We start from the raw sequence: 137,290 nt of genomic DNA on the forward strand, positions 1-137,290 counted from the left end.
CAACAAAGGATTAGATCCAGGATTTATAAACAAATTGCAGATCCATATGAAAAGGACAACACAAGAGAATATGAGTAAAGCTGTGAATAGGCAAGTCACAAAAAAGAAACCTAAATGGTCAATAAGCATAAGAAAAGATGCTCAATTTAACCAGTAATGTAGAAATGCAAATCACAGCATGAGATACCATTTTACACACACAAAATCACCAAAATTAAAATTAACACTGTTGACAAAAATGTGGGACAATAGGAATGCATATATTTTGTGTTGAAGTGTAAACAGATACAACAAATTTGAAGAAAATTTTGGCACCAGTTAATGCTGAAAATGAATATTCCCTATGATCCAGCAACCTTGCTTCTAGATCTATTCCTTAGAAAAACATTTCTACACATGCACAAAAAGGCAAGGATAAAAATGGTCATTGCAGTATCAGCTAATTGTCAAGAAAAAGTGGAAATAAGCTAACTGTTGTTAAGTAAAATGGATAAAGTATGGTTTGTTCTTATAATGGGATACTATGTGTCAGTTAAATGAATTATAGACATATGTAGCAATGTAATGAGTAAGAAACTTGCAAAACTGGATGTTGTATGATATTATTTGTGAGTTTTAAAATACACAAAACAGTGGTATATGTTTAGGAAAGCAAACATATCTTTTAAAAGTATACAGTATGGGCCGGGCGCGGTGGCTCAAGCCTGTAATCCCAGCACTTTGGGAGGCCGAGACGGGCGGATCACGAGGTCAGGAAATCGAGACCATCCTGCCTAACCCGGTGAAACCCCGTCTTTACTAAAAAATACAAAAAAAAAAAAAAACTAGCCGGGCGTATAAATTGGTGCAAGTCGTTCCAACTACTTGGGACGTGGGAGACAGAGTCTCACTCTGTCACCCAGGCTGGAGGGCAGTGGTGTGATCTCAGCTCACTGCAACCTCTGCCTCCCAGATTAAAGCAATTCTCCTGTCTCAGCCTCCCGAATAGCTAGAATCACAGGCAGCCGCCACCACGCCAGGCTAATTTTTGTATTTTTAGTAGAGACAGGGTTTCACCATGTTGGTCAGGCTGGTCTCAAACTGCTGACCTTGTGATCTGCCCGCTTCGGCCTCCCAAGGTGCTGGGAACAGGCGTGGGCAACCGTGCCTGGCTGGTATAAATCTTAACAGCTACATGCCTCAATTTCCTCATCTACAAAATGTGTATATTCAAAGTGCTATCTAATAGCATTGTCGTCAGAGTCAATAAGTTGTGTAAAGTGTGTTAGAACACTACCTGGCTTAGAGCAACTGCTCTAGGCTATTGTTTTTGTTGTTGATGATGCTGTTATTACGGTTGTTGTTAGGCATCACCTCCAGCTGCATATAAACTCTTCTTTAATCTCAACTTCTAAAAATCTCATAAGAACCTTGCTTGGCAATGAAAGTGCCCCAAAACTGAGAAGACCCAGACTCTTCCTTCAACGATCTAGATCAATTTGCAACTCAAATTCCTGTAAGGGCCAGACAGGTAATGTGCCAAGTGCCATGGGAAGGATATAACAGGCTGGAGGGCACCCTCCCCTCCTGGAGGGTCAGAACCTCCTGGTCCAGTGTTGCCACATAGGAATTCAGAGCTGGCACTGCTGTGAGAAATTGGAAATCTCAAATTTTCTGTGAAATCACTCTTTTCATTTTTCCTTTTTTTTTGGGGGGCAGGATCTCACGTTGTCATCCCGGCTGGAGTACAGTGCCATAGTGCCATGATCCCGGCTCACTGCAGCTTTGACCTCCCAGGTCCAAGCGATCCTCCCATCTGAGCCTCCCAAACAACTGGGACTACAGGTGTGTGCTGCCACACCTGGCTGACTTTGTATCATATACATATATACAAACATAGACACACACACTTATGTATACATATATACATATGGGTTCAAGCATTCTCCTGCTAATTTTTTGTATTTTTAGTAGAGATGGAGTTTCACCATGTTGGCCAGGCTGGTCTCAAACTCCTGACCTCAAGTGATCCACCTGCCTTGGCCTCCCGCAGTGCTGGGATTACAGGCATGAGCCATCGCACCCAGCTATTTTTTGTTTTTTACTTTTTGTAGAGAGATGATCTCACTATGTTGTCCAGGCTGGTCTCAAATTTCTGAGCTCGAGCAATCCTCCCACCTCGGCCTCCCGAAGTGCTGGGATCTCAGCCATGAGACACAGCATCTGGACAAAATATAAATGATCATTAATACACATCAATATTTTAAGTCAAACACATTTAGATAAAGCTGACTTTTTGCTTGCCTTTTTTTTGAAATTTTGGGCTGGGTACAGTGGTTCACACCTGAAATCCCAGTGTCATGGGAGGTCAAGGTGGGCAGATCTCTTGAGCCCAGTGGTTTGAGACCCCCCTTGGCAACATGGTGAAATGCCATCTCTACAAAAAATAGAAAACTTAGCCAGGCGAGGTGGCGCACACCTGTGGCCTCAACTACTCTGGAGGCTGAGATAGGATTGCCTGAGCCTGGGAGGTCGAGGCTGTAGTAAGCCATGATTGAGCCACCACACTCAAGCCTGGTGACAGAGTTAGACCCTGTCTCAAAAAATATATATATTAATTTTTATTATGTATTGCTATGGCATAAATGTTTATGGCCCCCTAAAATCCATAAATTGAAACCTAATCCCCAATGTGGTGATATTAAGAGATGGGGCCTTTAGAAGGTGATTAGGTCATGAGGGGCCTGTCCTCATGAGTGGGATTAATGCCATTATAAAAGAAGCCCAGGCTGGGCGTGGTGGCTCATGCCTATAATCCTAACACTTTGAGAGGCTCAGGCAGGCTAATCATTTGAAGTCAGGAGTTCAAGACCAGCCTGGGCAACATGGAGAAACCCTCTCTCTACTAAAAACACAAAAATTAGCCAGGCATGGTGGCAGGCATCTGTAATCCCAGCTATTCAGGAGGCTGAGGCAGGAGAATCACTTGAACCCCAGAGGCGGAGCTTGCAGTGAGCCGAGATCGAGCCACTGCACTCTACCCTAGGTGACACAGCGAGACCATGTCTTAGAAAAAAGAGGCCCAAAGGAGCTTGTTTGGCCCTTCCACCCATGAAGATGCAGCAAGAAGGTGCCATCTATGAAGCAAAGTGTGCCCTCACTGGTTACCAAATCTGCTGGCACCTTGATCTTGGACCTTCCAGTCTCCAGAACTGTAAGCAGTTTTCGTTGTTTATAAATTGCTCAGTCTAAGGTATTTCGTTATAGCAGCCTGAATGGACTAAGACAGATAGTTTTATAAAAATTACACTACAGTTGGCATTTTGTATCTGCAGTTCCACACCTGTGGATTCAACCAACCAAAGCATAAAAATATTTTTTAAATATATATGGCCAGATGTGGTGGTTCACGCCTGTAATCTCAGCGTTTTGGGAGGCCACGGCAGGCGGATCACTTGAGGTCAGGAGTTTGAGACCAGTCTGGCCAACATGGTAAAACCCCATCTCTACTAAAAATACAAAAATATTAGCCACGCGTGGTGATGGGTGCCTGTAATCCCAGCTACTCAGGAGGCTGAGGCAGGAGAATCTCTTGAACCCGGAAGGCAGAGTTTGCAGTGAGCTGAGATCATGCCATTGCACTCCACCCTGGGTGACAGAGCAAGACTCTGTCAAAAAAAAAAAGAAGGAAGGAAGGAAGGAAAGTAGGAAGGAAGGAAGGAAGAAAGGAAGGAAAGAAATGTATATATAATAAAATAATACAAATAAAAAATACAGTATAACTATTTATACAGCATTTACATTGCGATAGGTACCATAGATAACCTAGAGATTATTTAAAGTATATGGAAGTATGTGCATAGGTTTTATGCAAATACTATGCCATTTTATACAAGGGATTTGAGCATCAGTGAGGGTTTTGGAATCAATCCCTGGTGAATACTGAAGATGACTGTATTCATAATCTCGTATTCAATGTCCATCTATTACAACATAGAGAATCAATATCATACTTCACATGAGTTATATCTAGACCTACATGTATTCAATTTTTATTTGCAATAGGCTTTTGGGGAACAGGTGGTGTTCGGTTACATGAATAAGTTATTTAGTGGTGATTTCTGAGATTTTGGTGTCCCAATCACTGGAGGAGTGTACACTGTAAATGTGTAGTTTTTTTTTTTAATCCCTCACCACCCCTCCCACTGCATGCATACAAATTTAAGAGTAATAAGGATTGTTTAATACAGCAACATGTTCCTCAGCTATCCTTTGCAACTGTTGTAAATGCAGCACAACATACATCCATACCTCTAAAACAAAGAGCAACAAGAAAAACTGTACTCAACACTACTGGGAAATGATACTTTATCACACTATTTGAGAGGCAATATTTAACAAGCTGGTTAAGGTGTGTTTTCTTTCACTTATGTGTTTCCATTGCTTAAATCCTCCCTATACTCCAAAGCAGTATGTGCTTCAGAATCCAGGCAGAGGCACAACCTCAGACTTTCACAGAATTGGGCTATAGTCATCTTTTGTTTCCAGGATACAGGGCAAGAGATTGCAGAAGTCACCGTTCCCCAGGGCTTGAACGGTGTTAATTACAAGAGGAGATGTGTAAGATTTCAGGTTGTGCCGTGCCAGCACTGAGAGCAGATCAGTGACAGAGGTGCCCAGGTGTCATGCGTAATAAACGTGTGTGATAGGTTGTTTGTGATAGGTGAATCCCCCTAAAGCATGTGGGCCAGGGCAGGGCCCCTGTGGTTCAGATCCGAGGATGATACTGCTTCTAGGGGAAGATCATGACTTCTGTTTCAAATATGCTAAATTAAGCTGGGCACCGTGGCTCACACCTGTAATCCCAGCACTTCGGGAAGCTGAGGCGGGTGGATCACCTGAGGTCAGGAGTTTGAGACCAACCTGGCCAACATGGTGAAACCCTGTCTCTACTAGAAATACAAAAAATTAGCCGGGTGTGGTGGCACGCATCTGTAATCCCAGCTACTCCGGAGGCTGAGGCAGGAGAATCACTTGAACCCAGGAGGCGGAGGTTGCAGTGAGCCAAGGTCTTGCCACTGCACTCCAGCCTGGCCAACAAGAGCGAAACTCTGTCTCCAAAAAAAAAAAAAAAAAAGCTAGTAGTACCTACCTTTGGGACATCCAAGTAGGGATGCCAGGCAGGAAGGTGGTCAAATCTGGAGATTTGAGGAAAGAGATAAATTTGAGAGTAACCAGCTAATAGGAACTGAAGCCATAGGACAGGTGTGATCCCCTGGAAGGAAAGGGTAGTATGAGAAGAGGAAGGTCCAGGACCAACCTCTCTTGATTACCTCCATTGTGACCAGGTGATTTCAGTCAAAGGCAGAGTGGGCCAGCTGAGCGGGGGGAAGAGCAGCCAGGGGAGGGATAGGAGGAAGCCAGAAGATGCCAAGTCCTGGAGGCCAAAAAACGACAGTGTCCCAAGAAAGAACGGGCCAGCAACGTCAGCTACTAGCGGCAGTTCAAGTAAGAAGAAAACGAAACAATGGACTTAATGACATAAAGTTCATTGCAAAAAAACATTTGAGTAGCAGCAAGGTAGAGATAAACACCAGCCTGAAAGGGTCGAGCAGTAAGTGGAAGTGACAGAATTTTGCCCAGTTTTTTATTATGAAAAATTTCAAACATACAGAAAACTTGAAAATATAATACAATATTGTTTGTATGTCCATCATTTTACTTAGATTTAACAATTGTTATTTATAGATATATACAAATATTTATATATTATATATATACAAACATATATATATATGGTTCTTTTTTTTTTTTTTCCAAGAGAGGGTCTCACTTCATCACACAGGATGGAGTGCAGTGACCTGATCATAGCTCATCTCAGCTTCAAACTCTTGGGCTCAAGCCATCCTCCCACCTCAGCCTCTCAGGTAGCTGGGGCCACAGGTGCATGGCACCATGCCGGGCTAATTTTTAAATTTTTTGTAGAGACAGGGTCTCGCCTTGTTGCCTAGCTGGTCTCAAACTGGACTGAGGGGGTCCTGTTGCTTTGGCCTCCCAAAGTTCTGGGATTACAGACATGAGCCACAGTGCCAGGCTTATATATGTTTTTGTGGGTTTGTTTTTTGTTTGGTGTTTTGAGATGGAGTTTCACTCTTGTTGCCCAGGCTGGAGTGCAATGGCACGATCTCGGCTCACCGCAACCTCCGCCTCCTGGGTTCAAGCGATTCTCCTGCCTCAGCTTCCCGAGTAGCTATGATTACAGGCATGTGCCACCATGCCCAGCTAATTTTGTATTTTTAGTTTAGATGGGGTTTCCCGGTGTTGGTCAGGCTGGTCTTGAACTCCCAACCTCAGGTGATCCACCTGCCTCAGCCTCCCAAAGTGCTGGGATTGATTACAGGCGTGACCCACTGTGCCCGGCTCCCCCTCTGCCGCTTTTTTTTTTTTTTTTTTAACATAGAAATTGTTAAGCGACTACTAAAACATTCTTGGACCATGTGAAAATATAGGAAAGCATGTGCTTCACACCCAAGTACCTCAGCATGCATCTCCCAAAAATAAGGAGATTCCATAACCACAATACATAATCACAGCTAAGAAAATAATGATCACAGCCAGGCATGGTGGCTCACACCTGTAATCCTAGCACTTTGGGAGGCCGAGGCAGGAGGATCACAAGGTCAAGAGATAGAGACCATCCTGGCCAACATGGTGAAACCCCATCTCTAATAAAAATACAAAAATTAGCCGGGCGTGGTGATGCATACCTATAATCCCAGCTACTTGGGAGGCTGAGGCAGGAGAATTGCTTGAACCCAGGAGGCAGAGGTTGCAGTGAGCTGAGATCGCGCCACTGCACTCCAGCCTGGTAACAGAGCAAGACTCAGTCTCAAAAAAAAAAAAAAAAATTAGAAAATAATGATCACTCCTTCACTTCGTCTGATAGCAGAATATGCTCAAATATTCCCCAGTTAACCTCAAAATGTCTTCTATATGTCTTCTTCAAAATGTCTTTCTTTTTCATTTCTTTCCTTCCTTTCTTGTCTTTTTCCTTCCTTCTTTCCTTCCTTCCTTCCTTCCTTCCTTCCTTCCTTCCTTCCTTCCTCCCTCTCTCTCTCAATCTTTCTTTCTTTCTTTCCTTCTTTCTTTTTTGACTGGGTCTCACTGTCACCCAGGCCAGAGTGCAGCAGTGCAATCAAAGTTCACTACAACCTCTGCCTCCCAGGCTCAAGTGATCCTCCCACCTCAGCCTCCTAAGTAGCTGGAACTTCTATTTAGATGTGACCCACCACACCTGACTAATTTTTGTATATTTACTTTGTAGAGACAGGGTTTTTCTCTGTTGCCCAGGTGGGTCTTGAAATCCTGAGCTTAAGTAATCCACCCTCCTTGAACTCCTGAGCTCAAGCAAAGTGCTGGAATTACAGGCGTGAGCCACTGCATCCAGCCTATACATATATTTCAAATCAGGATCAAATCAAGGTACACACGCTGCATGCATTATGTTCCTCTTGGAGGGGTGTGGATCTGGTGACAGATGGTTGAGGGAGCTCCCCTCTGATGACTTTGGTTTTCTCTGTGACATAAGAGGGAGGTCATCAAGTGAGCATGAGGTGAGAGACAGAAGAGCCTCAGAGGTCCAAGGACCAGGGAAGTTTAACGTAGCCATTGACCAGGGTGATGTGGTTGGGCCACTAAACAATTCTGGGAGCCTCCTTAGAGTTCATGATAATGAGTGAGGAGTGGGAACCATTTCCTGATTGTGTGATTTCCACCACCAACAACAACAGTTCTTGGCTATCAGAGTAAAATCCTGAAGAAAACAGATCACTGGGCTCATCCAGGGTTGGGGTTTTGCCACTTGGATACAAAGGATGAAAATACAGAGGGGAAGGGGAGTTGGCGATATTGTCCAGAGAGGTGTTGAAATGAAGGGTCGTGGAGTTGAACTGAATAGGGAGGGGCTCATAAGCTGGAAGAAGAAAGGCATCATTGATCCGAAGGTCTTAGGAGACTGAAAATTGGTTGTGAGGAGGGCAGACAGACTGATGGACAGAAGGTTAGGAGGTGGGGGTTAAGAGCAGGCTGCTTGACTGATTCTCAAGGAGGGGCTCCTTCAGGTGATAAGGTCCAGGGTGTGACAATGAGAATGTGTGGCCGAGTTGGAGAGGAGAAGGTTCTTGGGATCAAGTGACCAGGTTATTGAGAGGTCAGGTAGGGAATGGATCCTCCAGGTGGACAACGAAGTCACCCTGAGGAAGGACTCAATGCAAAGACTTAGACGTCAGCTAGGCCAGCGTTCCCCTGAGTGAGGTGGAGGGGTCTGGCAGACAGTAGCAGTGAGAAAGGAAGAGGAAAGTTTAGCCTAATTGCTGAGCCTGGAAGGCAGAGGGTTATTTTAAGCTAGAGTTGGGGGCTAGGGGAGGAGTAGTCTGGAGGCAGCAATCTGAAGCCAGGAGAGCACCCTCAGCTGTAAGAAAATCAACAACTCTCATTTCAGAAGCCTGCAGAGGAGGTAGTGCCCTCAAGGGAGAGTTAAATTTCACTTAACGCCAGGAAGTGGAAGGAATGCTCCAAGGAGAAGCTAAGGGTAAGAGGAGGGGGCTGCAGTTTATTAGAGGGCACAGGCAGGTTAGGGAGGGGGCAAGTGGAGGGCTGAGTCAGATCCAGAAAGTACAGAGTGTCATGGAGACACAGTGCAATAGAGTAGGTGGGCTTGGGAGTTTATGTTTTCACTATGAAATGATAAAAACAAGGACAGGAGGCAGGCTGGATTTCACCCATTTAGTTTCTAGGAAGCTGTAAAAAGTGGTGTTTAAGAATGTGGCCTGGCCGGGTGTAGTGACTCATGCCTGTATCCCAGCACTTTGGAAGGCCAAGGCAGGCGGATTGCTTGAGACCAGCCTGGCCCATATGGTTAAGCCCCGTCTCTACTAAAAATAGAAAAACAGCCAGGAGTTGTGGCAGGTGCCTGTAATCCCAGCTACTCAAGAGGCTGAGGCAGGAGAATTGCTTGAACCCAGGAGGCGGAGGTTGCAGTGAGCTGAGATCGCTCATTAAAAAAAAAAAAAAAAAAGAATGTAGCTTCAAGCGGGGTCCAATAGCTCATGCCTGATCCCAGCACTTTGGGAGGCCAGGAGTACAAGACCAGCCTGGCCAACATGGCGAAACCCCATCTCTACTAAAAAAAAATACAAGTATTAGCCAGGTGTGGTGGTGCACACCTGTAATCCCAGCTACTTGGGAAGCTTAGGGGGGAGGATGCCTTGAGTCCAGAAGGTGGAGGTTGCAGTGAGCCAAGATGGCACCACCACATTCCAGCCTGAGCAACAGATTCAGACCCTGTCTCAAAAAAAAAAAAAGAAAAGAAAAGAATAAAGAAAGAAAAGAAAGGAAGGAAGGAGAGAAAGAGAGAGAAAGAAAGAAAAGATAAAGAAATAAAGAACAATAGAAAGGCAGGCAACAAAGTGGCTACTAAAGCAGAACTGGCTGCATTCCAACTCCAGCTTTGTCATGCACTAGCTGTCCTGTCTATAACCTTGGCAAGGTCTCTGGGCATCAGTTTCCTCTTGTGTAAAACGTGGATAACACTAGTACCCACCTCACAGGGTTGCTGTGACAATTCAAAGATGCAATGTGTTCAATGTTGATATGGTTTGGATCTGTGTCCCCACCAAATCTCATGTTGAATTGTAGTCCCAGTGTTGGAGGTGGGGCCTGGTGAGAGGTGGCTGGATTATGGGAGTGGATTCTCACGAATAGTTTAGCACCATCCCCCTGGTACTGTTCCCATGAGAGTGAGTTCTGGTGAGCTCTGGTTGTTTAAAAGTGTGCCACACCTCCTCCCTCTCTCTCTTGCTCCTGCCATGTGAGAAGCTTCGCTCCCCCTTTGCCTTCTGCCATAATTGTAAGTTTCTGGAGACCTCCCCAGAAGCCGAGCAGATGCCAGCATCATGCTTCCTGTACAGCCCGCAGAACCATGAGCCAATTAAACCTCTTTTTTTTTGAGATAGGGTCTTGCTCTGTCGCCCAGGCAGTGGTGCAGTCACAGCTCACTGCAGCCTCAACCTTCTGGTCTGAAGCAATTCTCCCACCTCAGCTCCCCAAGTAGCTAGAACCACAAGCACATGCCACCATACCCAGCTAAGTTTTGTATTTTTTATAGAGACAGGTTTTTGCCATGTTGCCCAGGCTGGTCTCAAACTCTTGAGCTCAAGTGATTGATCCTCCTGCCTCGGCCTCCCGAAGTGCTGCTAGGATCACAAGCATGAGCCACTGTGCCCAACAAACATCTTCTTTTTTTTTTTTTTTCTCTGAGACGGAGTCTTGCTCTGTCACCCAGGCTGGAGTGCAATGGCATGATCTTGGCTCACTGCAACCTCTGCCTCCCTGGTTCAAGTGATTCTCTTGCTTCAGCCTCCCAAGTAACTGGGATTACAGGCCTGCGCCACCATGCCCGTCTAATTTTTGTATTCTTAGTAGAGACAGGGTTTCACCATATTTGGCCAGGCTGGTCTCAAACTCCTGACCTCAAGTGATCCACTCACCTCAGCCTCCCAAAGTGTTGGGATTACAGGCGTGAGCCACCGTGCCCGGCAACCTCTTTTCTTTATAAATTTCCCAGTCTCAGGTATTTCTTTATAGCAGTGTGAGAACGGACTAATGCAAATGTTTACAACAGTGCTTGGGCTGTTGCCTCAGACATACTTGGTGGAGCCTTGCAGGCCCAGCAGAGCAGCCTCTTTGATTACCTGAACCCTGCCCCTGACTAGGTAGCAAACATGAAGTGGATGACAATGATGACTTGATGAGCAGTTGTGAATGCAAAAATTATATGGAGACACCAAGGACTGCAACAGATAAGAAGATCTCAGTGGCAAATGGGTTATTTAGGGCTGCAGCCAACTGACTCCCACAGTGAGTGGGATCTGGACAAGAAGGGGTGATTTCCCAAGGCCACTAAAGGTTTCATTGCTACATACCCAGCCAAGTGTGGCTTTTCTTTTTTTTTTTTTTTTTTTGAGACGGAGTCTCGCTCTGTCGCCCAGGCTGGAGTGCAGTGGCCGGATCTCAGCTCACTGCAAGCTCCGCCTCCCGGGTTTACGCCATTCTCCTGCCTCAGCCTCCCAAGTAGCTGGGACTACAGGCGCCCGCCACCTCGCCCGGCTAGTTTTTTGTATTTTTAGTAGAGATGGGGTTTCACCGTATTAGCCAGGATGGTCTCGATCTCCTGACCTCGTGATCCGCCCGTCTCGGCCTCCCAAAGTGCTGGGATTACAGGCTTGAGCCACCGCGCCCGGCCCCCAAGTGTGGCTTTTCTAATGGTGGGCGTGTAGCTCTCCTGCAAATGTACAAGATGTCAATGCTAGGAATGCAGAACTTCTGCAAAGAAAACCCCCCAAACCCACTGATCCTAAGAAAAGGGGAGATAAAAGAAAAATGGAATAAGGATAATTTCATGTTGAAGAAGACAGAAATACAAATGTATATATATCTGGTTTGCCTCCAGGAGAAATCCTCAGAAGACTTTAAGGTCAAGCTTTACAAAGATGATCAAAGAAATCTTAAAGGAGATGGGCTTTGCTGTTACTTGAAGAGGTAATCCGTGGGTCTTCCATTAAAGTTTTTGGATGAAAATGAAATTAGAGGCTGTAGGCCGGGTGCAGTAGCTCACACCTGTAATCCCAGCACTTTGGGAAGCTGAGGCGGGTGGATCACCTGAGGCCAGGAGTTCGAGACCAGCCTGGCCAACATGGCAAAACACTGTCCCTACTAAAAACACAAAAATTAGCCGGGTGTGGTTGTGCACACCCGTAATTCCAGCTACTCAGGAGGCTGAGGCAGGAGAATCATTTGAACCCTGGAGGCAGAGGTTGCAGTGAGCCAAGATCATGTCATTGCACTCCAGCCTGGGCAATAAGAGTGAAATTCCATCTCCAAGAAAAAAAAAAAGAGGTTACAAGAAGCTGTCTCTGCAACAAAAACAGTTGGTCTGGGGATCTGTGAGGGAGTTGGGCCATTCAGAAGGTGCCATGAGCAAGTTGTCATAATCAAACATATGTTTCATCCTATGGATATTTTTGGTTGTTTTTTTGTTTTCTGAGATAAGGTCTCATTATTGCTCAGGCTGGAGTGCAGTGGCGTGATCACAGCTCACTGTACAGCCTCAATCTCCTAGGCTCAAGGAATCCTCCTACCTCAGTTTCCCAAGTAGCTGGGACCACAGGTGTGCACCACCATTCCTGGCTAATTTTTTAAAAAAATTTTTGTAGGCCGGGTGTGGTGACTCACACCTGTAATCCCAGTACTTTGGGAGGCTGAGGTGGGTGGATCACAAGGTCAGGAGTCCGAGACCAGCCTAGTCAACATGGTGAAACCCTGTCTCTACTAAAAATACAAAAATTAACTGGGCATGGTGGAGGATGCCTGCAATCCCAGCTACTGGGGAGGCTGAGGCAGAGAATCGCTTGAACCCTGGAAGCAGAAGTTGCAGTGAGCTGGGATCGCACCACTGCACTCCAGCCTGGGCGACAGAGTGAGACTCTGTTCCAAAAAAAAAAAAAAAAAATTGTTTTTTTGTAGAGATGGTGTCTCACCATGTTGCCCAGGCCAGTCTTGAACTCCTGGGCTCAAGAGATCTGCCCCTTGGCCTCCCAAGGTGTTGTAATCAAAGGCATGGGTCACTGCACCCCGCCCATCCTGTGGATTTTAAGGATGATGGGTTGGTGCTAAATGAGCTCAGAGAACTTTGAGTGCTCAACATTGAGACCAATGAGGAAGCTTTTGTTTGGTAGACTCGTGGATGGTGTGGACTCTGTGTTCTGGAGGAATGCAGAGGAAACTGATTATTATATTCAAATCCTCCATGGAAGGTAGTTTGTTGGCCCAGACATGGAATAAGATTACAGACTATCAGGTTCAGGGGACCTCAGGAAAAAGGAGGAAAATCTGAGAGGATGGGAGGCTTTCCTCAATGCCTGTGAGGCCAACAGACACTTTCAATCTCCAGTATGTCTGTGCTTCAGAAGGAGCAAGATGTTGGCTGTCCTTTCACTCTCCACCAGCTGAAATGTGGTCTCTTCCCATCACCTGCCATTCTGACCACTCTTCCCAAGTCACAGACACTTCTCAGATGCCAAACCCAAAAGGCATGGCTGAATTTATTTGCATCAACTCAGGCAATGAATTTGGGAGGAGAGTTCACTTGTCAGAACGTAACAACGTCACATTTTGCCGTTGGGAATGTGGAGTCTAGGGACCCTTGGAATCACTTCCCTACCTGATTGCTAGCACACCCTCTTTCACTCATTGAATCACACTTTAGATTAGGTGCTGCTGGGAAGGGACTTTGCAGATGTAATTAAAGTCACAAATTGGTTTATCTTGAGGTAATCCAAAGGGAGACTGTGCAGGGGAGGTCTGACTCAATCACATCCAAGGCCTTCAGTGGTGGCTGAGAGGAGAAAACACATTTCTGCACTTAGGAACCTCCTTTCTCACCTCAATTCTAGCAGCTCAGATGAGGTGTCAGCTCCCTGCAGTCCCTGGGGTACAGAAAAAAGAACTGCAGAAAAATGGAGGCAGTGACACTTCCACGTAAAACTACTAGAAGTCTTCAGAAAGTAAGGCAAGAAAAGGAATCTTGAGGACCAGAGAAGCTGCCAGGCCAGTTCATTAAGCCTTGGCGTGACGAGGAAATCCAGAGTTTTCTTGAAGGATGGAAAATCTGGAGATGAGGGATGGGCATCATGTACTGTCAAATGCAGTTGCCAAAGGGTTCAAGCGCAGGGGCGTTAAGAAGAGCTGAGACCTGCCTATAGACGCCAAGTTTGCAGGGCTCATCCTGGACTATTAATGAGACCATCCAGAGGCCAAGGAGCTTACAGGGAGAGGGCTGGACTCACCTTCGGGGATACTGGCCCAGCAGCGCTGCAGATCCCACCCTGAGTAGAGTGACATGAGAACTGGGCTGGGGGAGTTGAGGAGAAGAAAAGGAAGTTTCAAAGGGTGTGTGTGTGTGTGTGTGTGTGTGCGCGCGTGTGTGTGTAAACTGGATTGTTAAACTCCCCTGTGTGCAGTGGTATACCAAGCAGGGTGGAGTGGTGGGAGGAGGCTACACCACAAGGGGTATTTTGTCACTAACATTGTTTTATAATTGTTGGTGCACAGCATCAATAAAAAGTTGGCTTTAGGCTGGGCGCAGTGGCTCACACCTGTAATCCCAGCATTTTGGGAGGCCGAGGCGGGAGGATCACCTGAGGTCAGGAGTTCAAGACCACCCTGGCCAACAAGGTGAAACCCCGTCCCTACTAAAAATACAAAGATTAGCCTGGAATGGTGGTGTGTGCCTGTAATCCCAGCTACCTGGGAGGCTGAGGCAGGAGAATCACTGGAACCCGGGAGGCAGAGGCTGCAGTGAGCTGAGATGGTGAGATGGTACCACTGCACTCCAGCCTGGGCAACAGAGTCAGACTCCATCTCAAAAAAAAAGCTGGTTTTAGAATTATTTTTAAATTCTCCACAGACAATACACCTTCTTATTGCCTGCACCCGGAACAATCATCTCCCTCCGTGTCCATGGTAAGCTGCAGCCTGTGTGTCCTATGTAAGTAAACAGTTCAGCTCCTCTACCAGATTGTAAATGGGGTTGGGGGGTCGGGGTGGAGGGCATGGTGAGTAAGGATTATTTTTCGCATAATAACAGTTTTATGCAGCATGGTTTTGTAAAAGAGAAATGTTTTCTAAATATTTGGCAAATGAATAATGGAATTTGAGTAATAATGAAGAAAATATGGGCAGAAATTTTACAAGCAAACATTTAGTTTAAACAAAAAAGCAAGCCAGGCGAGGTGGCTCATGCCTGTAATCCCAGCACTTTGGGAGGCTGAGGTGGGTAGATCACCTGACATCAGGAGTTCAAGACCAGCCTGGCCAACATGGTGAAACCCCATCTCCACTAAATACACACAAAAAAAGCTGGGCACTGGTGGGTGCCTGCTACTTGGGAGGCTGAGGCAGGAGAATTGCTTGAACCTGGAAGGCAGAGGTTGCAGTGAGCCAAGATCGTGCCACTGCACTCCAGCCTGGGTGACACAGCAGGACTCCGTCTCAAAAAAGAAGAAGAAGAAGGAAGAAGAAGAAAGCATTCCTAATTACCCTGGTTGTAAAATAATACAAAACAGGAAATGACAGCATCATTAGAGATTTAAGGTTTCTTAACTTTTTATGTCTAAGACAGGCTTTGGAAGTCTGGAGAAGTCTGTGGAGTCTCAGAATAACCTTCAACTACATAAAGTAAAATAAATGGGATTACAAAGGAAAACAATCATATTGAAGTACAGTTATCAAAATGAAGCAAAATGTGTAAGAAGATCTAGTGGTGAGTCTAACCACTACCACTAACTACAAAGTAACCATGAGCATACATGACATTTTGAAATTTCTGCAACTATCGGAAGATGATATAAACCTGTAAATTCTATTAACAACAGTCACATGTACTACAAATACCTGTGTAGGTTTATTGCCTACATTTATCATTGGAGAAGATGCTAAATATCAGTTAGAGATTAGTGAAAATGCAATGTAATTTTATCCTATCTTTGTTTCCCCTTGGGATCCTGGATGAAGAGCCCTGCATTACGCTGGGCACAGTGGCTCATGCCTGCAATCCCAGCTACTAAGGAGGCTGAGGTAGGAGGATTGCTTGAGCCTAGAAAGTTGAGGCTACAGTGAGCCATGATCGTGCCACTCACTGTACTCCAGCCTGGGCAACAAAGTGAAACCCTGAAAAAAATAAAGAAAAAGAAGAAGAAGAAGAAGAAAGAAAGAGAGAGAGAGAGAAAGAAGGAAAGAAAAGAAAGAAAAGAAGGGAGGGAGGGAAGGAAGGGAGGGAGGGAGGGAGGAAGGAAGGAAGGAGGGAAAGAAAGAAAGAAAAAACTGAAAGTCCAGGTGCAGTAGCTCATGCTCGTAATCCCAGCACTTTGGGAGGCCAAGGCAGGTGGATCACCTGAGGTCAGGAGTTCGAGACAAGCCTGACCAACAAGGAGAAACCCTGTCTCTACTAAAAATACAAAATTAGCTGGGCATGGTGGCGTATGCCTGTAATCCCAGCTACTCGGGAGGCTGAGGCAGGAGAATCGCTTGGACTGGGGAGGTGGCGGTTGTGGTGGGCCGAGATTGTGCCATTGCACTCTAGCCTGGGCAACAGGAGTGAAACTCTGTCTAAAAAAAAAAAAGAAAAAAAAAAAAGAAAAAGAAAAGAAAAGAAAAGCTCTGCATGAGAGCCAGTGATGTCTCAGAGTGGAAAGGAAGCCAGGTCAACATGTTGCCCCTGCCCACAAGCCCTTAGGTTGACAGGAGGTGCTTCTCCCAGTTTTACATTCAGAGCCAACCTCCCCAGCAGCCTCTTTTCCACCTTAAGGTTGGTCTCAGGGATCAGGGAGTGGAAACTCTCCACGTGCCTGCATGCTTCCATCTGAACCACTATTGTAGGCTCTTCTACTATTCAAAGCCCCTAAGGATGTAACATTTGGAGAAAAGATGCTAAAAAGCCCCAGTACTCAGAGACAATGTTCTCCAATTGTTTGAATGGGAGCATCAAATGAGTCCCCAGCCCTGAAGGTTGGGTTGGTGTGGGGACGAAAACTAATTGTCCTTTCAGTTCAGTTATATCATCATTCCCAAGGCAGACGTTTGTTCGGAAGATTCTTTTCTAGCTCATACAGAAAATGACACTTTATCCTATGAGATCCCCAAAGGCAGAGGACATGGGATGTGGTATCAGGAACCTGGGAGACATGCTTTTGCAATGGGGTACACAGCACTTAAGTGAGGGAAGCCACCAGGAAGTGGTACTGGCCTTGGAATTCCCTTCATGTCACACAGGGACAGAGAGGAACTAACATTTCTAAGGACTTATTCTATACCAGGGGCTGTACATTCTGTATCTTATATCTGTTACCAACTGTTTCTTCATAAGGCAGGTGATTTCTTTTCTTTTTTCTTTTTATTTTTTGAGACAGTGTCTTGCTCTGTCACCCGGACTGGAGTCTAGTGGTGTCATCTCGGCTCACTGCAACCTCTGCCTTCCCAAGCGATCCTCCTGCCTCAGCCTCCGGAGTAGCTGGGATTACTGGCATGCACCACCCCGCCCAGCTAATTTTTGTATTTTCGGTAGAGACAGACTTTCACCATGTTGCTCAGGCTGGTCTCCAACTCCTGTGCTCAACTGATCTGCCCACCTAAGCCTCCCAAAGTGCTAGGATTATAGGCGTGGATCACCGTGCCCTGCCTGCTTTTCATATATATATATATATATATATATATATATATAGAGAGAGAGAGAGAGAGAGAGAGAGAGAGAGAGAGAGAGAGTCTTCCTCTTGTGCCCAGACTGGAGTGAAATGGTGTGATCTTGGCTCACTGCCAACTTCTGCCCCCGAGTTCAAGCGATTCTTCTACCTCAGCTTCCCAAGTAGTTGGGATATCAGGCATGCACCACCATGCCTGGCTAATTTTTGTATTTTGAGTAGAGACAGGGTTTCGTCATGTTGGCCAGGCTGGTCTCGAACTCCTGACCTTAGGTGACCCACCCGCCTCAGCCTCCCAAAGTGCTAGGATTACAGGCATGAGCCACCATACCTGGCCTTTTCATATGTTTTATATATATTATATATATATATATATATTTTTTTTTCTTTTCTTTTCTTTTTGAGATGGAGTTTCACTCTTGTTGCCCAGGCTGGAGTACAATGGTGCAATCTCAGCTCACCACAACCTCCCCTGGGTTAGGGCGATTCTCCTGCCTCAGACTCTCAAGTAACTGGGGTTACAGGCATGCGCCACCATGCCTGACTGATTTTTTATATTTTTAGTAGAGATGGGGTTTCTCCATGTTGGTCAGGCTGGTCTTGAACTCCAAAACCTCAGGTGATCCACCCGCCTCAGCCTCCCAAAGTGCTGGGATTATAGGCATGAGCCACCGCACAGGGCCTCTTTTCATATATTTTTAACTAAATTAATAAAACAGGCTGGGGCAGTGGCTCATGCCTGTAATTCCAACACTTTGGGAGGCCAAGGTAGGACATCACTTGAGCTCAGGAGTTCAAGACCAGCCTGGGCAACATAGTGAAACCTCATTTACCAAAAACTACAGAAATTAGCCAGGTGTGGTGGCACGTGACTGTAGTCCCAGCTATCCCAGAGGCTGAGGTGGGTGGATTGCTTAAGTCCATGAGGTCAAGGCTGCAGTAAACGGTGATCATGCCACTGCATTCCAGCCTGGGGGGGCTGAGCAAGACTTTGTCTCAAAAAACTAAAAACTAGCCGGACGTAATGGCTCATGCCTGTAATCCTAGCACTTTGGGAGGCCGAGGAGGGTGGATCACATGAGATCAGGAGTTCGAGACCAGCCCGGCCAACATGGCAAACCCTGTGTCTACTAAAAATACAAAAAATAGCTGGATGTGGTGGTGTGTGCCAGTAATCCCAGCTACACAGGAGGCTAAGCCAGGGGAATCGCTTGAACCTGGGAGGCGGAGGTTGCAGTGAGCCGAGATGGTGCCTCTGCCCTCCAGCCTGGGCAACAGAGCGAGACCTTGTCTCAAAAACACGAACAAAACCCCCAAAAAACTAAAAAGTAAACAAATAAATAAAACAAAATGTGGAAGCAATAGCAAAGGCTTGACCTTGCTCCAAAATCACACGATTTTTTTTAAGCTGCATTCTTATAAACTTCTTCCAAATGAGATAAACTTCTTCCAAAAAGATAAACTTCTGCTGAGAGGGGCATGGTCATGACTTACAGTTTGGGCAGGACAAAGTTTTTTCCATCACACACACACACACTCACCCTCACACATACAGTGTTATTTCTACTAAATTGTACTTGATTCTTCTCCAGCGGCTCTGTCTGGAGTTTATTTAATGTTACTAGTTTGCCAATGAATAGAATAAGACAATAAGCAATTTTGCTTTTATTTCTTTATTTTAAAAAACTCCTTGGTTAGTCTTATGAGAAAACAAAGTGAAGAATAAAAGTAACTACTGCATGTACCACAGTAGCAAGAGGAAAAAGAGTGTCAATTAATCTAATTGATATTCAGAGGATTGCGTGGCTCTTAGTGATGGAGTTGGGATTTTGGCACGTGTACATTTGTTGGATTTTGCTACCTGGCATCTGTATCCCATTCGTCTGGTAGCAGGATCCCATTTTTGCGTTGGGGCCATTATCCTCCAACATTGGGTAGTCTATGGTACTATTCTTCAAGGGACCCTCCCCTTCCTTAGAGGAGTGTGAGCACCTGACCCACCCTAAGCCTATTGGAGTTCTCTCTCTTGACCCAAAGTAGAAGCATTGACTATTGGTGTCTGCTGCCTGGACGCTGGAACTATCCTGACTTCTGTCCTTTCCAAAGACCACCTGTTCAGCTTTTCCTTCAGTTCTGTAAATATCCTTTCAATAATTTACTATTACTTATTAATCTGTTGCTTCTCTACAACCGGCTGCCTCCTCAGCTCCATGACTCCCAGCCTGGAGTCATAGAACAAAAGCTGAATGTGGGCACAGAAGTTTCAGCCACTGAGTGCCTATATGGTTTTGAGCTCATTATTTGAAATTCAAGCTCATTACCTGAAACAGGAAGAACACCTCCTCATAAGGCTGATATGTGAATTCAATTAGATGAAATATGTCCTCTGAGATCAAGGACTTTGATTTAGTCTCTGCTGAATCCACAGTGCCTATCACAGAACACAGAGCAGAGCTTCAATAACTATGTTGGTTTAATGGCAACTGCTTCTGAAAACACTTAGTTAACTCTAGTATGTAACATGAATTGGTGTGTCCATTATGTCCAGGATGAAGACAGCCAATTTCGATTCTCCTCTCCTTAAAGTTTTGCTTGCTTTCTCTTTCTTTTCTTGAATCTTCACACTAAAGTGCTTTTAATTTTTTTTTTTTTTTGGGGCAGGTTGCACTGCTCGCCCAGGCGCTGGAGTGCAGTGAGGCAGATCTCCAGCTCACTCGGCTCACCTCCCGGGTTCCACGCTCACATTCTCTGCCTCAGCCTCCCAAGTAGCTGGGACTACAAGGCGCCCGCCACCTGCCTGGCTAGTTTTTTTTTTTTGTACTTTTAGTGGGATGGGACACCATAGCCATAGGATGGTGTGGTCTCCTGTGACACCGTGATCAGCCCATTCTGACCTCAAAATGCTTTGGGATTACATTTGAAACCACGTGGTACTTTTAAAAAGGGTCTCACTCTGTCACCCAGGATGGAGTGCAGTAGACTGCAATCACCAGCTCACGTGCTCTGCTCCCTCCAGCAATCCTCCTGCCTCCGGCTCAAGGTAGGTTGGGACCACAGGCATGGGCCACCATGTAGCTTTTTTTGTAGAGATGGGGTCTCCCTATGTTGCCAGGCTGAATCTCTCCTGCACTCAAGATCCTCTGGCCTCTGCCTTCCAAAGGGATTACAGGCATAAGCCACCACCCTGGGCCTCTGACTACTTTATTTTAAAGCTCAGTTAATTTATATCTTTTTATTATTATTTATTTATTTTATTTTACTTTTATTTTCATTTATTTTTTTGAGACAGAGTCTCACTGTCACCCGGGCTGGAGTGCAGTGGCCATCTCGGCTCATTACAACCTCCACCTCCCGGGTTCAAGCGATTCTCCTGACTCAGCCACCCTAGTAGCTGGGATTATAGGCAGGCACCACCACGCCCAGCTAATTTTTGTATTTTTAGTAGAGATGGGTTTTTGCAATGCTGGCCAGGCTGGTCTCGAACTCCTGGCCTCAAGGGATCATCCTGCCTCGGCCTCCCAAAGTTCTGGGATCCCAGGTGTCAGCCACCTCGCCCGGCTGCCTGTTATCTTAGAATCAGAAAAGCCACCTTCTTAAGTGGAGGGTAGGTGGGCCCATATTTACAGGAATGGAAGAAAGGAGAATGTTCCTTCTCTCTTTTGTCCACGTTCAGCAGCTCTGAAATTAATGCCAAAACGAACAAACTCCCGCCCCACCGTCCCCTGCCGCCCTCGCCTTATGCCGAGACTTTACTGTTGAACACGAAGTAAACGTTTCCCAGAAAGCCCAGTTTAAGGAAACAATTCCGGGCGAGGTGAGGGCACAAAGGTAGAGAAATAAAGGGAAATGATATTTCTTTAAAGGATAGAGATCCCTGAATAGCACTGGGGGCCGTTACAGCCCATGAGGACATCTCCAAGTCCTTCTATATGACACTAGGGACCCCTGTGCCATATACAGACACTGTTCTCAGAGATTAGCAGGGGGAAAGAGGATAATGACACAGTTCTGTCCTTCGGAATGATTCCAGATGCTTCTGAGTCTGTGAGGCCCCTGTGTCCGTCATCAGCAAAACAAGTGTGGGAGAAGTTTGAGGAGTGATGACTCTAGCAGTTACGAGTTTAAGCCTGGGAATCTTAAACCACAGAGCAGAGGATTTTGGGCTGAAGAAAAAGACCCTCCGCAGCTTCAGCGCGAAGAGGGCGGCGGGGGCCGGCGGTGGTGGGGGTGGAACCTCGCCGCCTAGGGAAGCGGGAGTAAGCCGCAGAGGCTGCGCGGGGGATTGAGCGGAGCGTGAACAGCTCCTTCCCTTGATCATGCTGCCCTCCGGAGGTCAGTGTAGGGATCGCTGCTCCCTTTCACGCTAGTCTGTCTCTTCGTCTGTTCTGGATCACCCTGTCCAGAGAGACCGTTGGGTCAGAAGGTTCCAGTGGACCCCCGGGGCGAGCTTAATGTCCCTGAAAACTGCGTGCTCCAGTATCACTTGAATGCCCACCGGGTTCCGGAATCTCGAGCCTCCAGAGCTGTCCCTTCGCCCCACGGCTCACATTCCGCGTTTGCCCCTCAGCGACTTCAACAACACGCGCTTTTCGGTCAGCTCTGAGGATTTGGGTTCTGCGACGGACAGGGGAAGGAAAGAATGAAGGCTGTGAAGAACCGTGGTGGCTGCCTGCACAGCCCTCCCCGCATGCGAGCATTAGTTGACTAAAGCCGTCTGTCTCGACAGTCTCCCCTGCGGGGTATCTGGGGACCCTTTCTTTGGGAACCCACACTCTTTGTCAGAGTAGCTAAATGCCTCTCCTGTCCCAAATCTCATACCCTTGGCCTTTCTCCCGTCCTCGCGCTTAGGCTGGAGTCAGGTCAAATGCCAGAACATCTGGATGCCCCAAGAGTGACACCTGGGAGTGGGTGGGCAAGAAAGCAGCAGCGGAAAGGGAAAGTGGAGGAGCAGAGGATTCCCGGGGCTGGCGTCTGGGGTGAGCTCGCGGCCCCTCAGAGCCTGGCACACCGCCGCCTGGCATCCAGCAGGTGTGAGGGAACGCATAGCGCAGTGAGTCAGGCGGTGTAAACCCTGAATAACGCGGAGCGGGTGAGCGCGGCAAGTGCGAGGTCACTTAAGGACGCAGTTCTGGCCCCGCCCTCAAGACACGCCTGGCCAATCAGGAGTCGCTGATTCTCCAATCCTCTCCCCCTGTGCTCGCCCTCCTGTGCACTTCGGTCTCAGGCGCAAACACTTTCAAAGTCGCTAGGCCAAAGCGCTGAGATACGGTTTCCCAAGCCAATCAGAGAGCAGCTCTCAGATATGGGGCGGAACCCCGAAAAGGCGAGAGCTGAGATCCCGCTCCTTTCTGCCTTACCACGCCACCTCCCGCGTCCGCCAATTAGGAGAACCCGGAGCCGGACCCGCTCTCAGCCTCAGCACGCAGCAGCCTCCGCAGCGCGGCGGGTGTGCTCGGCAGTCACAGACTCACTCAAGACACCTCCCGTCGCCGGCGGTCTAGACCCGCATCCGGAGGGCCTAAGGCGGGGAGTAGAATCCGCTTTCTTTCCACCACTCTCCAGGGACCTAGGAAGGGAATGTTTAGGCCGTGGGGGTGGAGGAGACAGGAAACATCCCCAAATTACCGTTTTTCCTTAACTGCACCTCTCTTCTTAGGCCTTAAAGGGATCCCTGTGTCTCTCCAGTCTAGAGCCTAAGGTCAAACGAAGCGTATAGGCATGGGCAGCAGGAAGTCTCCAAGTCAAACAAATAGATGACATGGATGAATTTCGCCTGGTCTATCCCTGCCCCAACGGTGTGGGTGTGGGTTGGCTGCTGCAGCCCACGAGGCAAGGGACTGTGACAGCCACAACCAGAGGAGCTACGGAGCTGCTACAGAGGAGGGATTCCAGAGTCAGCTTGGGCTTGTCCCAAGGGAGCCCTCGAGATAGTGTCTGGGGCTGTGCGGCCTGGTTCTCAGCCCTTGCAGCATCTGCTTTAGCCAGGGGTCACCTTCCTCCTCTGGCCTGGAAGTAGCTAGAGGTTAGAGGTTACACCTGCCATAAGGGATATAAGCCCAGAAAGCAGTCAGAAAGGAAAGGTCACTCTAGAGATGGGGCCACCTTAAGGCCTTCAGGAGGAAGGAGAAATGAGAGAAGTGTCATGTCATATTAAATATTTATTTTCTGCATACTGACTTGGGATTAATTCTTGAGCCAGGAGGGGAGGGGTTAGTGTTCAAATTGCTGAGATCTTAGGTCAAAAAACTACGGAAAAGAAATCACTTTGAAAAACACAATGACAGAGGCAGTCACCCCTTGCCAGCAATTCCAAGAGCTGAGGCTTCATGCCTCAAGACATGGTGACTAGTTGAGTGAACCAGAGATTAACGCAGTGAAGGTTTTTACAGGGGAAGAAACAAGCCTTGGGTGTACGGGAGCAGGAAAGGAGGGTGACAGACTGGAGAAATGATAAAGGCCATTTTGGAAGCCCACAGGGAAGTGGTCTTGGGAAACCTGAAGACACTGGGAAATTCAGACGGCCAAGGAGATCCAGCTTATCTTGTTGGGCAAGGTGCTGGGAGGGAAGGCAGGTAAGCCATGTCAAGGGCCTGGGAGGCAAGGGGAAAACTGGAAGGGGGACCCCCAGGTGAAGAAGGGTATGGAATGGGTGCAGAAGTCCATGGAGATGACTGGCAGATCTCAGGGTGGTTTCCGGCACATCAGAAGTTGGGCTTATGCTTCTTGAGCTCCACCATAAGGTGGTGAATGTTGATGAGCTCAGCCCGGGCAGGCAGGGCTCGGAGCTGCGGCTGGGACAGCACCCGGTGGAAGCGATGATAGACCTGGATCAGCTGGGTCAGCGCTCCCTGGTCAAAGAAAGTCATTGAGGGATCAAACTGTAAAGTGGTGCTAATAGTGATGATTAAGAATCAGGTTAGGCAGCCAGGCGCAGTGGCTCACACTTGTAATCCCAGCACTGTGGGAGGCCATGGCGGGCAGATCACGAGGTCAGGAATTCGAGACCAGCCTGGCCAACACAGTGAAACCCCATCTCTACTAAAAAATACAAAAATTAGTTGGGTGTGGTGGCAGGTGCCTGTAATCCCAGCTAATTGGGAGGCTGAGGCAGGAAAATCACTTGAACCCGGGAGGTGGGGGTGGAGGTGGAGGGGGAGGGGGGGGGGGGGGGGGGGCCCAGATCGTGCCACTGCACTCCAGCCTGGACAACATAGCTAGACTCTCTCAAAAAAAAAAAAAAAAAAAAGAATCAGATTAGGGCTCATCCAGCACTTTGGGCACAGCTAGTAACTGAAGACCAAGGGTAACTTAGATGATGCTGAGCCCAGCAAAATGATGGGAGAAAATAATAAATGATGGGGTATCTGAGTGGGGGCTGGGACTTGCAGGTCACCTGAATGATACTGGTGCCATTTCTGAAGTTGGTGAAACTCCGCATTACATCCTGACTCAGAGATTCCACTGAGGATTTCCAGGAACTACCAAAGCCACGGATCAGCTGAGTTACCCGGGCTAATAGCAGGAGGAAAGAGAGTGTCAGAGACGGATCTGGCTAATCTTCAATTCCACTAAGTTCTCCCCAAGGTATAGCCATCCTTACCATCAAACCCTCTTTTCTGGTATTCTCTCAATCCAGTCTTTCATACTCTATTCCCCCACCATGTAATCTGCATCCTTTCATTTTTCTTTTCCACTTCCCTTACCACTGATCCCATCATTACCGCATTTTCCTCATACCTTCTTCCCCTCGAAGTCGCTCAGCCTGTCCACGCTCAATCAAAGCCTCAGCCTCCTTCACAAATGCCACTAAACCCCCAAAAGGGGGAGACAGCAACTCTTCAATGAATTCCTGAAAAGACAAACACATATACACAGGTGTCCTGGTGTCAGCAGATTTGCCCAATTCTGGCATCATGACTAATGTAGATCCGTGTGAATGGCATCTTTCAGCTGCTGCAGAAGTTAAGGAAAATTCTCTATGGAGAAAAATATCCTCAATCCTAATTTTGGCCCATACAATTCCCCTGGTTGAGATCAAACAATGAACTCAAAGATAACTAGACACAAAAGAAGGGCAGCTACCAAGAGAGTCAGCAAACACAATAAGCAATAGCTGCTGACCTTAGAACTATCAGATACAGATAGCAGTTGCACTGTTTGCAATGTCAGAAGTTAAGGATAGGCCAGGCACGGTGGCTCACACCTGTAATCCCAGCACTTTGGGAGGCTGAGGCGGGCAGGCAGATCACCTAAGGTCAGGAGTTCAAGACTAGCCTGGCCAACATGATGAAACCCCGTCTCTACTAAAAATACAAAAATTAGCTGGGCATGGTGGTGGATGCCTATAATCCCAGCTATTCGGGAGACTGAGGCAGGAGAACCACTTGAACTCGGGAGGCGGAGGTTGCAGTAAGCTGAGATCGCGCCACTGCACTCCAGCCTGGATGAAAGAGCAAGACTCTGTCTCAAAAGAAAAGAAAAGAAAAGAAAAAGTTAAGGATGTAACAATGACCAATTAGTAAGAACTATTAGGAATGAACAGACTTGAAAAAAGGAAATTTTTTAGATATGAAAAGCGAATTTTAGAAAGTCAACAGATTAACAAGAATTATACAATGAACTAGAATTTATAACTGAAGAAAGGACTCAGAATGTAGCACAGACAGAAGATGGAAAATTCTGAGATAGTAGGAGATACAGAAATCTAATTAATGTATCTAGGCACTGAAATTGATGGCTACTAACATCACAAAGAGAGCCTAAGAAGACATTATGCGCTTCCTGATGGAAATGCATACCACTACCTCTCAAATATCCCTGTAGAAAAAAAAAAAAAAACTAATTTAAATCTGATCAAACCTTTCCATCTAATTATACATTTATGAGAAACACACCAGACAGAGGAACAGTTTGGCCACACCATGGAATGCAGTCAGCAAAATCTAAACTGTACATCATTCTAGATGACAAATGACTCAATAACTCAGTTTCTTCCACAAATAAATTGCAGAGGAGAGGGGGTTAAGATGGAAGGGAAATCTATAGATTAAAAAAAGACACATATATGGACTTTACATGGATCCTGATTTGAACCATAAAAATCATTTATGAAGGCCGGGCACAGTGGCTCATGCCTGTAATCCCAGCATTTTGGGAGGCCGAGGCGAGTAGATCACCTGAGGTCAGGAGTTTGAGACCAACCTGGTCAACATGGTGAAATCCTGTCTCTACTAAAAATACAAAAAAGGGCGTGGTGATGGGTGCCTATAATCCCAGCTACTTGGGAGACTGAGGCAGAAGAACTGCTTGAACCCGGGAGGCAGATGTTGCAGTGTGCTGAGATTGGGCCATTGAACTCCAACCTGGGGGCAACAAGAGTGCAACTCTGTCACCAAAAGAATCATTTATGAAACCGCTTTGGGGAAATCTGAATGGTAGTTATTTTAAATAAGATAATTTTTTTTAAGTGTGATAATGTAGTTTTTAAAACCATTCTGTTACCAATTGGTAATTGGCATGGTATCCAGTGCTTGTAGAGGCTAAGGTGGGAGGATCACTTGAGCCCAGGTTCGAGGCTGCAGGAGCCATATCATGCCACTGCACGCCTCCAGCCTGGGCACTGTAATAAAAAAAGAAACATTCGATACACAGATGAAGTGATAATGTATAAGATTTAATCTAAAGTAACTGGGGGACACAGAAGGAGGATAAGTAATAGGTGCTGGTATAGATGAAACAAAACTGTCCATGAATTGTTATACACAGAATATCACTGATGGCTGATGGTGCCGGGGGGTTCACTATGCTTTTCAGCATGTTATTGAAATTTCCCATAGCGGTCGTCATTAATCAAGCCTGTAATCCCAGCACTTTGGGAGGCGAGGCCGGAGGCGGATCACAAGGTCAGGAGAAGTCGAGACCATCCTGGCTAACACGGTGAAACCCGTCTCTACTAAAAAAATACAAAACTGGCGAGTGGCTGCAGACAGCTACTCAGGGAGGCTGAGGCAGGAGAATGGCATAAGCCGGAGGCAAGAGCTTGCAGATGGCTTCAGAGATGACCTGGGAAGCAAGCCGAGACTCCATCTCAAAAAAAAAAAAAAAAAATTTTCCCATAATAAAACGTTAATTTCTGTTTAATGTAAAAGGGAGATTCAAACAAAAAAACCCATAAAAACAAACAACTGAGACAATAAGATCTGAGTAGAAGAAATTATTATTCCATTTTAAAGAGCAAATTAATGTCTAAGAGCCAGTGTGGTGGTGCATGACTGTGGTGGGAGGTGTTGGCACATGCTAGTCCCAGCTACTTAGGGAGGCTGAGGCAGAATCACTTGAACCGGGAGGCGGAGGTTGCAGTGAGCAGGATCATGCCAGCTGCACTCTCCAGCCTGGAAGCGACAGAGCAACAACTTGTCTCAAAAAAAAAAAAAAAAAAAAAAAATATAACTATATATATATATATATAAAAATAAAATTGTATCTTTTCTATTCTTCCCTCAAAATATTCACTTATATACACTGAGGGTGTCAGATAACTAATATGAGACTAGGGAGATATGCTGCAAGGAAGGATCTTTCTATAATCAAGGCATCATTGTGATGTGATTTTGGATAGAGATTAAATAACCAAATTCAACCTATTACAGTTGTCTAAATGCAATCTCACATACAACAACAGTGCAGCAGTGTAGTGTGGGGCACAGGGACTGGACTGCCAAAGAAAGATTGAAGACTTCAACACCAGTGAAGTAGCCCTGCTATGCAGTAGCCATAAATTACATGTGTTGTAAGCATGATATATCCACCTGATTTTGAAGACTTCATATGGGATTAAATTTTAAGTATATCTTTTTTTTTTTTTTTTTTGAAACAGGGTCTTGCTCTGTCACCCAGGCTGGAGTGCAGTGGCACAATCACAGCTCACTACAACCTCGACTTTCCTGGTTCAGTCATTATCCCACCTCAGCCTCCTAATGCTAGGACTATGGTATCAATATACCCTCCCTGGCCCTGTATTTTTGTAGAATGGGTTTCACCATGTTTGCGGCTGGTCTCTGGGCTCAGCGATCCTCCTTTGGCCTGTGGGATCTTACAGGTGTGTGAGCCACCGTGCTGGCCTCAGTACTATTTTTTATTGATTATATGTTGAAATAATAGTATTTTGGATGTAGTGTTTTAAAAAATTATTTCATCTGTTTCTCCTTTCTAATGTAGCTTCTAGAAAAGTTAAAATTATTTAAGTGGCTCACATTTGTTTCTCCTTACTTTTTAGTGTAGCTTCTAGAAAATTTAAAATTATTTACATAGCTTCTAGAAAATTTAAAATTATTTACGTGGCTCACATTTGTTTCTCTTTACTTTTTAATGTAGCTTCTAGAAAATTTAAAATTATTTAAGTGACTCACATTTGTGGCATGCATTATATTCCTATGGGAGTACTGGTCTCGACTTGGATGAACTTTAAGCTTTCTATTACACAAAAGACAACAGATTGATAGCAGAGGAGTGACCAGAGGGAAACAGTGCACTGGGCTTTAACAATCTTTCCTACATAGTATCAAGCAGCAGCCGACCAAAAAAGGACTAAAAGCATTGATGGCAGCTGCCCAGTTTCTCTCTATACCTGGCAAATCTAGTGACAAATCCCAGCTGCTCTCAGCAGAAACAACTGGTTTAAGTGCATCTTTGTGGGTTCCTTAATCTCCTGCAATTATCCTGCCTCAGCCTCCCAAGCAGCTAGAACTACAGGTGCATGCCACTACGCCTGGCTATTTTTCTTTTTTTTTTTTTTTTTTTTAAAGAAATGGGATCTCAGCTGGGCATGGTGGCTCACACCTGTAATCCCAGCACTTTGGGAGGCAGAGGTGGGTGGATCACGAGGTCAGGAGATCGAGACCATACTGGCTAACATGGTGAAACCCTGTTTCTACTAAAAATACAAAAAATTAGCCAGGCATGGTGATGGGCACCTGTAGTCCCAGCTACTCGGGAGGCTGAGGCAGGAGAATGGCATGAACCAGGGAGGCGGAGCTTGCAGTGAGCTGAGATCGCACCACTGCACCACTCCAGCCTGGGAAACAGAGTGAGACTCTGTCTCAAAAAGAAAAGAAAAAGAAAATAGAGACCTGCTATGTTGCCCAGGCCAGTCCTGAAACTCCTGGGCTCAAGAATTCTCCCATCTCCAGCCTCCCAAAAGTGCTGGGACGGCTACAGGCATGAGCCATGGTGTAACAACAATTCTTCAAAATCAGGAATAGGAAAAGGGTTCTCATAAGCCTTTCTATTCAGCTTCTAAACTTATCATCACAGGGTGGCCAATAAGATAAGAAATCAAAAACATATAAAGACATTAAAGACAAAAAGATTAAAAATATTTATTCCTAGTGGGACTAAACATACATATTATGCTTAATAAAAATGGCAAAATGACTTACAGTGTCTTTGTGAAAATTTTAAAAGGTTATCAAAAGACATTAAAGACTATCTTAAAAGTGGAGAAAGAGGAGGCCGGAACTAGAACTGGCTCCAGGTCCTGTAATCACAATAGTGAGACACTATAAAGAAAAATTTAAATTTTAAATTTTTGTATTCTACAGAAGAAATTTAAAAAATTTTTTGAGCAGGAGTCTGGCTCTGTAGCCAGGCTGAGTGCAGTGGCGGATCTCAGCTCACTTTGGCTCTGCCTCCGGGTTCTACTCCATTCTCCTGCCTCAGCCTCCCGGTAGCTGGGACTACAGGTGCCATGCACCTCATGGCTAGTTTTTATGTATTTTTAGTAGGGAAGGGGTTTCACAGTGATGATAGCCAGGATGGTCTCGATCTCCTGACCTTGACCGTGCGTCTCAGGCCTCCCAAAGTGCTGGGATTACAGGCTTGAGGCACGGCGCCCGGCCAAAAAAAAATTTTTTAATTTAAAAATTTGCACTTTTTTTTAAAAAAATGGTGCTGTGGCATATAGTCCTAACTACTCTGAGCAAAAGGCTGAGACAGAAGGAGCTCAGGCGGGAGTTCAAGGCTGCAGTGAGCTATGATTGTGCCACTGCACTCGGCTTCTCTCAAAAAAAAAATCATAAAAATCAGTCTTGCAATTAATCTATAAACAATGTAATTCTAATCAAAATCATTAGGAGAAAAAATGTGAGCTTGTGAGACCAACCCTGGCCAACATGGTTGAAACCCCATCTCTACTAAAAAATACAAAAACTAGCTGGGCACATGGTGGCACATGTCTGTAATCCTAATACTCAGGAGGCTGAGGCAGGAGAAATCCCACTTGAACCCAGGAGACAGGGTTTCCAGTGAGGCTGGTGTGCACTCAGCCTGGGTGACAGTGAGACTCTGTCTCAAAAAAAAAAAAAGAAAAGAAAAGAAAAAGAAAAGATTTTCATATAAATGGGTTCTGGAGCCCAACCACCCGCATAAAAAATGAAATAGATCCTACCTCAAAATATACACAAAATTAATTCCAAGTAAATTTCAGACTTAAAGGTAACAACAAAATTCTATATATATATTTGCTTATTCTCTAATTTTATTATTATATTTTTTTGAGACAAGGTCTCACTCTGTTGCCCAGGCTGGAGTGCAGCAAGCATGAAACAGGGCTCATGACCTCAGGCTTAATTCCTCCCTCAGCTACCTGAAGTAGCACAGACTACAGGTGTGTGCCACTATGTAGCTACTTTTAATTTTAGAGATGGGGATCTCACTGTCCTGGGCTGGTCTCAAACTCCTGGCTTCAAGCAATCTTCCTGCCTTGGCCTCCCAAAGTGTTGGGATTACAGTCTTCAGCCACTCCACCCAACCAAAATTCTACAATATTAAGAAGAAAATGTAGTATATAATTTTCTGGCCTTGGAGTAATAAGGAATTTCTTTTTTTTTTTGAGATGGAGTCTCACTCTGTCACCAGTCTGGAGAGCAGTGGCACAATCTTGGCTCACTGCAACCTCCACCCTCCCACAGTTCAAGTGAAGATTCCTCACCTCTGGCCTCATGACAGCTGGGACGGACTACAGAGGTGCCACGCCCACACACCCAACTAATTTTTTTGTGTTTTTACTCGAGACGGGGTTTCACCATGTTGGCCAGGATGGTCTCGATCCCTTGACCTCGTAATCCACCCCCGCTCGGCCTCCCAAAGTGCTGGGATTACAGGCATGAGCCACAGGTGAGATGGATAGTGGCTGTAAGCCCAGCACTTTGGGAGGCTGATGCGGGAAGATCACTTGAGGCCAGGAGTTTGAGACCAGTCTGGGCAACATAGTGAGACTCTGTCTCTACAAAACAACAACAACAACAAAAATTAGCTGGGCATATGGCACACACCTATAGACCCAGTTACTTGGGAGTCTGAGGCAGGAGGGTTGCCTGAGCCCAGCTGGTTGAGGCTACAGTGAGACATGATCACACTACTGCATTCCAGCTTGGGTGACAGAGCAAGACTGTTACTAAAAACAAAGACATAAAAATGAAAGACAGATAAATTCAATCACATTAAAATTATAAATTTCTTTCATCAAAAAGCAACATTAAAAAAACAAAGGTTGGACGTGGTGGCTCATGCCTGTAATCCCAGCACTTTGGGAGGCTGAAGTGGATGGATCACCTGAGGTCGGGAATTCAAGACCGGCCTGGCCAACATGGCAAAACCCCATCTCTACTAAATATACAAAAATTAGCCAGGCATGGTAGCACACGCCTGTAATCCCAGCTACTCAGGAGGCTGAGACAGGATAATTGCTTGAAGCTGGGAGGCGGAGGTTGCAGTGAGCCGAGATCATGCCATTGCACTCCAGCCCGGGCAACAAGAGTGAAACTCCGTCTAAAAAAAAAAAAAAAAAAGAGGTGCAAGGATCTCTTGAGCCCAGGTGCCTGGGCAACATAGAAAGACCCTCATCTCACCAAAAAAAAAAAAAAAAAAAAAGATACATACTAAAAGATAATCTGTAACCTATATATAATCAACAAGATTAGTATGTAGATGATACAAAGAAGTCTTATAAATAAAAAAATACCAGCAGACTTATTTTTTTCTTTATTTTTTGAGAGAGTCATGCTCTGTAACTGAGGCTGGAGTTCAGTGGCATAATCTTGACTCACTGCAACCTTCACCTCCCAGGTTCAGCGCCCTTGAGGAGCTGGGACTACAGGCATGTGCCACCATGCCTGGTTAATTTTTGTACTTCTAGTAGAGACAGGGTTCTGCCATGTTGGCCAGGCTGGTCTTGAATTACTGGCCTCAACTGATCCATCCGCCTCAGCCTCCCAAAGTGCTGGGATTACAGGTGTGAGCCACAATGCCCAGCCACAACCCGATTTTTAAAAGGTCAAATGCTATGACAGCCATTCTACAGAAAAAAAAAAATGGTATAGTTGTGGTGATGCTCCTCACACAGAGCACCAGCTGCGGGGAGTCTGTCCCTTGCAGACCCCTGACCCGGCGACGGATGAATGAAGTATACTGACACAGATATTCTGCTTTGCCAGTCCAGCTGAGTGTGTCCAGGCTGCTTACAAACTCCCTGTAGAGTACTGTAAACAGTTGCGATGGCGGCCCTGACCAGCTAGTGAGACTCTCATTTATTCAGTAAAGATTAATTGACAAAGACTTGAGTCAACACCACTACGGGGTAACTGACACTGTGGACTTCCTGAGTAGAAAGCAGTTAAGCACCTGCGGTACATGAAAGGTTAGTCTTAAGACCACATGAGTAAACAAGCTAGCTAGCTAACTTCCCCACATTCCTTTGTTATTACTCTAATTTATTTAACTAAAGGTAAAGATCAGGTCGCCTTCAACCATCTCTATTACTGAAGTTATGCAAACTCTCAGGCCTTCGAAGAGGGTTTGTGGCTATCATAACTAATATTTTTCCCACCAGCCTGACTGAACCCCTACATATAGTTACTAAACATTTGAAATGATACTCAATGTTATTAGTAATCAGGAAATTACAAATAAAGACCCACTGAAATACAGGTTGAGTATCCCTAATCCAATAATCTAAAATCCAAAATGCTCCAAAATTCGGAAGTTTTTGAGTATCAATATGATGCTCAAAGGTAATGCTCTTTGGAGCATCTCAGATTTCAGATTTTCAGACTACAGATGCTAACCAGTAAAAATAATGACAGTAATCCAAAATCAAAAAAAACTCAAAATCTGAAACATTTCTGATCCCAAGCATCTTTAGCAGCATCTCTGGTCTCTTAAAAAAAAAAAAAGAAAAAAATGGCAAAGATCTGATAATACCACATGTTGGAGAAAATGTGGCTCAGAAGGAATTCTTACGTATTGCTGGTAAGAAGGAACTACTTAGGAAAACAATTTATCCTTGTCTTATAAAGACTAATACTGCCTATCTTATAAACAGCAAAAATACTGTCCTAGGTTTATACCCAAGAGAAACTTCTGATGAAGATAATCAGTATCTATGTGTGCTAAAAGACATGATTATTCATAAAACAATGCTCACAGAAGCAAGAAACTGGAAACAATCCATTTATAGAATATGTTTAATCACACAAGTCATATATGGCAGTGAAAAAGAATGAGCTATAGCCATATGCAATAATATGACAATATTAGAAAAATTATGCATGAAAAAAATCCTGTGATTCTGGGGATTTTTGTTTTGCTGTTTGAGACAGGGTCTTGCTCTGTTGCCAAGGGTAGACTACAATGGCATGATCACAGCTTGCTGTAACCTCGAACTCCTGGATTTCAAGTGGTCCTCTCGCCTTTGTCTCCCATATAGCTAGAATTACAGGTGCACACCACCATGCCTGGCTTTTTTTTTTTTTTTTTGCCTTGCTGTTTTCTTGCCTTGTCTCATCAGTGTTTATATCATTAAAAAATAAAACAACCCAGTGCAGTGGCTGTTTTGTTTTTTAATGATATAAACACCCACGAACACACCACACAATCCAAGAAGTAGCAGCTTGGCAAAAGCCACTATCAAACTATGAAATCCTCCTGAAACTATCCCTGTGCCTCTCATGCACAGGTACTCGTTGATCTAAACGTTGCATTTATTGTACTCCTGCTTTTTTCCCCCTTTTGTGTGTGTGTTCTTGCTTTTAAAAGTAGAGCTATATATATGCCAAAACAAAAATTCATTCTGTTTTTCAGTGTCATTAAAAACAGAATCTGGGTCGGGTGCAGGGGCTCACGCCTGTAATCCCAGCACTTTGGGAGGCTAAGGCGGGTGAATCACCTGAGGTGAGGAGTTCACGACCAGCCTGGCCAACATGGTGAAACCCTATCTCTACTAAAAATACAAAAATTAGCTGGGCATGGTGGCACGCACCTGTAGTCCCAGCTACTAAGAGGCTGAGGCAGGAGAATCATTTAACCTGGGAGGCAGAGGTTGCAGTGAGCCGAGATCGTATCGCTGCACTCCAGTGTGGGAGACAGAGTGAGACTCCGTCTCTAAAAAAACAAACAAACAGAAAAACCAAAAGAATCATTAGATTTTTCACTTGAGGGCAGTAATTCAAGAACAGTCCAGGCAACATGGCAAGACACTGTCTTTACAAAATTAAAAAATTAGCCCGCACACACCTACAGTGAATTCATTTTTGATAAAAGTGCCAAGAACATACACTGGGGAAAAGATAGTCTCTTGGTCAGGCACGGTGGCTCATGCCTGTAATCTCAGCACTTGGGAGGCCGAGGCGGGAGGATCACTTGAAGTCAGGAGTTCAAGACAAGCCTGGCCAACATGGTGAAACCCCACCTCTACTAAAAATACAAAAACTAGCCCGGCGTGGTGGCAGGCATCTGTAATCCCAACTATTCAGGAGGCCGAGGCAGGAGAATCACTTGAACCAAGGAGGCGGACGTTGCAGTAAGCCAATACTGCACCACTGCACTCCAGCCTAGGTGACAGAGCAAGACTCTGTCTGAGGAAAAAAAAAGAAAAGAGATAGTCTCTTCAATAAATGGTGCTGGGAAAACTGGCTAGCCATTACACAGAAGAATGAAACTATACCCCTATCTCTCGCCACATATGAAAACCAATTCAAATGGATTAAAAACTTAAATCTAAGACCAAACTATGAAACTACTACAAGAAAACACTGGGGAAAATCTCCAAGACATTGGTCTGGGCAAAAATTTCTTGAGCCATACCCCACAAGCACAGGCAACCAAAGCAAAAATGGCCAAATGGGATCACATCAAATTAAAAAGCTTCTGCACAGCTGGGCACGGTGGCTCACACTGTAATCCCAGCACTTCGGGAGATGGAGGTGGGCGGATCACCTGAGGTCAGGAGTTTGAGACCAGCCTGACCAACATGGTGAAACCCCATCCCTACTAAAAATACAAAATTAGCCAGGCATGGTGGCACATACCTGTAATCCCAGCTACTTGGGACGCTGAGGCAGGAAAATTGCTTGAACCTAGGAGGCGGAGGTTGCGGTGAGCCAAGATCGCACCATCGCACTCCAGCCTGGGCAACAAGAGCTAAACTCCGTGTCAAAAAAAAAAAAAAAAAAAAAGCTTCTGCACACACAGTGAAAGAAATAACAAAGTGAAGAGACAACGAATATTTGCAAACTACCCATCTGCCAAGGGATTCATAACCAGCATATATAAGGGGCTCAAACAACACTACATGACAAAGTCTAATAATCCTATTAAAAAATGGGCAAAAGATTTGAATAGACATTTTTCAAAAGAATACAAATGGCAAACAGGCATATATGAAAAGGGGCTCACCATCACTATCATCAGAGAAATGCAAATTAAAACTATAGTGAGATCTCATCTCACTCTAGTCAGAATGGCTTTTATCCGAAAGACAGGCAATAACAATGCTGGCAAGGATGTGGAGAAAAGGGAACCCTTATACACTGTTGGTGGGAATGTAAATTAGTACAAACACTTTGGAGAACAGTTTGAAGGTTGCTCAGAAAACTAAAAGTAGAGCTACCATATGATCCAGCAATCCCACTGCTGGATATATACCCAAAAGAAAGGACATCAATACATTGAAGAGGTATCTGCACTCCCATGTTTGTTGCAGTATTGTTCACAATAGCTAAGATTTGGAAGCAACCTAAGTGTCCATCAGCAGATGAATGGGTAAAGAAAACGTGGGACATGTACACAATGGAGCACTATTCAGCCATAAAAAATAATGAGACTCAGTCATTTGCAACAACATGCATAGAATTGGAGATCATTATATTAAGTGAAGTAAGCCAGGCACAGAAAGACAAATGTCATGTGTTCTCACTTATTTGTGGGATCTAAAAATCAAAACAATTGAACTCATGTACTCATGTACGAAGAGAGTAGGATGGCTACCAGAGGCTGGGAAGGCTAGTGGAAGGCTGGGGATGATTAATGGGTACAAACAAAAATAGGAAGACTGAATAAGACCTACTATTTGACAGCACAACAGGGTGACTATAGTCAATTATAACTTAATTGTACATTTTAAAATAACTTAGAGTGTAACTGGATTGTTTATAACACAAAGGATAAGTGCTTGAGGGGATGGATAAAGAAAAAAATAAAATTCATTCTAAAAATAGAAAATTAGCTAGGCATGGTGGCTCATGCCTGTGGTCCCAGCTACCCAGGGGCTAAGGTGGGAGGATCGCTTAAGCCCAGGCTGTCGAGGCTGCAGTAAGCCATGTTCATGCCACTGCACTCCAGCCTGGGTGACACAGTGAGACTCTGCCTCAAAAAAGGAAAAAAAAAAAAAAAAAAAGCAAAACCAAAGACAAGATAAAATAAAGTAGACCAATAATGACAGTATGTTGTGGATCAAGAGTTACAGTAATTCCATGTACCTGAGGTCCATTATGCCACTCCCTACACACACACACATACACACAAACACACAGGAGCTGAAAACAGCACACAAAGCTGTCCCTTCCCTTTTCCCCACACCCCTACCTGTGTCCGAGCATTGAGCAGCTGCTGGAAGCTCTCAACCTCTTTGCTGTCATCTGCAGCCCGCTCCTAAGGGAAGACAAAGGGAAATGTCAAGTTTGGGGAAAGCAGTCCTTCACTTCAGGATGTCCCCTTCATTCCACACTTATTGTACTAAGCTGGACACTGTGCCAGACTCCAAGAGTAAAACGCTGAACAAGACAGGCATCATCTCTGCCCTCACAGAGCTAACAAAGCAGTGGGGGAAACCAAATTTTCTGGGTAGGAAGACAAGGAGAAGGAGCACCTATTACCATCAGCACGCCCAGCATCATGTCATAGTTGTTGATCAGAAACACAAGCTGCTCCTTCCTTGAGGAGAACTCGGCTGCCACTCGAAGGACAAAATTCTCCACCTCCACCTGAAAAGGCAGAGGAAGAGGTGACACCAGAAAGCAAGGCCATCAGGCCCCCCTTTGGCTCCTCCTCAGCCTCCACCCACTGGCAGCAGCCCTGCTGCTGGTAAGTCTCTCCTGTCTGACCCTTACCTGCAGCTGTCCCAGCAATTGCATGGTCCGTTCATTGGGAATTGTCTGGTTGATGCTGACAAGAGCGGAGGAGAACTCTGCATAGCGGCGTGTGATCTAGGACAGAGTGGGAAGGAAAATCACACCCACCTCCTGGCCCAACCACCACCACCTCCCAACTCCCTTGGTCAACCCGCCACCATGTGATGTGACTCTACCTCCAGTCCCTCCTACCCACAGTGCACCACTCACCATGAGTTTTATCACCCTCCCAGAATGCCTGCTCATAGCGTGGCCCATGACACAACTGTGACTGTGGCCAACCCCCACAATGATGCTTAGAGCCCTGCCTTTCAAGAACCCTTTGTTACCCTTGCCCTCCCTCACATAGTGGGGCCGTGTATCCAACCCCCCTAGGCGCTGGGGGTCAGTGCTTCGGACGCTCTGGACATTCATCTCCAGGATCAGCTCAAACCGTGGCCATAGCAAGGCAAGCACCTGTTCCCAGTACCTGTGGGCTTAATCAGAATCTGAGGTCAGCCGGCAAGGAATGTTGGAGAGGGATGGGAGGGAGTGGGGCACCATTCAGTTTAATGGTCAACAGTTAGTTGTGGGGATGGGGGGCCAGTGGTTGGAGAAAGGTGAGTCAAAAAGCAGCAGTACTGCCTCTGGAGCAAATCAATGGGAATAAAGGTTAATGATACCAGGTCAGTAGAAGTCTAAGGTCAGGGCAGAATCATGCAAGACCAAGAGAGTTTGTGGCCTGTTGGGCATCAAGGACCAGAATTCAGTGACCTGTCCAGAGCAGGAACATCCCTCTTTGCTGCAATGTTACGGAACCGGAGAACAATGTGGATACAAAGAAAAACAGCAATGGCATCGTAGCAGTCAGCGAGATAGGACTCCAGGTGTTTCTACGTGATTGGGGAACAAGCAGAGGATTAAAAGAGAATGTCAGTTTGTTTTCCTCAGTGACTATGAACAAACGCATGTGTTTCTTTGGGGATGATGCACTGGATAGGACAGAAGGGAGAGATGTAAAATGCAACTGCCCCCTGCTTTCCTGTCCACTGCCACCCGGGTGGTCCTACTGCCTTACCCACCAGGATCTATGTTTTTGGCTTTTTTTGTTGTTGTTTTTTTGAGATGGAGTTTCGCTCTTGTCGCCCTTGTCGCCCAAGCTGGAATGCAGTGGCGCAATCGCAGCTCACTGCAACCTCCGCCTGCCTCCCAGGTTCAAGCGATTCTCCTGCCTTAGCCTCCTGAGTAGCTGGAATTACAGGCGCCTGCCACCACGCCTGACTAATTTTTGTATTTTTAGTAAAGATGGGGTTTCACCATGTTGGCCAAGCTGGTCTCGAACTCCTGACCTCAGGTGATCCGCCCACCTCAGCCTCCTAAAGTGCTGGGATTACAGGTGTGAGCCACTGCGCCCGGCGTTTTTGACTTTAGAGACAGGTTCTTGCTTTGTCACCTAGGCTAGATTGCAATGGTACAATCACAGTTCACTGCAGCCTCAAACATCTGGGCTCAAGTGATGTTCCCACTTCAGCCTGCCAAGTAGCTGGGACCATGGGTGTGTACCACCATGCCTGGCTTATTTTTAAATTTTTTGTCAAGACAAGGTCTTGCCATGTTGCCCAGGCTGGTCTTGAACTCCTGGCCTCAAGCAATCTTCCTGCCTTGGTCTCCCAAAGTACCGGGATTACAGGTGTAAACCACTGCACCTGGCTGCAGCAGGATCTACGATCACAAGCCTATCACAGCAGAGTTCCAGGCTGAGCTTGGGTCAGGGGTTTGGAGGACCCTCAGTTTTCACGTGCTATTGCCTGATTGTGGGGCAGCAGCAGGGGGAGTCTCAGGGACCCTACACTCTGAGGATTTCATGGGAAGTAACACTGTGACAAGTCTAAGTAACAAGGCTTAGACATTTTTTTTTTTGAGATGGAGTCTTGCTCTGTCACCCAGGCTGGAGTGCAGTGGCGCAGTCTTGGCTCACTGCAACCTCCTCCTCCTAGGTTCAAGCAATTCTCCTGCCTCGGCCTCCTGATTAGCTAGGATTACAGGCTGCACACGCCCGACTAATTTTTGTATTTTTAGTGGAGATGGGGTTTCACCATGTTGGTCAGGCTGGTCTCGAACTCACAGATCCTCCCACCTCAGCCTCCCAAAGTGCTGGGATTACAGGTGTGAGCCACTGTGCCCAGCTTTTCTTTTTTTTGTTTTAAGAGACAGGTCTCACTCTGGAGTGCATGGCTCACTGCAGCCTTGACCTCCTGGGCTCAAGCAATCCTTCCACCTCAGCATCTCAAGTAGCTAGGACCACATGCATACATCAACACACAGCTGGCTAATTTTTTATTTTTTATAGACAGGCCAGGCTGGTCTCAAACTCCTGAGCTCAGGCAATCCTACTGCCTCAGACTCCCAAAATGCTGGGATTATGGGCGTGCACTACCGTGCCCAGCCAAGGCTTAGACATTTTAGAATGAGGTGATCCTGATTTCAGTTCTACCAGAGTCATGACCCCACTATGCTGCTGATGAAGACTGGGGACAAAGGTGTTGAATAGTACAGGAAATAGGAATCTTACCAGGGTCATGCTGAGTGTACGGCCCATGACAGCATGGAACAGGTCATGTGCAGCCGGGCCAGACACAACAAAAAATTCACAGATGAAAAGGTATTCGCGGCAGGAATTGTCTAGGAGGGCGTAGTGCTGGCTGCGGAAGAGGGCCTCAAATGGATACTGGGAGAGGAGAAGTAAAGAAGAAACACAGAAGGGATGGACCCCAACACTGACTTCCCATGGATATGGCTGCAAAATCAGTAAACCTGGGTAATAAGAGCTGGGCAGACCCTTGGCATCCATCTAGGTCCAGGCTGTCAAAGAGCAAGCTGAATGGGCACTGAAAAGGTGGGGGAACATAGGGGTACAAAAAGGGCCTACACCCACCTGCTGTTGCTACTCCTGCATCCACCTCAACACCTGCCTCTGACCGTCATTCCCCTCATCCAGTCTCTCCCCTCTGCATGCCCTTTAGTCAATGGTTCCCAGCTCTTTTCACATCACAGCAGGCTGGAGTGATTGGAGAAGGCCACTCCCAAGTCTAAGGGGATCGAGACAGGGCCTGCAGGTTGGGAAGCTCTGCCCTGAGGTCTGGCCTTCCCTCCCTCCATGCTCAGAGTCTCTTTCATGACTGAAGCTTGTTCCTCCTCATACCCTCTGCTCTCCACGCTGGGCTGTGTGAGGCACCAGGATGGGGGCCTCAAGTTCAGTGGGGGAGATGACAGAGCCGCGGGTTCCTAGGGTGAAAATGGTGTTCCTGCTGCGGAGTGATGGCTTTGAGAAGAATCGTAAGATGGGTCAGAGTCAGGGAAAACAATGAGACCATAACTGGGCCCAAAGACTCACTATCTGCAGGGACCCTAGACAGCGAGACATGGCCTAGTCAGCCCTCTTTCCCAGTACTAGGGCCCCACGTGATGACATCTGTGAACGGACTTCAGGGTGTCTCCCCACCTCCTGCAATCATATGCAAAACTATGTGTCAAAATGACGTGTGCATCTTTCTTAGAAGGGAGGCTATAGCTTTCATCACATTCTAAAAGGTTTCAGTCCTATAGGAAAAGGTAAGGAACAGTGCCTTGGTGGCTGCAGCCGAAAGTCCTCCCACTCTCAAGACCTGGCATGAGGGTTCCCCAGGACTAGGATATCTTTCTTCGCTGTATCTTCCACACCCATTAGATCATCTTTCTCAGCAACTTCCTCATACTAAGAAAACAGAAAAGAGAACTGATAACCGTCTCTTCCGACAACACAATAAAATATTCCTTGCCCAGGGATGTCCCCTCCTCCCAGTCCACGTGCCCAGGAATGCCTCTCCCTCCTGACCTTACCTGCACCTTCATGAGCCGCCCCAGGTAAGAGCGGTAGTAAGACAGGTAGATCTTGCTCAGCGTCTCCACGTATTCATCCCTGATTTCCTTTGCTGTTGCTCGTTCATTGCCCAGCAGAAACTGATAGAAGAACCTAGGAGGTCAGGAACAGGTCAGTCTACCTGTCTCCCAGGAAACCAGATGCCCACATTAGGCTGCTCAAAAGCTCAAAGGCCATCCCATGCACTTCCTTGGGGTTGTGACCTGTACTTCAGCAGGGCCGTCTGGGGGATCTGATAGTTGGTCATTGGTTTCCTGAAGGAATAAATCTTCTGGAGGATAAACTCTCGGATCTTCATCACTGCCTAGATGTGGGGAACCAAGCACAGAGCATGAAGCTGCAACCTTTTTGCTGTATGAGAGGAATTGGGGGAAGCAACAAATGGTAAACATAGGTTGAAAAGTGGTGCATATCTCTTTGGTATTTCTCAAGATTTTCAAGGAAACCCAGAGAGGCAAGAATGGGGCTGCCCAGAAAAGGCAGGGTGAAGTTCTTGGAGACAGGCTACAGTGAGCTCTGCCAAGGAAATCCATAGTGAAGATCTTGGGAGGGCTGCTTCTAGTAGCCTCCAGAGTATCCATCCCTATTTCCCACCTTGACCCGGAGCCGATCGAGCACGCCTCTGACATCCGCACAGGCTGCTGTGCCTCTAGCTTCCTGCTCTCTGACTGCAGCTGCCTTGGCATCCAGCTCCTGTAGCTGCTCCAAGAACCTGGGCTCTGTCACTGGAGCCTCCAGAATCGCCCTGGGTAGCAGGAAGGGGTGGGATAAGTTACAAGGGAAACCCAGACATCCCTAAACCAGACCCAGACCACACTCCTTACCTCCAGCTCCTATCATCTCTACCACCTTGCATTGTACCATATAGTCAGGACACATGTACAAAGTTTTCTATTCCTGGACCTTCCCACTATACACCTGATCTTACATCATTCTTAACCTTAATCTTTGATGCCTAATGCATGCCTAAAGAAATGGTGGTTAACCTGGCTACTAATTTCTAAAAAGCACTTAATCTGGAGCCAGTAGACCCATATGGTAAATAAGGTAGGTCACCCCAGCCCATTCACCCGCCATGGACATCATGACCCTTCAAACCGGTAACTCACGTGACCAGAGCAGAAGGCACGACCAGACCATCAACAAGCTCCCCAAGTTTCCCCCGAACTGCCTGGCGATTTCGAAGTCGAATGTTCATGGCTCCTGACTGTTCCTGCAGTGTCCGGATCTCAGAGCTGATGGAGCTGAGGTCACTCTGAAAAGCTCCCAACATCTGCTCCATTCGCTGTAGGGAAGGTAGAAGATGTTGCTGGAGTGCTATAGGGTTTGTAGGGGATAAGTGGGCCACCAAAGCCTCTCTGTGAAGTCCTCAGTATTCATCAGTCCATGAGGGTGGCAGAGGATGAGATACCCCAGATTACCAGGAAATAACATTAAATATGGCAGCAATAACAAAAAAGGCTCCTGAAGTCATCTTGAAAATGACCCTAACTTGTCCCCATCTTAAGGCTGATGACCTAAAAATGGTACCAGAGTCCATGATCTGGTTCAGAGCAGCTATTAGGGGTCACAGTTCAGGATTACTAACCTCCAGGACAGCATCACAGGCTGTGATCTGGTTGTGCAGAGATGCTATATTCTCACTCTCTTGAATATCTGACCCATAAAAAGTCAAGGGGCCTCATGGTGAAAATGGGAGAGCCTCAGATTTGTAGTACCTCTCCAATTGCTCTCTGAAGTGACAGAAACCTCACAGATGTTGACCCCAGCTGAGACATCTGTACCACACACCACAAAATCCCCATATCAATAGCACCGCCCCTTCCCTCTGCTGGAGGATACAATCCCGAATGGATTTCTGTTCAATCTGCTGTAGCTCCAGTTCAACTTGTTTTGAATAGTGACGAAGATCTACACCCTGGGAGGACATAAAGATGACAGGTCAGAAAAAAGTCTCAGTAAAGGGACACTGTAACAGAATCAGTGAAGGACTAAAGGATCAGATACCAGGCTGATATAACAAAAGCAAAAAACTGTTGTTTTTCCTTTTGGGGGAGAGTAGATAGAAGGGCAGATTAGTATAGGGGAAATCCTCACCGTTTTAAGAGCTTCCTTTACTAACTCATCCTCCAGATTTGCCTGAATGTGAACTGGAAATAGAAGTTTATCGTAAGGGTTCAGCTCCACAGCTCCCTCTCCCCACATTGAGTATCTGCACACCAATCCCTACCTTATTCCTTCCAGCTCCCATGCCTCTCAGATTACAGGTACTGCACCCACTCCACGCCATCACTTACCATCCACTTCATCCAGGATGAACTCATCAGAAGTGATAGCCAACTCCCCAAGTTGCAGTGATTCCTGGAGCCCAGCACCACCCGCCTGAAAAGGAATAAGTTAATGGGATACAGTGAAAGACAGAAAGAAAAAATGTAATTGGATATCCCCAGTCCTTCAAGTGAGAAGGAGGTGCTTTTGCTGGAAGCCACAGGTACCGCTTTGAAAAATTCTAAGTCTCACATTGTACCCACTCTCCTATTTTGTGTTGATGGGTAAGGAATACGACAAGGAGTGAGACGATCCAATGAGACAGTGGAGGTAGCCCAGTATGGTGGCTAGTAGTTGTAGTCCCAACTACTTAGAAGCTGAGACTGGAAGACTGTCTGAGGAGATCAGGAGTTCAAGGTCAACCTGGGTAACACAGGGAGAACCGTCTCAAGAAAAAAAAAAAAAAAAAAGTAAAAGACAAGACAGTGGAGATGACCTAATGAGGAAAGCTAGGAATTGCAGAGGATGGAGCTGAACTTGCACTTAAATTTAGGACCCTCAGGCTCCTGCCATCTTGGATGTTCTATCACACCTCTGGGGAACCCCAGGCTTTCTAGAAATGTCAAAATACATAGTGTTTACCTGCGTGCGAGATGCAATCTTAAACATACTCATTCATCTAATCCTAACAACGATGTATACAGTAGGTTCTATCTTCCTCATCTTATAGGTCTGAGAAATGATGGCACAGAAAAGCGGGTTAAATTGCCCAAGGGAACACAGCGTGTAAGTGGCAGAGATGGAATTAGAATCCAGGCAGTCTGGCTCCAGAGTCCATGTTCTTAATCTTTACACTATATTACTTCTTGACTCTTCCCCAAAATGTGGAGCGAAGTTGAAATTGTGCCCCAGAATATGAGTTTCAGCCACGAGGGTCCCGCTCAGGGTCGGGTCTGATCACAGGGAAGGGTACGGGGAGTCAAACAGGTAATATCACAGGTAGCAGCCAAGTTCCCACCCTTGTGCCTAAACCCAGCTCAGGTCTTTCTGAAGCTAGGAGCACCGGGACTACGGAGGAGAAACAGTTCCGCGCTCTCACCAGCGGGCCCTCTTCCTCCTCCATGTCTGACGTCCCAGCCCGCAACACCAGTTCCCGGGCGGCAGCCGCCATGGTCGCAGCGGCGGCCATTCCCTGCAGCCTCACTTCCGGCAACTGTCAGGCCGGCGAGTCTGTTCCCCGGAGTGGAGCTACAAGTCCCAAAGGGTCTTCCTCAGCGCGAAATCGTTCCCAGATATTTGAGTTAAATTGTTTGACTCCAGCTGTTCCTTTTCAGTTCTAACCACTTCACCCAACTCTAAACGGAAATGTGGAAGTCTGAAGCATAAACTAGCCCGGAACCTTCGCTTCTCTTAAACCTATGAACTTTACGAACTGTAAAGAAAGGCACACCGGAAGTTGTGGTACCCAAGCCATACTCTCTTAAGTCCAGCTAGGCCAGGCTGAAACAGTTTCCGGAAGCACTTCTCCTAGATCGCTCCGCCTCTTCCTCCTGAAAGCTATATAATGATACCGCGTCACTTCCGCTCTCTCTTCCACAGGAGGCCTACACGCCGCCGCTTGTGCTGCCGCCATGGTAAGCCTGGAATCCGTGCCGTGATCCAGCGACATCGCAACTCGGGCAAGGAAAGCCGGCTGTTGGGGTTCTGGAAACGCCCTGTCCTGAGGGCCTGAGACTTTCCGTATGAAGCCTTGGATCGCGCCCCTGGAAAGGGACACCAAAGATTTCCAGTTCCGGAGAGCGGGCCCGAGGAAGGGTCACTGCTCTGGCGCACGGAAGCTGCCTAAGGCTTGGGCGTATATGGGGAACTCTGGCTTCCGCCACGCACTTTTGGGAATGGGCAGGAGACCTGCCTCCTCTCTCCAAAGGTTGCATTTTCCCAAGCTTGAACGCTCCATGTACCTACTCTGCAGGACTGAGGAGTTTGCTGTGTGGTGTGAAAACCTTAGGGGTGGGGATCGGGTGCCTTTGCCACTTGTGTGACAGGCTTAACCGTTTTGTATGAAGTTCGTTTGCCTTATCAACCTTACTGTTTGATAGTTTACTGTGTCTAATTTCTCCCCCGTACTTTTTAAACCAGTCTCTAGTGATCCCTGAAAAGTTCCAGCATATTTTGCGAGTACTCAACACCAATATCGATGGGCGGCGGAAAATAGCCTTTGCCATCACTGCCATTAAGGTAAGTAAAGTAGGGTAAGGAATAGGGAATGTAAATGAGAATTGGGTTGTGAGGACATGAGCAAAAATGAAGCAAGGTTGGGGAGACTTGAGTCTCATCCAGAGCACCTTGACTGCTGGATTAAGAAAAGAAAGTGGTTTAGGGAGAGACTAACCCCTTTAACACTTACCACATTTACCACAGAAAATAAGTGATTAAAGCCAAGAGAGTGGTCTAAGGTCAAGCCAAAACATTTCACCCGGGGGAGTGGGAAGGAGGTATGGTTGCTCACCCGAATTCGCTAAGATTTTCCTGAACCGTGAGATCCTTCTAGATTCGGTTTCTTTACCCACCCCGCCATCATAACAGCAACCCTTCCTGTGAAATTTATATTCCCTCAGAATTGGAGGATTATTGGGCATCTTGAGGGATGAGTAAAAATGCCAACAGATAAAAAGTGTGAAGAAACTTGTAGATGGAGGGTGGAAGAAGTATGAGCAGGACATTTACTCATATGTCAGAGTTGACACTCCTGTTAAAGTGTGAAGGAGTACATCTCTCTCTTCGGCTTTTAAGAATCGAATCAGTGAATGCAAGAATAATTATTTCACTTGGGTATTTCTCTCCACAAACCTAATAAACTCCTGGCTTTCTAGATACACACGTTCTTTTTTTTTTTTTTCTTAAGTCAGAATTTGTAGTTAGTTGTGGAAATAGCCTACCAGTATGTGTCCACTTCATGGGTGCAGGGCTAGGCCTGTCTTACAGTTCTTGGCTTCTGTTGCATGGTAGATACTTAGGCGACGTTAGCGAATGGATAGTAGTAGGGATACTGTTGGCTGGTTTAAGGAATGTGTAGAGGAAAATTCCTTCTGTTGGGTGCTCTGTGAAACTAATAAGGAAGGCAGTGTGAAATACTGTACTTAGATACTTGCTGTGAGGCTTAAGTAGAGGTGCACCATTCAGAAGTGTAATAGAGAATAACCTTCATGGATGAAAGTTATTCTAACTAAAATTAGAAATCTCATTTTATCTATCTGTCTTCCCACTCTCATTTTGAAGTAAATATTCGTTTGTAAACATATAATTAAATTTGAGGCTGAGTGCAGTGGCTCACTTTCAGAGGCTGAAGTGGGTGGATCCCCTGAGGTCAGGAATTCAAGACCAGCCTGGCCAACACGGTGAAACCTCGTCATTTAATAAATAAATAAATATATATATTTGAAAGACCCTGCTCTCTTCTGAATAAACCTAATAATTTGACCCTTGGTCACGTTTATTTATTTATTCTGAAACAGAGTCTCGCCCCATCACCCAGGCTGGAGTGCAGTGGCATGATCTCATCTCACTGCAACTTCAGCCTCCCAAGTAGCTGAGATTACAGGCCCAGCTAATTTTTGTATTTTTAGAAGAGAGGGGGTTTCACCATGTTGGTCAGGCTGGTCTTAAACTTCTGACCTCAGGTGATCCACCCACCTTAGCCTCCCAAAGTGCTGGGATTATAGGCTTGAGCCACTGCGCCTAGCCACATTTATTTTTTGAAAGGCTGGAGTGGCGGAATCACCATTCACTGCAGCCTTGACCTCCAGGGCTCAAGTCAATCCTTCTGCCTCAACTTCCCAAGTAGTTGAGGCTATAAGTGTGCACCACCACCACGTCTGGCTAATCTGGATCTTGCTGTGTTGTCCAAGCTGGTCTGGAACTCCTGGGCTCAGTGATCCTCCACCCTCAGCCTCCCAGAGTGCTGGAATTACAGGCATGAGCCACTGTGAAGCCAACCCTTGATCTCTCTCTCTTGCAGAGAGGAACTGCCATTTGTTTTAGTTTCCTGGGGCCTACTATAACAAGTTCATATAAACTAAGAAAATTACTTACGGCGCTGGAGGCACTTAAGAACCTTGCCTCTTCTTATCTTCTGGTGGTTGTCAGTAATCCTTAGTGTTCCTTGGCTTGTAACTGCATTACTCCAATCTGTTGCTGTCATCTCATGGTCCTCTTCATGTCTCTCTTATGATTTGTCATTGGATCTAGAGCCCACCCTAATCAAAGATAACTTCATTTTACCTAATTATTTCTGTGAAGACCTTATTTCCAAATAGGGCCACATTCTGAGGTTCTAGTTGGACAAAATGAGGGGCAGGGCTTACTATTCAGTTCATCCTTAACTCTCCAAATCACTTTGGTTCATCAGTTTAGATAGCATGGGTGCTAGTGCTGGTGTTGATATGATGCTACCAATGTAAGCATTAGGGTTTTTTTATAATCACTTGGGCGATCAGTTCTGGGCACTGACAAAATTCAGTTTGTGATCTTGGAATACTTTGATTATAGGGATACAGTGATTTGCCTTAGAGATTCTGAGGAACTGACAGCCCAAGTACCTTAATCAAATCCTGTAACTCATAAGACTCTGGTTTACTGCATTAGTTTGGAGAGGCAGGCCCCTTGTTCTCCTAAATGCAATAATCAGAAGGCACTTAGTGACAAATACATATGCTGAGCAATGAGGAGAAAAAAAAAAGATACTGCCTGCTTTCAAAGGGTTGTCTATAACACTAAATTCTATGTTCATGATTCAGTCCATGTCCCTGAACAAAGTAACCTTTTTTTGTTTTTGGAGACGGGGTCTCTCTCTCTCGCCCAGGTTTGAGTGTGGTGGTGTGATCTCGGCTTGCTGTGACCTCCGCCTCCCAGGTTCAAGCAATTCTGCCACAGCCTCCCAAGTAGCTGGGATTACAGGCGCCCACCACCATGCTCGGCTAATTTTTTTGTATTTTTAGTAGGGTTTCACCACGTTGGCCAGGCTGGTTTCAAACTCCTGCCCTCAAAGTCATCCACCCACCTGGGCCTCCCAAAGTGCTAGGATTACAGGCGTGAGCCACTGCGTGCGGCCCAAAGTTAACCTTCTATCAAATGGTTTATATCTGGAAAGGTGGGTGAGGAAAGGGTGACCTAGGGGATTGCAAAATAGATTATTGCAGATCCTACCTTTGTGAGCTTTTTGAATAATGAGGCTATAAAGGAATTTAAAAATCAGATTGAACCCTAATTCCGAAAACCCTCACTTCATTCAGGGTGTGGGCCGAAGATATGCTCATGTGGTGTTGAGGAAAGCAGACATTGACCTCACCAAGAGGGCGGGAGAACTCACTGAGGATGAGGTGAGGACAAGGAAGGGGGCTGGGGGTGGGGTCAGCCTCAGAAAGGGGGCCATGTAGATCTGACCTTGTCCTGCCTGCCAGGTGGAACGTGTGATCACCATTATGCAGAATCCACGCCAGTACAAGATCCCAGACTGGTTCTTGAACAGACAGAAGGATGTAAAGGATGGAAAATATAGCCAGGTGTGTACTGAAATGAGGGCAGGATTAGAGGAAGGGTGGAGGGTCCTGATAGAATTGGGCATAGGTGGTCAGGGGATAAAACATCCCTTGCCGCCTCCTCTGAATCCAGGTCCTAGCCAATGGTCTGGACAACAAGCTCCGTGAAGACCTGGAGCGACTGAAGAAGATTCGGGCCCATAGAGGGCTGCGCCACTTCTGGGGGTGAGTGGAGGTCTCATCTCACTGCCTACCTCGACTCACAGCATTCCTCCTACTCGCTCTTCCTTTTCCCCAACCTTTTCTTTGTGCTGTGTATGACCTATGACCCTTTTCTTTTTACCTGCAGCCTTCGTGTCCGAGGCCAGCACACCAAGACCACTGGCCGCCGTGGCCGCACCGTGGGTGTGTCCAAGAAGAAATAAGTCTGTAGGCCTTGTCTGTTAATAAATAGTTTATATATCTATGGCTTCCTGTCCTTTCTGTCCATTCTAATAGGGAATGTTAAAGTGCTGGGTCCCTTTTCCATTTAGAGCTGCCCTACTCAGTTGCCCACACAGTGCTATTGGTTTTAGCAGTGGTGATGCTGCAGACCCCTCAGTCTCCCTATGTGTAGCTAGTGATGTCCCTCTCTGTAAAGAGAAATGTGAGGGGAAAACAATTCCCAGCCTCGAGGGGGTGACCCAGACCAGTTTAGAGACCAGTCCCCTGGGGTTGGTGTGCAGCATGGTTGTGGAGTGGGTAGCTGAGCCTAGACAGTTGCAGTTCAGGTGAGTTTGCAGGTCTTAGTCACTCTGGGTTTTTTTTGTTTTGTTTTTAAAAAAGGGGTCATCTAGTTATAAGAGAAAATCTTTGGGGCTGTGACCAAGCAACAAAGGCAAAAACACAGACGTTGGTTATGTAGGGTGTGGTCCCCCTGGTGGAATACGTGGGTGGGTTGGGATGGGGAGTGGCTGGACAGACCGGTCTCGCTCCGTTTGGTGTCACTCCACCCGCCCGGGTTTCCGCGCCCTGCCGCGCTGCTCCGACGCCGCTTCCGGCGGGGATGGGAGCGCGCAGCGCGGAAGCGGGTGGCAGGCCGGCCGCCGGGGCGAGGCGGGGGAGGGGCCGTGAGTGCCGCAGTCGGCCAGCCATGGAGCGGAGCTTGCTGCCGGCGAGGCCGCGACAACAAGGTAGCCACCCCCGCAGCATGCCTCGACCGCGGTCCGCACCGCCTTCCACCGACCCCCAGGGTGCGCTGGTCCCGGTCGCGCGCTCCGCCCTCCGCATCCCAGGTGTGGTCGGTTAAATCCCCGCCTTGACCCAGGCCCGGGGAGCTAGTCTCCGCCCTTCGCTCTCCGGATTACCCTTGGAGTGCGCCGCACCATGCCGCTCAGGCTCTTCCGGCGCCTGCTCCTCACCGCTCTGCTGCTGGTGATCGTCTGGACCCTCTTCGGGCCTTCGGGGTTGGGGGAGGAGCTGCTGAGCCTCTCACTAGCCTCCCTGCTACCAGCCCCCGCCTCACCGGGGCCGCCCCTGGCCCTGCCCCGCCTCTTGATCCCCAACCAGGAAGCTTGCGGTGGTCCCGGGGCTCCTCCCTTCCTGCTCATCCTGGTGTGCACGGCTCCGGAAAACCTGAACCAGAGAAACGCCATTCGGGCCTCGTGGGGCGGGCTGCGCGAGGCCCGGGGACTCAGGGTACAGACGCTATTCCTGCTGGGAGAGCCGAACGCACAGCACCCCGTGTGGGGCTCCCAGGGGAACGACCTGGCCTCGGAGTCAGCAGCCCAGGGGGATATCTTGCAGGCCGCCTTCCAGGACTCCTACCGCAACCTCACCCTCAAGACCCTCAGTGGGCTGAACTGGGCTGAGAAACACTGCCCCATGGCCCGATACGTCCTCAAGACGGACGATGATGTGTACGTCAACGTCCCCGAACTGGTATCAGAGCTGGTCTTGCGAGGGGGCCGTTGGGAGCAATGGGAGAGAAGCACGGAACCCCAGAGAGAGGCTGAGGTTGGAAATGAACAGCAGGAAGGAGGCCAGGCCTTGCACAGCGAGGAAGTGCCTCTTCTGTACCTGGGCCGGGTGCACTGGCGAGTAAACCCCTCTCGGACACCAGGGGGCAGGCACCGTGTATCAGAGGAGCAGTGGCCTCACACCTGGGGCCCCTTCCCACCCTATGCCTCAGGCACGGGATATGTGTTGTCAGCGTCTGCTGTGCAGCTTATTCTCAAGGTGGCTAGCCGGGCACCCCCTCTCCCGTTAGAGGATGTCTTTGTGGGGGTAAGTGCCCGAAGAGGAGGCCTTGCCCCAACACAGTGTGTCAAGCTGGCTGGTGCCACCCACTACCCACTAGACCGGTGCTGCTATGGGAAATTCCTGCTGACGTCCCACAGGCTGGACCCCTGGAAGATGCAGGAAGCCTGGAAGCTGGTGGGTGGCTCTGACGGGGAAAGGACTGCGCCCTTTTGCTCCTGGTTCCAGGGAGTCCTGGGCATCCTGCGGTGTCGAGCAATAGCCTGGCTTCACAGCTGAGAGTGCCTGGGGCCACAGGAAAGGCAGGAACAGGACCTTCTCTCTCCCAGGCCCAACGCAGGGGCCCTCACTGGCTGGAGCTAATCTGTTTCCTCATACCAGATCCTCAGTCTCACTAAAGACAGGGATATGGGAGACACCCAGGGCCCTGGCCCGCCAGCCTGAAAGATGGTCATCAGGAAGAGAAAAAGAAAAAAATGCTGCAGCTGTTCTCTCAAGCTAGGGCAGAAGAGGGCTGTCAAGCTCCTCAATAAACTTGTCTCCACTTCTTCGAGTGCAGTGTGGTCTTCACCAGGACCCCCAGAACACCACAAACCTGGAGACCCCAGAGGCTGCCAGACCCTGCTTCATGGGAAGGACATCTCCAGGGACATGGGAGAGAGGACAGCCTCTCTGAGGAGGAAGGCCCCTAAAAGGCAAAGCTAAGGCCACAGCAGCCACAAGGTATGGGGCTGGGGGTAGAGGCAGGACACTGACTCCTCTGATCCTAGAATGGCCTCATGCTGGGCAAGGGGGAGGGGAACAGGTCCACAAGATGATCCAGACACATGATCCAAAAAATCGCTTTCCTCTTTAATACCAACCCACCCCAGGAGCCAGCTGTCCACCCCCAGTTGGGGAAAGGACCACAGTGCCCCACCTCCTTGTTCCAGGGAACACTCTTTTCCCTACAGGTGATCTTGGGGAGAGACTGTTCCCAGGCAACCCTGGAGTCTGGCTCAGCACACAAATCTGTCCAGGGCAGATGGCCGGGCCCCCGTGGACTTGGCCTTCGTTTCCTTCTGCTGCTGCTGCTGCTGCTGCTGCTGAAGGCTCTGCCGGACCTTGTCCTGGGGACCGGAGAGGGGGAGGACACAAGGACAGTGAGAAGTGGCAGGCTGACAAGGGCAGAGGCACAAGCAGGAGGGTGCAGCCTGTGGAAGGCCCGGCCCATCCCAATACTCATCTACCCTGTGTTCCTCATCCATGACCTTCCTCTTCCTCTTCACCAGGCTTGCTGTGGAGCTGCGGCCCTTCTGCTTTGGCTTTGGCTGGAAGGGAGCCTTAGCCTCCGGGTCGTAGCCCTGAGGGAGGGGACAGGAGTCAAATCTGTTACAGCCTCGGTCGGAGTCAGGGAACTGGCAGCACCCACCTGCTGGCCACACTTCTGGGGACAAGCCATGGTGGGGAGAGGATGTGGGGGAGAAGACAGGCCTGGGCATTCAGGGGCCTGCTCCATACCAGCCTCTCTATCCGCTCCTTCTTTCCCTGCTCCAGAGAGATGACATCCACCTCGGCCAGGGCTCGTGGGTCAAGACAAATAAGCTCTGCAGGTACCTGAGGGTTTCACAGAGGGATAGGACTCAGCAAGGAGCCACAGGAGAGTAGCACCAAAAAGGGAAGCCAGGAAGGCTGCTGAACCCCTCTACCCAGGACCCCCAGCATGAGACCTCAGGATAGCTTTCTCTACCTCCAACCCAAAACCACATGCATACCTTCCCCAGCAGCAGGGGCCTCACAAGCATGCTGAACACCAACCAGCAGGGGAACCTCACCTTCTCCAACAGGGGCAATCTCACCCTCTCCGCCAGGGGGAACCCTGACCTCTCCAGCAGGGGGAACCTGACCCTCTCCAGCAGAGGGGAACCTCACCTTCTCTAGCAGGGCCTTCACCTCCCACTCCTGGCGTTGCTTCCGGCTTCTGTAAGGATTACTCTCCAGGCCATCAAAGTTGGGCTCACCGGCCCCTGAAGGGAGGGAGGGAGGAGCATGGAGCCGTAAGGAAAGACCTAAGTCCAACAGCTCCAGCCCAACCAATCCCCCAGCTCCTGGATGTCTCAGGCCCAAACTTCCACCCAGAGTTCATTCACTTCAAGCCCCATCCCTGGCCCACTCACCAGGGACCAGCATGCTGGTGACGCCCCCACTGTGCCCCACCCCTAGCACATCTTCAAAGGGGCAGAACTGAAGGCCATGCACAGGGCCTGAGAGCCGGTGGGTGAGGTAGGGCTGTTCAAGGGAGGGTGGGCTGGCCTTGCCCTGCCCTGCCCAGATGTTGACAACATCACCCATTCCCGCCACCAGCAGTCCCCTCTGGGAGAAGGCCAGGTGCCCTGCTCCCTGGGGCAGGGTCCGAGTGCTCAGAGGCTGGTAGGTCCCTCTCAAGTCAAAGATCTTCAGCTGGTGGTCTAGGCCAGAGGTGGCCATGTACCTGGTGAGAAAAGAGGGATCAATTAATCTGTCAGTAAATGGGTTTACGAAGCAAGCTGTGGCCAAGTCCAGGCATCAAGTCTGGCTGGGGAGAAAAAGATTAATAGTAATAACCACTACCATCACCCTGAACACTCCACAGGCATCCTCTTGGTTAAGCTGCACACAACTCTTACGATTTTTATTTCCCTTTAAGAGGTGAGGAAACAAGCTCAGAGAAAGGAAAGCTAGGTCAGTGGATGGTCAGGCCTATCTCTTTAGCATCTGCCTCTCCTCTGCTAACACCACACAGCCCTCTCAAGACACGGGAGTCAAAAGGAGCACCCACACAACAGGCTGCACCTAAAGGTGATGTCCCCCTGTACACACATGCAGCACACAGCCCAGCAAGGGGAAAGAGCATCTGCAGTGGTCAGAAAGGCTTCATGGGAAAGGTGGGATTTGACCTATTCTAGGTAATTCTCAAAAAAAGTACAGGAAAGAGATACACAGCAGGTTCACATGCATTAACACCAGAGTGTGGAGACTGAGAGGGAAGCAGAGGTTATGTTAGCAGGATTGGTGGGAAACATGGTCAGGAAAATCAGGAGCGGAAAATTTGTGGGGTTTCTTTAAAGTCAGACCGAGGACCCACAGCTCACAATCCCAACATTGCTCTCTGGCAATGACAAATCACAAACTCAAGGCTCCAAGGACTTGAGAAGACCTACTCAGAAAGTGGTGAAGTATCCCTTGGCCTGCCCCTCTGTGTGCTTTCCCTGGAAGGAGGGAGTGAAGGTTGGGATCAAATCCTCTCCAGGAATCACGTACTGCATAAGTTGTTTACTTTCAGAAGTTAGAGTTTCTTTTCTTTTTTTGAGACAGGGTCTCATTCTGTTGCCCAAGCTGGAGTGCAGTGGCGTCACCTTGGCTCACCGCAGCCTCTGCCTCCCTGGTTCAAGTGATTCTCGTGCCTCAGCCTCCCAAGTAGCTGAGATTACAGGCATGCGCCACCACGGCTAATTTTTGCGTTTTTAGTAGAGTCGGGGTTCGCCATGTTGGCCATGCTGGTCTTGAACTCCTGGCCTCAAATGACCTCAAATGACCTCCTCTGCCTCCCAAAGTGCTGAGATTACAGGTGAGGTTGGAGTTTCTACGTTCAAGTTATTCCTTAATGAGGGAAGCTGAAGGGGAACCAGCCAGGTAGGGGATGTATGTTTGCCAAGAGGCCAAGGACTCTCTTTTGCCTTGGCTGTGAACCCAGAAGAAGGGAACTAAAGAGTTTTTATGAGCAGAGACTTGCACAGTGACGGAGCCCAAGGAAGGCCCAACTGGATACTTCCGACAAGATAATCAGGGCCTTGACTTTACCACAGAGAAAGGCCATCAGTGCAAACCAGGAATTACCGAGCGCTCCTGGAACACAGGGTCACATCCTTTGGTGAACTAATAACTCAAGGATGCATGCTGGCTCTTCTCCCCTCCACATACCCATCTATGGGATCCCCTGGGTAAAGACCAGCCTAGTGCCAGATGGGAGTCTGGGCCATACTACTGTACTACTAAACTTGCAAGCAGCAGTTCGGCTCTGAGAAGTCAACCCAATCCAATCCTAATGCAGGCTACCAGAACACCTCTTATGAAAGATGGTCGGCTTCGTCGCTGGAGTCCCCGTGGCCTATCTGACAAGCTCCTGAGAAGGACCAGAGAAAAGCAGGGATGGGCTGAAGATCACAAGGACCAGAGCTGTTCAGCATCAAGGTGTTGATTAAACTTCAGGCCTCAGCTAACTAGTGATTAAGTGCTAAGCAGAGGAGTGGCTGACCCAGGTAGCCCATGGAGGGCAAGCTACAGCTTTGGCCCAGTGGCCCAGAGAGGGCAGAAACCCTTGGGCAGGCCTTCCGACTCTCCTAGAGCCAGGCTGGTATAGATATGGAGTAAAAAGGGCAGAACCAAATCACTTGTTCACAAAGATACAATTACAGAGGCCAGGACCAGTGGCTCAGGCCTATAATCCCAGCACTTTGGGAGACCAGATGGGCGGATCACAAGGTCAGGAGTTCGAGACCAGCCTGGCCAACATAGTGAAATTCCATCTCTATTAAAAATACAAAAATTAGCTGCGCGCAGTGGCACGCACCTGTAGTCCCAGCTACTGAGAGGCTGAGGCAGAAGAATCACTTGAGCCTAGGAGGCGAAGGTTGCAGTGAACCGAGATCGTGCCCCTGCACTCCAGCCTGGGTGACAGATCAAGACTCCATCTCGAAAAATAATAATAAATAAATAAATGCATCACCTGGCCAGTCATTCTCAAAAACCATAGCCATGGCCGGGTACAGTGGCTCATGCCTGTAATCCCAGCACTTTGGGAGGCTGAAGCAGGTGGATCACAATGTCAGGAGTTCAAGACCAGCCTGGCCAAGAGGGTGAAACCCCATCTCTACTAAAAATTTAAAAATTGGCCGGGCGCGGTGGCTCAAGCCTGTAATCCCAGCACTTTGGGAGGCCGAGACGGGCGGATCACAAGGTCAGGAGATCGAGACCATCCTGGCTAACACAGTGAAACCCCGTCTCTACTAAAAAATACAAAAACTTAGCCGGGCGAGGTGGCAGGCGCCTGTAGTCCCAGCTACTCAGGAGGCTGAGGCAGGAGAATGGCGTGAACCCGGGAGGCGGAGCTTGCAGTGAGCTGAGATCCGGCCACTGCACTCCAGCCTGGGTGACAGAGCAAGACTCCGTCTCAAAAAAAAAAAAAAAAAAAAATTTAAAAATTAACCGGGCGTGGTGGCGGGTGCATATAATCCCAGCTACTCAGGAGGCTGAGGCAGGACAATCGCTTGAACCCCCGGGGACAGAGGTTGCAGTGAGATTGCGCCACTGCACTCCAGCCTGGGTGACAGAGTGAGACTGTCTCAAAAAAAAAAAAAAACCCATAGCCACAAGTTTTTATACGCAAAGGGTAACTGGAGCACCACACCAAGGCAGGCTCAATGATTCATCCTTTTATCTCCAGAACTTCAGCACAGAGCCCCGCCCACAGCAGATGCCCAGTGAATACCTGACAAAAGGAATCAGAGGAAAATACAAATCAGAGAGAACAGCTGTGGAAAATGCAGATACTCTCTCAGGAACAGCAGAAATCCAAAGCAGACACCACCTCTACCCTCACATCAGCCAGACCTGGAGAGAACGATCATCTTGAATGACAATGATGAATATAGCACTCCCTATTTGCTAAGCACTGTGCTAAACTATATGCCTTAACTCATCTTAATGTCTACAACAGCTTTTATAAGGGCTTTAAACTAGGGCTTGGTAAACCTACTGCCCATGGGCCAAACCTGCCCATCATCTAGTTCTGTATGGCCCACAAGCCAAGAATGGTTTTTACATTTTTAAGTGGTTGAAAAAAAAATCAAAAGAATATTTTGAGACTGTGAAAACTGTATGAAATTCAAATTCCAATATCCACAAATAAAGTTTTATTGGAACATGGCCACTCAGTATTTATTTACACCGTGGCTGCTTTTGCTCTACAACACACAGCTGAGTGGTCATGACAGAGACTACGGCATCCTGATTTGCACTCCTGCTTTGTACGCTACAAGTCACAGTGACACAATCATAAGTGCTTCACAGCATTTTGAGCACCTCACATATCACCTATCATTACCTAACTGTGTGAAAAGATATTTTCAAAGATGAAATACATGAAATCTCTACAGATCAGCATGAACATGAGTATCTACAGTCAAGTTTGATCATTTGGAACACTAACTTTGTACATGAACTAGGCAAAATGTTATCCTCAAAAAGAGAAATTCGGTTCTTCCCATTAGTAGATCTGTATTACACAAATATCATATTTATTATTATTTTTTAAGACAGGGTCTCCCTCTGTTGCCGATGGAAGAGTACAGTGGGATGATTACAGCTCACTGCAGCCTTAACCTCCTGTGCTGAGGTGATCCTCCCACCTGAGCCTCCTGAGTAGCTGGGACTACAGGCATGCACCACCACACCCGGCTAATTTTTCTATCTTTGTAGAGACAGAGTTTTGCCATGTCACCCAGGCTGGTTTCGAACTTCTGGGCTCAAGCGATCTGCCCACCTCAGCCTACCAAAGTGTTAAGATTACAGGCATGAGCTACTGTGTCCAGCCTCATATTATGTTTAACTTTTTTTTTTTTTTTTTTTTTTTGAGACGGAGTTTTGCTCTTGTTGCGCAGGTTGGAGTGCAATGGCACAATCTCGGCTCACTGCAACCTCTGCCTCCCAGGTTCAAGCGATTCTTCTGCCTCAGCCTCCCAAGTTGCAGGGATTACAGGCCCCTGTCACAACACCCGGCTAATTTTGTGGATTTTTAGTAGAGACAGGGTTTTGCCATGTTGGCCAGGCTAGTCTCGAACTCCTGACCTCAGGTGATCCACCCGCCTCAGCCTCCAAAGTGCTGGGATTACAGGCGTGAGCCATTGCACCTGGCCATATTATGTTTAATTTTATAACTTAAAAATGTGTGGGCCGGGTGCAGTGGCTCACAGCTGTAATCCCAGCACTTTGGGAAGCCAAGGCGGGCAGATCACCTGAAGTCAGGAGTTCAAGACCAGCCTGGCCAACATGGTAAAACCCCGTCTTTACAAAAAAATGCAAAAATTAGCTGGTCATAACGGCAGGTGCCTGTAATCCCAACTACTTGGGAGACTGAGGCAGAAGAGTTACTTGAACCCGGGAGGCAGAGGTTGCAGTGAGCTGAGATCACGCCACTGCACTCCAGCCTGGGAGATAGAGCAAGACTACATCTCTCTCAAAAGATTAAAAAAAAAAAAAAGGTCAGGCACAGTGGCTCACGCCTGTAATCCCAGCACTTTGGGAGGCTGAGGCGGGCAGATCACTTGAGGTCAGGAATTCGAGACCAGCCTGACCAACATGGTGAAACCCTGTCTCTATTAAAAATACAAAAATTAGCCAGGCGTTGTGCTGGGTGTCTGTAGTCCCAGCTCTTTGGGAGGCCAAGGCAGGAGAATCACTTGAACCTGAGAGGCGGAGGTTGCAGTGAGCTGACATTGCGCCATTGCACTCCAGCCTGGGCGTCAGAGCGAGACTCCATCTCAAAAAAAAAAAATTGTGATAATTTGTTTTCTCTTGGTATTTAAATACCTACACAGTACCCTTTGATTTTACTTCTTATCAGCAAATCATAAAATATTTACTATCTGACTCTTTACAGAAAAAGTTTGTGGACCCTTGAACTAGACACTCATATTTCCATTTTTGGGGTGAGAAAACTGTGGCACACAAAGGTTATGCCATATACCCATACTTACAAGGCCCATCAGTGGTAACATTGTGATTTAAACCTGGGCATCCTGGCTTTAGAGTCTGTGCTCCTAAAGCACACTACCTTCCACAACTTTCTGGCCACCTAACGCCTCATCCCACCAGTAACTTACGTGCCTGTAGAATCTACTGCCACAGCCCGGACCCCACCACGATGACAGAGAATCTTTGCCAGTGGCTCCTTCATAGCTGGACTCCATAAAGACACAGTACCTGGAAGAGAAGAAGAACCAAAGTTGCTAATACAAACCTGACCCTAAGGTTATTAAACCTGGGAAAGATGGGAACTCAAGGCCAAGAGATAACAAAAAAGGGAAATAAAAGGGTAACTTTAAGAGACTCACGAAGTATAAATATAGAAGAAACGCAAGTCAGGATGGTCGGAGAGTCAAAACTAAGCTAGGTACTGACCATTGCTGTGTCCGAGATGGATGACAGCATTGTAAGGGTTCTGACTCATGACATCGAGCCGCCCAGCTCGAGCATTCAGAGCTGCCACGATCTTCCCCACTGATACATCCAGGTAGGTCAGAAACCCTGTTTCTGACTGAGAAAGAGAGAGACAGAGAGAATGACCCAGTCCTGATTGCCCTCTGTATTCCCTCTCCTGGGGTCCTAAAGGAGAAGTGGTCATCCCAAGGGCTGCCACCCAGTTCCTGAGCTCCACGGCCACTCACAGCTGTAGCCAGGAGGAAGTGGAAGGGCAGGAACTCAAGCCGTGTCACTCGGTCACACCGGCGGATACAGTGGAGCTCAATGCCCTGATTGTCATAGATGTGGAGCCAGCGGTTCTGGGCAACAGCAAGCAGTGCCTCAGAATGGAGAAACCTGGGGGAGAGGAAGAGTGGTTCAATTGGGAAATGAGGTCACAGGCTATCATTCAATCAAGGATGGACTATCTCACCCCTACTGACCGCTGACAATGAGGCCACTGACCGGATATCCCGCACTGCCTCCATGACGTTGATCTCGCACATAAGCTTCTTTGTTACCCAATCAAGGGCAGCCACATGACCTCGGCGCCCTCCAAAAGCCAGGTGTCTGTTGGAGGTGAGGGGCAGGCAGGGTGTTAAGGCAGGGGACCACCGACTCAGATGACTTGAGGTCTGCCCCATGCCAGCCCCGGTGGGCAGCTCCAGGTGGGCAGACACATGTTGCTGCAGGTGCTCACCCGCACACACAAGCAAATCGAAGGACCCTCCCCTCATCAACAACCCAAACATACACTGCGAATGGCCGAAGTGGGCATGGCTAAAGTGGTTAAGGAAACACATCTTAGTTCAAGAGTCACTAGAATTCAACCTTACCTTCCAGTTCGAGAGTAGTTTAGTCTGTAGGGCCCAAATTGCCTCAGATTCAAGTCAAAGTGCTGGGAAAGAGAAGAGTGAAAAAAAAAAAAAAGAGTACCCTGCAGGAACGCCTTCTTCTAGCCCCCATTCCTCTCTTGTCCTGCACCACCAATCAATCCCTTGGCTCCTTTACCTCCTCAGGCTCACCTTGGCTGCACTTGCAATGTCCACAGCCTCCACAATGTCAGCCTGGCATATCTTTGCTGTGTCTTCCCCATCCTCCCCTTCCAGAAACCTGAAAGCAAGGGTTAGGATAGCAGTAAAGTTTCCCAATATGAAGCAAGTGTACCAACATAAAAACGAGAAAAGACAGTCCTATAAGGCAAGGATTGGGGGTCCAGATTAGGGCCCACTCACCCCGGTTCCTCAGCAAGCAGCAGCTCAGAACGAGCAGCTTTGATACTTGTTTCCTCTTCCTCAGCTTCAGCCACCTCAAGTCGGCTTCGAGTTTTGGCTTTAGAACGTGGTAACTATAACATTGTTGGTGGGGAGGAGTGGCAGAAGAACCATAGGGTAAGTGGGGTCACAGGAGAGCTACCTAGCCCAGCCTCCATTCAACTCACCCAGACACTCCCTGCCTCCAACACTTCCCAACTCTCCGGCTGGACCTCACCTTTCGGGATTTGTCAATGCGACAGAACTTCTGGACCACCTCCACAGGGACGGGGGCGGGGCCTGGGAATGGATCTTGGGCCTAGGGGAAAGGAGAACGCAGTTAGTAGACAGCCTTGGATTGACCCCAACCCTTTCAAAGCACAAGGCGGCCTGCCTCGCCACCCATTAGGTTCCACGTTCACCCCGGACAAGCTCCGCTGGGACTCCGGGTTCTTCCACTCTCGGGGTTTCTTCGGGACCTGAGGCTTCTTAGAGATCCGAGACTTCTTTAATATGTGAGCATTTTTTGGTCTCTGAGGACGGAGCTCCCGATTCTTCTTGTTACAAGGAGGCCCTGGAGAGGCTCCGTCTGTGGTCGGAACGGTCTCTTCCTCCCAGTATCGCCGCGGTTTCTACAAGCAGATCAGGAACTCTGATACTCCGCACCCACGCCCCGCCCCCCCCCGACCCCGCAGCAAAAAACTTCCTTTCCCACCCAAGGAGGCCGATACCTTTCTCTTGGTCTGAAGTTTGTCTTTCTTGGGCGGGACATCCCTGCCCGGCTTGGGGGCTGTCTCCACCTCGCCCATCCGAACGGCGATCCACGTGCAAAACTCCTCTCAGCTGCCCCACCGTCGGCTTGAAAACTCCCGGAAGCCCTCTATCCTTCATCCAATCAGCAGCGTACCAGGTCTGAAGCTCTCTAGGCGCCATCTTGAGTGAGGGCACGCTCTCCTTAGACGGGCGGAAGAGCTCTTGGCACCTTATCGGGAGCGGCACCTTATGCAAGAGTGACTTACAAAAGAAAGGCAGGCCCGGGACCAGGGGCTAAGTAGCGGTGCGGTTTCTTTTTCCGGGTTAGTTTCCCCATCTTGCCTAAAAATATCCGAGTCCAGTCTTTGTAGCAGAACTCCATTCGCTAAACATGTCAGAACTACACTTCCCATCAAGGGTCAGAAAGAAACTTCCGGCGCAGTCTTTTCCCGGCATTCCTCGTTTACTTCCGGGTTTATTACTACTGAAAGCAGAACGTGAATAGGTTAGGATTTCGGTTGAGAGGCTTACGGTCTTGCGTTTCGCCCACCATATCCTGGGGACGGGGTGGAGTCGATACCCAGGACGCGGGGGAGGTGGCGGTGCCCCTCAGGGCTGCCTCTCAAGAGTGCTATCATTTCCGCAGGCGAGATCAGAAAAGGGAGCTCAGGTACCTTCCAGAGAGTGAGACGCAGCGCTCTTGTCTCGCTCCCCGTAGGCTTTCATCCCCGCCATGGCGGAGCTGATCCAGAAGAAGCTGCAGGGAGAAGTGGAGAAATATCAACAGCTACAGAAGGGTAAGGGAGCAGGGTCGGTATGGCCTCGCCCAATGCACTCACAACCCAAAGCCATTACCGAGATAAGGTTTGTTGCCCCATCTGGGCCCTTGCGTGCAGAGACTTTCCCGCTTCAGTACTCTTCCCTATTCACTGACCTGCTGCCCCCATCTTTTTCTGCTTCCTCAGATCCATATCCACCTGACTAGGATTGATGTTTCTAATCTTGCCTTTCCTCTTATCCCCAGACTTGAGTAAATCCATGTCGGGGAGGCAGAAACTTGAAGCACAACTAACAGAAAATAATATCGTGAAAGAGGTGAGGGACTGGGATTTGTGGGGCGAGGAGGGACCTGTGCTAGCCATGGTTCTGATCACGTATGTCCCATCCCTCCATCAGGAACTGGCCCTGCTGGATGGGTCCAACGTGGTCTTTAAACTTCTGGGTCCGGTGCTAGTCAAACAGGAGCTGGGGGAGGCTCGGGCCACAGTAGGGAAGAGGCTGGACTATATCACAGCTGAAATGTGAGTCTTTATTCCACCACTGTGTGCTGCACCCTGTGATGCAAGTGAACCATTGGAGTAGAGGTGTTGAACCATTGCAGAACAGCTCTCCATAGTGGCCCCTAGTCCTCCAGTTCCTCCAACCCCTTCCTTCCCTTTTAACCCCCCTTCTCCCTTCCGTAATCTCAAGTTTTCCACCTATCTCTTTCTTGCGTTTAGCACCCTCCTTAGTAAGTCCTACTAATTTCTCCCTTTCTACTTGTCTCCCTTGTCTCTCTTTAGTAAGCGATATGAATCCCAGCTCCGTGATCTTGAGCGGCAGTCAGAGCAACAGAGGGAGACCCTTGCTCAGCTGCAGCAGGAGTTCCAGCGGGCCCAGGCGGCAAAGGCAGGGGCTCCTGGCAAGGCCTGACCCCTTGGTGGGGGGAGGGGAGGGGAGGGAATGAGGCAGCTCTAGCATCTATACTGTAGCTAATAAAATGTAAAAACACCTGGCTCTGTTTCCTGACCAGGCGCTTCTGTCATATCCCCACAGTCCCTTCCACCTTCACACACACCACCTGTATTACCCCCTCAGGTTCAAACTCTTGCACTTGGAATTTCTTTGTGGCACGATGTTCTTTCTTTCTTGAAAGTTAAATCCTAAATGTCCTCAAATCTACTTCTTGCCTGTATATACAACCCTTAACTTTCCCTCATCTTGGTTGGCATGATTATTTTGGAAGGGCATTTACAACATAGCGTATTACTAGGAATGTCAGTTCAATTGAAAAAGAATTCACAGTTCTCTAACCTGAGGCCCCAGGATGAAATGTGGTTACCCTCTTTGCCAGCAGCCCTGGCATCTCTATTGGTACTTTTCAGCCTCTGTCTTCCTAGAATTTGCTTGAATGTAGCTTAAACTGACTTAAAATCCCAGCACGTAATGCTTTGTAGTGTATAAGTCCTCCCAAGTTTATATGTTGTCCATAAAGTTGTTCTGCCATTTCCTTGTCCTAAAATTGTTTTATACACATTTGCAGCAAGGGACCAGTGGTAGAGAGGTTACTGAAGAAAAATTGTTCTGAGGAAACTTTTTTCACCAATACCTCACTCACTTTTTGCTCTGTTCATGGGGATAGAAAACATTGTGCCCCTTCCTGTTCCATGGCATCTACCTTCAGCCAATTCCCCACCCCCACTCATAGCAGCCAGTTCATACGCACTACAAGGACAGGGGAGTAGAATTCAGGTAGTGTTTTGGTTTATTATCTTAGTGTTGTCACAGTGATAGAAACCCCCAGAGTGGGAAGAAGAACTCCTGCGAGGACCTATTTTTTGCCATTTCCCTCTGCCCTGGGGCTCAGAGCCTTGAGGCCTTTGCTTAGCCCTTTGCATATTAGGATATGGCCAAGAATCAGAAACTGATGCGTTTTTTCCAGCACTACCTGTGTGCTGCACAGGTAGGAAGCACACACAGGTATCCAACTTGGTTATAAGACACCAGTTCCCACAGGGCTGGATTTCTCAGCTGTCTGGTAAACCAGTGGTACTTCACTGCCCCAGGATGGCTGGCTACCTTTCTGAATTTCTGTCTCAATGTGATATAACTGCCACCATTCAGGATGGCTACCCACATCTGGTATGAACACCATGACTTCTGTAAGCCAACGGGGCTTCCTCCTCAGAACAGTGCCCGTGCAATCTTCCTCCCTGTGGCCTTGATCCTGGGAAAGGAGCCCCCTCCTCCCTCACTCGGAGGAGTTCCTGAGGCAGACGGGCCACTGGTGACGCCAGGTGTAGCAGCAGAGGACCTTCGCCGCTGCCGCAGGAGGAAATCGTGTGAAGCTCCATCCATGGCGTAGAATACGTTAGCCGAGGCTGGGATAGTCAGCTCTGAAGGTTCAGGGGATGGATGTCAAGCACAAGCACAGTCATTCCCCCCACAGCCGCCCAGATGTGGAAGCACTCCACTCTCCTCCCGAGTCTGCCTTTCCCTCGTAGCCTCTGACCTCGCTCCCCTGGCAGCAGCTGTACCAGCTCATACTCTGAAACCACTGCAGAGTCACGATTGTTTTTCTTAAGGACACGACTGATGACACTTGGAGCCTTGTCCTGGCTTGTCACCTGGCAGGACAGGAGACCAAAAGAGCAATCAATCAGCCATGAATTCCCATCCTTCTACCCTTAGCCACTGAACCCAACCACAAAAGGTTACTTGTGTCCAAGGCTTTAAAAGGAACAGGGAAACCCAATACGGTGGCTTCCTATACCCCATAAGCCAGCCCACATGGTGCCCAGTGAAACAGCTGCTTGCCTTTGGGGAAACTGCTGTTGATTCTGAAATTTTAATATGGCCACCAAAAGTTTAAGGTGTAGCAACTAATGCAAAATAGCCATCAAAATAAAACAAATTTCAGCTTGTATTGAAGACCAGAGTTTACAAGATAAAATTAAAAATAAGTAAAACAACTGCCAAAACCAAAAGTCAAAATTAAAACTACATTCAATTCCATTTGGTTGCCCAAACCTCAGACATTTATAGTCCAACAAGACACCATCCTTCACCCCAACTCCATCCCAAGGCTCCCTCACCAAAATGCTCTTATAGACACTGCCATCTTCCCCCAGCTCCATCTGGACTCGGATGATTCGGCAATCAGAGGCCCCTGGCCCAGATCCCCCTCCCCCATATCCAGTCCCCCCGGAGGCCCCTTCTGCACCCCCACTCAGCGGGGAGCCACAGGAGGCTGAGCGGCGGTGACCTCGAGAAGGCCTAGGGGAGGAGGCTGGTGGGGAGAGATGGCTGGGGTCAGCTGGACTGTGCAGGGATGGACTGCTTTCCAGGGCAGAGTCTAGTGACGAGACAGATGGCCACTTCATGTGCTAGGAATAAACAACATGGGACTGGCATGAAGGCAGGGAGATTAAGGAAGAAACATTTACAGAGTGAGGGTCAGCGTCAAGGTCAGAGTCAGGAGCAGAGCTCACCTGGGCCAGCCGAGTCAGCAGAGGAGCAGGAGTTGTAGGCACCTCATCTCCCGCCATACTGGGCCGCTCGCAGGACACAAGTGGGGTAGGGACCCCAACAGAGCCCAGAACCCTACAGTGGCAGGAGATTGGGAGGATCAGAAGAAAAGTGGAAGTTCCAAGTAACCATCCCCCAGCCAGTGAATCTCTCACTCTGTCCACTGCGAGATGACCAATGTTGGCCGAAGCACCCGTGGGGCAGGAGGGTCACTGGAACCAGGTGGCTCCACCTCACAGGATACACGATGGCTGGGTTAGGGGGCAAAAGACAGAGCTCAGGACATGACACCAATCCCCCACACCTGGCCAGAGCCCTAGAGTCCCAACCTCACCCGCCAGTCACCTCTGAGCCTCTGTCAGTGGCCGGAGCCCCTGTAGCCACCTCTGGATATCATGGTCAGGTTGGAGGTTATAGCCACGACATTCATTCTGGAGCCGTCGCAACTCAGAAAGGACTGCAAACTCCTGGGAAGGAGCCCTCAAACTGCAGGAGCCAAAACTCAGGGACACCTGACTTTCCCCCCTCCCCTTCCGGGAACATGGATTGAGAAGTCCAGCATCCAGCCCAGGCACTCCACTCACCTTCCTCCGCTTGTCAAAATTGATGTATCCATTCTGCGAGGAAAATGGGGATGGGGTGAAAGTTCTAACACTACCTTCCAGGCCACAGAGAGAGAATATCCCCTCTCTTAAACACACACAGCCACATCCAACTCACAATCACTTCCCTCTAGCCTCTCTGACTCTTCCATCCCTCCCTGCCTTCCCCCTCAATCTATCATGGCCTAAGCACTGCACTTGACCCTTGAAATTTAATATCTCAGGTAGACAACTAGTCTGCTTTGCAGATGAGAAGACTGGATAGTATCCAATTGGATAGGATTCCTCATCCAGAGAGGATAAGGAACTTGCCCAAGGTCTCAGTATTTGTTTATTTAACAAACTCTAGCAATAGAGCAGGACCCCATCACAAAACCTAGATGTGCTTACGTTTCAGGCATGTTCTAAGCACTTGACAAATACAAATTCATTTAACCCTTATAATAACAGATCAATGTAGATGCTATTTCTAGTTTCTCATTTACAGACCACTGAGGCGACTTGGCACAGAAATAGATCTGGCTTTGTCCTACACTCAGCTATTTGTGCCTTACAGCCCCTTGCAAGGGGGGGATCTGTCGGACCCTGAAGCCCACTTGTTACATTATCATAATGACACACACACACACACCACTGACCTCCAACTCATCCTTGGAGGCTGCATCCAGCATCACAAGGTCCTTCAGGAAGGTACCAAGGTATGGGACTATACCCTGAGGTCAGGGGTCAGGGTCAGACGTGCCTGCCATTGATGTGAGGGCCCTCCGTCCCTCCGCACTTGCCCTCCCCATTGCCTCAGAGAACAGATTTCATTCTCCCCACCCCTCACCCCTCTGTGCCTCCCTTACCCATCCTTCAGGCTGCTCCCCCAAAACATACTCCTCACCCCTTCATAATCACAACCCCCAAGCCCACCACCCAGCTAGTCACTCACCCCACCCCGGGAGCCAGACCTCGGGGCCTTCTTGGAGTGTGGCTCCAGAGGAGACTGCAACTTTACCTCCTGGTGGTGACAAAATAAAGAGACATGGGGGAGCAGTAGGGAGCAGGGAGAGGGGGGAATGCCACAAACCAGGCTCTCACCTGCACGAGCAGTTCCCGACTCTGGGAATAATTATCCTCCTCAGAGAAAATCTGGCAGAGGCTAGAAAAGACTCTGAGGCTGTCCCTGGGGGAGGGAGAAAAGTGGCCCTGAGGACAGGCCTGGATCTGTCACCCCCTCTTCCCTGCCTTCTGAGGAACCCCCACCCCAGTCCAATGCCTCAGCCTCCCCACCTGGTTGCTTCCCCCCAGGCTGCCCGAAGCCTGTGGATGGGGCTGGACTGCAGGGCTGACACCACAGCATAAACTGAAGAGAAGTTTCGGAGCAGCCGGCACTCCTGCGGGGGTCAAAGAGAGCTAAGGCTATGGGAGCCCTCTCCATGCCATGGCCACCCACCATGGGGCAATGTTCTCTCTCACCTCCGCCACGCGGATCCACTTCTCCAGGAGGCGGGCCCTCTGGGGGGGACGGAGTGGCCGTATGGTCACCTCCCCAGGTCCCTCTCCGGTGGAGGTAGCCCCCAGGACAGAACTAACCACTGCCCCTGCCACCTTGTTGAACTGTGTGACAGTAGCTCGGACAGATGGGCAGAGGTGAGAATGTCCTGGCCGGTCTCTGTGACCCCACAGGCCTCCCAGGCACTGAGAGGGGATCAAATTGAGAAATAGCTCCTGCAGGGTAGAGGTAAGAGGTTAAAGTTCATAGTCAAGTGAGGTCAGCCTTCCAATATTAGGGATCTGAGGATCTCAGGTGGCCAAGGAACCAGAGGGGCACAGGGTTTGAAGGGTAACAACCAAAGGGAAAAAGGGAAAGTCAAAATGGTAGGTGAAGGAGGCTAGGAGCTGGATCAGGAAAGGGTGGAAGCAAGGAAAGGATCTGGAGTCAAGGAGAGGTTAGTAAGGGGTCAGGGGGCATACGGGCCAGAGGTCAGGGTCTCACCGCATCTAGCAGGGTCAGCTGTTCGGCCAAGTGGTCAGCGAGGAACACCAGGACATCCGTGGGGTCAGCAGGGGGATCGCCGGGGAGGGCCAGGGGCTTAGGAAGGTCGGGGGCCTGAGGGTCCACCCGGGACCGGAGGTTGCGGATGAGGTCAGCGCTGCCCCCCCCAACACCCTTCCCTGCTGCATACCCTGTCTGAAGTAAGAAGCTCTCAAGCCGGTCAAGCTGACCCTTGGCCTCAGAGCCAAAATCCTCAGGGTGAGAGGCCAGCCAGGTTGACAGCACAGAGATGGCTACCCTGGGAGAAGGGAATCAGCCAAGGGTGAGAGGTAAAGCTGCAGCCTGGGCAGAGTGGACTGTGAGATTAAGAAACAGGGGTCACTCACTCTGTTGTCCTCTCTAGTTCACCGGTAGGATGAGATTCAAGGGCTTCCAGCCTGAGGGGAAGAAGAGGATCTATCTGTCCATTTTCCCCAAACCCCCAGTGGCCTTAACTATTTTGGTGGGATGTTGGAACTTTAGGAAATCTGGACAGACACTCCACGACCCTGGGTCCCTTATGACTCTGACCTGTCAGCCATAAGTCCTAGCAAGGCAGGCGTCGAAGTGAAGGCCCGGTGGGTGGCCAGGAAGGCTGACATGAAAGTCCCATCAGTCCCTGATGTCCGGGTATCCAGTAGGTGTCTGACCAGGGCCTCCAGAGTGCCAGCTCGGAGCCGTCGGGAGGAACGCGGGGGAGGCATAGGGACCTGGAGGACACAAAGAGATGATCACCAACGCTTTCTCCCACTCTGCCCCTAGATTTCTGAGGACAATCCCAGACCCAGGAGATGTTCCAGCCTCATTTTTCTGATATTCAGAGAGGGCAAAAGTCTTGGCCTATGTCATACAGCGGAGTCCAGGACTCCAGAACTCCAACCTAGCACTCTGGCCAGAAAGTCAGCCAGAGGAAGGGAACTGAAGAGTCAGAGGTGAGAAGCTAAAGTCATGATCTCACCAAGGGATCAAGAGGTCGATATTGGCGGCTTGTGACGGTAAACACGGCACCATCCTCCTCCTCATCCCAGACGGACACAGGGGCCTGCAGGAGTAAGGAAGGGGAAGTCAGACAGTTCTATATCACCCCCCACTGCCCTCAGCCTTCACCCCAGGCCCTGCTTCTCCCTCTATACCCCTCACCTGTGGTGGCAGGGCATAGTACCAGCGAGTGCGAGGAAGGGTGGGGGGAGCTGGTGACCCCAGGTCTCCCCCACTGGGGCCCAGACAGCCCCACCCCAGTCGCCTCAGGGCCCCGGTGGAGTCGAAGGGGCTGTAGTGGAGGCGTGGATGGAGTACAGGAATCCTGATCCTGGAGACCCCCAAAGCCCCTTCCCCCCAGAGCTGAACCCACACACGACAGAGAAGCAGGGTACAAAGAGCAGGAGAGGGAAGCGAGAGGCAGCAAGCCAGAGGCAGAGACTAGGAGTAGCTGAAACCTCAGTTCAGGCACTGCCGCATGCCCCGCCCCTCCCGGCCAAGGACTAGACCAGCCCAGAGCTTTAGTCCTTCTCAGGCCCCCTTTCACCCTGGTCCCTCGGGTAGTGCCTCCACTATCTCAGCCCTAAGGGACCCCTGAAGGTGGCAGCTCCAATCCCAGTCCAGGAAGGAAAAGGGGAAGTGGGATGATGGGGGCTGGGGGGCGGTAGACTCAGAGAGTCACGTGGCCCCAGTCCCTCCCCCGACCGATCCCGAAAAACCAGCCTTGCCAGTCAACCTGCCCTCACTTAGGATCTGGACCTAGGAGTTCAGGGCCTCGGGGCCCCAAATCCAAATTCTGGCCCCTCCTGAGGCCTAAAATCCTGCTCCTGGCCACCACCATTAATCCCTAATGAAAACAGGTAACCACTCTCTACCCACCCTAGGATCGTTCCTCCAGGTCCCAGAACCGTGGCTTCCCTGCCTCTACCCAGGATGGGGGGGGTGGTAAAGGGGAGGGAGGGAAGGAGGGGTCACGAAATCTGAGGGTTCCCTCCCCAATCCCAGAGTCAGAGGAGCTGGTTACTGTGGAAACAAACCCCTCCCCGCCAAACAAAAACAAGGAGGGAGACAGGGGGCAAGACAAGACTGCTCAGAGAAGTAGGCACACTCAGGCAGGCAGAGGCAGAGGGCCAGAGACCCGCAGGGACAGCCAGCCAGAAGTTCCAGGCAGGTTCCTGCGGGCAGGTCCTGAGTCACACTGACAGAGAACCACAGAGACGCCGGGACTCCCCGCAGCAGAGAAACGGGCCGACGCCCAGGGAGGCGCGAGAGTAACTGAGGCAAGGAGGAGGAGATGTAGGGACCCAGAGACAAGAGAAAAGTGGAGACTTCAGAAATACATCCGCCCCCTACCTCCCACCACCCGCGTCTCACCTCTTCTTCTTCCTCCTCCTCTTCCTCCTGCCCCCCGCCCACGACCAGGCCACCTGGGCCCCCACCCTCATCGGGGTCCCGGCTTCGGAAGCTGCTCAGTACGACTCCCCCTGGGGGGCTCGTGTCCAAAAGCAGCCGCAGGGGCCGCGGGAGCATGGCCGAGTGAAGGAATCAGCGGGGTCGGGCCATGGGGGCGCCTGGGGAGAGACGGGGTGGGGTGGGGGTGGAGAGTCAGGTGGGCGCGGGGGAGCCGGGCAGGGAAGGGACGTGGGTGGGTGTCAAGAAGACCGGAAGGGAATTCTGCAGGAAGGCTGGGGGAGGGGGGCAACAGAAGGGTGAAATAGGGTGGCCCTTGGTGCAGTTGGGGGAGGAGGGGGTCACGAGTACGGGGACGCGCAGGGTGCTCAGGCTCTGACCTGCTCGGGAGGGGTGGGGGCAGCGTGGGTCCTGGGCCGCTGTTGCCGTCGGTCTCCGGCCCCGGACCAAGTCCCCTCCCCGGCTTTTCCGTACCCCCTTGAACCCCTCCCGCTAGGCTCCCGGGCCCTTCCGCCCTTTCCGCTCCCCCCCGCGTCCGCCCGCTCCGAGAGCAGGAGCCAAAAGGGGAAGGAAGTGAGGACAGGAGCCAGGGCCGCGGACTAGGGGAGCGCCGGACGCTCAGGGACCAGGACCCAGGCGCCCGAGTCCCCAGCTCCACTGTCCTCCGCCTCTACACTCGGGGATTCTGGAGACCACGTCGCTCCGCACTGAACTGGAATAAAGATTCCAGTCTCCAGCCCCTGGGGGAAGGCAGGAGCAGAATTTGACATTCCCTTCCCCAACAATAACACGGCTAAAACTCCCGCGGGAAGCGTTTCAGGAGGAGAGAGAGCGGGTCACTCCATCCCCACGGGATTATGCTCCCCACCACAACCCACGAACTCCGCTGACCGAAATCCCGGCCGCGTTTTCCGAAGGGCCCTCGGTTCCCGCCCCCTCGGCAGGGGGCGGGGCAGGAAGCAGCCACATCCGGTTCCAGATTCGGCTCTTTGGGGCTTCCGGCGCCGAGGCAGGGATCCCTGTTGGCTCGGCGTCGCTTTGCGGTTGGAGTACCCTCCGCTTGAGCGCATCTTATGCGCCAGTAGTGGCGCCCGACCCCGAACGGTGTCGACGGGGTGTTCTCTGAGGGGTTCAAGGTCACTGGAAGGGACCAGAGGTGATTGGAATATTCATTTTGCTTGGAAGGGGGTTGGAATGAGAGGCCCGTTTGGAAGCACTGGAATACAACTTTATTCCCACACCATTAGACCTGTTACCCCGTCGGTCTGGCCGACAGTCCTGACTCGGAGATCCCTGAGCTGCGCCGCCGCTTCCTTCGTCAATATCCAGCAGCTATTTGATGAGCGCCCTCCAGTGGGGCCTTACGTCCCTATGCCGGCGCGGGGCTACAGCAGTGGACAGACAGGCCGGCCCCTGTCCTCGAGGAGCCCATGATCCGCGGGGAGACAGGCATTTAACGACGACTCACATGATCACTTAAAATACAACTGTGGTGAACCGCACAAAAGGGACGCGCGGCGGTCTGCGGGGAATGACGAGGCCGACCTCGTCTGCGACCCAGGGAGGCCGAGGGTGGACCAGGCAAAGGGAACAGAGGGCTGGGAACTGGAGGTGGGCGGGAGGCGGTTGGTTCATTGGAGGAAAGGAATAGCCCTGTGTGTGATGAGCATTGAGAGGAGGGCTGGCGAGCACCATCTTGGGCTGGAGAATTAGGCAGTGGCTCCAGTGTGGGGCGGTGGGGGGAACACGTGGGCCAGGGCAAGAAGAATGGGTTTGGCCCTAGAGCACGGGTTCTCCAAGTGTAACCTCGGCCCTACAGGTCGCTGAGACTATGTCAGGGGGTAGGTGAGAATGACTATTTTTTATAACAAAATTAAGATGTTATTTGCAACCGAGCGCGGTGGCTAACGCCGCTAATCCCAACACAGGGAGGCCGAGGCGGGCGGATCACGAGGTCAGGAGATCGAGACCATCCTGGCTAACACGGTGAAACCCTGTCCCTACTAAAAAATACAAAATTTTAGCCAGGCATGGTGGAGGGCGCCTGTAGTCCCAGCTACTCGGGAGGCTGAGGCACCAGAATGGTGTGAACCCGGGAGGCGGAGCTTGCAGTGAGCCGAGATCTCGCCACTGCACTTCAGCCTGGGCGACAGAGCGAGACTCCGTCTCAAAAAAAAAAAAATAAAAAAAGAGTGTACAGTGGAGTTTTTCAGAAACTACATGATATGTATTGACACCATGGTTCCCACAATGAATGGAATGTGTGCCTATGTATTCTCGTGTTTTAAATTTTTCTGTTTTAAGTTCTAGTACCATAAATATTGATAGCTATAACCCACATACCCAAAAGCTTTCTGGAGTCCTTGATGATTTTTAAGAGATCCTGAGAGAAAAAATTTTGAGAACCACTGTCCTAGAGCTCCAAGAAGGTGAATGCCATAAGATGTGTGTTTTTTTTAAAAGCATTTCTTGGGCCTGGTGCAGTGGCTCACGCCTGTAATCCCAGCACTTTGGGAGGCCGAGGAGGGCGGATCACCTGAGGTCAGGAATTCAAGACCAGCCTGGCCAATGGTGAAACCCCGTCTCTACTAAAAATACACAAATTTGCTGGTGTGGTGGCATGTACCTGTAATCCTAGCTACTCCGGAGGCTGAAACCAAAGAATTGCTTGAACCCAGGAGGCGGAGGTTGCAGTGAGCCAAGATCACGCCACTGCACTGCAGCCTGGGCAAGAAAGTAACACTGTCTAAAAAAAAAAAAAAAAAAAAAAAATCTCCCTTGTATAAGGGAAAAAAAAAAAAAAGCCTTCCAGCCACTCAGTGGAGAGAGATTGGAGGGAGTAGGAACAGATGATGGGGTATTATTTTGGGGAGCTACTACAGACGCTTGGGCCAGAGATGATGGTGGCTTCCACAGGATGGAGGTGAGTGCCCTCACTCTGCTTTCTGGAAGAGAGGAAGGTGGTGAGGAATTCAGAATATTAGAAGGCAGTTGAGGTGTACATGGTCAGTCCAGAGACATATAAACTATCATGGGCACAGATGATGGGAGAAGGATGAGGCTAACATTTTCTGCCCTCCAGACGCTGTGCTGAGTGCTCTATCTCCTACATCTTCTAAAGGAGATACACTGTCTTCCTTAATCCTCCTAACAGTCCTCTCAGGCTCCGCTGTCCAATATGGCAGCCACCACCCACATTTGGCTATTGAGCATTTGACATGTGGCTAGTCCAAACTGAGATGTGCTGACTGTTTAAACACTTGCTTTCGAGTACTTAGGGTGGAAAAAGGGCTGCAATTTCTTTTCTTTTCTTTTTCTTTTTTTTTTTTTTTTTTTTTTGGAGACAGGGTCTCACTTTGTCACCCAGGCTTTGTCACCCAGGCACAAAGAGTCCTACAGTTAGGATATAGTGCCAGGTTTTAACCCAAATCAGCGTGAATTCCAAGCCTAGGTTCTGCCTACCACACCAGCAGCCTCCCTCCATGGGTTTTGAGATAGGATGAGGAGATAAAGTGACAAGGGAAAGATACAGAGAGGTGGAGCAATGTACCTTCTTTGAATCCTTGCAGGTGGACAGGTAGACAGCTGTGGGAAAAGATTGAGAAGGGATGGGATGCCGGAGTGGTACAGGTGGAGGGCAGAGGGATGGGTATCAGGCTTCTGGGAGTAGAGCGGGGAAAAGTCCACCAGCCTCAGGTCATGGTCAGGGTGGGGCTCACACTCACCAGCCCAGCCCAGTGCCTTGAAGAGCCCGAGCAGAAAAAAGGCAGACAGGAAAAGGCCTATGCTGTCCTCGAGGGAGGGTCCTGAGAGACCTGGCAGGCAGAAGGGATGAGAGTGAGCTGTCTTCCCGAAGGCTGGCTCAGGCTCCGCGGAGCTCCCAGCTCTTACCTGCTACCTCCAGGGTGACCTCAGCGCTGCGCCCCGAGGCAGGCAGGCTGGGATGGTGAATTCGACAGGCATAGCGTGCCCCATGCTGCTCAGTGGTGACTGGAGGCGGCTGCAAGTGCCCAGAGAGGCTGACAGAGCCATCGGAATGGTGGCGCAGGGCCGAGAGCCACCTCTGCCCCTCAGCCTTCTGAGAGCGGCCCCCTGGGCCACCCCGGAGTTCCCACTCCACCTCCAGGCCCCCAGGAGGGTAGAAGTGGGACACAAGGCAGAGCAACTCCGGGGGTGCCTCCCCTGGGGCGGCCCATGCAAGGGTTGCTGGCATCAGGGACACTTTGGGGGGTTCTGGGGAAAGAGGACGAAATGAGCATAGGGAAATCAGTCCATACTGTCCTCCCTAAGAGACCCTCAGTTTGCCTTCTGGCTTCCTTAGAACTAAAGAAGGTTGGGTTTCTTCTCCTGAAATGGGGAACCCACTGTCTCTCCATTGGTGCATCGCAGAAATACCCATGCCAAAGCCCCTCAAATTCCCAGGAACCCTCTAGCCTCCCATTACCCCTCTGACTCCCAGGAATCCGTTTCTATCTCTACTTACTTACCCAGGCACCCTCTTCTCCATCATCCCTCCCCCATCATGGTCCCCACAATCCAGTGCCCACCCTCTACCCTTGGAGACCTCTGTCCCCCAACTCACTGTATACAGCAAGCTCCAGGGTGACCTGTCCTTGCAGGTATGGCAGGTGTATGGTGGCCAGATAGGTGCCCTCCTGGAAGGGTTGAACTCTAGGCAGCCAGAAGGTCCCATTTCCGGTCCATGGGCCCCATGGCTCATCATCATCCCAAGCAGCAAATGCCACGGCCCCTTCTTGGGCTGCTGGCATCTGGCCATTCAGCCCAGGAGTTGCAGCCAGGAGCAGATGTCCCTTACCCAGGTGCTGGCGTCGCCACTCTAGCCCAAAGGGAGGGGGACCCGCAGCCAGAGATGAGGCGGCCTCAGAGGTGGGGGGCATGTAGGCAAAGCTCAAGTCCAGCAGAGCATCTTGTCCCAGTCTCACTCGAGGGGCAGGAGTATGGGTGAGGACAGTCAGTACCACTGACGAAGATAGGGAGATGAGGGGTTGGGAGGGGCATGAGGGAGAAAAAGAAGGAGAAAAAAATAGAGAAATGCATTATTGGGGAGGACTAAACTGCAGTTTACTCACCCCTCAGAGGACACCTTTTCTGATACTCACCATTTCCTAGCCCTCCCTGCGAATTCCTTTTGCTCTGCGACTGAGTGGCACCTAGTGTGGCTGAGGGTGAGCAGAGAGGTCTAGGGGTGGTGAGTAGGGGCAATGAGGGTATATGGCCTTTGAAGCCTACTCTGAACACATAGCACACTCAAGCTTGGGACTGCAGAATCTGAGGTCACTTCTGACACAACCTGAACCACTCTATCTCCAAGCACCACCCTTGAGGAACCAGGCCTTTCTTGAGTATGGGTGAAGACAATGATTGAGCCATGACTGTCAGGCCTGTGGTGCTGTACAGAACATTTACTGACCCTAGAAGGTTACAGCTATAGCCTAGACCTGAGCACAGACCTCGATGCTCTACTGAAGCAGTACAGTGCAGTGGCTAAGTGCCTGGAGCCTGGCTGACCTGGTTCAAATCCACTCTGCAGCTTATTTATATGGCCTTGGGCCACTTCATTTTTCCATGGCTCAGCTTCCCAATCTCTAAAATTAAAAGTTGATAATAATAATAGTACCTACTTCATGAGGTTGTTGTAAGGGTTAAATCATTAATACCTCTTGCTACTCAAGTCTATTCAGTTCCCAATTTTAGATAATAGAGACACCTAAATATCAAGGGTGCTTAGAACACTGTCTGGAACACAGTAAGTCTACACACATATTTGCTATAGTTACACCTAACTTAGCATACCCCAAGTCAATAGCATCTCTGCAACATTCCCCACCCTGCTCCAATGCCCATCTTCCCTGTCTTTGATGAATGATCACCAAGCTCGCCAGACACTAAAAGCAAACCCTTGGAGTTACTCAGATTCATTTATTCATTCAGCAGCTATTGAGCACTGAAGATGTTCAAGGTATCCTGGTAGAAGACAGAATGGTGAACAAGACAGGCAGTCCCTACCCTCAAATTGCCTATAGTCCAATGATAGACAAGCAAATTGTCAAAAATTATGTGCTATGTGCTTTCCCCACCAGGACCTAACAGATCTCATATCTGTTTCCAACTCAGGTTCTCATCAGTGTACATGTAGACAATTACAACAGCCCTCCTGTCTGATCTCCCTATTCCTTCAACTCCTCCTTCACACTGTAGCCAAACAAGGTGACTACAAGTCTGATCCCATCATTTACCTGTTTAAAAATCCCAAATATGGGCCAGACGCTGTGGCTGGTTACACCAGACGGGAAGCTGAGGCAGGCGGATCACCTGAGGTTGGGAGTTTGAGACCAGCCTGACCAACATGGTGAAACCCCGTCTCTACTAAAAATACAAAACTAGCCGGGTGTGGTGGCACATGCCTGTAATCCCAGCTACTTGGGAGACTGAGGCAGTAGAATTGCTTGAACCCAGGAGGTGGAGGTTGCAGTGAGCCGAGGTTGTGCCATTGCACTCCAGCCTGGGCAACAAGAGGGAAACCCCATTTCAAAATAAAAAAATCCCAAATATGGCTGGGCACAGTGGCTCATCCCAACACGTTGGGAGGCTGAGGCGGGTGGATTACCTGAGGTCAGGAGTTCAAGACCAGCTTGGCCAACATGGCGAAAACTCATCTCTACTAAAAATACAAAAATTAGCCAGGTGTGGTGGCAGGCACCTGTAGTCCCAGCTACTTAGGAAGCTGAGATGGAAGAATCACTTGAACCTGGGAGGTAGAGGTTGCAGTAAGCGAAAAATCATGCCACTACACTCCAGCCTGGGCGACAGAATGAGACTCTGTCTCAATAAATAAATAAATAAATAAATAAATAAAATAAAAATCCCAAATACCTAGGAAGTCAGTCGATTAAGGCATAGACTGAAGCCACATGGCCTGGGTTCAATTTCTAGCCCTAATTTTTTTTTTTTTTTTTTTTTGAGATGGAGTTTTGCTCTTGTCGCCCAGGCTGGAGTGCAGTGGTGCGATCTTGGCTCACTGCAACCTCTGCCTCCCAGGTTCAAGTGATTCTCCTGCCTCAGCCTCCTGAGTAGCTGGGATTACAGGCGCCCGCCACCATGCCCAGCTAATTTTTGTGTTTTTGGCAGAGACAGGGTTTCACCATGTTGGCCAGGCTGGTCTCAAACTCCCAACCTCAGGTGATAAGCCTGCCTCAGTCTCCCAAAGTGCTGGGATTGCAGGTGTGAGCCACCACGCCTGGCCTCTAGCTCTGCTTCTTACACACTGTGTGTCCTTGGGCAAATTATTTAACTGGTTTGTGTCCCATATTTCTCCATCTGCAATATAGGGATAATATTAAAACCTACGGCCTATGGTTGTTGAGAGGAATAAGTGAGATTATGCATATAAAGTGCTTAGAACAGGGCCTGGCATATAGAAAATACTTGATAAATGTTAGCTATTACTGTTTTCATTACCTTCATCATTGTCATGGACTTGCTGGTTAACTTGGGAAAATCATTTATCGGGTATTTTCCCCACTAGTCCAAAGATCTGACCTTTGTCTTTTAAAAGAATCAAGTAAAATAACAGGTTTTTTCTGGGCATGGTGGCTCACACCTGTAATCCCAGCACTTTGGGAGCCTGAGGCGGGTGGATTACCTGAGGTCAGGAGTTCGACAGCAGCCTGGCCAACATGATGAAACCCCATCTCTACTAAAAATACAAAAAACAAGTTAGCTGGGTGTGGTTGCGGGTGTCTGTAATCCCAACTACTTGGGGGGCTGAGGCAGGAGAATTGCCTGAACCCAGGAGGCAGAGGTTGCAGTGAGCCAAGATTGTCCCATTGCACTTCAGCATGGGCGACAAGAGTGAAACTCCGTCTCAAAAAATAAATATGTACATAATAAAAACAGGCTTTTTAGGCCGGGCACGGTGGCTTACACCTGTAATCCTAGCACTTTGGGAGGCCGAGGCGGGCGGATCATGAAGTTAGGAGATCGAGACCATTCTGGCTAACATGGTGAAACCCCATCTCTACTAAAAAATACAAAAAATTAGCCGGGTGTGGTGGTGGGCGCCTGTAGTCCCAGCTACTTGGGAGGCTGAGGCAGGAGAATGGCGTGAACCCAGGAGGCGGAGCTTGCAGAGAACCGAGATCGCGCCACTGCACTCCAATGTGGGTGACAGAGCGAGACTCTGTCTCAAAAACAAAACAAAACAAAACAAAACAAACAGGCTTTTTAGAACAACCAGCCCTCCAAAAGAACTTCTGATGGTTCACTCTCACCTACAGAACAAAGCCCAGCTTTCAAGGTATTTGAACATTCAGCCCCTAACCCACCCTTCCAGACTTCTCCTGCACCCTACAAACCAGCCACATAGAACCCCTTCCTTGTGCCTAGTAGAAGTGGTCATCATTGGGCATCTCTTTGTTTTGGTCATGAGGTCCCTTCAGTTTACAATGTCTTTCCCATTTTCTCCCAAACATCTATCAAGCTTGTCCAACCTCCAGCCCACGGGCCACATGCGGCCAAGGACGGCTTGGAATGCAGCCCAACACAAATTCATAAACTTTCTTAAAACATTATGAGATTTTTTTTCACAATTTTTTTTAGCTTATCAGCAATCGTGTTCGTGTATTTTATGTGTGGTCCAAGACAATTATTCTCCCAGTGTGGCCCAGGGAAGCGAAAAGATTGGAGACCCGTGATCTAAATACTCTATGTACTTTAAGGTCATTTTCACTGCTGTTTCTTCCCAGAAATGTCTAGGTCCTTCGGGTAGAAATAATCTTTTTCTTCTTGTTATTATCTGTATGTTCTTTTTAGTCCTAGCTTCTGAGGCCTATAAGGTTAAACTGTTCTCAGCTTCATGGAATTGTTCAGTAGAGTAAAAACAGTATGCAATTTCACTTAGTTTGTCAAAATCCAGAAACATACTTTTGAATTGCTAAAAAAAAGATCCACAGGCCGGGTGCAGTGGCTTATGCCTATAATCCCAGCACTTTGGGAGGCCGAAGCGGGCAGATCACCTGAGGTTGGGAGTTTGAGACCAGACTGAAGAAACCCCGTCTCTACTAAAAATACAAAATTAGCCGGGCGTGGTGGTGCATGCTGGTAGTCCCAGCTACTTGGGAAGCTGAGGCAGGAGAATCACTTGAACCTGGGAGGTGGAGGTTGCGCTGAGCTGACATCATGCCATTGCACTCCAGCCTGGGCAACAAAGGCAAAACTAGATCTCAAAAAAAAAAAAATCCACAGGATTAATAAACAAAACCTGGCTGGGCAGGGTGGCTCGACCTGTAATCCCAGTACCTTGGGAGGCTGAGGTGGGAGGATCACTTGAACCCAGCAGTTTGAGACCAGCCTGGGCAACATAGCAAGACCCCATCTTTATTTAAAAGAAAAAAAATTAAAATAAACAAAACCTAAAGGTTTTACAGTTTAACTCTTTTTTTTTTGAGACAGGGTCTCACTCTGTGCTTGCCGAGAGGTTGCGATCACTCACCACGGGCTCAGGTGGCTGGGACGTGCCCAGCTTTTTTTTTTTTTTTTTTTTCGAGACAGAGTTTTCTCTTGTTGCCCAACTGGAAGTGCAATAACATGATCTGGCTCACAGCAGCCTCCGCCTCCCAGGTTCTTTCTCCCTGCCACCCCTCAGCCTCGGTAGCTGGGATTACAGGCATGCGCCACCATGCCCAGCTAATTTTGTATTTTTAGTAGAGACAGGGTTTCTCCATGTTGGTCAGGCTGGTCTTGAACTTTCGACCTCAGGTGATCTGCCCACCTCAGCCTCCCAAAGTGCTGGGATTACAGATGTGAGCCACTGTACCCAGCATTTTTTTAATATTTAGTAGAGACAAGGTCTGGTTATGTTGCCCAGGCTGGTCTCAAACCCCTGAGTTCAAATGATCCTCCCACCTAGACCTCCCAAAGTGCTGGAAGTACAGGCATGAGTCACCTCACCTGGCTCAGTAATATTTTAAAAGAATGGTGAGAATGTATATTTCTTAATATACACAAAGTATATTAGGAAAGTATAAGCCTGGCATGGTGGCTCACGCCTGTAATCCCAGCAATTTGGTACGCTGAGGTGGGTGGATCACCTGAGGTCAGGAGTTCGAGACCAGCCTGGCTAACGTGACAAAACCCGGTCTCCACTAAAAATACAAAAATTAGCTGAGCGTGCTGGTGGGCACCTGTAGTCTCAGCTACTCAGGAGGCCGAGACAGGAGAATTACTTGAACTCAGGAGACAGAGGTTGCAATGAGTACAGATCACGCCATTGCACTTCAGCCTGGGCAACAGGGTGAGACTCTGTCTCAAATATATATATATATTTGGGGCCAGGCAGCTCACACCTGTAATCCCAGCAGTTTGGGAGGCCAAGGTGGGCAGATCAATTGAGCCCAGGAGTTCAAGACCAGTCTGGGCAACCTGATGAAACCCCATCTCTACAAATAAAAATACAAAAACTAGCTGGGCATGGTGGCACATGCCTGTAGTCCCAGCTACTCAGGAAACTGAGGCATGAGGATCACTTGAGCCACGGAAGTGGAGGTTGCAGTGAGTTGAGATCATGCCACTGCTCTCCAGCCTGCACTGCACTCCAGCCTGGGTGACAGAGGGAGACCCTGTCTCAAATAAATAAATAAGTATATTTGTCAACAAACATTTTAAAATATTTGATAAGACAAGTATAAATGTATATTAGCAAAATTATCAATGATCTTTGACCCTGGAGAGATTTCATTTCTAATTGTACATCAGCACAACAGCTTTCATTTTCTTAAATCCCAAATCAAGCAAAAATGCTTGAAAAGAAGGAGCACAGCAGGCTGGGCGTGGTGGCTCATGCCTGTAATCCCAACACTTTGGAAGGCCAAGGCAGGCAGACCATCTTAGGTCAGGAGTTCAAGACCAGCCTGGCCAACATGGTGAAACCCTGTCTCTACTAAAGATACAAAAATTAGGTGGGCATGGTGGCATGCACCTGTAATCCCAGCTACTGGGGGAGGCTAAGGCACGAGAATTGCTTGAACCTGGGAGACAGAGGTTGCACTGAGCCAAGATCATGCCACTGCAACTGCACTCCAGCCTGGGCAATAAGAGGGAGACTCTGTCTCAAACACAGACAGACAGACAGACAGATAGATAGATAGATAGCAGGCCGGGCACAGTGGCTTACGCTTGTAATCCCAGCTCTTTGGGAGGCAAAGTGGGAGGATCACCTGAAGTTGGGAGTTCAAGACCAGCCTTACCAACATGGAGAAACCCCATCTCTACTAAAAATACAAAATTAGCTGGGTGTGGTGGTGTGCACCCGTAATCCCAGCTACTCGGGAGGCTGAGGCAGGAGAATCGCTTGAACCAGTGAGGCGGAGTTTCCGGTGAGTGTGAGGTCATGCCATTGCACTCCAGCCTGGGCAACAAGAGCAAAACTCCATCTCAAAAATAAATAAATAAATAAATAAATAAAATAAAAATTAAAAATAGCATAGCACCTTGCTTTGACCCCAGTTGTCTGTGAGATACAGACAATCTTACCACCTGGACACTTCCAAGGCTCCCTGTCTGCACGTCCTTCACTTTCTACTTTACATTAGGATTATCTGTGGCAAATCCGCCCAGAACCTCCTGGAGAGCAGAATCTACATCGGATCATCTTTGTGACCCTCAAGGGTACCCAGGGCCACCCCAGAGATTCTGATTTAATTGACCAAGTCAAGCATGGGATTGAATGAGGTTTCAGTATATTTTAGAAACCTCCAACAGGATTCTTATTTCCAGTGTGGACTGAGAACTGCTGAGTCCCAACTCATTCTTGGTGCTAATAAGTATTTATTAAGTCAATGAATAAATTAACACAGTGCCATCTCTTGATAGTCACAACAGGAAAGGCGGCTGGGAAATAGTATGCACATTTTACAGTTGGAAAAACAAACTCAGAAAGCAAAGACCATTCTCATCATCACCTCGGTGGAGCCAGTAGCCCTAGGAAATATTCCCCCCACCAGAGAGAGCCACTGTCTACACAAGAGCAGTGCTCCTCAGCTTCTGCCAGGGTGGGGGCTTGAGACTAAGAATGGAGGTGTAGGCAGAGGTGAGGGTTTCAGCGTGGGTTTCAAGTCTGTCTCCCTGGTTCTGTGGGTAATTCTCAGGAGGGTGGAGGGAAGGGAGGGTGCAGGGTTGGCCTGTCCATCAGGCTGTGTCGCTTACAGAAAATCCAGATGGAAAAGCTAAGAACTCTACAGGTATTCTACCCAGGAATACCCCGCCTCCACTGCCAGGACGGAGAGCTCCCAGATATCCAGGTCAGATTCTCCTCATTCTTGAATTGTCTGCACAGTCCCTCCCACGTCCCAGCCCAGCAAAGCTTCCGACCCCTGGGCCTCAAACTGCAACGCACCCTGCAATGCAATAGGAACCACCCAGTCTCCAGCAGCGTCCATCCGCCCACTCGAGCCCACTTGTTTGCGGACCACAGAGCGGCAGCACATCCCCACACGCGGCTGTCAGGGAAGGTCAACGCGCTAGAGTGCAAGAGCCTTTGCTTTGCGGATTGCCGCAGCGCCGGGTGTGGGCGCAGGTGGGGCTAGAGAGCTGGGTTTTGAAAGAGTGAACCGCAAAGCTGAGGATGCCGAGCAAGATACAGATCTGGCAGGAGCAGAGAAAAAACGCTCCTGCCTCTGAACCCCTCCCACCTCGCATCACCTGACAAGTCTCTCCAGGTCTGGTGTCCGGAAATCCCACCTCTTCAAAGCCCCGCCCTTCGAAACATCAGAAAGTAACCCCCTTGACCGCCCCGGCTCTCCCCCCACACCCCCGTCAAGCCGCAGTATTTTTTTTTTAACTGGGTGAGGGCTAGAAGGAGCGGTAGAGATTGATTCATTCTAGCCAAACACCTCTCTTAACAAAAAAAGGAAACTGAACCCCGATTAGCGAAATGTCTTGCTCAAGTCCATAAAGCGAGACCACCGGCTGATCTGGACCCTCAGAATCTACCCACCCTTCACCTCCCCTCCCCAGCTACCTGTTGCCATGGTGATGAGAACAGGCTCCTGCTGAGGCTCTGGCTGTCGTCGCAAGAGGCTGGAGAGGCTGAGGACTGGGCTGGACATGCTGACCATCAGCCAAGCCCCATCCAGGGCCCGCGGGCAGTTCCGCGCCGGGGTCAGGCCGCTGGCCCAGTTCGCAGAGGCGGGGAGAGGGACGAAGCGGCTCATCTCACAGTGTGGTGCGGGGGCGTCCCGGGGGTACCGCCTGAAGGCAGCCTGGAGGAAGCCCGCGGGATCTGAGTGTAGAGAAGGAAGTTGCAGCTGTAGAGTCACCGCAGGGAAAGGGGCTGGAAGGGCAGCGTTCAGGGAACTTCAAATGCACAGACTACCCCATAGTGAGACTCACTTTATAGAGGGGGAAGCTGAGGCCCGAGGTCACTGCCGGATCTAAAGAGGAGGGGGTTTCGGTGGAGGCGACAGAGGTAGGGGGGCGGCGAGTCCCTAAAGACTCACCGTGCACATTGAGGTAGAGCTCAGGGTCGAGGTCCGGCCGGGGCGGCGGTTCCCCCTGTCCCTGGCGCAACAGCAGTGCACCGGGTCTCTTGGCCAGACCCTTTCCGCTCGTATCCTCCACGAACCAACACTCGATCACCGCGGGTCCTGCCGAGACGGCGGTCGCCAGGCCTGGCGTATAGGGGCGCGAGTGAGGGGCGGCTTGGATATCTGGTGACCTGCCCACTCCCACCCACCCTGGCGTCGGCTCCAGTGGGGCCACCTCCCCCCGCTTCCCTCTAGTTCCTGGGCGATGAGTCGCGGGGTTCGCTCACCCAAAGCCACAGCGAGGAGCAGAGACAGCGACTTCATGGCTCTGCGACCTCCTCAGCCAGCAACCCTCCTCTTCCTCCTTTCACTTTCACTTTCCTCCAAAGGGCGACGGGAGGGGCGGTGGAAATCCCCGCTCTGGTTAGGTGAGGGTGCCTGGGAGACCAGTGTTTCCTCACTGGCCAGGCAGGGACCCGGGAAGATCCTCTCCAGTTCTCACCAGGACACCCCAGTCTTACCGCGCCCTCTTGGACTACACAGCAGCCCCGAGTTCAAGCCCTCCCCAAGCCCAGGCACCCACTCCCCGCTCCCCAACTCCTGTGTGTGCCCTCCAGCATCCACTTGCCCGAAAACCATTACTCCTGCTTTCCCCCATCTGTGCCGCGTCCCCACCAAACACACGGTTGTCGGGAAGCCAAGTAAATGACCAATAAATATTTTAATCACTGTTAAAAAAAATAAAAACCTTGTACTCCTAAGACTTACTCCCTCCTTGTCTCCACCCACTCCTCCATGAGAACCGAGTTGGGAATTTCCACGGGAAGTGGGGGGTGGCGAGGACAGAGGGTAGAAATAAAGAGCGCATCCTTGAGAGGGGGTAGGTTCTAGGACAAGGGTGGGGCTCAAAGGCCTGGTCTCCACGACAACACAAACACAGACTTCAGGCACAGACTACAACCACCTGACCCCTGACCCTGTGACTGCAAGATGCTCAACACGCCCCCTCTCCTACCCTCCTCGTGCACCCTACTCTCTGGAGCAGGGGCTTCAGTGTACCCATCAGAGGGAAAGGAAGGGCTTAGTTCCGGAAATATCTTGGGAGGGAGGGGCTGAGTAGTAGAATGGGCGGGCGATGGTGCAACTGTGGCTCCCCTTCCAGAATATATACAAGTCCACAGAGATAAAGGAAGACAGGAAGAGTGGTGGGAGATCACCCGGGGGTCACAGCGCCCTTGTATGGTGCTTATTCCTTTTCCCGAAAGCTACCCCACCCCAGTAGCCTGCCCCTTCAGTTTGCTCCTCCACCTCCACTGAAGCCCATCTCCACCTTGTGGACGCTGGGTGGGGACCAGACACGTCTACTGGACGGGGGCGTGGCCGCACTCGCTTCATCGCCGCTGCCCCCGCCCGTTCCGGGAGACTCTCTCTTGGAAGGCAAGGAAGGCCCCGTGGGCGTCCCAGGCCCAGGTCCGGCTCCACCCCCACCCAGGCGGTGCCGGCGCTCACAGTGTCCTCGGTGGCGCATGAAGCTGTCTCGCCACATGAACTTCTTGGCGCAGACTCCGCACTCGTAGGGCTTGAGACCTGTGTGCGTCTTCATGTGCTCAGTCAGATGGTGCTTCATCTTGAACTTTTTGTTGCACACGGGGCAGTCAAACGGCCGCAGATTGAGATGCATGTTCACGTGCCGGTCCCGCATGCTCTTGTGGGAGAAGGCCTTCCCACAATGGCACAGAAAGATCTTATTCCCGTCCCCGCTGCCAGTCCCTCCAGGGACCCCCCCAACGCTACCCGGCACACCCAGGCTCCCCACCGACGTGCCCCCCACAGTCACTGCCCCGTGTTCTGCTTGGTTCCCTGGTGGTTGGCCAGGAGCCTGTGAGGAGGAGGATGAAGACGACGGGAAGACCAAGATCTGGTTGCCCTGCATGTCCAAGGGAAGAAGTGGTCGAGGAGGGTGGGAGGGTGCATAGGAAGAGGGAGTTGGCCCCCCTGAGTCATCAAGACCTGCCCCAGGACCCCCACCCTCATACGGGCCAAAGTCATTGGAGGACTCACAGAAGTTAACCTGCTCCTCTCCCTTGTCTGGGGGCTCACTCAGGGTACGGACATCACTTATGCTGAGGGTAGCCTCAGGCCCTCCCCCTACTGGAACCCTGGAGCTACCCCCTAGCTCTTCATCTTCATCATCCTCACAGGTCAACACCAGGTCTTCCTCTTCCTCTTCCTCCTCCAGATCTGGGTCTTGGGGAACCAGCGGTGCTGGTGCTGGGCAATTACCACCTCGCTTCACGTATACCCAGTGTTTCTGTGGCACGATGCTAGGGGGTGTGTAGGTGGGTCTCCGGAGCCCAGTCCCAGGAACCACTGCCCCCCTCCCATCCCCACCATCATCGCACAGCTCATCTGCCTCCAGCAGCAGCTTTCCAGATGTGGCCCCCCCACTGCCAACGACAGGGGCTGGGAACACGGGGCCACCTCCTCGACGCTCCCCACTGCCCACTGCAGAAGCTGCAAATGCCTCTTGAGAGGAAGATGAGAAATCAGTGGACTCCCTGGGGCTGAAGTAGTTGCTGCTGCTGGGAGATTGATTCTCACTGGCCCGGCTGGAGGCATGGGAGCGTGCAGAGCCCATGGTAGCAGGGGCCACAGTGCCCCCACTCCCGGATGGGACCCCAGCACCAGGGACAGTGACAGAGGTGGCTGCAGCAGTAGTGATGGTGGTGGTAGCTGAGGCCCGGCCTTCTCGGAGTAGTTCAGTGCACTTGTCCACAATGTGCCACATTTGGAGCACAGACCCCACTGTGAGGAAGTTGACAATGTCAGCAGCAGCCATGCTGAGGCGGCCAGTGTAAGCGGAGGCTAGGACAGTCTCAAAGGCGCCTGGGTCCATGACACTGGGCAATGAGATGGAGGTCATGCCCTTGAGTAGGACCTGATCATGGAAGTAAGGGGAGGAGGCAGCCAGGACAGCCCGATGAGCCCGGAACTCACGGCCCTGCACTCGGATAGACACATCGCAGAGCTGGCCCTGCAGACGCTGCTGATTGAGGGACTCCAGGAGGGCACTGGTCACCTCAGGGAAGGACACATGTACCACCGCAGCTGCTGGCAGGGGTAGTGGGGGCGGAGCCAGCGACAGCGGCAGGGGAAGTGCTGCCCCACTGGGAGACAGAGGAGATGGCTCCATGTTGTGGAGGGAGGGGATACCCCCCCAGCCACAGGAACAAAGAAAGGAAGAGGGCGGCCGGGGGGGTCTCTGGGAAGAAAAAGAGAAAAGAATAATGATAACATCTTATAACGACACAGCCCATTACAACTCAAAAATATGTTCACACCCATTATCTGTGTAACTCTCCACAACAGTGAGGTAGGTATTCCTCTCAACCCCATTTGACAGATGAGGAAACTGAGGCTCAGAAAGATTACAAGATTATCCAAGGTCACACAGCAAGTGGCACCGCCAGCAAACACAGGTATCTGACAAATCCTGTGCCCTTTCCTTGGAGGTTAGAGAAATAAGGTGCTCTTAGGGGGTGGAGTGGCTTCCTTCGGAATTACACCCTATTTCCCATTTACCTGGGAGTCTGACATTCCAAAATCTACCTTTTTGGTGTTTTGCACCCACTTTTTGGGAGGGGGCAGGGCAGCTCCGCTACTGAAAACCAACCCTTGCTCCATCTCCCCTCCATGCTATGCCCCGCAAGCTCTCTCGTCGACCACGCCCCCTTTACCCCAGCTTCTCTCTAGCCCCGCCCCTTTCCAGGCCCGCCCCCGTGCCCCGCCCACTATCGGGCCTTTCGACCCCGCCCCTTGTCTACCTCCGCCCACAACGGACCCCGCCCCCCCCCGCTCCGCCCCAGGCGCTACCTCGGCCTCTTCTCCCACTCGGAAGGCGCCCCCCAACCTCGCGCGTCCCCGCTTACCGGGCCGCGCGCCCCCGGGCCCCCCCCGCCCCTCACTCGGCGGCCAGAGCAGCAGCCTGGGCCCCTCCCGCCGCCATCTTGCGCCGACTCCCTCCGCCCTCCGCCTCCGCTCCGCCTCCCGCCCCTCTGCCTTTAAAGGCACAGCCGGCCACCCCGCCCGTGCCGCTGGGCAATACTCGGCCGACTCGGCCACTTTGCCTTTAAAGAACCGTCGCCTCATTCCACCTTAAAAGATCAGATCCCCCTCCTCCGCTGGGAACTCAGGACTTGGTTCGGCCGAAGCATTTATTCCCCTTTAAAGCTATAAGCCTGTCTTTTCCCATTGGCGATGGGTTCAGGTATCGTTCCCCAGGCTCCGCCTCTGAGCTGTGACCATTAGCTGGTTGGTGGGATCTAATCGCCCTTTTCCTAGCTCCTTACAGCCCCCTGAAGCCCCGCCCCCTTTCTCCGGGCCTGGATTGGCCAAATAACCTTGAGTCGGCCCCTCATTGGCTTTTTCACTCCTACTGCACGAAGTGAAAAAGTAAAGTGCGTTAAGGCGGCTGAAGCACTTAAAAAAAAAAAGTACAGCCTGAACAACATGGCGAAACCCTGTCTCTACAAAAAATACAAACAACAAAAACAAAAAATTAGCCAGGTATGGTGGCACGCGCCTGTAGTCCCGGCTACTCGGGAGACTGAGGCATTATCACTTGAGCCTGGGAGGTCCAGGCTGCAGTGAGCTGTGATCGCACCACTGCACTCTGGCCTGGGCGACACAGCGAGACAACAACAACAAAAGACCAGGCTAGAAAGGACAGATCGGGACTACCCCGGGGATACTGGGCTAACCCTGAGCAAGGGGACAGCTAATGCCAATCTGTAACAGTAGAAGGACAAGAAAAAGACAGTGATACAGTAAGAAAAGAACTTTATTGTTTATTAATGTTTCTGTGTAAAACTTAAGTTTTTTTTTTTTTTAAAGAAACACCACCAAAAGGGGATTAGCTTAGTCCATCCCTTCCTCAGTCATCTGCTTCCCACATTCCTCCACATGCTATCCCAAAACATTCTGGAGGCAGGGAGAAGGGGAGGCAGCTAATCAGAGTCTGAGAGCACGATGATCTCTTCTGGATCGCATTGTGTGGCCACACTTGTCTGCAGGGAAGTCAGAGACAAAGAGTCAGAGATCTAGAGTACAGGAGAAAAGAAACAGACAGGAGGATTTACAGGATAAAACGGGTGGGAAAAAGGAAGAGACAGGATGTGGCAGGTGCAATATTCAGACAGAGCAGCTGAAACAGACAATGAAAGAGAACAAATTATCAGAGGAAACACGGCCTCCCCTTCTTACCTTGTAAGTACTAGGCCGAGGAGGTTGTGATTGGGGGGTTTGGGACAGCTGGGCTGGAGAAGGGATGCAGAGGGAGCTGGTCACCAGGCCATGGCTGGGAGAGTCCACCCTCGTGGAGGAATCAGCAACCGGGGCCAAGGAAGCCAAGGGGGAAGGTGGGCTGGGCAGGGTACATATCTTTTTCCCATTCTTCTCATGCACTGACCTTTGCCTTTCCACATAGCTAGAAACCGAAACATAAATATGCGGAGGGGTAAGGGAAGACTGAGGCTGGAGGAGGGCAGTCCAGTCTCTCCCAGCAGACTCAGTTCCCCAATATTCCTCTCCGAAAGTCCCCTGCAATCCCTCCTTGGCTTCCCTCTTCCTCCTCCTGTTGTTATTACCTGTTTCCTAATGGCCCTGATCCTGTTTGCTTCTTCTCCTTCCGAGATTTTTTGCAGGGGGGACCAGAATCTCCCCAGTTGTGAGGAGAGACGCCTCCATTGAAGGAAGTAGAAGAGACCATGCCTGCCCCATTCTCTAAGACAGTGGTGAAGGGCTCCTCTGATTGCTTCCTGGAAGAAGAAATGTCCATCTCCACAGAGGAAGGGGTATCCAGGGGCAAAGCTTCAATCTCTAGCTCAAAGAGCTGAGACACAGGGCTTTCTTCCTCCAGGGTCAGCTCCTCAGGCTGTTCTCCATTGCTTTCAGCATCTATGCTGGAGGGGGCCAGGGGTTCTTCTGACAGTAACAAGGGTGACACTTTGTTTTGCTGCTCCCCTGAAGACCTGCTGATCTGTTTGCCAGGTTCCAGGTTCTTTTCAGTGGAGATCTGTGGTGAGGACATGGGGCTCCCGTCTCCATCTTTACCTGGAAAAGAAGAAAAAGGGAGAGGGTAGCCCGAGAATGAGGGGAAAAAATACTGCTGAGAGGACACTAGGAGGAGGAAGGGAAAGGTCTCAAACAGGTGGCTTATGCCTAACAAAAACAGAAATGACAGGTGAGGAGAATGTTCCCTTGACATACCTGCTGTTTCTTCCTCTTCCTCCTCCTCTTCATCGTCCTCCTGACCCTCCTGCATCTGTTCCAGATCCTCCTCCTCTTCAGAATCTGTGGCCTCCTCCTCTTCTTCTTCTTCCTCCTCCTCCTCATCCTCCTCCTCTTCCTCATCACTCTCCTCATCTTCTTCGTCATCTGTCTCAGCTTTGGAGGCAGAAGGGCACCCCTGGGATGCCATTCCACTAGGGCCCTGGAGGACAAAGAAGTTTCTCTAAGGAATCCCTTGCCCTAGAGGGTTTGGTTCTTGCATTCCTTCTCATGCTCCCCCATCAGTCAACCTGGACTCCCTGGTGGCCAGTGCAGGGGAAGGACAATGTCTCTCTGAAGGCTTTACCCCATCCACACCTCACCAGAATCCAAGGAGGCGGGGGTGTCTTCAGAGTGGGAAGAGGTGCCTTGGAGCCGAGCTCTTCTCTTTTTTCTCTCGCCCTCCTCACTTTTGTCTTGCAACATTGCATATTTGGAGATGACCTCATCCAGCCGACTCATGGCCAAACTCCGGTTTTCCCGAAGGCGCCGGGCCAACACAGGATCTGATAGTGCAGGGTCAATGCCTACGTGGGAAGATATAAAGTCAGAGCACTCAGCCGTGGAAGGGACTAGAAAAGTACAAACCCTAGAAAGGACTAGAGAGATGCCCCATCCGCCTCATACCTGACATATAAGGGTCACTGAGAGGCATCCCACTAACCCCCTACCTGGCCTATAGTCATCTGTGAGGTGGCAGCCAAAGTTGTAGATGAGATCGAGGTGACGTCGTTCCTGTAACCTGATGCCCACATCTCGGAAGGCATCCTGAGCCATGAGCTGGAGCTGCTGTCGGGGGAGGCCAAGGCTGTGTCGGGCAGCTGCCTTCTCTACTGCCCGAAGCACATCCCCATAGTCAGGGAAGGTATCAGGCCCTGGCTTGTTGATGAGCCGCTCAATGCGCCTGTTAACCTCTGGGTAGCGGGTGCCACGGTAGGTGATGCGCTGCTCTATGACACGGCCGGTCAGTGAAGAGCAGTCTTTCAGCTCACATAGTCGCCCAAAGAGGCGGATCAGCTTACGCTTCAACCGTGCCTCCTGCAGGTATGTGGAGTCTGGGTCATCCAATTCTGAGAGATCCAACTCCTTTTCCTGCAGCCTCCGGATCTCTGCCACATAGAGCGCCAGCAGCTGCTCCAAGCGCTGGATCTGCCGCCGGGAACCACGGGTCCTTGGGGCCTGAGAGGCAGTGTTTTCAGCATTTGTGGGGTCCAAGGAGAGGTGTGTGGGAGGGTTATTCCCAGAGGGCTCATTGGACGTGGTGGCAGCAGGGGCCAAGTTCAGCTTCTTTTTGGCTGAGTGGGCCTTGAGAACAGTGCAGAGCTCATTGATGTAGACATAGAGCTTAGATGGCCGGCTCTGGGCCCGAGATAGGACCCGAGAGAGGATGTTGCAGAACTCCGCCGAGGCCAAAAACAGAGAGTGGGCACGTTGCTGCCGGTTAGAGAGGAATGGGACCACCTCAGGGTGGTCCGCTGTCTGCGTCTTACAAAGTTCAAGGAACTAGAAGGTTCAGGGGAAGAAGGAAGGGGAAGAGAGACAAGGGAGGGGGTTGAGAGAAAGGGGAGTGGGGTTAGTGGGGAAGAAAGGACAGGAGAGCCAGTCAGCCATCCCCCTCCCTGGGGTACAACAATCTTCCCCGCTAAAGCTCACCTCTTGGAACAGCTTCTCATTCTCCAGCTTGTAGCACTTCTTGCCGCCCGAACTACTGCTTCCTCTGGCCCCATGAGGCTCAGAAGAGCTAGGGGCTTCTGCCCCTGGTGAGGCTGTACTGGGGAGTGGGTGGGAGGGCCCTGGCTGAGCAGCTGCTTCATCTTCGTCATCATCATCCAGCACGATGATGCTGTTAGCGGTGGCCATGGGGGAATCAAATCCCCCGGAGGGAGGAAGTGGTGGGGATTTCAGAATTCCTGCTGGAAGGGGATGGGGCCTCAGAATGAGCCCCTCCAGCATAGCCCCATCCCTTCACCTCACGCATTTTCTGAACTCCTTGGGTTTCAGCCCTGACCAACACTGTCTTCACCACCTGATTTCAATAACCATTAGTTCTATATGCTTTTCGGGCCCTTCAAGTGGTGTGGGGGGGGGCAAACCCCCCCACACCTTAAGTTGCCACCTTCTGCTCCACCCCTCACGTCGATTTCCGGTCTTTCTGTTGCATTTCCCCACTCTTTCTCAGAGTTGGCAAGTTGGTTCTTTCTCCCACACTGCACCCTAAATCGTCCTGACACCCCCTGGCACAGACAACACACTCCTGTGGGCGCCACCTCATGTGTTTGCCCCCTCTGCCCTCAAACAAGTCAACCCCACACCCGCCCCATCCTGAATAATCACCCCAACTCCTAGACTCTCTGAGGTGAAAGAGGTTCCCTCCCAACAGTCCGTTCTCTTTTCCCCTCCTTGAATTATCTCCATATTTCACCCTCAGATGAGTCTCCTCAAACTGGGCCTTTAGGTTGAAGATATTTTACCCAAGTCCCCTCCCTTTCACCCCACCCTAATTTTCCCCATTCTCTCGGTGACCTGTAACTAATTAGAAGTCCCCCCGCACCGCGCTACGCTCTCCCGATTCCTCTTAGATCCCAACCCTGGGTCCGGCCGGTCTGGTAGATGCGCTTCCCGCCAAATCCCCCTCCCCCAGTTCAGCCCCCAGCCGCCCCACTCCCTTTCAGGGATAGGAAGGTACCACAGTTTTCCCCTCAGACTCAGAGCCCGGCTCTCCCCAATACCTCTGCCTCGATATCCCCGCCCCCGCCTCTGATCCCCGCATCATCCGGCCCCCACCTCAGAAACCGTCTCTCGAGGCGACCCTCGCCGCAGATCTCAGAACCTCGCATGGTTCCCTCCGCCTTCCTTCCCACTCCCACCGCAGGCCCCACTACGGACCGGAAGCAACAGAGTTTCCGCCTGCATGCAACTAAGCGCCGCCATATTGTCGTACGGAACAAGGCTTCCTGTGGCCGGAAGCGGCCGTAGGCCCGCCCCGCGAAAACCTCCAGTGCCGCCCACATAGTCAGCGCTGTCTTCCAGGTCGGAGTTTGTCTCCCCGAACCCGGGCGTCCCAAAGCAGCTGGGGGCCGCCATTTTGCCGTACGGCGCTGGCTACGCCAGAACTTCGGTGCGCAGCCGGAGGAGCTCTTTTCACCCGGTGCTTCTCTGACTCCGCCAATCAGAAACTTCCTCCCTGGGGTCCAACCGCCGGCGAGTAGCGCGTGGGGAGAACGGAGCCTCCTTTCCAAGGAGGGGCAGGGGAACCGAACAGGGTGGTTTAGGAATTGGGCTTTCCAAAGCTGCGTAGGGTTTCAGGGAATGGCAGAAGTCTCTTAAAAGGGAAGTAAAACCTTTTTCTTCAACTAGGCTATTGGCAAGCTATCTGGCCCTGCTTTCCTGTCCCCCAGGTTCCCATTTCCACGGCTTATTCGGGTGACCCAGCCCCTTCCCCTGCAAGGGCGGCGCTCTCCTTGCCGCTGTCCAGCAGCTGCTTCTACTGCCCGGTGCTGCGTCCCGCGGTCGTTATAACACATGCGTACAAATAAGCACAACGCGCCATACAAAAGTGTTATTATTATTACTATTGTTGCTGATTTGCTTTTCAAGCTTCACCACAGAACTAATGACCAACCAGACGGTTGGGACCTGAATGGTTCTCCTTCTCCAGAGGGGGTCCTCGAAGGGCCGTCGGTGCTTACTGTGAGGCCGTGCTTTGTCGTGGAGGCCCAGGGTCTGCGGATGGGCGATGATGGGGTGGGGCTTGGAGGAGAGTTTGAGCCTCTGCAAGGGCTGCTGTGAAACGAAATGAGGCTCATAAAATACTTTGGGTTTCCTCCTCCTCTTCTGGGAGAGGGGGAAAAAAGAATGAAGGATGAAGAAACAGACTTGATACCCACCTCATTGAGTTTGGGGAGGTTGGAGGGAGTCGTGGAGGCAAGGCTGGGTCCAGAGGTGAGCTTATGAGGAAACCAGAAAGATTAACAAGGTCCCAATCGCAAAGATTCCCATTTCCACAAGTGGTGGGCATCTTGCCGCTTAACTAGGTTCACAGAATTTACTACATCCCTAACGCTGAGTCATAGAATCGCAAACACCCGTCCATTGAACAATCCCACATCACTTCTCTCCAGTCGTCAAAGTCTACAGCTTTCAAAATGGGGAACATAAAAAACCTCCGCGAGGACTGGAACTTGGGAGATGTAAGGGATTTAATTTCCAGAACCTCAACTTTCCCAAAATTGGTCTTCCTAAGGAAACACCTGCAGTACACGTTCTCATTCTTCACTTCTCCTTTTACAATAGAGACACCCTCTTAAGAAAAAAGAAAAGAATAGTTCTCTCTTTTTCCCCTCCGCCCTCAAAAGTGTAGTTCTCAACCATGAAATCTCCTGGGGTATTCTTACCTGTTTAAAATAAAGGGAAATGTACCCTGTTTCTTTCACTAAGGCACCATGAACACCTTTTCTTTTTTCTCTTTTATTTCCTTTCTTTTTTTTGTTTGTTTGTTTGTTTGTTTTTTTAAAGGCAAGGTCGGCCGGGCGCGGTGGCTCACGCCTGTAATGCCAGCACTTTGGGGGACCGAGGCGGGCGTATCATGGGGTCAAGAGATGGAGACCATCCTGGCCAACATGGTGAAACCCCGTCTCTACTAAAAATACAAAAAATTAGCTGGGCGTGGTGGCAGGCGCCTGTAGTCCCAGCTACTCAGGAGGCCGAGGAAGGAAAACTGCTCGAACCCGGGAGGCGGAGGTTGCAGTGAGCCGAGATCGCATCATTGCACTCCAGCCTGGGCGACAGAGCGAGATTATCTCAAAAAAAAAAAGAAAGAAAAAAAAAAAGAAAAAAAGGGTCTTGCTTTTTTTCTTTTTTTTTGAGATGGAGTCTCGCTCTGTCGCCCAGGCTAGAGTGCAGTGGCCGGATCTCAGCTCACTGCAAGCTCCGCCTCCCGGGTTTACGCCATTCTCCTGCCTCTGCCTCCCCAGCAGCTGGGACTACAGGCACCCGCCACCTCGCCCGGCTAGTTTTTTGTTTTTGTTTTTGGTTTTTTTTTTTGTATTTTGTAGTAGAAACGGGGTTTCACCGTGTTAGCCAGGATGGTCTCGATCTCTTGACCTCGTGATCCGCCCGTCTCGGCCTCCCAAAGTGCTAGGATTACAGGCTTGAGCCACGGCGCCCGGCCAGGGTCTTGTTCTATCAACCAGGCTGGAATGCGGGTACGATCATAGCTCACAAGCCATCCTCCCACCTCAAGTAGCTAGGACTACAGGCGCACACCACCTCACCCGGCAAATTTTTTTAAAAAAGTTTTTTGTAGAGACCGGGCGCGGTGGCTCATGCCTGTAGTCCCAGAACTTTGGAAGGCCGAGGCGGGCAGATCACCTGAGGTCAGGAGTTTGAGACCAGCCTGGCCAACATGGTGAAACCCCGTCTCTACTAAAAATACAAAAAATAGCTGGGTTTGGTGGCACGCGCCTGTAGGCCCAGCTACTCGGGAGGCTGAGGCAGGAGAATCACTTGAATCTGGGAGGCGGAGGTTGCAGTGAGCCGAGATCAGCCACTGCACTCCAGCCTGGCGACAGAGCAAGACTCCGTCTCAAAAAAAAAAAAAAAAGGTTTTCTTATAGCAACAGAGTCTCACTATGTTGCCCAGATGGATCTTGAGCTCCTGGCCTCAAGCAATCCTCCCACCTCAGCGTCTCAAAGTGCTGGGTTATGGGGTGAACCGCCACTCCCAGACTACGATCTTATTAAAAATTTATTTTTGGCCAGGCGCGGTGGCTCACGCCTGTAATCCCAGCACTTTGGGAGGCCAAGGCAGGCGGATCACGAGGTCAGGAGATCGAGACCATCCTGGCTAACACGGTGAAACCCCGTCTCTACTAAAAATAAAAATACAAAAAAAAAAAAAAAAATTAGCAGCGCGTGGTGGCAGGCGCCTTGTAGTCCTAGCTACTCAGGAAGCTGAGGCAGGAGAATGGCATGAACCCGGGAGGCGGAGCTTGCGTGAGCCGAGATCCCGCCACTGCACTCCAGCCTGGGCGAAAGAGCAAGACTCCTTCAAAAAAAAAAATGTGTACGATCACATGTTTATAAGAACATTCTGTTCTTATAATAATTGTAACAGTTACTCCAGAATAATTTTTAACAACTAGAGTCTTACAAACACAAGAAAGATATTTTTCATCTCCATTAATATATATGTATATGCAGGAAGATGTAAAAGTTTGGTCAATAAAGGACTTTCAAGTATAAAAGCATAAAGTTTGTGGGGAAGTGGAGTAGTAGTAGGAGCTCAAGGAGAAAAGAGGCGATGAAAGAGGAAAAAGGAATGATTCCCAACTGGTAAGAACTTATTTATACTTTTTTTTTTTCAGACAGAGTCTTGCTCCGTCACCCAGGCTGGAGTGCAATGGCACAATCTTGGCTCACTGCAACCTCCCCCTCTCAGGTTTAAGCGATTCTCCTGCCTCAGCCTCCTGAGCAACTGGGAATACAGACGCATGACACCATGCCCAGCTAAATTTTATTTTATTTTATTTTTTTTATTTTTTTTATTTTTTTTAGTAGAGATGGGTTTTCGGCATATTGGCCAGGCTGGTCTCGAACTCCTGACCTCGTGATCCACCCAACTCGGCCTCCCAAAGTGCTGGGATTACAGGTGTGAAGCACTGCACCCTGCGTCACTATGATATTTCAATTCCACTGGACAATAAATAGTGATCTAATTGTTTTATTTTAAAATGCCGGGCCAGGCATGGTGACTCAAGCCTGTAATCCTAGCACTTTGGGAGGCCAAGGTGGGCAGATCACTTGAGGTCAGGAGTTTGAGACCAGCCTGACCAACATGGTGAAACCTTGTCTCTACTAAAGATACAAAAAATTAGCCAGGTGTGGTTGTGGGTGCCTGTAATCCCAGCTACTTGGGAGCTGAGGCAGGAGAATCCTTTGAATTTGGGAGGCGAAGGTTGCAGTTAAGCCAAGATCGTGCCCCTGCACTCCAGCCTGGGTGACAGAGCAAGACTCTGTCTCAAAAAATAAAAAAATAGGCCGGGCGTGGTGGCTCACACCTGAAATCCCAGCACTTGGGAGGCTGAGGTGGGAGGATCACCTGAAGACAGGAGTTCGAGACCAGCCTGGCCAACATGATGAAACCCTGTCTCTACTAAAATTACAAAAAAATTAGCTGGGTGCAGTGGCGGGCACCTGTAGTCCCAGTTGTTTGGGAGGCTGAGGCAGGAGAATTGCTTGAACCTGGGAGGCGGAGGTTGTCGTGAGCCAACATCGCACCACTGCACTCCAGCCTGGGCAACATAGAGAGACTCTGTCTCACAAAAATAAATAGGTCAGGCGCGTGGCTCATGCCTGTAATTCCAGCACTTTGGGAGGCCGAGGCGGGCAGATCACGAGGTCTAGGAGTTTGAGACCAGCCTGGCCAATATGGTGACACCCCTTCTCTACTAAAAATACAAAAATTAGCCAGGCGTGGTGGCTGGCACCTGTAGTCCCAGCTACTTGGGAGGCTGAGGCAGAAGAATCGCTTGAACCCAGGAGGTGGAGGTTGCAGTGAGCCGAGATTTTGACACTGCACTCCAGCCTGGGTGACAGAGCAAGACTCCATCTCAAAAACTAAAAAAATTTTTTAAATAATAAATAAATAAATAAAATAAAATAAAATAAAATGTGGCCAGATGCTGTGGCTCACCGCCTATAATCCTAGCACTTTGGGAAGTTGAGGTGGGTGGATTGCTTGATCTCAGGAGTACAGACCAGCCTAGGCAACATAGTGAGACCTCATCTCAATAAATAAATAAATAGGCTGGGTGCAGTGGCTCACGCCTGTAATCCCAGCACTTTGGGAGGCTGAGGTGGGTGGATCACTTGACATCAGGAGTTCCAGACCAGCCTTGCCAACACGGTGAAACCCCATCTCTACTAAAAATACAAAAATGGCTGGGCATGGTGGCGCACACCTGTAATCCCAGCTATTTGGGGGCCTGAGACAGGAGAACCACTTGAATCTGGGAGGCAGAGGCTGCAGTGAGCCGAGATCACTGCCACTGCACTCCAGCCTGGGCGACAGAAGGACTCTGTCTCAAAAAACAAAAAAGGAGTTCGAGACCAGCCTGGCCAACATAGTGAAATCCCCGTCTCTGCTAAAAATATAAAAATCAGTCAGGCGTGCTGGTACACACCTGTGGTCCCAGCTACTCAGAAGGCTGTGGCAGGAGAATAGCTTGAACCCCAGAGGCAGAGGTTGCAGTGAGCCAAGATTGTGCCACTGCAGTGCAGCCTGGGAGACAGAGCAAGACTCCACCTCAAATAAATAAATAAATAAATAAATAAATAAATAAATAAATAAATGTGAATATTTTCAATATGCCAGAATTACATCCTTGAAACAATTTTTATTTATTTATTTATTTATTTTTGGAGGGAGTCTCACTCTTATCACCCAGGCCAGAGGGCAATGGTGTGATCTCGGCTCACTGCAACTGCCTCCGGGGTTCAAGCGATTCTCCTCCTCAGCCTCCAAGTTGCTGAGGCAGAGAATCAGGTGCCCACCAACTTGCCCAGCTAGTTTTTGTATTTTTAGTAGACACAGGGTTTCACCATATTTGCCAGACTGATCTTGAACTCCTGACCTCAGGTCGGCCCCCTGCCTCGGCCTCCCAAAGTTCTGGGATTACAGGCATAAGCCACTGTGCCCGGCCACAATTTTAACTGATGATGAAAATTTTTAGATACCTACTTAAAGATATGTGAAGGAGTATATACTTTTTCAAAATTATTTCCCTGAGTATAGGTGCAGAATTTAAGATTGCTGCCCTGGCTGGGCGCAGTGGCTCACGCCTGTAATTCCAGCACTTTGGGAGGCCAAGGCGGGCAGATCACCTGAGGTCAGGGTTCGAGACCAGCCTGACCAACATGGAGAAACCCTGTCTCTACTAAAAATACAAAATTAGCCGGGTGTGGTGGCACATGCCTGTAATCCCAGCTACTTAGGAGGCTGAGGCAGGAGAATCCCTTGAACTCTGGAGGCAGAGGTTGCAGTGAGCCAAGATCGTACCATTGCACTCCAGCCCCAGCAACAAGAGCAAAACTCCATCCCCCACCCCACCAAAAAAAAAAGACTGCTGCCCTAAGCTATCCAAGCATCTCCTCCACAGCCCCCAACACTCCCATTTCCCTCCTGTCTCCCCTCTCACCTCCTTGGCGAGGAAAGAAGATGTTTATAGGAAAGGTGGTCACAATTCCAGCTCCTCCTCCTTCTGAGGTGTCCCCAGGAGCCAGTCCCCTAACTTTGCCCATGGTAGTGACCACAGCAGCTTATAAGCAACCTCCAGCATCAGCAGTGTCAGGAAGAGGGCCAGGAAGATAAAGAAAGCCTTGTCCAAGGCACGTCGCATGGGACCCCTGGGAGGAGAGGGACCCTGGGCAAATGCCAGGAACACATCCCCCTCATCCACATCACCCTCCTCTGCCATCCTGACTCACAGTCAGACAGCTGGCTGGATCGGGGGCTGGGATGGAAGGCCTTGCTCAGCACTGCCGGGATTAAGGGGCATGGCCATGGCAAGTCCTGCACCTGCCAGTCCTGACCCTAATTCCCACACTTAAGAGAAAAGAAAGCGGACCCTCTGAGCCTTCGGATCAATTATGTAAACATCCAGTGTGATGTGAAAGGTCTGGACTAAATGATCCATGAACTCTTTTCAGCTTTTTCATAGTATAATTCTGTGATTTGGAAACTGAAGGCCCAACATGGAGGCATAAACTAGAATTGCCTGTCACTCTGGGTCTCAAGTCTCAAAGCCTCACGGCTCAAAGTCTTATGCCCCAACTGATAGAGAGTGAGGAAATGGAACTACCATGCATCTGTGGGCCATTGTCAGTCAAGGATCTAAAGCCCCTTCTAGCTGGATGGTAGGGGGTGAGATGGTCTATCCTAACCAAGGCGAGTGGGAATAAGCAGAAGGGACTTGAGTTCTCACAGGAGTAATTCTCCCCACTGGGTCTGCAGGCAGCTAAGTTTGAGATGTTATAACCCAGAGCACTCTCTTCCTAATGATAATGCAAGGATTATCATTGACTGCATGAGCCCAAGGGGAGGCTTATAAAAAGACAAAGACCATGATGGATCAGCAGGGCAAGGGTATGTGATTGGGACTTGGCTATTGGGTTGGGGTTATTTTACTCTACTTATTTATTTATTTATTTATTTAGAGATGGAGTCTCGCTCTGTCTCCCAGGCTGGGGCGCAGCAGCACAATTTCAGCTCTCTGCAATCTCTGTCTCCTGGGTTCAAGCAATTCTCCTTCCTCAGCCTCCTAAGTAGCTGGGATGTTGGGAGCAGGCCCCCCAAATCTGGCCATAAACTGGTCCCAAAACTGGCCACAAACAGAATCTCTGCAGCACTGTGACATGTTCATAGTGGCCCTAACGCCCAAGCTGGAAGGTTGTGGGGTTACAGGAATGAGGGCAAGGAACACCTGGCCCACCCAGGGTGAAAAACCGCTTAAAGGCGTTCTTAAGTCACAAACAATAGCATGAGCCATCTGTGCCTTAAGGACATGCTCCTGCTGCAGTTAACTAGCCCAATCTATTCCTTTAATTCGGCCCATCCCTTCATTTCCCATAAGGGATACTTTTAGTTAATTTAATATCTATAGAAACAATGCTAATGACTGGATTGCTGTTAATAAATACGTGAGTAAATCTCTGTTTGGGGCTCTCAGCTCTGAAGGCTGTGAGACCCATGATTTCCCACTTCACACCTCTATTTTTATGTGTGTGTGACTTTAATTCCTCTAGTGCCACTGGGTCAGGGTCTCCCCTACTGAGCTGGTCTCAGCACTGGGATTACAGGCATGTGCAACCACGTCCAGCTAATTTTTTTGTATTTTTAGTAGAGATGGGGTTTCACCATGTTGGTTAAGCTGGTCTGGAACTCCTGACCTCAAATGATCTGCCCACCTCAGCCTCCCAAAGTGCTGAGATTACAAGCGTGAGCCACTGCACCCAGCCAGGGTAATTTTAAAGAAGAGTGAAGTTTTCCCATCGATGGTGCAGGTCTCAGAGGCTACTGGTAGAGGATGTGGTTGAGGAACTTGTGGGGACAAGGATTGAAGACCTTTTCTTTTCTTTCCTTTTTGATTGATTGAAGACCTTTTCTTAGGCCAGGCATGGTGGCTCACGCCTGTAAGTGGTGGCGCGTGCCTGCAATCCCAGCTACTTGGGAAGCTGCTGCAGGAGAATCTCTTGAAACCGGGAGGCGGAGGTTGCCGTGAGCCAAGATCATGCCACTGCAACTGCACTCCAGCCTGGGTGACATAGTGAGATTCTGTCTCAAAAAAATAAAAATAAAAAAAGAAGACCTTTTCAGGAGATCGAGACCATCCTGGCTAACAGGGTGAAACCCCGTCTCTATTAAGAAATACAAAAAACTAGCCGGGCGAGGTGGCGGGTGCCTGTAGTCCCAGCTACTCGGGAGGCTGAGGCCGGAGAATGGTGTGAACCCGGGAGGCGGAGCTTGCAGTGAGCTGAGATCCGGCCACTGCACTCCAGCCTGGGCGACAGAGCGAGACTCCGTCTCAAAAAAAAAAAAAAAAAAAGAAGACCTTTTATTGATCCTGTTCCCCAGGCATTGGCCTGAAGGTTGGGTAGGGAAATTGAAGGCCATCTAGAGACAAGGGATTTCCCCAAGTGAGGGTGAGGGAGGGGAGGGGGAACGGTGGAGGAAGCAGTGTGTGTAGTAGTGAACCTTATACTGGGAACCTTTAGAGCCTCCTACCTAAAATATTTCATTTTCATTTTTACATCAATAGGAAGACCTTGTTCCTTTTTTTTTTTTTTTTTTTTTTTTACCAGATCTTTTTTTTTTTAAGATGGGATCTCACCCTGTTGCCCAGGCTGGGGGTGCAATGGCACGATCTCAGCTCACTGCAACCTCTGCCTCCTGGGTTCAAGCAATTCTCCTGCCTCAGCCTCCTGACTAGCTGGAATTACAGGCACGTGCCACCACGCCTGGCTAATTTTTTGTATCTTTAGTAGAGACGGGGTTTCACCATGTTGGCCAGGCTGGTCTCAAACTCCTGACCTCATGATCCACCCACCTCGGCCTCCCAAAGTGCTGGGATTACAGGCGTGAGCCACCGCACCCAGGCTACAGGATCTTGCTCTGTCACCCAGGCTGGAGTGTAGTGGCTCAAACATGGCCCACCGCAGCCTTGATCTCCCTGGCTCAAGCAATCCTCCCATCTTAGCCTCCTGAGTAGTTGGGACCACAGGTGTGTGTCACCACGCCTGGCTCATTTTTTAATTTTGTAGAGACAGGGTCTCGCTATGTTACCCAGGCTAGTTTCTAACTCCTGAGCTTAAGCAATCCTTCCACCTCAGCCTCCCATCATTCTGGAATTACAGGCATAAGCCTCCATGCCTGACTAGGAAAACCTTCCTTACTCGGAAAGTCAAGTCATCCCCCAAAAGAGCAGAAATGATGTTATAATGTTTCGAGGGTTGGGCGCGGCGGCTCACGCCTGTAATCCCAGCACTTTGGGAGGCCAAGGTGGGTGGATCACAACGTCAGGAGTTCGAGACCATCCTGGCAAACACGGTGAAACCCTGTCTCTACTAAAAATACAAAAAATTAGCCAGGAGTGGTGGCAGGGGCCTGTAGTCCCAGCTACTCGGAAGGCTGAGGCAGGAGAATGGCGTGAACCCCAGAGGCGGAGCTTGCAGTGAGCTGAGATTGCGCCACCGCACTCCAGCCTGGGCGACAGAGCAAGACTCTGTCTCAAAGAAAAAAAATGTTGTTTCAAGTCGTGCCGCATTGTCTTTTACGGCAGCTGCAAAGGAGTCTCAAAAGAGTAAAAAAACCCTGGACTAGAATTTAAACTGATCTCTTAGTTGTGTGAAGCTGTGGACAAGTCACATGACCTTTCTTTAGTTTAGTTTTTTTTTTTTTAATAAAATCAGAAAAAGTTCTTGCCTCCCAGAATTATTCTGAGAGATAAATGAAACAAAGGTTTTTTGATGTTGTGGGTGTTTTGTAAATTATAAAGCCCTATGTAAATGTAACATATTAATCTCTGATACCCTCATTTACGTCCCAGGCAAGTGGGCAATAAGTCCACACAAATACCTTTACTGTCTCTTTACCATTCCTTTCACATGGTAGGTTCAGCACCAAGATCTTGTGTAATAAATAAACCTAGCACCTTGTTGGAATTTTTTTTAATTTTGAAATAATTTTCAGCTTACAGAAAAATTTAAGAACAGTTCCAAGAACTTTGGCATGTACCTCTTTCACTCAGATTCTCCATTTGTCAACACTTGGCTGTATTTGTTCCATCTCGCTCTCAACCCCAGTATAACCATGTGTTACAGGTTGAATTGTGTCTCCTAAAAATTCATATGTTTTGTAGCCATAAAAATGAACAAGAGCTGGGCTGGGCGCAGTGTCTCATGCCTGTAATCTCAGCACTTTGGGAGGCCAAGGCGGGCAGATCACGAGGTCGGGAGGTCGAGACCATCCTGGCTAACGTGCTGAAAGCCCGTCTCTACTAAAAATATAAAAAATTAGCCAGGCATGGTGGCATGGGCCTGTAGTCCCAGCTATTCAGAAGGCTGAGGCAGAAGAGTGGCTTGAACTCGGGAGGCGAGGTTGCAGAGAGCCAAGATCGCATCACTGCACTCCAGCCTGGGCAACAGAGCGAGACTACATCTCAAAAAAAAAAAAAAAAGAACAAGATCAGGTCAGGCACAGCGGCTTATGCCCCTGTAATCCCAGAACTTTGAGAGGCCAAGGTGGGCGGATCACAAGGTCAGGAGTTCGAGACCAGCCTGGCCAACATGGCAAAACCCCATATCTACTAAAAATACAAAAATTAGCTGGGCATGGTGGCAGGCACCTATAATTCCAGCTAGCTATATGGGAGGCTGAGGCAGGAGAATCACTTGAACCCAGGGGACCGAGGTTGCAGTGAGCTATGATCTCACCATTGCACTCCAGCCCCGGTGACAGTACAAGACTCCTCTAAAACAAACAAACAAACAAACAAAAAAACGGTGAAGAATTCATTTGTCCGCATGTTCTCACTTATAAGTGATGATGAGAACACATGGACACAGGGTAGGGAACAACACAACTGGGTCCTGTCGGGGGGAGCGGGGGAAGGAAGAGCACCAGAAAGAATAGCTAATGGATGCTGGGCTTAATACCTGGGTGATGGGATGATCTGTGCAGCAAAGCACCATTGCACCTGTTTACCTGTGTAACAAACCTACACGTCCCACACATGTACCCCTGAACTTAAAATAAAAGTCAAAGGAAAAACAATAAAATTCATATGTTGACGTCCTAACTCCCAGTTCCTCAGAATGTAACCTTATTTGGAAATAAGGTCGTTGCATATGTAATTGGTTAAATGAGGTCATACTGGAGTTGAGTGGGCCTCTCACCCCCTTTATTAAAAAGGGAAGTTTGGACATAGGCTTGCAGATAGAAAATGACATGTGACCATGAAGGCAGAGATCAGGTTGATATGTCAAAGATTGCCAGCAGGCCAGGCACCATGGCTTATGCCTGTAATCCCAGCACTTTGGGAGGCTGAGGCGGGTGGATCACCTGAGGTCAGGAGTTTGAGACCAGCCTGGTCAACATAGTAAAACCCCATCTCTACTAAAAATACAAAAATTAGCTTTGCATGGTGGTGGGTGCCTATAATCCCAGCTAGCTACTCGGGTGCCCAAGTTAGGAGAATCGCTTGAATCCCGGGGGGCCGAGGTTGCAGTGAGCCGAGATCGCGCCACTTTACTCCAGCCTGGGTAAAAGAGCAAAACTCCATCTCAAAAACACACACACACAAGGGCGGGCGCAGTGGTTCATGCCTGTAATCCCAGCACTTTGGGAGGCCTTGCATGGGTGGACCTGCAGTCAGAGTTCGGAGATCAGCCTGGCCAACATTCAGTGAAATCCTGTCTCTTAATTAAAAATACAAAAATTGGCTCAAGCACAATGGCTCATGCCTATAACCAGCACTTCGAGAGGCTAAGGCGGCAGACTAAGAGTCAGGAGTTCGAGACTAGCCTGGCCAGAACATGGTGAAGCCTCGGCCTCTACTAAAAAATACAAAATAAGCAGGGCGTGGTGGTGAGCTGCCTGTGGGGTTCCAGCTTGGTCTCGGGAGGCTGGAGGCAGGAGAATTGCTTGAACCTGTGAGGTGGAAGGCAGTGAGCTAAGATCGTGGCTACTGCACTCCAGCCTGGGTGACAGGCGAAATGCTGTCTCAGAAAAAAAAAAATATATATATATATATATATATAAATATATATAACGTTTTTATATATATATAATATATGTGGGGAAAGAAAGAGATCAGCCTGTTACTGTGTCTATATAGAAAGAAGTAGACATAAGAGGACCCATTTGTTCCGTGATTTGAGATGCTATTAATCTGTGACCCTACCCCCAACCTTTGTTCCTTTGCAAGAGACATGTGCTGTGGTAACTCCGTTTAATGGACTTTGGGCGCAGTAGGGTGCGCCTTTTGTTCCTCTAAAAGCTAGGTATTGTCCAAGGTTTATTCCTGTGATAGGATGAAACAATGCTGCTAAAAGGTTTATCTCGGCACATGATTTTCCTTTAAACTTATTCACGCCACAGAGATCCTTGTTCTTATTGTTTTAATTTTAAAATTCTCAATTCTTGGCACTAACTGTTTTGATTTAATTTTAATGTAACTTAATTTAGGAGAGCTAAGTAATTAAACATGAGGCCAAAGTACATAAGAAAGCGCAGTCTTTTATTGCAAATATGCATACACTCGATCTAGGTTCTCTGGTCCTCAGGTGTAAATAGGAAGTCGCTGCTTCCTCGGTGATCGCCCGTCCACATGCAAATGAAGTCATTATCTGCTCTCGCCAGTGGCAGACTTTTTATGCATTGGTACTGGAAGGGAGGGCAGGCAGGATATGTAATGCTGATAGCATCTCCATAGTATGGCCGGTAAGTTTCGATCTCTTCGATTGATTACCTGGCGATGCTCGGTTGATCGCATCTTCCTCGCCGGAAAGTTGGTGAGGAAGAACCCGAAGCACATGATTATGCCTTGTTGTTCACCTTCCATCTTTCCTTTCTCCCTTCACCCAAACACTTATGTCTTACTGCTGATTCTCCCTAAAAATGATCCTATTGTCCTGCCACTCCCTTTATCTTTTAAGATGGTAAAGATAATTACTTAAATACTAAGGGAACTCAGAGAGATCAAAGTCAAGGTCCTCTATGTTGAGCACCGGTCCCTCTTTGGCCCCCGCTTTCTTTCTATACTTTTGTCTCTGTGTCTTATTTCTTTTCTCAAGTCTCTATATTCCACCTAACGAGAAAACACCCACAGGTGGAGGGCAGGCCACCCTTCAATATATATAAAGTTATATATATAAAGTTTTATATATATATATATATATATAAAATAAAGCTTAGCTAAGGAGGCCTGTAATCCCAGCTACTCACTGGAGGCTGAGGCAGGAAATTGCTGGCTCAATCTGGGAGGCGGTGGCCAGACTCGAGCCGAGATCCGCCATTGCACTCCAGCCCAGCGACAGAGCAAGACTCATCTCAAAAGAAAAAACTTAGCTGCGCGTGGTGGTGTTAACACCTGTAATCCCAACTACTCAGGAGGCTGACTGAGGCAGGAGGACCGCTTGAACCTGGGAGGCAGAGGCAGAGGCAGAGGTTGTAGTGAGCTGAGATTGTGCCACTACACTCTAGCCTGGGTGACAGAGCAAGACTCCATCTCAGGAAAAAAAAAAAAAAAAAAAAGGTCTAGTGTAAATGTATATTCTTTGAAGTAGAACTGCTAGGTCAAAGAATATGTAAATACTTGATTTCGGTAGATATTTTTTAAATGCTTTCTGTAGAGGCCGCACCAGTGTACCTTCCTTCCTGTCAGCAATGTGTAACAGTATCAGTTTCCTTTCCCCACCCCTGTCAGCTGAGAGTGTAATCAAACTTTTTTTTTTTGAGGCAGAGTCTCACTCCATCACTCAGGCTGGAGTGCAGTGGTATGATCTCGGCTCACTGCAACTTCCATCTTCTAGGTTCGAGCCATTCTCATGCCTCAGCCAGTAGCTGTGATTACAGGTGTATGCCACCATCAGCTAATTTCTATCTTTTTAATAGAGACAGGGGTTTGCTATGTTTTTTTGTTTGTTTTGAGACAGGGTCTTGCTCTGTTGCCCAGGCTAGCGTGCAGTGGCATGAACATGAATGGTTCACTGCAGCCTCAACCTCCTGGGTCCAAGTGATCCTCTTTTCTCAGTCTCCCAAGTAGCCGGGACTCCAGGTGGGCGCCACCAAGCCCTCCTAAACTGTACCTTTTGGTGACAGTGACTAGCCACCAAGGCACACTGTAAAGGCCTCGGATAACAGGAAGTGGTAGAGAACTGCAGCCAATCTAACACCTAGACAAATTCAAGGTGGGACCTATCAGGCAATTAGCGCCAGCCATTTAAGATTAAATTACCTGTACACCAAAGCCCCATGACACACAACTTACCTATATAACAAACCTACACACGTACCCCTGAACATAAAATAAAAATTAAAAAATAAAATAATGCAAAGTTTGGGCTCCAGAGTATAAGCGGGAGATATTCAGCTATTGGGAGTTTATAAAAGACCCACAAACATCGTACTAGAGCAAAAGTCATTTGAACATCTGCCACAGCCAGAGGAAACCAAAATCACTAGTAGTGTGTGGCCGTCAGGTAAAGCATTATGTCCCCCTCACCTCCTCTGCTTCCAGCTGTGAGGGGGAGGGTGGAGAGACAGACACAGGAAGGCAAGAAATAGGGCCTCCTTGAGGCAAAGCCAGCCACTCTGCCAGTTTCCCACTGGCAGCTTCCCGTGTCAAGACACTCAGTCGGAGCTGGCCGAGAGAAAAATATAATTCAAAATGATGCTTGGAGGATATATATATATATATTTTTGGTTCCAGGGATTGAGCAGACATGCTCTGTGGCCTGCCTGAGTTATCTTTCACGGGCAGTGGGAGAACTAACCCCACAGGACAGGTCTAAAGGGATGGGGACACTTGAGTGTGGGGGGTGCATGGCAACATATTCAAGCTTATGGCTATTGGTATTTGAGGCCTGACATGGAAAATACTGAGGCACTGTGTATGTTAATTCAGTGTGAGAATGAAACTCCTGACCCCGGGAAAAACAGGACAGGGAGTGGAGGGTGTGGTGAGATAAGGAACGCTGAAAATAGCCTCCTGAGAATGTGATTTGAGTGCTTTTACAAGGCCGCAGGTGTCTCACAACCTGACCTCAAAAAAGCCATCTAGTGGATGTTTGTGATTTAACAAGCCCTTTCAATAAGTATTTGGCAGATCACCCCGCACGGCCCTCTTAGAAGCGGGACTGCCCCACCCCTCACGCCTCGTCGCACTCAGCTGGTACTGTCTAAGAACTCATTCTTTATGCTCACTGCGAGCTGAGAACCTGCAAGGACACGACTTGAAGTTATGCGTGAAGGAGGAGAGCACATCAATTTTCGGAGAATCCCAGTAAGAGACACTCCTGACTGCCATCAGGTTGATAGGACCCACGCGAAAAATACCAGGGGTTCGGTTATCGTGAGTCAGGAAATGAACAAAGAACAAAAAGTGGGTTTTTTTTGTTTTTTTTTTTTTGAGATGAGTCCCACCCCTGTCACCCAGGCTGGAGTGCAGGGGCACTGATCCGGCTCACTGCAACTTCCGCCTCCCCTGGTTCAAGTGATTCTCCTGCCTCAGCCTCCTGAGTAGCTGGGATTACAGGTGCGTGTCACAACGCCCGGTAAAGTTTTGTATTTTTAGTAGAGGCGGGGTTTCATCATGTTGGTCAGGCTGATCTCGAACTCCTGATCTCGTGATCCGCCCGCCTCGGCCTCCCAAAGTGCTGGGATTACAGGTGCGCATCACCATGCCCGGCTAAGTTTTGTATTTTTAGTAGAGACGGGGTTTCTTCATGTTGGGCAGGCTGATCTCGAACTCCTGATCTCGTGATCCGCCCGCCTCAGCCTCCCAAAGTGCTGGAATTTCAGGCGTGAGCCACTGCTCCTGGCCTCAGAAAGTATTTTTTAAAACAGTGCAACAGCTACTTCAGGCTATCCAGTGCACTGTAGAGCCTGAAGCTCTACACAATCTTGTGCTTTTTTTTTTTTTTGAGTCGGAGTCTCCCTCTGTCGCCCAGGCTGGAGTGCAGTGGCCGGATCTCAGCTCACTGCAAGCTCCGCCTCCCGGGTTCACGCCATTCTCCTGCCTCAACCTCCCGAATAGCTGGAACTACAGGCGCCCGCCACCACGCCCGGTTAACTTTTTGTATTTTTTTAGTAGAGACGGGGTTTCACCGGGTTAGCCAGGATAGTCTCGATATCCTGACCTCGTGATTCGCCCGTCTCGGCCTCCCAAAGTGCTGGGATTACAGGGTTGAGCCACCGCGCCCGGCCCAATCTTATGCTTTTAATTAGGCAGGAATGTCCTTGGTTTCCTGATCAAGGAACCTTAAATTTAAAGTTATGGGAGCAGGTAGGTCGCTGCCTGGAAAGAGGATATGAGCAAGGTCATTTTACTAATGTTACTATTTTGACCATCTGCGTTGTATCTTCTTTATTTGCCAGATCGTGGGGAGTTAGAACGCCTATTACCTCCACCTGAAAAGAATTCAGAAGATTTAAAGGGAGAGATTCCTCTCCTCCCTTCATTCCCTTCTATGGGGAATAAGAGATTTTTTCTAGTGAGGAAAAACAGGAACCAGAACAGCAGGAGGGTGCTCCTCTCTCTACTTCATTCCCTTCTGCAGGGCATAAGGAGGATTTTTTTTTTCTAGTGAGGATAAGGACGAGCTGGAGCCTTTTCCTCTCTATAGAAAAGCCATTGCCTCCTTTCCTCCACCCTTAAAGGGACCTGCATTTGTTGGCTCCATTCAGCCAACAGCGCCTCCCATCCGCCTTGAAGATTGGAATCTGGGCCGGGCGCGGTGGCTCAAGCCTGTAATCCTAGCACTTTGGGAGGCCGAGACGGGCGGATCACGAGGTCGGGAGATCGAGACCATTCTGGCGAACACGGTGAAACCCCGTCTCTACTAAAAAATACAAAAAAACTAGCTGGGCGAGGTGGTGGGCGCGTGTAGTCCCAGCTACTCGGGAGGCGGAGGCAGGAGAATGGCGTAAACCCGGGAGGCGGAGCTTGCAGTGAGCCGAGATCCAGCCACTACACTCCAGCCTGGGCGACAGAGCCAGACTCCATCTCAAAAAAAAGATTGTAATCTGCCCAAAAGTCCGTTCTTAGATAAGACCCCTGGTCAGCGAACATTTGTATGATGGGGTGGCCGCATCTCCTGGACAAACCCTGGAGGGGTGCCTCCAGGACTGAAGGAAAGTGGCTGATTATGACTGTATCCCTCATATGCAAGTTCTCATTTCCTACTTCCAGCATCAGCCTTCTGGCCTCCTCTGTTTTGTTTCCCTTGTTATATACAAAGTTTCGGTGCCACAAAAGGAATAGCATTCAAATATAAAATTTTCTTTTTAATTCTCAGCAAGGCAAGGTATTTCTATATAGAAGGGTACACCCTTACAGATGGAACAATGGTGAGCGCACACTTGGACAAGGTGGAGGAAGGGGTTCTTATCCCTGATGCACGTGGCCGCTGCTGCTATGTCCTTCCCCTATTGGCTAGGGTTAGACCACACAGGCTAAACTAATTCCGATTGGCTAATTTAAAGAGAATGACGGGGTGAGTGCTTTGGTGGGAGTCAGGGCAGAGCAGGTAGCAGGTAATTGAAATGAGTTAGGGTGGAACAGGTGATCCGAATGAGTCAAGGTGTGGTAGGTAATCAAAAAAGATTGCTTTACAAGGAAGTAAAGTTTAAAAGCAGAAGGCAAAGAATTGAACATACTGACACATTAATTCTTTGAAAAGAAATTTAGAACTCACATCTAACAACCCCTCCCCTTGTATTTCCTTACAGCTTTCTTTTCAAACTTTTAAAATATGTCTTAGCTTAGTTGTTTTGCTTGATTTTCCAAAAGCAGCAGCTTCTCTGGATAAAGTGGAGGATAGTTAAGGGAGGTTTTAGTAGGTGCCATTTTTATGAGCCTCTGCATCAACTTACGGATGCATGGTATGACACAGCACCCGACAAGAATAAGTACACCTATTACACCAGTGAGGGAAATAGGAATTGAGACTATTATTCCTTTCCATATACCAAACTACTTTTCTAGCCATCCTGTAAAGGGGTCATTTACCCCTGAGTTGCTGGCTAACTCATTGGATAGAGCAGTCAGACCTTGCAATGCCTTTGTTATACTTCCATTAGGGGCGGTGTTGTTTGGGATGAAGGTGCAACATCGAGTTTTAATCATGATGTAGACTCCTCCTCTTTCTGCTAATATCATGTCTAAGGCTGTCCTATTTGTCAGGCCTCTTGTGGGGAAAAGAAAGAAAGATCAGACTGTTACTGTGTCTATATAGAAAGAAGTAGACATAAGAGACTCCATTTTGTGCTGTATTTGAGATGCTGTTAATCTGTGACCCTACCCCCAACCTTGTCCTTGCAAGAGACATGTGCTGTGGTGACTCAAGGTTTAAAGGATTTTGGGCTGTGCAGGGTGTGCTTTGTTAAACAAGTGCCTGAAGGCAGCTTGCTGGTTAAAAGTCATCACCATTCTCTTAATCTCAAGTATTCAGGGACACGTACAATGCCAAAGGTCGTACACTGCCAAAGGTCACAGGGACCTCTGCCTAGGAAAGCTAGGTATTGTCCAAGGTTTCACCCCATGTGATAGTCTGAAATATGGCCTGTGGGAAGTGAAAGACCTGATCGTCCCCCAGCCTGATACCCGTGAAGGGTCTGTGCTGAGGAGGACTAGTACAAGAGGAAAGAAGGCCTCTTGGCAGTTGAGATAGAGAAAAGCATCTGTCTCCTGCCCCTCCCTGGGCAATGGAACATCTCGGTGTAAAACCCGATTATATGTTCTATTTACTGAGAAAGGAGAAAACCACCTTAGGGCGAAAGGCGGGACTTGCTAGTGCAATGCTGCTCTTTATGCACTAAAAAGGTTTATGGAGATGTTTACATATGCATATCAAGGCACAGCACTTTTCCTTAAACTTATACATGTCACAGAGAACTTTATTTATATGTCTTACTGCTGACTTTCTCCCTATAATGATCCTATTATCCTGCCACTTCCTTTTCTTTAAGATGGTAAAGATAATTATTAATAAATACTAAGGGAACTCAGAGACCGGTGCCGGCATGGGTCCTCTGTATGCTGAGCACCGGTCCCCTGGGCCCACTTTTTCTTTCTCTATACTTTGTCTCTGTGTCTCATTTCTTTTCTCCAGTCTCTCGTTCCACCTAACGAGAAATGCCCACAGGTGTGGAGGGGTAGGCCACCCTTTCACCTCTGAGCCCAAGCTAAGCCATCATATCCCCTGTGAACTGCACGTATACATCCAGATGGCCTGAAGCATTTGAAGATCCACAAAGGAAGTGAAAATAGCCAGTTCCTGCCTTAACTGATGACAATCCACCATTGTGATTTGTCTCTGCCCCAACTCTAACTGATAAATATGGAGTTCTCCCCTGTCCTTAGGGAAGGGCACTTTGTAATATTCTACTCGTCCAACCCTAAGAACGCATTCTCTTGCAAATATCTCCCCTGCCCCAAGAATGCATTTTGTCAGCTGTGGCTCAAGCCTGTAATCTCAGCACTTTGGGAGGCCGAGATCGGCGGATCACTTCAGGTCAGGAGATCAAGACTATCCTTGGCTAACGCAGTGCAAATACATACGTCCGTACTGTAATCAGCACCCTGGGAGACGGGCGGACGATCGATATCCTGCCAATGATGAAACTCACTTACTGCAAAAAGTGCAGTCTGAAATGGCGAGAAAGCGGGCGTTTCTCGAGCTGTCCCAGCTACCACTGGGAGGCCGATAGAGTATGTAAACTCGGGAGGCGGAAAGTGAGATCGGTCATCGCACCAGCCTGCAGCTGCACTGTCCAAAAACAAAAACTGCAAGTTCAACAGGTTTACCCCCAGACTTCCGGTAGCACGTTGTCAACAAGGCGGAAAGAGTCAGCTCAGTGACCAGACACATCTTTGAGTCACATTGCGGGTTATAGTCTCAGGGGAAACCCCAACAACTGTTAAGAAAATTAACTTTTCATTCTTTCTTTGTTTATTACGACCATCTTGCTACAGCTGCACACATCATCCATTTGTTGCTTTTTGAGTTTTTAATTGGGTGGGGTGTAGTCTCGTCAGTCAACGTTATCAGCTTTCACTGCGAAAAGTACCTTCGTTCGAACCGATTTTCTGACTGGGCATTAGTAAATAGGACCACCGAAGCTCCAGAGACTTCAGTGCGTCAGGGACGCGATCCTCCGATGTGGTATATGCCGTGAAGGTCCAGTGCTCGTGATCACCAGCCATAATTGAGTGATTGCCTCACCATCATAGTAGTTAAAGGATTCGCAAAAGACGCAACAAGACAGAAGAGTCGCCCGGTGTTGAATGGATCGGGCGATTTCATCTGACGTTGCTGCGTTAATACGTCATAGTGCCGATGCAGCTGGCAGGCCGGTGGCGTCAGATCCCCTTCCGCGGTCCCAGCTCTGCGACCGCAGCGTGGCCGCATGTGTTTTCCCCTGTGGGGATACAGCCCGGAAACCGGCCATCCAGGTTCATCATGTTCGCCTCCGGTCAGGAAGAAATCAGCGGCGCCTTTGGGAGCCCAAAAGAGGCATTTAAGAATTTTCAGAACTTATCATTTCCGAAGTCAGCCTGGCTGGGCGATGTGCGCTGCGGCGTGACTTACTGATCAATTTCGTCAGTCGCTGCACGGCACTGTGCTTTATTCACTGCTCCCGGCATTCATCAACCAGAAGAAGCGAAAAACAACATACCTGGCAAGTTGTCGCGTCGTTAACCCGCAGGCTTTCTCTGTTTTGGCGATATCTTATTTTTCCTTCTTCTGGTGTTGGATGATGAAATGCTAGTGAAAGGAGTAAAGCTAATTGGAATAAAAGCACAAGCGCCATTCAGTTATTTCCAGAGTGTCCAGTAAAAGTCCACCACAATACCACCACACATCCGCTTGGGGATAAACAAGGGCTGACTGAATGATAAGTTCCTGAAAATTCTTAAGCTCACTGCATCCTTTCAGGTCTCCAAGGAACGCTAAGTTTCCTTCCTGTTGGGAGAGACATGAAGTGAACTTAGTGTTGGGAGACAGAAGCTGGATGGCCCTTGGGGGCTGACCCGCAGGGTGCCAGACTTTGGGATATAGCAGAGAGAGAGCTTGGCATGACTTGTTACTCCAGGCTGTAGAATCCTGGGAAAGAGCTACCATGCAGCCCACACCTGGTCGACTGGAGGACCACCTTAGTGGAAAGGGGACAATCTGGGCCTCTGGCCTGCCAAGTGCATCAGCATAACAATTGCTTTTGTTTAACGTGGACAGAATATTTGATCCATTCCAACCAGGCATTTGCATCTTGGTATCCTGTCTTAATTGCCAAAATGTTTTTTAAGTCTTTAACTTCTATGATCCTCTAGTAAAATGAATGTGTGGTTTTACGAAATTACAAAAACTGGTTGGGGCAATCCATAATTGCTCTTTAGTGATCCACAGAACGCTGGACCAACTACAGCATAAAAGCTCTACATCAGAGGTCAAGACTCCTGGTTGACACTGGGGACTTTATTGAAATCTCCCTAGATTCAGTGGTCCTAATTTACTAATGCCCAGTCTGAGGAGAGTCAGGACAGACAGAGGTACTTTTCTGAAGTAGAGAGCTGTCTTTGACTTGGCAAGTTCCCACGGGGTAAAACAAAGCAAGCATTAAATGCAATAGTTTGAGATGAAATTGACTTGGTTATGTTAATAACTAGATGGTCAGCAATAGAGCGAGGAAAGAAGAGTAATAGAATAGATGAAAGAGTTAAATTTTTCTTAGCTTTAGTTTGATAGGGTTTCCCCCTGGGACTATAGCCCACAGCTCTGGAGGTGGTGGCGCTTTCTTGACTCCAAGTGTGATGAATCCATCCCTTTTTCGCTGTACAAACAGCAGTCTCAGTGGTTAGCAGCACAAGGTAGGGTCCTTTCCAGGCTGGCTCGAGTTTTCCTTCTTTCCACCCTTTGATGACAACGTGATCTTCAGGCTGGTGCTGGTTTACCGGAAATTCTAGGGGTGGTACATGTGCTAAAAGACTTTTAGTTTTTTTTGTTTTTTTTTTTTTTTTTTGAGACGGAGTCTCGCTCTGTCACCCAGGCTGGGGTGCAGTGGCCAGATCTCAGCTCACTGCAAGCTCCGCCTCCCGGGTTTACGCCATTCTCCTGCCTCAGCCTCCCAAGTAGGTAGCTGGGACAACAGGCGCCCGCCACCTCGCCCGGCTAGTTTTTTGCACTTTTTTTTTTAGTAGAGATGGGGTTTCACCGTGTTAGCCAGGATGGTCTCGATCTCCTGACCTCGTGATCCGCCCGTCTCGGCCTCCCAAAGTGCTGGGATTACAGGCTTGAGCCACCGCGCCCGGCCGAGACTTTTAGTTTTGAGGGAAAGGAAAGTGGAAGATAAACCAAGCATGTAATTTCTTTCTTTTTTTTTTTTTTTGAGACGGAGTCTCGCTCTGTCGCCCAGGCTGGAGTGCAGTGGCCGGATCTTAGCTCACTGCAAGCTCCGCCTCCTGGGTTTTTACGCCATTCTCCTGCCTCAGCCTCCCAAGTAACTGGGACTACAGGTGCCCACCACCTCGCCCAGCTAGTTTTTGTGGCCTTTAGTAGAGACTTTAAGCTCTTCACCCACGTTAGCCAGGGATGGTCTTGATCTCCTGACCTCGTGGATCCGGGCCTGCCTTTGGCTCCTCCCAAAGTGCTGGGATTACAGGCTTGAGCCACCGTGCCCGGCCCAAGCATATAATTTCTAAGTAATTGACCTTTTGTTTTAAATGTGAGGACATTAGCAGTGGACTTTATAGTCATTGATGCCTTCTTACTGAGAAATTTCCTTTTAGCACTTATTTTTATTAGTTTTAATCCAAAGAACTACAAACAACTGTTTTTACATTTGACAGTGCTTTCCTGTATGATTTTAGACCAGATAAGTGGAAATTTCACTTTTATATTTGTATTATTATTATTATTATTTTGAGATGGAGTCTTACTCTGTCACCAAGGCTGGAGTGCAGTGGGGTGATCTCAGCCTCACTGCAACCTCTGCCTCCGGGGTCTCAAAGCAGTTCCCTCTGCCCAAAGCCCAGTAGCTGGGACTACAGCAGACGGTGCCATCAGCCAGCTAATTTCTTTGTATTTTAAGAGATCTGCGCCACCTGCTGCCCAGGCTGGTCTAACTCCTGAACTCAGGTACTCCGCCTGTCTTGCTTCCCAACGTGCTGGGATTACAGGCGGGAGCCTCACTGGCGCCTCGCCTATTAATGTAAACTTAGTTTTAATAACACTTTGGTATTACATGAGTTCCCCACTCTTTTGTTTTGAGATGGAGTTCACTCTGTCACTCCAGGCTAGGGAGATGCAGTGGCATCGTGATTCAGCTCACTGCAAGTTCTGCCTCCCAGATTCATGCTATTCTCCTTCCTCAGTTTTCTGAGTAGCTGGAGCAGCTGGGACTACACAGGCTCAGCCACCACGCTTCTGGCTAATTTTTTTTTGCATTTTAGTAGAGACAGAGTTTCGCCATGTCGCATGTCTTGATCTCCTTCTGAGCTTGTGATCCACCTGCCTCCGCTGCCCAAAGTGCTGGTGAGAGGTGAAGCCAATTGGGCTTCTGCCATGGGGACTTGGGAGAACTTTTCTGTCTGTACTTGAAAAGCACTTTTGTTTGTTTGTTTGTTTTGTTTTTTGAGACGGAGCTCCTACTGTTGCCCAGGCTGAAGTGCAGTGGCTGATCTCAGCTCACTGCAAGCTCCAGCCTCCCGGGTTCACGCCTTATCTCCTGCCTCAGCCCTCCTCGCAGTAGCTGGGGACTACAGGCCTCGCCACCTCTCGCCCGGCTATTTTTGTATTTTTTTTAGTAGAGACGGGGTTTCACCGGCTAGCCAGGATGGTCTCTGGCCCTGACTCGGGCAGGATCCACCCATCTCGGCCTCCCAAAGTGCTGGGATTACAGGCTTGAGCCACTACGCCTGGCTGCTAAAGGATTGTAAATGCACCAATCAGTGCTCTGTGTCTAGCTAAAGGTTTGTAAACACACCAATCTCGGGGTACCGGCGTCTAGCTAATTGGGGCTAGTTTCAAACCACCCATCAGCGCTCTGTGTCTAGCTAATTGGGTAAGGAGACTTGGAGAACTTTTCTGTCTAGCTAAAGGATTGTAAATGCACTAATCAGTACTCTGTGTCTAGCTAAAGGTTTGTAAACCCACCAATCAGCACTCTGTAAAAATGGACCAATCAGCACTCTGTAAAGTGGGCCAATCAGCTCTCTGTAAAATGGACTAAAAAGCAGGATGTGGATGGGGCCAAATAAGGGAATAAAAGCAGGCCACCCGAGCCAGCAGCAGCAACCCGCTTTGGTCTCCTTCCACACTGTGGCAGCTTTGTTCTTTTGCTCTTCACAATAAATCTTCCTGCTGTTCACTCTTTGGGTCACCACTACCTTTATGAGCTGTAACACTCATCGTGAGGGTCTGTGGCTTCATTCCTGAAGCCAGCAAGACCACGAACCCACCAGGAGGAACAAACAACTCCGGAGGCACCACCTTTTAAGAGCTGTGACACTCACTGGGAAGGTCTGTGGCTTCACTCCTGAAGTCAGCAAGACCACGAACCCACCAGAAAGAAGAAACTCTGGACACATCTGAACATCTGAAGGAAAAAACTCTGGACACACCATCTTTGAGAACTGTAACACTCACCTCGAGGGCCCGCGGCTTCATTCTTGAAGTCAGCGAGACCAAGAACCCACCAGAAGGAACAAATTCCGGACACACTGGGATTACAGGTGTGAGCCACCATGCCAGCCATTTTTTTTTTTTTTTTTTTTTTGAGACACAGTCTTGCTTTGTTGCCCAGGCTGGAATGCAGTGGTGTGATCTTGGCTTACTAAAAGCTCCGCCTCCCAAGTTCACACCATTCTCCTGCCTCAGCCTCCCGAGTAGCTGGGACTACAGGTGCCTGCCACCATGCCCGGCTAATTTTTTATATTTTTCGTAGAGTCAGGGTTTCACCATGTTAGCCAGGATGGTCTCGATCTCCCGACCTTTTGATCTGCCCACCTTGGCCTCCCAAAGTGCTGGGATTACAGGCGTGAGCCACGGTGCCTGGCAGCCATTCTTTTCTAAAGCGAACTTCCTTCATGTTTGTGGACTAGACTGCCTAAGATTAGAAGTTAGGATAATATATGTTACACTGTTAACTTTTAGCAAACTTTACTTTTGTTGAAAACTTTGTAAGTTTGGGATTTCAATTATCTTTTGCTGTTAATAAGACCTTGTTTAGTTCAAATTAACTTAAAATTGGTATAGATGGGGCTGGGCACAGCGGCTCATGCCTGTAATCCCAGCACTTTGGGAGGCTGAGGCAGGCAGATCACAAGGTCAGGAGATCAAGACCATGCTGGCTAACACGGTGAAACCCCGTCTCCACTAAAAATACAAGAAATTAGCCGGGCGTGGTGGCGGGTGCCTGTAGTCCCAGCTACTTGGGAGGCTGAGGCAGGAGAACGGCGTGAACCCAGGAGGCGGAGCTTGCAGTGAGCCGAAATCATGCCACTGCACTCCAGCCTGGGCGACAGAGCAAGCCTCCATCTTAAAAAAAAAAAAAAAAAAAAAATTGGTGTAGATAATTCCTTCCTGTTTTCCCTTCTCTTTCCCTCTCTCTTTTCCTTCTCTCTTTTTTCTCTCCTCTCTGTTCCCCTCTCTCTCTGCTGGTCTTTCCTTGCCTCTGCCAGCTGCTTATGCTGCTGTTCTCCCCTATCCTTCCTCTTCCCCTAGGGAAGGGACTGGTGGGAGTAGAGCTACTCTTTCTTCCCCTAAGAAGAAAGGCGGGGTTTGTGTGAGGTTCAACCCCTCAAACCAGGGATGTGTCACCTTGCCTGTCCTGGAAGGCTCAACCCCTCAAACCAAGGTGTGTCTTGCCTGTCCTGGAAGGCACAACCCCTCAAACCAGGGGGTGTCTTGCCTTGCTTGTTCTGGGAGGTTGACCTGTTTCCCTGCTTTCCCTCTCTGAAGGTCCTTTGCACACTTCCCACTCGTGCTGTCCTCTCTGGCTGTTCCCCTAAAGGAGAATTAGGCCCCTCTTAGTGTTGGCATGCTGGTATAAATCCCACGGCAGGAGCCGCCCTAAGCCATATGAGGTAGCTATGGAACCGTGGAGAGAACCCACTCTCCATCCAGCAGTAGGACTTGTCACCATCCACACAAACAACACCGCAGGCAGGGTTGTTGGTCACTCACGTGCACACACACACATTTAGCCCTCCAGAATTTGACCACCAAGGAAGTACTTTACCGGCTACCACAGCTTCTGCTTCCTTGGTCTATGCACAGAGTCATCACTGCAGCATGTGAGGATCCTTTAAGCTAGGTTGTATTGGGAGAAAAGCTGAGTGTTGGGAGAGAAGCTGAGGCAGGGCCTGGAACATGTCTGGGGTCCACGGTAAAACCCCTGGGGCCCTTTGGAATGTGTCCAGACTTGCTGGCTCCTTGCTTCTAGCTCTCCTATTATCTCAAGTAGCCATACGTTTCAAAGAAAATGCTAAACCATCACAGCTGTAGTTCATTCACTTGATACATCTTCCTTTCAACCCCCACATCCTCACCACCTGTTTCTTTGTTTGATCACCAGTCAATAGCGTGGGCTCCCAGAGCTCGGGACCTTCGCAGCCTCCATGCTAGCGTTGGCTCCCTGGTCCCACTTTCTCAAGTCTTGTGTTTTCTCATTCCTTTGACTCTGCTGGACTTCGTAGCCCCCACGGCCTGGTGTTGGGTCTGATCACCCCAACATTCCTGGTGCCCAACGTGGGGTGACGAAGACCCTGGTAAAGGAACCCTAGAGCATGTGAAAGTGGAGGATGCATCGTCAGAGGACACCCGAGGATGATTGAAAGAAGCTTGGCGGAAAACCAGGGTAACAATGGGACAGAGTGAAAGCAAACATTCTGCTTATTTGAATTTCTTAAGGCATTTATTATGAAGAGGGGAGGAAAGTGAGTACCTTCGTGAATTTGCTATCACTCTTTTAGTACAGGGAGCAGTTTCAGCCCATGGTTTCCAACAAGGATCATGGAATTGGATGAATGGGGAGAGAATTCAAAGAGATTTTAAAAGGCGTGATAAAGATGGAAACAGAAATCTCCAGCTGCCATTTGGTCAATGTGGGTGCTAATAAAAAGCAGCTCTTGAGCCACTTAAACAGATGATGTGGTTTATCTAGATGAGGTAAGAGGGAGGGACAGGTGAAACCACAGATTCTGAGTGTAAGGAACAGCTAGGAGGAGATTAAAGAAAGGAAAACTATAAAAAAGGTATGTTTTACTAATGGGTCGACTCCACCTGCCGAATTGGTGAATGACCACCTCCTCCCTCCCCTTAATGGGTGAGAAACGAATTAGCTGAAAACTTTCTGCTCCTGTAGTTGCAAACATTAAACCTGGAGCAGTTGATAGTAGCGACAATGAAATTCTATTCAAAAAGCTAGGTTTCGAGGGAGACCTCAAGCATGGTAATTTCCAGTTACTATAACCCAGCAAGGAGGACAGAATATAAAGACTGGGCCACTTTTCCTTTTAAGTTAAAAGAATTTGGCAGCCATTAGTCAATATGGACCAAACTCTCCCTTTGTGCACTTTGTTGAAAAAATGTGGCCTTGATAATAGGTTAATACCATATGATTGGGATGCTTTGACAAAAATCTGTTCTCACCCATCTCAGTATTTACAGTTTAAAACCCATGGCTTACAGCCTCAAACCAGACAAGGGAAAATACTACACAGTCACCTGTGCCTGTTTCGGAGCAATGAATGGGAGTTGGCCTTAACTGGGGCCCATTTTCAGGGAGAATCAAGTAGCACCCGAGGATGTTGCCATTTTTCAGCTGCTCTGTGTGCTTACGGGCTTGGGAAAGGATAATGTTACAGGGGAAAATATCCCTTCTTTCAGTTCTGTCCAAATGTAAGGACCTAAAGAACCATATATTGCCGGGCTGCTGCGTGGCTCAAGCCTGTAATCCCAGCACTGAGGCCGAGACGGGCGGATCAATGCAGGTCAGGAGATCTATAATCCTGAAGCAACAACACGGTGAAACCCCGTCTCTACTAAAAATACAAAAAAAAAAAACTAGCTGGGCGAGGTGGCGGCCTGGGGTCCCAGCTACCCCGGGAGGCTGAGGCAGGAGAATGGCGGGTGTCCTGGAGGCGGAGCTTGCAGTGAGCTGAGATCCCGCCAGCACTCCAGCCTGGCGAGCGCCATCTGGCCTCAAAAAAAAAAAAAGAACTATATTGGATTTTATTGTCAGCTCCAAGAGGCTGTGTATAAAGCCACAACTGATAAAACAGCCTGTGATGTTGTAATACACCTTCTTTGCATACTGATAATGCTACTGCAGAGTGTCAAACTGCTATTAGACCCCCTTGAGAGGAAAGGCTCATTTAGCTGAATATATTAAGGCTTGCAATGGCATTGGAGGTAACTTACATAAGGCTACTCTTTTAGCTCAGGCTACGGCTGGATTGAAAGTAGGACAGTAGCCCCCACAGCCTGGTGTTGGGACTAGGTATAACATTCGAATACCCTGGAATATAAGGGGAAGTTGCATGCTGCCTCCTGGGGTTTATCCCAGGTAGCTCTAGCTTTCTTGCTGCCCACAGAGGCCTGGAGCAGGAGAGTTGCTAAGATGCCATGGAGTGCCCATTTGGTCACTGGCAGTCTGGGCAGGTTGCCCCTTTCTGGGTTTGTGGTGACGGAGAGGAGGCCAAAAGGCACAGACCGAGTCCCCGGGTGGCTGCAGGCAGCTCCAGCCCAGTCCTGAGGATCCTCCTCACCATGGTCACCTGCCTTAGTAACTCTGCCCAGGAAGTGGCCTGCTGCTTGCTGTGCTGCTGCTTTTCCTACTTCTGCCCTTCCCTGCCATCCCTCACAAGTCTCAGTTGACAAGCAATTCCTTGTCTTCCCTGGCCCCCTAGGGAAAGGGCTAAGAAACAGTCCGTGTACACCCCGACCTTACTAGCCTAAGGTGGGCGAAGGAGTGTGGAGCAGCCTAGAGTACAGAGCCCTTGGGGAGGAGCCTGCTAATAAGGGATGCTCTCCCATAGCCACATTTAAATGCTAACTAGACTGATGTGGACGAGCTCTGCCAGCTGCTGTCATCTTCAGAAGATACATGCAGCAGTACGGAATGTTTCGCTTTTTTGTAAAATGTTTAAAAGCACTGTGGCTAAGAAAATTCAGGCCGGGCGCGGTGGCTCATGCCTGTAATCCCAGCACTTTGGGAGGCCGAGGCAGGCGGATCACGAGGTCAGGAGATCGACACCATCCTGGCTAACATGGTGAAACCCCGTCTCTACTAAAAATACAAAAAATTAGCCGGGCATTGGGGCAGGCGCCTGTAGCCCCAGCTACTCGGGAGACTGAGGCAGAAGAATGTCATGAACCCGGGAGGCAGAGCTTGCAGTGAGCCGAGATCGCACCACTGCACTCCAGCCTGGGCTACAGGGTGAAACTCCGTCAAAAAAAAAAGAAAAAAGAAAACTTCAAAGCAGACCCTGTGCTGCTTGTCTGCTCTCCCCTGAGCCTCTCTGCTTGAGGGTGGTAAAAATAATAAAAAGCCCAGTATATTTTCAGTACCTTACCTAACAGGGTTGGCTGCAGGCATAGGTGGCCTAGAAGATAAGGGGAGTGGTTTTCCCCCAGCCTGTTACCTTCCTGCCTCCAGCCTCCACGCTTACACACACACTTTACCACCTGGTCCTTCTCTGGCCTCTTAGTGCCACTTGTAGTCTTCTTTCCTTCCTCTCAGGGTAAGGGCAGCAACTAGTGGCAGGCCATTAAAAAGAGCAGCTGCCTAAGGATCTCAGAACAAATAAAAAGAAACCGGTCACAGCCCTACTTTCCCAAGCTCACTTCTAAGACATTCCAGCTAAAGGCTGTTGCAGGAAAATGGCTAACACCAAAGGACATTTTTTAGAGTTTTTCTTTTTTTCCCCTTTTTTTTTACACACTTAAGCTAACTCAGTGCAGGTTTATTATCCTGGTGACTTGCAATCACATTCTAATGACTTTCAAGGGCCAAAATATAGTAAAAATTATTTAAAATATCCTTCCCTTCCATGCCTGAGTTGAACAGGTAGGCTTTATCTTTTGCCATTTCTGTATTTTATATGTTATGTATCTGTCTCATAATCCCTCTAAACATGTACAAAAGACTACAGATTTAATAGCTTCTTTCTCATAAAGGAATGCCAACGTTGCATCTAGCTGTCAGGATATGACCCTGCTACTCTTTTCCTACCTTTAAGCAAGGAACAATTTCATACTCTCTTAGCTTGTGATCTTGATTGGCAAGTAGCAATGGCTGACTTTATTGGTAATATCAGCTTTCATTTACCAGCCTCTAAGCTCCTGAACTTCTTACAAACTGTGCCTGTTAAATTTGCATCTATTGTTGTCTCTGAGCCTTTACTCCATGCCACCACTGTCTTTACAGATGGTTCAAAAAAAAAAGAAAACTGAAAAAGCAACTATATAGTGTGGCAAGATGCCATGCAGAACTGGCAGCACAAATTCCAAGAGCATTTTAAAATCTATGCAACAGGCAGAATTACGTGCCCTGATATTGGCCTTACAAATTTTCCTCACCAAAACATAAATATAATTAGTAATTCCACTTATGCGGTGGATAGTATTACTCATTTAGATCTTGCACATGTGAAGGGCATTACAAATGAACTCCTACTAGCTTTGTTTCTTGTGGCACAAGAGCTTCTCTGTACCCACTGTCGTCACCCTCTTTAGATCACATATATTCAGCTCTCATTCTGGGCTACCTGGTCCCTTATCAGAAAAGAATGCTCGAGCTGATGCTGTAGTATGACCATAGATGTGGTTTGCAGATTCTCCTGCTTTTCTGCAAGCTCAAGCTGATTATGCTTTTTTTCATCAGAACGCCCGCAGTCTTAAACAACAGTTTCATTTGACACTTACTCAAGCTCACATGATTAATAAAACTTGTCCTGATTGCCAACCGCATTCTCTTTCCCCGTTTTCCTTAGGCCTTGGTGCCAACCCATGAAGGCTAGTGCCTAACGCTATTTGGCAAATTGATGTTACTCCGTATCCGCCCTTTGGATGTTTCAAATCTCTCCACATTACGGCACAGGCCTGATACATGCTATCCTCCCAACCGGAGAAAAAACTAAAGATGCAATTGCTCTTTTGTTTAAATCTATTATGACTTTAAGCTTTCCACACACTATAAAAACTGATAATGGACCTTGCTATCTTAGTGTTCTATTTGCATATGCATTACAACTTTGGCACATACAACACAAAACTAATATTCCTTACAACTCGACCAGTCAGGCCATTGTTAAACAAGCTCATCAAACTCTTAACATATATCTTATTAAACAAAAACGGGGGAATATGGGGCTCTTCTCGAGAATAGGCCGGGTTGTTGGAGAACGAACAATGACGTTGATGACTCAGAAGGCACCTGACATTACCTGGGGACAGCTAAAGAAACTGGATCACTGGGTGCGGTGGCTCACGCCTGTAATCCCAGCACTTTGGGAGGCCAAGGCAGGCGGCTCACAAAATCAAGAGATCGAGACCATCCTGGCCAACATGGTGAAAGCCTGTCTCTACTAAAAATACAAAAAAAATATTAACCGGGCGTGGTGGCATGCACCTGTAATCCCAGCTACTCAGGAGGCTGAGGCAGGAGAATCTCTTGAACCCGGGAGAAAGGGGTTGCAGTGAGCTGAGATTGCGCCACTGCATTCCAGCCTGGTGACAAAGTAAGACTCTGTCTTAAAAAAAAAAAAAAAAAAAGAAATTGGATCAGCAAGTACCTATCCGGCATGCAGCCGTGGAAGCCCCTGCAACTGCAAAGAATTGGTCTCTTGTGTATCCAACGGTAACTGGGGAAACTTCTGAGAAAGTAAGACAGACATGGATGTTGGGGTGGCTGGTAATTCTTGTCCTTTGCCAAGTGGGATAAGCTCAAGAACATGTTTATTGGAGTCATGTTCTAAATCCCCCTGTTTTTAATGTTATTACATGGTGGGATGCTGACCTGCCTTTGTCATCTAATGATACTTCTTGGACAGAAGGTCGATGGATGCCCCTGTCTTACCCTTAACTGAAAATTTGGGATGGATTAAACTTAATGACTTCTTGATTTTATTGTCTAGTAATCCCTCTCTTTGTTTTTGCACAATAGCACATAAGTGTGTTACTCTCATTCCTCAAGAATATCTTTTACTATCAGCCCAAAAGGGATACTAAGCTTGCAAACTTGACCTTTATTTCTGCTGTTTACCACTAATCTTACTGAGGTGTCCAATGGAGCTACACAACGGCCTAATCTTCCTATATGCCATCCAAGTAGGGACTGGCAACATAAGTCTAAGGCCGTCCAGTGGTCGCTGTGCAGACAACCTGCACCGAGTCAAGGGCCTGTTTGATAATGGCACCTTACTTGATTGGAGTCCCCATGGTAATCTTATGCCTGCAAATCAGACTATTGGATTTGGAAGTCCCTCCAATAATTCTATTACCTAGTCAGAGTATGGGCTTTCAAGAGCAAAAAAAATTTTTTTTTTTTTTTTGAGACGGAGTCTCGCTCTGTCGCCCAGGCTGGAGTGCAGTGGCACGATCTTGGCTCACTGCAACCTCTGCTGCCCGGTTTCACACCGTTCTCCTGCCCCAGCCTCCCGAGTAACTGGGACTACAGGTGCCCGCCACCACGCCCAGCTAAATTTTTGTATTTTTAGTAGAGACGGGGTTTCACTGTGTTAGCCAGGATGGTCTTGATCTCCTGACCTCAGGATCAATATTACAACTGAAAAGGAAACAAGCTTTAAGCCCTGCTCATATCCAAATTTAGAGATTAGGACTTCCTTTTTTTGAACCGGTTTTTTCACATGGTGAGTATATTACTAGCAGTGGCAACTATACCCTCTCCTGGCATAATAATGCTACTGACACAGTCTTAATTTGTACTACACACCCTTACATACTCTTGTTTGGGCAAGGTGTTCCTAACATAGAGCAGAATCAATCCTTTCATAATATTAAAGTCTCTTCCAGTAATTGGTATGCTACATGCTTGTCTCATCCAAATGTTACCCAGTTGAATATAACCTATGTCATGATCTTAAAATGGCGTGCAGAATTGTGGTTGCCTGTAAATTTAACCCGGAGCTGGGAGGGAGATTCCACCCTGCAGCTATTTAGAAAAGCATTGTGTCTGCCGGGCGCGGTGGCTCACGCCTGTAATCCCAGCACTTTGGGAGGCAGAGGCGAGAGGATCACGAGGTCAGGAGATCAAGACAATCCTGGCTAACATGGTGAAACCCCGTCTCTACTAAAAATACAAAAAATAAAATAAAATAAGCTGGGAGTGGTGGCGGGTGCCTGTAGTCCCAGCTACTAGGGAGGCTGAGGCAGGAGAATGGCGTGAACCCGGCAGGCGGAGCTTGCAGTGAACCGAGATTGCGCCACTGCACTCCAGCCTGGGTGATAGAGCAAGACTCCATCTCAAAAACAAACAAAACAGTGGCCAGGCGCAGTGGCTCAAGCCTGTAATCCCAGCACTTTGGGAGGCCAAGACGGGCGGATCACGAGGTCAGGAGATCGAGACCATCCTGGCTAACACGGTGAAACCCCGTCTCTACTAAAAATACAAAAAATTAGCCGGGCGAGGTGGTGGGCGCCTGTAGTCCCAGCTACTGGGGAGGCTGAGGCAGGAGAATGGCGTAAACCCAGGAGGCGGAGCTTGCAGTGAGCTGAGATCCGGCCACTGCACTCCAGCCTGGGTGACAGAGCGAGACTCCCTCTCAAAAAACAAAACAAAACAAAAAAAGCATTGTCTCATACTTGGAAAAAAAAAAGATTTCTGGCCACTTTAATTGCCTTTTTAGGCTCAGCTATTATTATATTAGCAACTGCCGCTACTACAGCTGTTTCTCTTACAGAATCTATTTACACAGTCTCAGTGGTAAGTCACATGGTATATAATGTAACCCATGAACTTCAAGAACAGGTAAATATTGATAAAACTATTCTGTCTCGCCTGAAGGCTCTTGAAACTGCTGTTAAATAGCTGGGGAATCAGCGGCAGGCATTCATTACCCGTCAAAATTTACATTGTGATTGGAAATATAATATCTGTGTCACACCGCTGCCATATAGTACCTCCCAATATGCTTGGGAGAGAGTAAAAGCACCTCTAGGAGGGGCTTATCACAACCATTTGTCTTCTCAAATTTCCACTCTTGAGTGTAAATTAAAGAAACAACTTGAATAGTCACAGTAACTACTAACAAGTACCCTTCAGCAATTACAAGAAGGTTTTCAATGGTTAAACCCCAACACTTGGTTGTATGGGTTAAACATACGCATTTAGGTGATGGCCGTTGTACTTATTCTTTCTGTATCTGTTTGCTAGGCATCTGCAGATGACTCTGTACTGCTACCCAATACATCTATGACCAGGGAAGAATGATAGAAGCTTACCTTGCATTGGATGACCCACAGGCTTTATTTAAAAAGGGGGAGATGTGAGGGGAGGGGCGCACGGCAACATATTCAAGCTTGTATACATGGCATTTGAGGTCAGGGCATGAAAAATACTGAGGCACTCTGTGTATGTTATTTGTGTGTGAGAATGAAACTCCTTGACCCTGAAAACATGACAGAGAGTGGAGTGTGTGGTGTGATAAGGAATGCTGAAAATAGCCTCCTGAGAATGCAGTTTGAGTGCTTTTACAGGGCCACAGGTGTCTCACGACCCGACCTCAAAAAAGTCATCTAGTGGATGTGGTTTAACAAGCCCTTGCCATAAATACTTGGCAGACAGATGCGGGGGCAGACTCTCTTAGAAGAACTGCCCCCCGGCCCCAGTCAGCTGGAATTGCCGAAGAACTCATTATTGGCGTTCACTGCAAGCTCTAAGCTCTGCATTCAGCCCATGAGTTGGAGGCTGTAGTGCTCAATGACTGCACCTGTGAATAGTCCTGGCATTGCAGCCTGGGTAACACAGGGGGACTCCATCTCTAAAACTACTGGGGTGGGACTGGAGAAAGCAGCTATCTGATGCAATTTACAGGTCCACAGTCTCCATGTACTACCACAGAAGTAAAATGATGACAGATTGGAGAAAGTGATATGAAGGAAATAGTGTGATAGACAGAGATAGAGAGTGGGGAGAGACTTAGTTACTTGATAGAGTGGCCTGGAAAGAGCTCCCCAAGGAGGCGACCTGAAGTAGAAGAATGCTCCAGCACTTCAGGCAGAGAGAACACTGGTCTGAAAGTCCCGAGGTGGGAAAGACCGCGGCATGTTCTCGGACAAGGGCTTGCTTTCTTCTTTTTTCTTTTTTATTTATTTGTTTATTTTTTTGAGACGGAGTTTCGTACTTATTGCCAAGGCTGGAATGCAATGGCGCGATCTTGGCTCACCGCAACCTCCGCCTCCCAGGTTCAAGCGATTCTCCTGCCTCAGTCTTCCAAGTAGCTGGGATTACTGGCATGCACCAGCATACTTGGTTAATTTTGTAATTTTAGTAGAGACCGGGTTTCTCCATGTTGGTTAGGCTGGGCTTGAACTCCCAACCTCAGGTGATCTGCCTGCCTCAGCCTTTCAAAGTGCTGGGATTACAGGCTGAGCCACCACGCCTGGCCTCTTTCTTTTTATAAAACCATAATTCATGAGGTAAAATAACACATCATACTCTGCAATCCAGAACACACATCTAAAACAAAAAGTTTATAAGATAGTCCTTCTACATAAAATACTAAAATGCATTCATATTTTATTTTCTTTCTTCTTTTTTTGTGGGGGGTGGCCAGGGTCTTGCTGTGTTATCCAGACTGGAGTGCAGTAGTGCCATCATAACCCACTGCAACCTTGAACTCTTGGCCTCAAGCAGTCCTTTTACATCAGCCTCCCAAAGTAGAGATTGCAGGTGTGAGCCACCGCACCTGGCCTAGGTGTACAGTTCTGTGTGCTTTGATAAGTATACCGAATTATGTGCATCGTCACCATCAAGATATAGAGCATTTCTAATTCCCTAAAAGTTCCCTCTGGCTCCTTTGTAGTCAATCTCTCCCCTAACTGGCAGCTCCTACAAGCAATGACCTAATCTCCTTTATCATTATTTATTTATTTATTTATTTATTTATTTATTTATTTATTTTTTGAGATGGAATCTCGCTCTGTCGCCCAGGCTGGAGTGCAGTGGTGTGATCTTGGCTCACTGCAAACTCTGCCGTCTGGGTTCAAGCAATTGTCCTGCCCTTTAAATTCGAGAAGGACTACGCGTACGCCACTACGCCCGGCTGATTTTTGTATTTTTATAGAGACTGGTTTCGACTATATTGGCCAGGCTGGTCTTGAACTCATTAACCTTGTGGATTCACCTGCCCTCCCAGTTGATTACAGGGCGCGGAGCCACCATCACCGCCACCAGTTTTAATATATTTTTCTTAATGTGTCTGTCTAGCAGTTTATTGATTTTGAGACGGAGTCTCGCTTCGTCACCAGGCTGGAGGTAGTGGCTGGATCTCAGCTCACTGCAGCCCGGCCCCGGGTTCACGCCATTCTCCTGCCTCAGCTCTCCCGAGTAGTTAGATCACAGGCGCCCACCACCCCAGCCATTTTTGTATTTTTAATAGAGACGGGTTTCACCTGCAGTAGCCAGGATGGTCTGACCTGACCTCGTGATCCGCCTCGCCTCGCCTCCCCAAAGTGCTGGGATTACAGGCTTGAGCCACCGCCACCGCCAGTTTATTGGATTTTTGAATATCTTTTTCAAGAAACCAGCTTTTGGTTTCATTGACTCTCCCTTTCCTCCCCCTTCCCCCTTTCTCCTTCCCCTCTTCCCGCAGTGTCATGATCTTCAGCTCACTGCAACCTCCGATTCCCAGGTTCCAGCGATTGTCCTGCCTCAGCCTCCGAGTAGCTGGGATTACAGGAACCCGCCATCGCACCTGGCTAATTTTTGTATTTTTAGTAAAGACAGGGTTTCACCACCTTGGCCAGGCTGGCCTCGAACTCCTGACTTCGTGATCCACCTGCTTTGGCCTCTCAAAGTTTTGGGATTACAGGTGTGAACCACTGTGCCTGGTCTCTCTATTGTTTTTCTGTTCTCCATTTCATTTCTACTTTATTTCTTTCCTTATTTGCTTTGGATTTAATTTCCTCTTCTTTTTTCTGGTTTCTTTAAGTGGAATATTTAATTACTGATTTGAAGCTTTCCTTGTTTTCTAATTTAATGTTTAAATTTTCATTTAAACACGACTTTGGCTGTGTCCCATACATTTTTATATGTTGTGTTTTTATTTTTATTCAATTCAAACTATTTGTTCATTTCCCTTGCGACTTCCTCTTTGACCCCTGGGTTTTTTAGAAGAGTGCTGTTTACAAATATTTGGGGGATTTTCTAGGTATCTTTCTGTTATTCATTTCTAATTTAATCCAGTGTGGTCAGAGAACATACTTTTTATGATTTCAATTGTTTTAAACGTGTTGAGGCTTGCTGTGTGGACCAGAATATCATTTATCCTCATGAATGCTCCATGTACTCTTGAAAATACTGTGTGTTCTGTTGTTAGATTAAGTGACCTATAAATGTCAATTAGCTCAAATTTGTTGATAATATGTCCGGGTCTTCCATATACTGACCTGATTTTCTGTCTACTGGTTTGTTTGTTTGTTTTTTGTTTTTTTTGAGATGGAGTCTCGCCCTGTCACCCAGGCTGGAGTGCAATGGCTCCATCTCAGCTCACTGCAACCTCCGCCTTGGGGATTCAAACAATTCTCCTGCCTCAGCCTCCTGAGTACCTGGGATTATAGGCGCCCACCACCACGCCCAGCTAATTTTTGTATTTTTAGTAGAGACAGAGTTTCACTATGTTGGCCAGGCTGGTCTCGAACTCCTGACCTTGTGATCCACCTGCCTTGGCCTCCCAAAGTGTTGGGATTACAGGTGTGAGCCACCATACCTCCTGGGTTCAAGCAATTCTCCTGCCTCAACCTCCCAAGTAGCTGGGACTATAGACGTGCACCACCACGACTGGCTAATTTTTGTATTTTTGGTTGATGCAAGGTTTCACCATGTTGGCCAGCTGATCTCAACTCTTGATCCTCAGTGATCTACCCGCCTAGACTCCTAAAGTGTAATTTTTTTTTTTTTTTTTGAGGCGGAGTCTCGCTTCTGTCACCCAGGTTGGAGTGTGCAGTGGCGCTGGGACCAGCTCACTGCAAAGCTCCGGCCCTGGTTCTGCCATTCTCCGCCTCAGCCTCCCGAGTAGCTGGGACTACAGGCGCCGCCACCACTCGCTAATTTTTGTATTTTTAGTAGAGACGGGTTTCACTGTGTTAGCCAGGATGGTCTCGATCTCCTGGGACTCGTGACTCCGCCTCGGGCCTCCCAAAGTGCTGGGATTACAGGCTCGAGCCACCGCTGCCTCGGCCGTAATTTTGTTTTTGTAGAGACGGGGTTTCACCATGTTGGCCAGGCTGGTCTTGAACTCCTAGCCTCAGGTGATCTGCCCACCTCCGGCGTGAGCCATTGTGCCAGACCACGAATTTTTAAATTCTGTTTTTCTCTCATTTTTCATCTCTTTCTCTTTCTTTTTTTTTTTTTGAGACGGAGTCTCGGCCTGTCGCCCAGGCTGAGTGCAGGGCCGGATCTCTGTCTCACTGCAAGCCCCGCCTCCCGGCTTACCATTCCTCCTGCTCCCAGCCTCCCCGAGCACCACAGGCTCAGCCACTGCCCGTTTTAGCTTTTAGAGACGGGTTTCACCTGTGACAGCTGCCAGGTCTCACCTCCCCTGACCTCGCGATCCGCCTCTGCTGCCTCGCCTCCCAGTGCTGATTACAGGCTTGAGCCACCGCCACCGCCCATCTCCTTCTTTTTTACTCCACTCTCTCTTGAGATTTCACTGAACTTCATCTTCCAAATCTCTTTCTGATACTTTTCATTTTTACACTCATATTTTTCTAATTTTCTCCCTCCTTCCTTTTCCTCCCTTTTCCCCTTCCTTCCTTTTCCAGATCCATCCTTCCATCCATCCTTCCTTTGTCTCACCTGTCACCCAGGGCACGAGCGTGATCCTTGCCCACTGTAACCTCTGTTCCCCGGTCTGCTGACTCATCACCAGCCCCGCAGGCTGCCACACCTGCACCTTGTGTTTTAGTACAGATGGTTTCACCATGCTGGCCAGGCTGTCCTAAACTCCTGACTTTAGGATCTGTCTGGCCTTGCTTCCCAGAGGTTGATTACAGGAGCTGACTGTAACTAACCTCCGCCCTTCCCTCCTTTTCCCTCCCTCCCTCCCTTCTCCTCCTCCCTCCTCTCCTCTTTTTATTTTTATTTTTTGGATAGTCTCCCCTTCTGTGCTGAGGTTGGTGCCCAAATGCACCATCTTGGCCTCACTGCAACCTCACTTCCCTGGGTTCAAGGGCTTCTAGGTGCTCCTGACTCCAGCAGCTGGGATTACAAGTGTGCATGCTACCACACTGGTTAATTTTATTTTTAGCAAAGACAATGTTTCATAAAGTTGTTAAAGGTCTCTAACCTTGACTGTGATTCACCTGCCCACCTCCCCAAAATGCTAGATTGAAGAGGCATGGTTTCACCGTGCCCAGCCTCTATATTTTTCTAGTTATCAAGAGCTCTGTTTTGCTGGGCATGGTGGCTCACGCCATAATCTCAGCACTTAGAGGTCGAGTATGGGCAGATGATGAGGTCAGGAGTTTGAGACCAGCCTGCATTAATATGGTGAAACCCTGTCTCTACTAAAAATACAAAAAATTAGCCAGGGCACTGATGCATGTCTGTAATCCCAGCTACTGAGGCTCAGGCAGGAGAATTGCTTGAACCCAGCAGGCGGAAGTCTCCAGTGAGCTGATCATGCCACTGCACTCCAGCCTGTGCAACACAGCGCGTGACTCCATTTCACAAAAAAAGAGCTCTGTTTTATCTCTAGATTTTTTTATAGTATTTTTTCTGATTTCATGGTTATAATTTCTTTCTGTCTTCTTAAAGACATAGATATAATAGATTTTGGTAAGTTTTCCTTTTGTTTAGTCTCTATTTTCCAAGTTATTCTTTTTATTCGTTTTGCTTAATCTCCATTTCAAGAGGTCTTCTGTCAGTTTCTGCACCTTCCTCTGCATATATTTTTAAAAAGCTTACATCACGAAAAGTTTGATGAGCAGGCGGCAGCTCAAGCCTGTAATCCCAGCACTTTGGGAGGCCGAGGTGGGTGGATCACTTGAGGTCAAGAGTTTGCGATCAGCCGGTCCAAGATGGTGAAACCCTGCCTCTACTAAAAATACAAAAATTAGCTGGGCGTGGTGGCATGCACCTGTAATTCCAGCTACTCGGGAGGCTGAGGCAGGGAGTTACTTGAACCCGGGAAGCGGAGCTTGCAGTGAGCCGAGATCCTGCAACTGCACTCCAGCCTGGGTGACAGAGCGAGACTCCATCTCGAAAATAAATAAATAGATAAAGACATAAATAAATGAAAACAAACCACCAATGATGGTAGCTGGTGCCTATAATCCCAGCTACTCTGGAGGCTGAGGCAGGAGAATGGCTTGAACCCGGGAGGCAGAGGCAGTGAGCTGAGATCACGCCACTGCACTCCAGCCCAGCTGACAGGAGCAAGACCTGGGCCTCAAAACAAACAAATAAAATAAAACAGAAAGCCGATGAGTAGCTTTGTCATCTTGGCATGGGACTTGGTGACTTTAATGTGATTTCTTAGCTTGCCTCCCAAGAGACCCTAAGACATGGGAATGGAGTAGAGTGCCCAGTGGAAACACAGGTGGGGAGTAGGAATGTGAGACAGGGAAGCTAAGGCAGCCATGATGCTAACTATGACTGGGAGTGACTGAGGCTTAATCCTGCAGAGGACGTTTGGGAAGAATGCAAAACGTACACCTCAGAGTTATTGCACACAAGGGCAAGGGAGCTGGGGTATTTATAAATCAAATTGACAGTCGTTGGATGAGAGCTGCTCCCGGGGTCATTCATTCCCTACTACTTCTGCCTGCCTTGTTCCTGGGCAGAGTAACCTTCCCTGGCTTTGAAGAGACACTTCAAGCAACATGCCACAGTCACTGGCAGTCGGAAGTCAGCAGAAGTACATTAAAGTGGGACTGCCCAGGGGGTATGGATGGGTCAGTGACATGCATTACAGTGACCTAGCTGGGCTGTTACTTGGGAATTCCCATCAGTATTTTTAGGTCTTTTTTTCTTTTTTGTCCCTGTCAAGTGTCCTGGACAATCTCTTGTCTGGTGGGTTTCTGTCTGATGAGAGACCCAGACGTGTGACCTAGTTGAGCAGTTCCAGCCACCCCCTAGCCATTTGAACTCTCCAACCTGAGGCTCTAGGCGTGTAAGTTAAGAAGCCGTCATGGGCCTTGCATCCCCAGCAGACATCACATGGATCAGAGGCAAGCTGTGCCCTTGTGGAATTGTGACCCTGCATTTTGCGAAATATACAGTGGTTGCTGTTTTAAGAAACAGTTCTGGGGCAGTTTGTTACACAGCAATAGATAACCCAAGTAAACCAGAAAAGAAACTGAGTTACTGATGTCTGAGGTTTTTCCTCTACACATCAGGAAGACCTGGCAACATTTAGACTTGAACAGAGAGAGTAGCTAAAAGTATATGTTGGTCTGGAAGAAAATATGCATTTTAGAATTTAAAAAATCTTTAGAAAGTATTAACTTTAGACTTTTTTTTCTTTACCCATAGTTCCATTCTTTATTTTATTTTTTATTTTTTTGAGACGGAGTCTCGCTATGTGGTCCAGGCTGGAATGCCATTCTGCCTGCAATCTCCGCCCCGGGTTCAAGAGATTCTTCTGGCTGGGCGGTGGCTCACGCTGTAATCCCAGCACTTTGGGAGGCCGAGGTGGGCGGATCACGAGGTTTAGGATCGAGACCACTGAAACCCGCCTCCCTACTAAAATACAAAAAATTAGCTCGGGCATGGTGTGGCGCGTCGGTAGTCCCAGCTACTTGGGAGGCTGAGGCAGGAGAATGGGCGTGAACTGGAGGCGGTGCTTGCAGTGAGTCGAGATCGCCACTGCACTCCAGCCTGGTGACAGAGCGAGACTCCGCCTCAAAAAAAAAAAAAAAAAGATTCTTTCTTCTGCCTCAACCTACCGGAGAAGCTCGACTATTGTGGTGCCCACCATCAAACCCAGCTGATTTTTGTATTTTCAGTACAGACAGGGTTTCACCATGTTAGCTGCTGGTCTCGAACTCCTTTTTGGTTTGTTTGTTTGTTTGAGACAGAGTCTTGCTCTTGCCCAGGCTGGAGTGCAGTGGCTAATCTCGCCTCACTGCAGCTCCACCTCCCGGGTTCATGCCATTCTCCTGCCTCAGCTCTCCCAGTAGCTGGCAGGCATGCACCACCTACGGCCTTAGCTGGTTTTTGTATTTTTAGTAGAGACAGGTTTTCACCAGTTAGCCAGGATGGTCTCGGGAGATCCTGATTCTTTAGGTCTGCCCACCTCAGCCTCCCACATGCTGGGATTACAGGCGGAGCCACCGTGTCTGGCCTCTAACTCTGACCACAGGTGATCCACCCGCCTCAGCCTCCCAAAGTGCTGGAATTACAGGTGTGAACCACTGCACCTGGCCCATAGTTCTGTTCTTTAAAAGCCCAAGTTTATTTATTTACTTATTTATTATAAATCACAAACCATGATGCCATAAAAGCCCAAGTTTAAAGACAAGAGTGGAAATGCCCTCAACAGTACCTCCAGATCGGGTGGCTTTTTTATCCATCTCAGGGGCTCAAGCAATCTGCCCACCTCAGCCTCCCAAAGTGCTGGGATTACAAGCATAAGGCACTGCACCTGGCCAGTAAACTCATTTTATGTGTGTGTGTGTGTATGTATGTATGTATGTATGTCTGTATT

The 137,290-nt window shown here is 48.9% G+C and overlaps 10 protein-coding genes across 27 annotated transcripts; 3 read left to right on the forward strand and 7 right to left on the reverse strand.

Annotated features, from left to right (window-relative positions):
• Positions 1 to 23,431: 23,431 nt before the first annotated feature.
• Positions 23,432 to 48,829, reverse strand: VPS52 (VPS52 subunit of GARP complex). Of its 6 annotated transcripts, XM_021936712.2 has the most exons (21): positions 48,012 to 48,829; positions 46,859 to 47,028; positions 43,949 to 44,033; positions 43,749 to 43,801; positions 43,494 to 43,569; positions 43,240 to 43,307; positions 42,761 to 42,936; positions 42,246 to 42,396; positions 41,855 to 41,955; positions 41,612 to 41,744; positions 41,429 to 41,486; positions 40,935 to 41,068; positions 40,305 to 40,460; positions 38,507 to 38,625; positions 38,099 to 38,222; positions 37,733 to 37,828; positions 37,499 to 37,606; positions 37,209 to 37,274; positions 25,029 to 25,140; positions 24,685 to 24,803; positions 23,432 to 24,139 (listed from the first exon to the last, which is right to left on the reverse strand). In XM_021936712.2, the coding sequence occupies exons 7-21, from the start codon at positions 42,931 to 42,933 to the stop codon at positions 23,993 to 23,995; spliced, it is 1,797 nt and encodes a 598-aa protein (XP_021792404.1). In that variant the 5' UTR covers positions 42,934 to 42,936; positions 43,240 to 43,307; positions 43,494 to 43,569; positions 43,749 to 43,801; positions 43,949 to 44,033; positions 46,859 to 47,028; positions 48,012 to 48,829; the 3' UTR covers positions 23,432 to 23,992. The 6 variants fall into 6 exon arrangements, with proteins under 6 accessions (XP_021792404.1, XP_009203174.1, XP_003897486.1 ...); XM_009204910.4 differs by lacking the exon at positions 46,859 to 47,028; XM_003897437.5 differs by lacking the exons at positions 46,859 to 47,028; positions 48,012 to 48,829 and adding an exon at positions 45,019 to 45,529.
• Positions 45,441 to 49,922, forward strand: RPS18 (ribosomal protein S18). The gene is made up of 6 exons (XM_003897441.5): positions 45,441 to 45,553; positions 46,059 to 46,157; positions 49,211 to 49,297; positions 49,379 to 49,480; positions 49,590 to 49,681; positions 49,806 to 49,922. The coding sequence occupies exons 1-6, from the start codon at positions 45,551 to 45,553 to the stop codon at positions 49,879 to 49,881; spliced, it is 459 nt and encodes a 152-aa protein (XP_003897490.1). The 5' UTR covers positions 45,441 to 45,550; the 3' UTR covers positions 49,882 to 49,922.
• Positions 49,923 to 50,504: 582 nt separating this feature from the next.
• B3GALT4 (beta-1,3-galactosyltransferase 4) lies at positions 50,505 to 52,242 on the forward strand. The gene has a single exon (XM_031667669.1). The coding sequence runs from the start codon at positions 50,822 to 50,824 to the stop codon at positions 51,971 to 51,973; it is 1,152 nt and encodes a 383-aa protein (XP_031523529.1). The 5' UTR covers positions 50,505 to 50,821; the 3' UTR covers positions 51,974 to 52,242.
• Positions 52,243 to 52,525: 283 nt separating this feature from the next.
• WDR46 (WD repeat domain 46) lies at positions 52,526 to 62,355 on the reverse strand. 2 transcript variants are annotated; one of them, XM_003897440.4, is made up of 15 exons: positions 61,935 to 62,343; positions 61,626 to 61,835; positions 61,442 to 61,522; positions 61,186 to 61,298; positions 60,976 to 61,063; positions 60,787 to 60,848; positions 60,416 to 60,520; positions 60,157 to 60,307; positions 59,891 to 60,026; positions 59,593 to 59,692; positions 53,851 to 54,164; positions 53,606 to 53,700; positions 53,195 to 53,290; positions 52,924 to 53,037; positions 52,526 to 52,803 (listed from the first exon to the last, which is right to left on the reverse strand). In XM_003897440.4, exons 1-15 carry the CDS (start codon positions 62,010 to 62,012, stop codon positions 52,693 to 52,695), a joined length of 1,854 nt encoding a protein of 617 aa, XP_003897489.3. In that variant the 5' UTR covers positions 62,013 to 62,343; the 3' UTR covers positions 52,526 to 52,692. The 2 variants fall into 2 exon arrangements, with proteins under 2 accessions (XP_003897489.3, XP_021792407.2); XM_021936715.2 differs by having other exon boundaries at positions 52,526 to 53,037; positions 61,935 to 62,355.
• A 38-nt stretch (positions 62,356 to 62,393) lies between these two features.
• Positions 62,394 to 63,893, forward strand: PFDN6 (prefoldin subunit 6). 2 transcript variants are annotated; one of them, XM_009204913.2, is made up of 5 exons: positions 62,394 to 62,461; positions 62,675 to 62,753; positions 62,981 to 63,051; positions 63,133 to 63,257; positions 63,519 to 63,893. In XM_009204913.2, the coding sequence occupies exons 2-5, from the start codon at positions 62,690 to 62,692 to the stop codon at positions 63,646 to 63,648; spliced, it is 390 nt and encodes a 129-aa protein (XP_009203177.1). In that variant the 5' UTR covers positions 62,394 to 62,461; positions 62,675 to 62,689; the 3' UTR covers positions 63,649 to 63,893. The 2 variants fall into 2 exon arrangements, with proteins under 2 accessions (XP_009203177.1, XP_009203176.1); XM_009204912.2 differs by having other exon boundaries at positions 62,395 to 62,461; positions 62,603 to 62,753.
• A 564-nt stretch (positions 63,894 to 64,457) lies between these two features.
• Positions 64,458 to 72,158, reverse strand: RGL2 (ral guanine nucleotide dissociation stimulator like 2). Of its 8 annotated transcripts, XM_003897438.5 has the most exons (18): positions 71,634 to 72,158; positions 71,218 to 71,414; positions 69,824 to 69,907; positions 69,397 to 69,575; positions 69,213 to 69,263; positions 68,827 to 69,124; positions 68,307 to 68,558; positions 68,121 to 68,224; positions 67,929 to 68,013; positions 67,780 to 67,848; positions 67,484 to 67,558; positions 66,828 to 66,860; positions 66,589 to 66,710; positions 66,399 to 66,494; positions 66,207 to 66,318; positions 65,811 to 66,101; positions 65,228 to 65,342; positions 64,458 to 65,111 (listed from the first exon to the last, which is right to left on the reverse strand). In XM_003897438.5, exons 2-18 carry the CDS (start codon positions 71,371 to 71,373, stop codon positions 64,900 to 64,902), a joined length of 2,334 nt encoding a protein of 777 aa, XP_003897487.1. In that variant the 5' UTR covers positions 71,374 to 71,414; positions 71,634 to 72,158; the 3' UTR covers positions 64,458 to 64,899. The 8 variants fall into 8 exon arrangements, with proteins under 8 accessions (XP_003897487.1, XP_003897488.1, XP_021792396.1 ...); XM_003897439.5 differs by lacking the exon at positions 71,218 to 71,414; XM_021936704.2 differs by lacking the exon at positions 67,484 to 67,558.
• Positions 72,159 to 74,000: 1,842 nt separating this feature from the next.
• TAPBP (TAP binding protein) lies at positions 74,001 to 85,462 on the reverse strand. The gene is made up of 8 exons (XM_003897444.5): positions 85,082 to 85,462; positions 84,768 to 84,938; positions 84,290 to 84,550; positions 75,836 to 76,234; positions 75,145 to 75,486; positions 74,979 to 75,068; positions 74,804 to 74,838; positions 74,001 to 74,198 (listed from the first exon to the last, which is right to left on the reverse strand). The coding sequence occupies exons 1-8, from the start codon at positions 85,116 to 85,118 to the stop codon at positions 74,187 to 74,189; spliced, it is 1,347 nt and encodes a 448-aa protein (XP_003897493.1). The 5' UTR covers positions 85,119 to 85,462; the 3' UTR covers positions 74,001 to 74,186.
• A 34-nt stretch (positions 85,463 to 85,496) lies between these two features.
• ZBTB22 (zinc finger and BTB domain containing 22) lies at positions 85,497 to 88,816 on the reverse strand. The gene is made up of 2 exons (XM_003897446.4): positions 88,724 to 88,816; positions 85,497 to 88,056 (listed from the first exon to the last, which is right to left on the reverse strand). Exon 2 carries the CDS (start codon positions 87,985 to 87,987, stop codon positions 86,086 to 86,088), a length of 1,902 nt encoding a protein of 633 aa, XP_003897495.3. The 5' UTR covers positions 87,988 to 88,056; positions 88,724 to 88,816; the 3' UTR covers positions 85,497 to 86,085.
• An 800-nt stretch (positions 88,817 to 89,616) lies between these two features.
• Positions 89,617 to 94,055, reverse strand: DAXX (death domain associated protein). Of its 4 annotated transcripts, none has more exons than XM_009204918.1 (8): positions 93,906 to 94,055; positions 92,775 to 93,031; positions 91,793 to 92,624; positions 91,440 to 91,648; positions 91,062 to 91,284; positions 90,440 to 90,905; positions 90,057 to 90,279; positions 89,617 to 89,860 (listed from the first exon to the last, which is right to left on the reverse strand). In XM_009204918.1, exons 2-8 carry the CDS (start codon positions 92,979 to 92,981, stop codon positions 89,801 to 89,803), a joined length of 2,220 nt encoding a protein of 739 aa, XP_009203182.1. In that variant the 5' UTR covers positions 92,982 to 93,031; positions 93,906 to 94,055; the 3' UTR covers positions 89,617 to 89,800. The 4 variants fall into 4 exon arrangements, with proteins under 4 accessions (XP_009203182.1, XP_017813283.1, XP_009203183.1 ...); XM_017957794.1 differs by having other exon boundaries at positions 92,775 to 93,034; XM_009204919.1 differs by having other exon boundaries at positions 91,793 to 92,300; positions 92,775 to 93,034; positions 93,906 to 94,053.
• Positions 94,056 to 100,185: 6,130 nt separating this feature from the next.
• SMIM40 (small integral membrane protein 40) lies at positions 100,186 to 101,393 on the reverse strand. Its single transcript, XM_031667670.1, has one exon. It carries the CDS (start codon positions 100,595 to 100,597, stop codon positions 100,358 to 100,360), a length of 240 nt encoding a protein of 79 aa, XP_031523530.1. The 5' UTR covers positions 100,598 to 101,393; the 3' UTR covers positions 100,186 to 100,357.
• Between the last annotated feature and the right edge of the window lie 35,897 nt (positions 101,394 to 137,290).

This window comes from Papio anubis, chromosome 6, assembly GCF_008728515.1.
Source record: "Papio anubis isolate 15944 chromosome 6, Panubis1.0, whole genome shotgun sequence".
Lineage (NCBI taxonomy): Eukaryota > Metazoa > Chordata > Mammalia > Primates > Cercopithecidae > Papio > Papio anubis.

What these genes read in the sequence shown, in the direction of transcription:
- ZBTB22 (XM_003897446.4), bottom strand. Translation starts at nt 87,987, where the DNA reads ATGGAGCCATCTCCTCTGTCTCCCAGTGGGGCAGCACTTCCCCTGCCG.
- WDR46 (XM_021936715.2), bottom strand. Translation starts at nt 62,012, where the DNA reads ATGGGCGAGGTGGAGACAGCCCCCAAGCCGGGCAGGGATGTCCCGCCC. An exon ending in AACTACTCTCGAACTGGAAG is followed by an intron (nt 60,521 to 60,786) that starts GTAAGGTTGAAT and finishes CACCTCCAACAG; the next exon opens with ACACCTGGCTTTTGGAGGGC. An exon ending in AGGAGCGGATAGAGAGGCTG is followed by an intron (nt 53,038 to 53,194) that starts GTATGGAGCAGG and finishes CCCCTCCCTCAG; the next exon opens with GGCTACGACCCGGAGGCTAA.
- SMIM40 (XM_031667670.1), bottom strand. Translation starts at nt 100,597, where the DNA reads ATGGCAGAGGAGGGTGATGTGGATGAGGGGGATGTGTTCCTGGCATTT.
- RPS18 (XM_003897441.5), top strand. An exon ending in TTGCCATCACTGCCATTAAG is followed by an intron (nt 46,158 to 49,210) that starts GTAAGTAAAGTA and finishes CACTTCATTCAG; the next exon opens with GGTGTGGGCCGAAGATATGC. An exon ending in AGGATGGAAAATATAGCCAG is followed by an intron (nt 49,481 to 49,589) that starts GTGTGTACTGAA and finishes CTCTGAATCCAG; the next exon opens with GTCCTAGCCAATGGTCTGGA.
- PFDN6 (XM_009204913.2), top strand. Translation starts at nt 62,690, where the DNA reads ATGGCGGAGCTGATCCAGAAGAAGCTGCAGGGAGAAGTGGAGAAATAT. An exon ending in AAAATAATATCGTGAAAGAG is followed by an intron (nt 63,052 to 63,132) that starts GTGAGGGACTGG and finishes TCCCTCCATCAG; the next exon opens with GAACTGGCCCTGCTGGATGG. An exon ending in GACTATATCACAGCTGAAAT is followed by an intron (nt 63,258 to 63,518) that starts GTGAGTCTTTAT and finishes GTCTCTCTTTAG; the next exon opens with TAAGCGATATGAATCCCAGC.
- B3GALT4 (XM_031667669.1), top strand. Translation starts at nt 50,822, where the DNA reads ATGCCGCTCAGGCTCTTCCGGCGCCTGCTCCTCACCGCTCTGCTGCTG.
- RGL2 (XM_009204914.4), bottom strand. Translation starts at nt 71,373, where the DNA reads ATGCTCCCGCGGCCCCTGCGGCTGCTTTTGGACACGAGCCCCCCAGGG. An exon ending in AGGAGGAGGAAGAAGAAGAG is followed by an intron (nt 69,908 to 71,217) that starts GTGAGACGCGGG and finishes TTACTCCTGCAG; the next exon opens with GCCCCTGTGTCCGTCTGGGA. An exon ending in GAACTAGAGAGGACAACAGA is followed by an intron (nt 69,125 to 69,212) that starts GTGAGTGACCCC and finishes CCCTTCTCCCAG; the next exon opens with GGTAGCCATCTCTGTGCTGT.
- DAXX (XM_003897447.5), bottom strand. Translation starts at nt 93,958, where the DNA reads ATGCGAGGTTCTGAGATCTGCGGCGAGGGTCGCCTCGAGAGACGGTTT. An exon ending in ATGAGAAGCTGTTCCAAGAG is followed by an intron (nt 92,625 to 92,774) that starts GTGAGCTTTAGC and finishes TGAACCTTCTAG; the next exon opens with TTCCTTGAACTTTGTAAGAC. An exon ending in CACAGATGACTATAGGCCAG is followed by an intron (nt 91,649 to 91,792) that starts GTAGGGGGTTAG and finishes CTTCCCACGTAG; the next exon opens with GCATTGACCCTGCACTATCA.
- VPS52 (XM_009204909.4), bottom strand. Translation starts at nt 45,108, where the DNA reads ATGGCCGCCGCTGCGACCATGGCGGCTGCCGCCCGGGAACTGGTGTTG. An exon ending in AATTGCTGGGACAGCTGCAG is followed by an intron (nt 37,607 to 37,732) that starts GTAAGGGTCAGA and finishes CTGCCTTTTCAG; the next exon opens with GTGGAGGTGGAGAATTTTGT. An exon ending in GCGACTTCGAGGGGAAGAAG is followed by an intron (nt 24,804 to 25,028) that starts GTATGAGGAAAA and finishes TCCTGCTATTAG; the next exon opens with CCCGGGTAACTCAGCTGATC.
- TAPBP (XM_003897444.5), bottom strand. Translation starts at nt 85,118, where the DNA reads ATGAAGTCGCTGTCTCTGCTCCTCGCTGTGGCTTTGG. An exon ending in GCTCTACCTCAATGTGCACG is followed by an intron (nt 84,551 to 84,767) that starts GTGAGTCTTTAG and finishes CTCTACACTCAG; the next exon opens with ATCCCGCGGGCTTCCTCCAG. An exon ending in CCTGGAGCTTGCTGTATACA is followed by an intron (nt 75,487 to 75,835) that starts GTGAGTTGGGGG and finishes CTCTTTCCCCAG; the next exon opens with AACCCCCCAAAGTGTCCCTG.